General features: G+C 36.1%; 1 long non-coding RNA gene across 1 annotated transcript; it reads left to right on the forward strand.

The window, feature by feature from the left end:
- The first annotated feature begins 17941 nt into the window (after positions 1-17941).
- Positions 17942-73184, forward strand: LOC128312305 (uncharacterized). Its single transcript, XR_008291391.1, has 4 exons — positions 17942-18261; positions 52997-53047; positions 65829-65918; positions 72927-73184. It is a non-coding gene; the product is annotated as an uncharacterized LOC128312305 (long non-coding RNA).
- Positions 73185-144179: the final 70995 nt, after the last annotated feature.

Consider the following 144179-nt stretch of genomic DNA (forward strand, 5'->3'; position numbering starts at 1 on the left):
TGCAAAGTAAAGCAGAGAGACAGGAAGGTGGTGTAAGGGTACTCATCCTGGGAAACTATTTTCAGGATTGGAGTTTAAACTATAAGAGCACCAATTAAATGGGAGTAGGGATAGAATAAGGTACTAAAAGATTCAGGGGCACCCAGGTGCCTCAGTTGGTTAAGCATCTGACTCTTGATTTCAGCTCAGGTCACGATCTCATGGTTTGTGAGATCAAGCCCTGCATTGGGCTCTGCGCTGACAGCAGGGAGCATGCTTGGGATTCTCTCTCCTCTCTCTGCTCTTGCACTTGCATGCTTTCTCTCACTCTCTCAAAATAAAAATAAATAAACTTTAAGAAAAAAGAAAATGCAAGAGGAACTGCTTTAAGAATGAAGATGGAAAAGTTGTCTGTGAATAAAAGTTGCACCTAAATTTCTGATAGTGAAAGAAAGAATTCATGTGTGTGAAAGTGAGAGAAAGAGAAGGAGAATGTAGATGGTTTTGAGGTTGTAGGTTGGAAGTTACTGAGAAGGTGAGGCAGATTACACCTGATAAGTTCAGTTTTCTGGAATAAGAGACACATTTTTTGATTAAAGTGAGGAGAGGGCATTGATGTGGGGTTTACTGAGTTATTGAAGATGCTAAACTATACTTCTGCCTAAAGTTCTCTTGATTCTGTAAGCTGGAATTCTGCTCCTAACCTGCTGCTCCTAGGGGTCTTTAATTTTTATATCTGGACTACCTTTAATTCCTACTGGTTCTCCTAAAACGACCTTTGAAGTGGCATGTCATAAAAGAAACTTTGTTGACACGTGTCCTTTTTAACTTCATTGAGCTCCTAAGCATCTTCCTCCTAAAACCTTCACTAACCTGCTTCAGATTAACTGTCTATTACTTATCTTTGCGGCAAATCATATCTGGATAGATTTTATATTACTTTCAGCATTTTTACATCAAATCAACTTAGTCTAATCAACTTAGTTTTCTGGGGTTTTTTGTTTCTTTGTTTTTTGCTGGAAGTAGAATCAGTGGTCTTATGGTAACAATTTCAAACCAAAAATGTTTGAAGGGAATTTAGGGATAATTGCTTTTAAAAGTAAAACAACAAAAACCATTTCATTTAAGTCAAAGTATGGCAATCAAACTGGTACATGTGCCCTTGTATACGAACAAGATAACTATCACTATGAACTCCCCATTGAGCTGCTAATGCACAGAGAAGAGGATGAAATTGTGAGAAATTTAGAAGTTAGGCTGACTTAGTACAATCCAAAAGATCAATTTTGGATTTAAGTTTAAAAATGGGTTAGAGAGGGTTCACAAAAGGTTTTTCTAGTCAAGTTTAATGAATATAATTTTCACAGTTCTAAGTTGAAGACAGTCAAAGCTAGTTACTAAGATAATCAATAAGTTACCACCACATTACAATTGACAAAGAAAACTCCTTGCTCATCCTAGTCAATTATTAAAATAAATCCTGGCCCAGGATTTAAAATCCTATTATAAGCCCCGATTCCTTGGGATAATTCTTATTGTAAACAAAATACTCACATTATTGCTAGTCAACCTCTTTAAGAATTTACAAAAGCTAATTGTTGCTCATTAAGTCAATCCAATTTTTTTCTTGGTATTTGAGTATCCACAAAAATCTGGCCTCAATTTTCCTATTGATTAACATACAAGCAGCTTTTTCCCATATGCTTATCCATTTCTCTTTCTATGCCGTTGGTCATGTTTTTCCTGGAATGCCTACCTCAACATTGTCCTTCTCAAAGTCTTTCCATTCTGAAACGATAAGCTGAAAATATATAAGCTCATGGAGGGTTTCTTAAATGATCTCAAAATCCATTTTATAAATTCTCTGAATTTAGCTACATTGGGAGATTATAAATCACAAATTTGTATTTATCAAAAACTTTATTTAAAAATAATGTATTTAGCTTTGGACATGTATTTAGTGTTGGACGGTCCTTGAGAGATCCCAACGTTCTTCAATGTTTTCCTTTTTTTCCATCTACATATATTGTTTTGCAAAATAAATTGTAATTTTTAAAAAAAAATCAAAATTATTATGGTTCCTGGAATTTTAGAGTACATAGGTTAATGCTGTGCATTAAGCACATGTTCAGCAGACACCTACTGGTCAAGTGATTGATTGAGTTGTTAAGTTCAGTGTCAGAGTTTGATTTGGGGAGTCACTTTTTATTGGCTGGGGGCCACTTTTGTTCAAATATTTAGTGATGCCAATAGGCAGAAAGTTAACATAAATATCTGTTCTGGCCTTTCATGGCTAGAGAGGCTTATTCACCTGAAACAAATACTTCCAGTATTCACATCTATGCTTTTCACTGTATTGAGTGTTTTAAGATGAAATTAAATCAATCAGAAGTGCTATTATATAAGTTCAACTCTTCTGAATTGTAGAATATTTCTAGAAACATTTTATCTATCTTAATTTTCATAGTCTTATGAGAATATTCTCAACAGAAAGTTATTCATTTTAATTTCATGAGTATCATTAAAAAAAAAAGTTCCTCACAAAGTATTAGACTTTAAAAGCATCATGTTGAAGTAAGATTGACTCATTTACCAGTCAGAATAGATGAGGGAAAAAGCACAAAGTGAACAAAGCAGGAAGTATAGGCCAACAAAATCCAATTTCCTCCAGTAAATTACTGTGTGCAGATAACAGCAAACAGGTCATTTAAACAGACTAGATGAATCATTTATCCATTGTTCAGAGCCAGCAAAATTCATTGCTCTGTAGGAACATCCTGGTTATTGACAAAATTTTTGTGTGTGTCATTTATCAAGAACTTACTAGTTTAAGGGAACTAGTTTATGGACTTCTTCCCAAATCAGAAATGAGAAGACATCTTAGCTCAGAGGAAGTGGAACTGAGGGAGCAACCTAAAATACTTGTAGATGGCCTCAATCAGTTGGCCAATATACATCAAGGAGGTATTTTCTAGGAATTGTGAGAAAGATTCAGTGCCATATGTAAATTACATGAGTTTTAAAAATGTATTACCTATGCTAAGTACTCAATTATACATTCCTGTGTCATTCTATTTGTGTGGATATTTTATCTCCCTGACTTTATTATAAACATCTTATAAAATCAGGTCATATGTATTATCCTTCAATTGTATGTATCACCAAGAATGCCAAAATCAGAGGAGGTAATAATAAATGCATTTTTATTGGTTGATTCAGATCAACAAATTTTCAGCAGGCTTTGTGGGAATCTTCAACTTATCACCCTAGACTAGAGGGTCACTTCTTTTGCAAGGTCTAGATAGTATTTTAGACTTTATGAGCCAGAGACAAAGTCTCTGGAACCTACTCAACACTGCCATTGTAGTGTGAGAATTGTCACAGACAATGTAAACTAATACCTCTGACTGTGAACCAATCAAAGTTTATTCACAAAAGCAAGCCACCTGTGGGCTGTAGTTTACCAAACTCTGCCCTATGTCATCTTTGAATTCTATGTAACTACTCCATTACAGGAGACACTTACAAAAACATGGTATTATATAATCAACTATTGTTAAAAGATGGACCCATTCAGTGACTATCTCATACAAAATTAGACAAGCTAGCTGTGAAGTGAATTCTATGGTGTGAATGAAGAAAGGAGAAGCATCTAGAAAATCTAGTGAGTAAAAAAAAAAAAAAAAAGAAAATCTAGTGAGTCAGCCCACCATATTATTCAATATTTCCATCTTTGGAATCACTCATAAAAGTCACAGAACTAGCAAAGTTATATAAACAGGTAGTTTTTGCTAACCAATTAGCAGGTTAATTATCTAACCTATTGGCATCCATTTTTACAAAGAAATAAAACTCTATAAAAGAAACAAAACTGTGAAGAGTGGGCCTAAAACTGATGTTCTTTTAACACATATATATATTTTGTTGCTTTCTTAAAACCAATATTAAAATAATATTGTATAGTCATTGAAGGAGGCAGTTGAAATGAAATACCCAAATAAATTATGGCAATTCAGCTATTGAGAGACTAAGCAGGCAATGATATCAATAACATACTACTATATAGTTATATTAACTAAAGAGAATATTTCAAAAGATAATAAAAAAGTCATCATGTTAAAAAATACCATAAAAGATATCCTATATTTTTTATTAATTTTTTTAAAATTACATCCAAGTCAATTAGCATATAGTACAAATATGATTTCAGAAGTAGATTCCTTAATCCCCCTTACCCATTTATCCCACCCCCCTCCAACACCCCCTCCAGTAACCCTCTGTTTGTTCTCCATATTTAAGAGTCTCTTATGTTTTCTCCCCCTCCCTGTTTTTATATTATTTTTGTTTCCCTTCCCTTATGTTCATCTGTTTTCTCTCTTAAAGTAGTTATATGACTAAAGTCATTAGATATTTGTCTTTCTCTAATTTCACTTAGCATAATACCCTCCAGTTTCATCAACATAGTTGCAAATGGCAAGACTTCATTATTTTCGATTGCTGAGTAATACACCATTCTATATATATGTACCACCTCTTTTTTACCCATTCATCCATCGATGGACATTTGGGCTCTTTCCATACTTTGGCTATTGTTGATAGTGCTGCTATAAACATTGGGGTGCATGTGTCCCTTCAAAACAGCACACCTGTATCCCTTGGATAAATGCCTAGTAGTGCAATTGCAGGGTTGTAGGGTAGTTCTATTTTTAGTTTTTTGAGGAACCTCCATACTGTTTTCCAGAGTGGCTGCACCAGCTTGCATTCCCACCAACAATGCAAAAGAGATCCTCTTTCTCCGCATCCTTGCCAACATTTGTTGTCACCTGAGTTGTTAAGGTTAGCTATTCTGACAGGTTTAAGGTGATATCTCATTGTGGTTTTGATTTGTATTTCCCTGATGATGAGTGATGTTGAGCATTTTTTCACATGTCGGTTGGCCATCTGGATGTCTTCTTTGGAGAAGTGTCTATTCATGTATTTTGCTCATTTCTTCACTGGATTATTTGTTTTTTGGGTGCTGAGTTTGATAAGTTCTTTGTAAATTTTGGATACTAACCCTTTGTCTGATATGTCATCTGCAAATATCTTCTCCCATTCTGTCAGTTGACTTTTAGTTTTGCTGATTGTTTCCTTCGCTGTGCAGAAGCTTTTTATTTTGATGAGGTCCCAGGAGTTCATTTTTGCTTTTGTTTCCCTTGCCTCGGGAGACATGTTGAGTAAGAAGTTGCTGCAGCCAAGATCAAAGAGGTTTTTGCCTGCTTTCTCCTCGAGGATTTTGATGGCTTCCTGTCTTACACTTAGTTCTTTCATCCATTTTGAGTTTATTTTTGTATATGGTGTAAGAAAGTGGTCCAGGTTCATTTTTCTGCATGTCACTATCCAGTTTTCCCAGCACCACTTGCTGAAGAGACTGTCTTTATTCCATTGGATATTCTTTCCTGCTTTATCAAAGATTAGTTGGCCATACATTTGTGGGTCCATTTCTGGGTTTTCTATTCTGTTCCATTGATCTGAGTGTCTGTTCTTGTGCCAGCACCATACTGTCTTAATGATTACAGCTTTGTAGTATAGCTTGAAGTCTGGGATTGTGATGCCTCCTGCTTTGGTTTTCTTTTTCAAGATTGCTTTGGTTATTCGGAGTCTTTTCTGGTTACATACAAATTTTAGGATTATTTGTCCTAGCTCTGTGAGGAATGCTGGTGTTATTTCGATAGGGATTGTATTGAATATGTAAATTGCTTTGGGTAGTATCGGCATTTTAACAATATTTGTTCTTCCTATCCAGGAGCATGGAATCTTCCATTTTTTTGTGTGTCTTCTTCAATTTCTTTCATAAGCTTTCTATAGTTTTCAGTATATAGATTTTTCACCTCTTTGGTGAGATTTATTCCTAGGTATTTTATGGTTTTTAGTGCAATTGTAAATGGGATCGATACCTTGATTTCTCTTCCTGTCACTTCATTGCTGGTGTATAGGAATGCAACCAATTTATGTGTGTTGACTTTATATCCTGCAACTTTGGTGAATTCATGAATCAATTCTAGCAGTTTTTTGGTAGAATCTTTTGGGTTTTCCATATAGAGTATCATGTCTCCTGTGAAGAGTGAAAGTTTGACTTCCTCCTGCCAAATTGGATGCCTTTTCTTTCTTTGTGTTGTTGATTGCAGAGGCTAAGACTTCCAATACTGTGTTGAATAACTGGTGAGACTGAATATCTCTGCCTTGTTCCTGACCTTAGGGGGAAAGCTCTCAGTTTGTCCCCATTGAGGATGATATTAGCACTGGGTCATTCATATATGGCTTTTATGATCTCGAGGTATGACCCTTCTATCCCTACTCTCTTGAGCGTTTTTATCAAGAAAGGATGCTGCATTTTGCAAATTCTTTCTCTACATCTATTGAAAGGATCATATGGTTCTTATCCTTTCTTCTGTTGATGTGATGAATTACATTAATGGTTTTGTGGATATTGAACCAGCCCTGCATCCCAAGTATGAATCCTACTTGGTCGTGGTGAATAATGGTTTTAATGTATTGTTGGATCCGGTTAGCTAATATCTTGTTGAGGATTTTTGCATCCATGTTCATCAGGGAAATTGGTCTATAGTTCTCCTTTTTAGTGGGGTCTCTGTCTGGTTTTGGAATCAGGGTAATCCTGGCTTCATATAAAGAGTTTGGGAGTTTCCCTTCCATTTCTATTTTTTGGAACAGTTTCAAGGGAATAGGTGTTAATTCTTCCTTAAATGTTTGGTAGAATTCCCCTGGAAAGCCATCTGGCCCCAGACTCTTGTTTTTTTGGCAGATTTTTGATTACTAATTTGATTTCCTTACTTGTTATGGGTCTGTTCAAATTTTCTATTTCTTCCTGTTTCAGTTTTGGTAGTGTATATGTTTCTAGGAATTTGTCCATTTCTTCCAGATTACCCATTTTATTGGCATATAATTGCTCATAATATTCTCTTATTATTGTTTTTATTTCTGCTGTGTTGGTTGTGATCTCTCCTGTTTCATTCTTGATTTTATTTATTTGGGTCCTTTCCTTTTTCTTTTTGATCCATCTGGCTAGTGGTTTATGAATTTTCTTAATTTTTTCAAAGAACCAGCTTCTGGTTTCATTGATCTTTTCTGTTTTTTTGGTTTCAGTAGCATTAATTTCTGCTCTAATCTTTATTATTTCCTGTCTTCTGCTGGTTCGGGGTTTTATTTGCTGTTCTTTTTCCAGCTCCTTAAGGCGTAAGGTTAGGTTGTGTATCTGGGATCTTTCTTCCCTTTTTAGGGAGGCCTGGATTACTATACACTTTCCTCTTATGACCGCCTTTGCTGTGTCCCAGAGGTTGTGAGTTGTGGTGCTATCATTTTCATTGGCTTCCATATACTTTTTAATTTCCACTTTAACTTCTTGGTTAGCCCATTCATTCTTTAGTAGGATGTTCTTCAGTCTCCAAGTATTTGTTCCTTTTCCAAATTTTTTCTTGTGGTTGATTTCCAGTTTCATAGCATTGTGGTCTGAAAATATGCACGGTATGATCTCAATCTTTTTGTACTTGCTGAGGGCTGATTTATGTCCAAGTATGTAGTCTATTCTGGAGAACACTCCATGTGCACTGAAGAAGGATGTATATTTTGCTGCTTTAGGATGAAATGTTCTGAATATATCTGTTAAGTCCATCTGGCCCAGTGTGTCATTCAAAGCCATTATTTCCTTGTTGATTTTTTGATTAGATGATCTGTTCACTGCGGTGAGTGGGATGTTGAAGTCTCCTACTATTATGGTATTACTATCAATGAGTTTCTTTATGTTTGTGATTAACTGATTTATAGATTTGGGTGCTTTCACATTTGGTGCATAAATGTTTACAATTGTTAGGTCTTATTGGTGGATAGACCCCTTAATTATGATATAATGACCTTCTTCATTTCTTGATACAATCTTTATTTTAAAGTCTATATCGTCTGATATAATTATGGCTACTCCAGTTTCTTTTGTTGACCATTAGCATGATAGATGGTTCTCTATCCCCTTACTTTCAATCTGAAGGTCTTTAGGTCTAAAGTGGGTCTCTTGTAAACAGCATCTAGATGGATCTTGTTTTCTTGTCCATTCTGTTACCATATGTCTTTTGATTGGAGGATTGAGCCCATTGACATTTCGAGTGAGTACTGAAAGATATGAATTTATTGCCATTATGTTGCTTGTAGAGTTGGACTTTCTGGTAGTGTTCTCTGGTCCTTTCTAATCTTTGTTGCTTTCGGTATTTCTTTGTTTATTCATTCATTCATTTATATTTTCATCTTTTCTCCCCTCAGAGAGTCACCCTTAAAATTTCTTGCAGGGCAGAGCACCTGAATGGCTCAGTCGGTTAAGCGTCTGACTTCAGCTCAGGTCATGATCTCATGGTCTGTGAGTTCAGGCCCCCCGTCAGGCTCTGTGCTGACAGCTCAGAGCCTGGAACCTGCCTTGGAGTCTGTGTCTCCATCTCTCTGCATCTCCCCCATTCTCACTCTGTCTCTCTCAAAAATAATGAAACATTAAAAAATTAAAAAAAAAATTCTTGCAGGGCTGGTTTAGTGGTTGCAAACTCCTTTAATTTTTGTTTGGGAAACTTTTTATCTCTCCTCCTATTTTGAATGATAGCCTTGCTGGATAAAGAATTCTTGCTGCATATTTTTCTGATTCAGCACATTGAATATATCCTGCCACTCCTTTCTGGCCTGCCAAGTCTCTGTGGACAGGTCTGCTGCAAACCTCATCTACTTTCCCTTGTAGGTTACAGACTTTTTTTCCCTTTCTCCTTTCATTATTCTCTCCTTGCCTGAGTATTTTGTGAATTTGACTATGATATGCCTTGTTGATGGCTGGTTTTTGTTGAATCTAATGGGAGTCCTCTGTGCTTCCTGGATTTTGATGTCTGTGTCTTTCCCCAGGTTGGGAAAGTTTTCCACTATGATTTGCTCACATAACCCTTCTACCCCTATTTCTCTCTCTTCCTCTTCTGGGACCCCTATGATTCTGATGTTGTTACTTTTTAATGAGTCACTGATTTCTCTAATTCTTAAAATGTCCTCTTTTGCCTTAATCTCCCTCTTTTTTTCTGCTTCATTATTCTCCATAAATTTTTCCTTTATATCACTGATTCTCTGTTCTGCCTCATCCATCCTTGCCACTGCAGCATCCATTCATGATTGCAGCTCAGTTACAGCATTTTTTATTTCATCCTGACTAGTTTTTACTTATCTCCATAGAAAGGGAGTCTAATCTATTTTCGACTCCAGCTAGTATTCTTATTATCATGATTCTAAATTCTGGTTCAGACATCTTGCTTGTAACTATGTTGGTTAAGTCCCTGGCTGTCATTTCTTCCTGCTCTTTTTTGGGGGGTGAATTCCTTTGTTTTGTCATTTTGAATGGAGAAAGGGAATTAATGAGGTAGAAAAAATTAAACTTAAAAAAATAAAATTAAAAAAATATTAAAATTAAAAAATTAAAAACATACACACACACAAAATCAAATAAACGATGCTAGATCCTAGGTGTTTTTTGGTCTGGGTGTTGAAAGTGGCTTGATAGATTAGAGAAAAAAAGAGGGAAAAAAAGAAAAAAAGAGCAAATTGTTTAAAAATTTGAAAAAGTGAATACACTGAAGTAGACTAAAATGAAATGATGTAAGTAAAACAGAATTTGAAAAAATTTACACAAAAGTAAAAAACATAGTAGAAAAAAATTAAAGAAAATATTTTTAATAAAAATTAAAATAAAAATGATTTTTTTCTCTTTCTGTATTCAAGAAAAAGAAACAGAAAAAGAAAAGAAAGAACAAAGGGCAATCATTTGAAAATTTGAAAGTGAATACACTGAAGCAGACTAAAATAAAATGATGGAAGTAAAACAGAATTTGAAAATATTTACACAAAAGTAACAATATAGTAAAAAAAATTAAAGAAAAAGTTTTTTGAAAAAAAATTGAAAACAAAAATGATTTTTTTCTCTTTCTGTATTCAAGAAAAAGAAAATAAATGAAAAAGAGGATAAAAAGAAAAAGGAAAATTGAATAGATGGACTTGCTAACAGACTGAAATATGACTGAAATTACTTCATTTTTCTCTAGAAGTTAGACTTTGAAGCGCTTTATAGTCCATAAACTAAGCAGGCATTGAAACTTCTGTTCCTGAAGGTGGAGGTTGGCTCAGTTGGGCGGGGCTTAGTGTAAATGTTCTGTTCTCCACTAGATGGCACTTTTAGCCTACTGGGTTGGATTGTTGTGGCACTTCTAGGTGTGTATGCGCATGCATGGAAGCGGTGAAAATGGAGTCACCCATCTACCCAGTCTCTAGTATCAGAACTCTGTTCACCCCGATCAGCAGTCACACACCTGTCCTCTGTCATCAGCTTTCGTCCACTCCCCGCTTTTACACCATCCGTGACCAGGTCCCAGGTAGTACCTCTCTCCTGAGTTTTGTCTCAGATGCGGCTGTTTTCCCCGGCAGCTTTGACCCGTTATGCCCCTCTGCAGAGCATCTTACTGAGCAATGGCCGAATGCTGGCCACACCCAGGAATGTTCATGGGACCTGCTGCTGCCGATGCCAAGACTGCAGCCAGGTGACAGCCCACCCCAGGAAAAGTTCACAAGATAGTGTAGCAGCAGTGTTTCAGGGATTATGGAAAATCACAACACACATCTGGCATCAGGCTTCATCCTTAATGAACTTATTCCAGCACCAGCGAATGTGGCCATTCTCTGGGGTCTGCTTGGACCAGGTGGCCTCACAGCCTCTACCAAATGTCCTTCCAGCAGTGGAACGACTTCTCCCTGTTTGGCCTGAGAAGCTCCCAGTCCCTACTCTGCTCCTGGGGATTTGTCCTTCCCACCAGAGCACCACCAGGTATTGTGGTGTGGAGTTTCAAATTCTGCACTCCCCCTGTTTACAGTTTTAATGGGATTTAAACCTCTCCTTTCACCCTTTTTAGTTCAGTCCCTGCAGCTGTTTCCAATTTTCCACTTTCTCTCCAGCTGCTTTTGGGGAGGGGTGCTTTTCCCATCTTCCCCCTACCCCCCCCCCACCCCGGTCTCCATCCTCTCTTGGAATGCAAAGCGGTTCCCTGTCCTCCGTGGCTTCTCTCTCCCCAAGTTCACCTCTCTGTGCTGCGCACCTGCTGAGTTCTGTGGTTCAGGTTGTGCAGATTGTTGTGTTAATCCTCAAATCAGATTTCTAGGTGTGCAGGATGGTTTAGTGTTGGTCTGGCTGTACTTCATGGATGTGAGACACACAGAAAACTTTCATGCTGTTCTGCCATCTTGGCTCCTCCTCCTATATTTTAATATCATATTATTTATGTTTCAAGATTTTTGTAAGGCTGTGTAACCCAAATAATTAAAGTTATCTCTTAGATTATGGTATTGCAGCAATTCGTTTTTCTTTTTTTATCATTTGCTTCTGCGATTTTTTTCTTTTTCAAACACATTATGCTATTTCAGATGTATACTTTTTACAAATCAACTTAAGGTTTGCTTAAGCTATCTTGGTTTTAGTACACTATACAGGAACAAAGTACATTGGAACCAGGGGAAGAAGCTGTTACTTCTTGCCCTGTCCCTGCCACACCCTCTATTGACAAAGTTTGATTTCATGCCAGTTGGCAAAGGAGATCCAGCAAAATAGAAGGGATAATTCTTTCTGAAGTAGGTTGAAGAAAGAGAAGATGAGTAAAAAGAGATTACTACTATACATAGTCTTTCTTTGATCATTTTTTTTTTTGTAATTAAGGTGGTAGATGAAGGAAGAAATGGAGTGAAGAATATTCTTTTGAGAGTGGAAATAATCCACTATCCACTATTTATCTACTAGAGTAGAAAAACAATCAGGATAAAGGATAAATTTGAGAGCAAATCCTTAAGTAAGAGAAGGTAAGATATCAAGTGCCCTGCAGGGAAGAAGATGGGTTATATAAGGAGAAGGGTCATCATAGGAGCCAGAAGAAAAGCAAAGTATGTAAGTTCAGATGGAGTTTGGTCACACACTTGGGAGGTAGTATTTTTCTTATAATTGTTTCCAAGATCCCTGTTAACCCCTCTGAAATCTCTCTCTACAGATAATCTCTCAAAGAAAGCCACGCAATTCTCCAAACAGATTTTTCAAAAGATCAGTTAGGGTTGCCAATAGAAGACAGGATATCAAATAAACAAAGAATAAATTTTTAGTATGAGTATGTTTCAAATATTGAATGAGACATAACATTTTAGTGTAAGTAACTTTGGTATGATATAATATTTTTAGTAGAATGAATATTGGGATGTACTTATACAAAAATATTATTAAATATTTATCCAAAACTCAAATTTGACTGTGTGTTCTATATTTTTATTAACGAAATCTGGAAATCTATCCAAGTAGAGAGCATAAGCAAACTCTGGTAAGTAGAAATACGTATCTTTTAGAACATTATCAGTTATTATCAGATTGTATACAATCTTATGGGGGCAGTGGAAAAATGTGTAGGAAAGGTGTTAGTCACAGAAAGAAGAAGAGGTTACCCATGAAATGCAAGTTTTTATGATTTAATACTTCTGCAGGGTACTACTCTGATGCCAGCAAGTGTCTAATGCTAATTAAGAAAGCTAATATCAATGGGCAGAAGACATAGACATTTTTCCAAAGAAGACATACAGATGGCCAACTGACCTATGAAAATATGCTTAGCATCACTAATCATCAGAGAAATGCAAATCAAAACCACAATGAGCTATCACCTCAAACCTGTCAGAATGGCTAAAATAAAAAACACAGGAAACAACAAGTGTTGGTGAGGATGTAGAGAAAAAGGATGTGCACTGTTGATGGGAATGTAAATTAGTGCAGCCACTGAGGAAAAAATTATGGAGGTCCCTCAAAAAGTAGAATTGCCATATGATCCAGTAATTCCACTATTGGGTATTTACCCAAAGGATACAAAAGCAATAACATGAAAAGATGCAATAACATGAAAAAATGCAGCATTATGTTTATTTCAGCATTATTTACAATAGCCAAAATATGGAAGCAGCCCAAATGTTTATCCATAGATGAATGGATAAAGAAAGTGTGATATATATTTTTCAGCCATAAAAAAGAATGAAATCTTGCCATTTCCAACAACATGTTTGGATCTAGAGAATATAATGCTAAGTGAAATACGTCAGAAAAAGAAAAATACCATATGATTTCACTCATATGTAGATTTAAGAAACAAAACAAATGAAAAAAGAATAAGAGTCAGACCAAAAAACAGACTCTTAATTACAGAGAACAAACTGATGGTTACCAGAGAGGAGGTAGGTGGGGGTAATGGATGAAATAGGTGAAAAAGATTAAGAGTACATTTATCACGGTGAACACTGAGTAATGTATACAATTGTTGAGTCAGTATATTGTACAACTGAAACTAATATAACACTGTATGTTAGTTATACGTAATTAAAATGTAAAAAGGAGGCTAGTATCAGCCAAAAGTACCTTAGTGTGAAAATCTTTTGTCATATTTTTATGAGTATCGTGAAGGCACTTAAATTAATTCAGTGCATTTTGTAAGTGCTTTACATTTTCCAGAGTAGGAAACTGAGCCTTCAAGTGATAAGTAACTTGCCCAAAACATTGGAAGGAGGTCTGCTCACCACTAAAGTTGATTCTATATTACAGCTTGCTGCCCCTCAGCAAGACAATATGGAAATAAGACAATGGGACTTATTTGAATCACAGGGCCCTGTCAGAGGGATTAGGCTCCTCAAGAGCATTGTTCATCTGGGAGGCCTAGTTCCTGGCAGAACTGGAACTACAGAATAGTGACAACAAGGAGAAGAGGATAGACATTCACAGAAAAAACACCATTTGAATATCACAGATCACTAAATCTCTCTTATTTTCAGCTTCTCTTTTACTTTTGTCTTCTTTTTTTTTAATGCTTATTTATTCTTGAAAGTGAGAGAGAACAAACAGGGATGGGGCAGACTGAAAGAGGTAAACAGAATCTGAAGCAGGCTCCAAACTCAATATAGAGCCGGACACAGGTCTCCAACCCATGAACTATGAGATCACGACCTGAGCTGAAGTCAGACGTTTAACCAACTGAGCCACCCAGGTACCCCATCTTTTACCTTCTTTAAGCCTATATTGAAATTATTCTAAATAGGGAATTAGGCTACATGGGATTTATGATGAATAATACTTACACTAAAGAAAACCATACTTGATTTGGTACAAAGCTAAATATTTGGAAATGGAGAATATGCCAAAGGTAGGACAACTTATAATAGCTACAATAAATATTTAGGAGGAATTTAAAGGAGGATGGCAGGGCAGATTGGGCTTGGGTAAGAGTGCAAGGTTTCCTGGTAGTTAGAAGCCTGGTAGTAGGCTTCATTAATCTATTCATTCATTTCACAAATATTGAATTAGCACATATTATGTGCCAGGACTTGTACTAGCTTCAGAAATTTTAAAATTGAGTAGGTCACCATTCCTGACAAATTCAGATGTACCCAAAAAAGAAAAAAAAAAAGGCAAAAAGAATTATTTACACTACCTTCAAAGAACATCAAATAACTCTGAAATAGTTGCAAGATTTCTCCAAAAAAATCTATAAATAAATCACTATTGAAAAATATTAAGGGGCGCCTGGGTGGCATAGTTGGTTAAGCGTCCTACTTCAGCTCAGGTCCGTGAGCTCAAGCCCTGTGTTGGGCTCTGTGCTGACAGCTCAGAGCCTAGAGCTTGTTTAGGATTCTCCCTCTCTCTCTGCCCCTCCCCCACTCACACCCTCTCTCCCTCTCTCTCTCAAAAATAAGTAAACATTTAAAAAAAATTTAAAAATTATTGAAAAATATTAAGAAGGTCTAAACAAATGAAAAGATATACATTGCAAAGACTGTAATGGAAGACTCAAAAATATAAAGACATTTTTTCACAAAGTAATCTATATATTGCAATTCTAATCAAACTTGTAGCCTTTTTTTTTTTTTTTTTAGTTTTTATTTAAATTCCAGTTAGTTAACATACAGTGTAATATCAGTTTTGGGTGTACAATATAGGGTAAATTCAACATTTACCATACAATACCCAGTGCTCATCACAAGTGCACTCCTTAATCCACATCACCTATTTAACAAAATTGACAAGCTGACCCAAAATACTCATATGGAGGTGTAAAGGACAAAGAAGTCTATGCAATCTTAAGAAGGAAAAAAGTGAAAGATTTGTGCTATGAGAGACTTATTGCCCTATAGTGATTAAGACACTGTGGACTTGGTGCAAGCAGAGTCAGATACACAAATAGAACAGAATACAGAATCCAGACTCATACATATCCAATGACCTGATGCATGATAACAAACAAATAAACAAACACCTTTATTTACTGAGGGAAATGGCCTTTTCAATAAATAGTACCCTGTCAATTCAGTATCCACAAGAAAAAAATGAATATTGAATTTATGTTTTATATTACCACCTAATTCTATTATAGATGAGTGGTAAATATAAAAATAAAAGGTAAAATGAAAAAGTAAAAACTTCTAAATGTCCACCAAATGATTGAATGGATAAACAAAAAATATATATCTATATAATCAAACATTATTCTGTCATAAAAAGTATGATAATGAACCTTAAAGAGTTTATGCTAAACAAGCCAATAACAAATTACGTATATTATTTCATCCCATTTTTATTAAATGTCCATAAAGGGCATATCTATAAAGTCAGAAAGTAAATTAGTAGTTACTTAGGGCTTGGGGATATTAGGAGTTAGAAGAGCAATAGCTCAAGTGAAGGGGATTCCTTTTTGAAGTGGTAAAAATGTTCTAAAATGGACCGTGGTGATGGTTGCCTATATCTCTTAATATACTAAAAAACAGTAAATGTAAATGAACCTTTAAATTAAAAACAAAAACAAAAACGAAAACAAAAACTTAATCATATCATTACACCATTAAATGGGTGGATTGCATGGTGTGTGAATTTTGAGTAAAGCTGCTATTAAAAAAAAAAAGTAAAAACTTCTAAAGAGCAGTAAACAAAGAAAAAATTCATGGCCTAGGGCTGTAGCAGATTATTAAACCATACAAAAAACACAGTAGACATAAAGGAAAAAAATTCATAAATTTTACTTAAAAATTAAACTTAAAAAAAATTTTTTTTTAACTTTTTAATTTATTTTTGAGAGAGAGAGAGACAGAGCATGAATGGGGGAGGAGTAGGGAAAGAAGGAGACACAGAATCTGAAGCAGGCTCCAGGCTCTGAGCAAGCTGTCAGCACAGAGCCTGATGCGGGGCTCGAACTCACAAACTGTGAGATCATGACCTGAGACAAAGTCGGACGCTCAACCAACTGAGCCACCCAGGCGCCCCTAAAATTAAACTTTTTTTTAAATTAACATATGCCATTTATAGTGCAAAAATTCAATGTGCAAAGTAAGAGAAGGCATTTGGAATGCATATATACATAAAGGAATCATATTCATAATATATAAAGAACTCTCAAAACCAGTAACAGACAGCCTATTGGTAAAATGAGCAAAAGTGTTGAATTTTACAAGAGGATATCCAAATAGTAAATAAACCCATGAAAGGACCCTTATCATCCTTACTGATAAAAGAAATTCAAATCAAGGTACACTGCCAATACCACTCTATACTTACCAGAATGGATAAAATTTTAAAAATTAAGAAAATGCCAAGTGTTTGGGGGGCCTGGGTGGCTCGGTTCACTAAATGTCTGATGCTCAATTTCAGGTCAGATCATGCATGATCTCATGGTGCCTGAGATCAAGCCCTGCCTCAAGCTCCATGCTGGCAGTGTGGGGCCTGTGTGGGATTTTCTCTCTCCCTCTCTCTCTGCCCCTCCAGTGCACGCACAGCGTGCTCTCTCTCTCAAAATAAATAAACATTAAAAAATAGAAAAGAAAATATCAAGTATTTGTAAGTATATGGAACATTCAGAACTCATGTACTGCATCTACCTGTCAATATTTACTGAACTTGTTTAGACTCATAATTCAACAATTCTTCACTCCTGAGTATATATCTAACAAATACACACATATTTATCAAATGACAAATGCAATAATTTTCCTAACAGCACCATGTATACTATTTCAATACAGGAAACTACCTAATACCTATTAAGCGTTAGACCTGAGAAATAGTCATGGTACCCTTACAAAACAGACGGTATGAAGCCATGAGAATGGGTGGTCTACAACTACACCCATTAACATGGATTATCATAAACATAATAAAATATAATACTGAGAGAAAAACCGAAGCACAAAAGCACACGGATTGTATGCTTATATTTATATACATTTCAAAACCAGCTGAAATGAAACAATGACGATGAAAGTCAGGCTAGTGATTATCCTTGGGAGGAGGCAGGGAAAGGGGTTGCTAGTAATTGGAAGAGCATGAAGGGGGTCAGAATGTGCCATTTTGACAGAAGCCTTATTTTGAGCTAAAGGCAACTGAGAAACAGCAGACACAGGAAGAACGCTCTGCCCTCCTTTATGCTTAAAAACCTTTGTACAGGTTACAGAAATTTGCATTTATAAAGGTATTTCTTCTCCCCTATCAGGGAAAGGAAAACAACTCTTATCTGCATTACCTTAGCAATCAACCCTTATTTACCACACAGTTCCCACCCGCCTTCTCACAAGTAACCACCCCTAGTGGACCGACCCTCTTACTACTGGTTCTGGCCTCATACCTTGAGGGCAAGGAGGGCTTAGAGAGAGGACGAGCCCGCAGACCAGGAGCGGGTGGCGGGTTTCTGGAGCCCGGTACTCACCCAGAAGACTCGCTCCTCCAGGCACCGCAGGACACGCACCTCCTCACCGCACGGTCTGGGCGCTCACACGAGGCAGGACTGGGTAACTGCGCGCATGCGTCCAGAGGATCTGAGCACCACGCGCTCCGCTCGCTCCCTGCGCGCTGGAAATGGCTCCGCGGGGGGCCGGCGGGGAGAACGCACATTCCGACCTCCGGGAGAGGGTGAGGAGGTAAGGAGCCTCTGCTTGCAAGGGTCCAGATCCCAGGTCAGCCAGTCGCGTCCCCTCCGGGACCTCCTCCAGCTCTCCAGCCCCCGTGACCCTCTCGTAGTCCAATCACGCCCCGCTCCTCATCCCCGGGGCTGAGCAAGGTTCCCCTCAGATGGAGGTGGTTCCTTCGGCTGCTACACAGCTGCACCTGAGGCGTCCGCCAGGGCAGCAATCCAGGCTCACGCAGGAGAAAACGGGATCCAGAGAATGATTCCCAAAGTAAGTAACAGTTTTCTTCACCAAGAGCCTTATGATTAAAACCACTGATTCAATTAAGCCCCCTGGGCTGGGGTAGGATTACTCAGGATGGTCACCTGAATCCTCATGGGATTTTATGAGGTACGTTAGCCGACTCCTGGAGTGTGCACACAGTATCCTGCCGCCAGTGGCACAGGTGCCTCCTTGTGAGGCAGTGATAGAGTCCAAGGCCATCCCATTTCGGACGACAGCTTTCTCTGTTAGAGACATCCCAGGATTTGATGAGGACAGGCTTTGTCAGCTGTCATTGAAGGCTTGTGGGGGTTAACTTAGTAAGGGCTTTGAAGTGTACTGTGACAGCCTCCGGGCTGATAGAACAAAGATGGCGGCCAAATGATCACAGTGGAAAACAGAGCTACCCGCTAGCTTTGAGGAGAGGGAGGTTGGCAACTTTCTTTGCTGTGGGCCAATTCTCTCCTGTGCCCAGAAAAAATCAGGGTGCAGTGGTCAAGCCACCCAGGTGGAAGCCACAGTCAAATGTTTGTGACACACAACCACCTGGTCCTATTTGGGGCCTACCCAGTAAATGCCTAGGTGGTGCGACCAGTCAGTGTCAAACCAGTCTGCCCCCCTTAATGTGGACAGAAAGACCGTACAGTTACAGTGATACCCATCCCATATCCCAGGTACAATGGGTTTGTTTAGAGTGGTTTTTCTGTTGCAAACATAGGAGTGTGTGAGTGCTAACCAGGGGTAAGCTGCATGAATGTATTACCTGAAACTGGATTTGCCTCTTGCTGGGTGTGGAGCCAAAAGACATAACCAAGCCAAAAATAGGAAAAGGAAGGGTTTTGTTTGCAACAAGAGAACGCTGTGTGTATTTCCCAAAGCAGTGTCTCCTTGAACAACAAAACGGGAAGTTTTAAGCTAAGGGTGCATGCATATTCATTATCATTCGAATGTGTTAAATCCTGAGACGGTACCTTAGTCCACCTGGCCAAAATGGTTTTGCCTGTAGTAATTTAATACACTGCTGTAATATTCCTTCCTTCCTTTCAACCAACCCTGTTGCCTATAGGTTAAAGGGGGGGGGGGGGGGATGGAACCTTCATTCAAGGCTGTGTTCTTTTGCCCCGCCTTACACATCATGACCCTTAAAATGTGACCCTGATGACTATTCAACTAAGGTATGTCTACATGGTACTAAGTTTCTCTAATCCTCTAAATGGTGGTGGCCTGGTTTATGTGGCAACAAGGAAAAGCTTGTGTTAAGCCAGATGCAGTGTCCTCACAAACCACGGCATGTTTAGAACCCTCACGTGGAGGGAGGGGGGTATATAATCAATTAGCCAGTTTCTCACCATTTGGGAACTACGGTGGATGGCCCCAGATTCATTTGGCAATAGCCTTGGGTGTTGTTTAGAACACACAGGAGGGCAAATGGTCAATCTTTTGTAAATTTAATTTGCAGTCTCCAATAATATAAACTAAGAGGGTAAAGGAAAAGTTCTTTTTGTATTCCATATAAGAACACCAGAGAAGTTTCTAGAGTACTTTAATGATCTACTTTTTTAATCTTGGAAGTGGTTACATAGGTGTGATCCTTTAGTGAAAATTTATGGAGCTGTATACTTACGAAATTATGTGTAGTTTACTTTAATAAAAGCATAGTTGAAACATGAAAGAAAGAAATATTGAGGGCCATCCAGGTAGGAAATAGCATTAGTAAAGACAAAGAGGCAAAAGAGTACCAGCCTTATTCAGAACCAGTGAGGACAATCTGACTGAAGCCAAATATTTACAACTTCCATTATTACCAGAGATGAAAAAATGAAAAGGACTATTTAACCAAACATTTCATGTACCTGCTAAGAAATTGCTTCCTCTATTGAAGAGGCTCTTAAACTATTTGGGGGTTGTTCTCTGAATACCAGTTACAGTATGAAAACAAGGAAGTAGATATATACTTACAATTTGAATTTCTGTATTCTTTATCCATCAGTTTCAAGTACTTTAGCTCTTCCTTTGATACTTGAGATGTAAATACAGGGCAAGATTTCTGTGTTCTCTTAAGAGAAACCTTTGTATAACAAAGGTAAAAATGTCCTATTCAGTTTAAGCTAAAACAATATCTTTCTAATGGTGAAATTTCAGGCTTCACCAAACCAAAAAGGATAGATATGAAGGACAGGATTGAGAGATTGGGCGAGAATTCTGTAGTAAACAGATGTTCCTAGATTTCAGCAAAAATTCTAATCATAGAATCAGACCAAGGATGAGAGCAGGTCATCTTTGGGGAAAAGGCACCAGAGGGATGCTGCACTGTGTTTGACTTATAAGGGCAAGGTGGGTGTATGCATTCCAAGGATTCAATAACTATTATTGAATCCCTGATTGTATTTGAATTTGTAAATCTTTCTGGATGAATGGTATGTATACCTGATAAACAGTATGACCTAGATAGTCTCTCTATTGCCCTCTTCCATATTAGATATGTGATGCAATTGCTAAGACATCTTCATCATTCCCAAACTTTTTTTCTTTTCCAAAATTATGTAGAGACACTTGAAAAGTAGTTTCAACATAGAACCAAGAACATTCAGGACACAGAAGTCAATATATTTGAGGATTCTGTTTAGGTATTCTATTGAGACACTATTCAAGGTAAGTGCCTTCCATGAAAACCTGTCTCCCCAAGGGAGCTCCTTTAGAAACACTTGTTCCACCTCTTCAAATCTAAATATTCACCTGCAGTGATTCTTTTTGCACTTAATCTCATTTCTTTCTATGCCCAAGATTTAGGTACATCTTACATGCCCCATAAATGTTTCTGAAAATTGCCTGTGAATTCAGCATCTTTAAACTGGGTTCTTCTTATGTGCACTAGGGAAGTTCACTATTTACAGAAACCCTGAGGTAAACCTTTTTATGGGGCACCTGGGTGGCTCAGTTGGTTGAGCATCCTGACTGCAGCTCAGGTCATGATCTGGCAGTTCGTTGAGTTCCAGCCCCACATCAAGCTCCCTGCTGTAAGCCTGTCAGCACAGAGCCCACTTCAGATCCTCTGTCCCCCTCTCTCTGCCCCTCCCCCACTTGCATTCTCTCAAAAAATAAATATTAAAAAAAAACTTTTTATGATTTGAATAAACATTTGATAAGGAAATGATCACTTTTTCATTATGCCTGGCTTATGAGTGGTCTGTCCTTAAAATGAGAGTTAAACTGAATTGATGTTTTAACTTATACCTAGTTCTAATTCCTCTCCAGATTTCTCCATACTTCTCTTCAGAAGAATTGTTTGCATGATGTGCACCAAATTCTTACCAGGAATATTAATATTCCAGTGTGTTCTACTACCATTATGCCTCGATACCCATCCAATCAATGGATTCATGATGATAATGATGGTAGATCTCAGACCTATCCTAGTCAGCATGCTTCTTAGACTCGTTTTCTCCAGCTTCCATTTAATGCTGAGCTACCCCAGAAATACAACTGATACCTTCAGTTAGGTTTTCTAAACTTTGCATTTTGTTGTAGTTGATCCCTGTAGTAGAGACTGTCAGTTTTATTTCAGTATCTATCCTCTAATACTTACTCACCATTGGAAACTCCAATTTTTATGTGGGCAATAGCTTCTCAAGAAAAAAAAATATATATATATGTGTGTGTGTGTATATATATATATGTGTGTATATATATGATGCATTTCTCTGCTTTCCATGCACCTAGGCATGTCATGTGACTGAAGTACTGCCAATGGGTTGGAAGCAGAAGTGTTGTGTCCAACTTGTGGAGAGTGTCTTTAAAGCAGGGTGGCATACATTAGTTCCTTCTTTCATCTTTTCTGCTGGTTAGAATACAGACATGATGGATTTGATAAGGGAGCCAAATGCTAAGTATTACAGGGAAATAAATTAGAAGGAAACTCAGTCCCTCTATATTTATTTGAAAGGAAAAGGAAATACATTCTCTTTATTTAACCCAGTAGTATGTTGAGGAATCTGTCACAAGAATCTAATAGTAATTGATGCATTTCTATTCCCCACTTGTTAGGTGTGTGACTTTGGCAAGTTACTTGTACTTTTAAAGACACGTCCCTTATGTGTTGTTGAATGGAAAACATATAGCACTTGTCTTGGCTTGTGTGTGAAATGTAGGATTATCCATGCAAAGAGATTACTTTATGTCCTAGCTTATAATAAGTACTCAGTAAATTCTAGTTTTATTATTTCATATTTTCTATAGCTTAACTATACTTGAGCTCAGGATTACTAATTCTGTTGAATAAATATTCAACCCCTGACATCTGTTTATAGCTGTCCGCCTTGATAGCCCATAAGTACCTCAGGCCCATCATGTCTGAAAACCAACTAATCATATTGTTTTCAAGTTGGTCTTTTCCTGAATTTTCTTTTTTGATGAATGTCATTACCATCCACATAGTTCTGCAAACAAAAGAATACCACTTATTTTAGGCTATTTATTATGCAAACTATAGTCCCTAGATGATCTAGGTCGTCTTTATAATCTTTTATATCTATTCACACTCCTCTTTCACTTTCCTTGTCTCTAGTTTAAGTATTCATCTGACTTGCATTACTGCAGGGCTCTCATAATTGGTCTTTCTACCTATTTATCCCCATCAAGAAACCTTTCTATAGATGGGTATTTAATCAGGCCATCATCCTACTTAAAAGCATTTCTAAGGCATGCTTTTGGATACAAATAAAATCCAAACTTCATACCACAGTCTGAAAAGTTTATGTTCTATTTCTTCCTAACTTTCAGTTTCATTCCCTGTCTCTTTACCAATCAGACCCTTAATTTCAGCCATAAAAATAGCTAGCATTTATGGAGTCATGCACTTTTCTGAGCACTTGACATGAACTATCTTTTTTAATCTGCTAAACAACCTTATGAGGGAGATATCATTATTATTGCCGGATGTTATTGCCAGATGAGGAAAGTGATACATAGAGACATCAGAGGCTTATTTAAGTTTGCACAGCAAGCAAGTGGTAGACCAGGGATCAGCCTAAATGGAGCTTGAACTCCACGTTGGGGCTTTGCCCCTTGCCATACTAAACCCCATATGCACTGTGCAATTTATTTTTCCATTTCTTTTTCTAGAATGCACCCCGTTTGGGGAACATGTCTCTCAACCTGGGTAATTCCTTAATTTTTTTTTTTCAGTGGATCCTCCTAGAAAGGAGGACTCTTGCAGGAAGAGTTAGGTACACCTCCTTTGTGTTCCTATAACATTGGGCATTGTGCTTCCGTCACAGCCCTTACCCTCTATTGTTACTATTTCTTTGTCTCCGATCAGTGTATAAGTATAGATGAAATTTGTGTTATTCAGTTGAGTGTCCTAAAGTATAAAAGAGTGCATAGGACATATTAGATATTTTATAATCATTTTCTGAGCAAATTACAAGAATAAGTAAATTGGTAAATGGAAGAAACATGCAGATGCAACAAAATAAAACTATATTATGCCATAGGAAAAGCAATTTACTAAGAATATAATTTTTTAAATGTTTATTTAGAGAGAGAGAGAGAGAGAGAGAGAGTGGGGGGGGGCAGAGAGAGAGGAGGACAGAGGATATAAAGTGGTCTTTGTACTGACAGCAGTGAGCCCGATGTAGGGCTCAAACTCACAAACTGTGAGATTATAACCTGAGCCAAAATTGGAAGCTCAACTGACTGAGCCTCCCAGGCACCCAGGCAATCTAATTTTTAGATTTAGCTTTGGAGTTAAAGATCTGTATGGATTTTATGAGATGTCTTTTAATGTCCTAATTTGGTTTTTGAAGCAACTTATTATGAAGAAAAGCAGGTCACATGAAGAGGTTAAAAAATCAAATATGACAAGTTATGTCAAGACGGAAATACACCCTCCAAGCCCTCTCAGCTGCGTGGAGCAGATGCTCTTCTTGGTGGAAACAGACACTGAATGATGTTGTGTATGAGAAGACTTGGATCCTTTCCTCAAAAATCAGCTTTTAATAAAAAGGACAGTCTCTTTCAGGGCCATTGAGCATAGGTTCACATCTTCACCACAGCAGAGAGGCAGTAGGGATTTATTGACTACACAGCTGTTAAGTTCCACCTACCCAACCCCAGTCCACTCAGTCTCCCCACGCCTGCCTTGTCTGCTAGGAAATTACCAGCCAGTTCCCTGCCTGACTTCCTGAACTGTATTCATTCTAGGCTTGGTCTATCACAGTAGCCACACCTCCATGTCTTTTGACTGTCACAGCCCATCTCTGCTTTGAATCACCATGCCTAAATAAAGCTCTTCTCAGGGCTCTCTGTCCCCTGGACCACTCAACCATGTACTTTTTAAAACAGAGTATACTCAAATAGATATATTTTTTTTAAGTTTATTTATTTTGAGAGAGAGGGAGGGAGAGAGAGAGAAAGAGAGATTGAGAGTGTGAGCAGGCAAGGGGCAGAGAGAGAGGAGGAGAGACAGAATCCCAAGCAGGCTCCATATGGTCAGCACAGAGCCCAAAGCAGGGCCCAATTTCATGAACTGACCTGAAATCAAGAGTCTGACACTTAACAAACTGTGCCACTCAGGTGCCCCTCAAGGAGATCATTTTTAAAGTGTCTTACATATCTAAGTGATGTGATTTACTTAGCCACCTTAGGATATGATATCTAGGGACACTTTGAATTCCATTAATAGATAACTTCCAGAAAGGATTTATTATCTCTCCTTATAGGTCACATTTTTATATTTTAATAAGAAAAGCAATCTTAGAATTACAGTGAGATCTTGCCCAAAATAATATCTAGAAATGGCAGTTTAAGAAGCTGGGGAAAATATCCTGTGCTTTTGGCCTTAGCTTATTGTAGCACTAATGTGTTTGTGCTACTAACCGAATTACCACTGGCATTTAATCAAAGAAGGAAAAGATCAAATACATACAAATTGAACTAAACAAGTGAAATTATCAGACATGCTTAGAAGGCGGCTGAGAAATGAGAACACAGATAGCAAGCTGTGAGCAGCCACATCAAAACCATAGAAGAATAGGTAGGGAGTGGAAGAAGCATAACTTCATGGATAATAACCAATGGCCTAAATACAATAGTACTTAGCCCTGCATTTCAGAAACTCCTAGTTTGAATTTTCATGGCACACCTGCAGAAGACTTGAAAGGAATTTGGAAGATAAAGGTGCAAATAGAGAAACTCACTAGATAATTTACTGGCTCAGGAGTTATTATTTTGGTCAATGCTATATTTATTTTTATCTTCTTCATGAAAAATGAAATGAAGCATAAAATATGGAAAATGGAATTCTTGGCCTCTTGGTTGAGTTTCAAATGCTCTTCAGGCCGTTACTCCCCATCTCCTGATAGGCCTTCATTGCTACTCTGGTGGGTTCAAGGAGGAAGTGCTTCTCCCAGGAGTTACGGTGGAACCTAGAGACTGAAGATATGCAGCATGAATCTGTGACACATGAATTCAGAAGAACAAGACCAAAAATTTCATAAAGAAGATAATTTCTTCCTATGCTGAGTGAGAAAGTGGTCTTCATTGGAGTGAAGGCATAGAGTCTCAATCAAGGGAGAAGTATGACTAGTGCAGGCTCCATAAATGCCATATGCTGATGTATCAATACCCGAGAATAGTCTCTGCTTAGTTCTTAGATAGTAAGAACTCTTTGAGTAGCATTGGTATGTCCCCTTCAGTTGCATTATTGTTTTGGTTTATTTCTATGCAACAAGCCACCTCAAAATTTAGCAGCTTAGAATAACTGTTTATTATCTCTTTGGTTCTGTGGGTTGTCTGAGCTCAGCTGGACAGTTCTTGCTCAGGGCCTTATATGTGGTTGCAGTCACACAATAGCTGGGGCTGGAGTTATTAGAAGGATGGACTGGTCTAGAATACCAAGATCTATCACTTACATGGCTGGACTTGCTGCTGACTTTTAGCTGGGAGCCAGGGATGTCTACAGGAGTACCTATACATGCACATTGGGCTCCTCAACATGATCACTAGGTTCTCACTGTTACTACCACAATATTCTATTGGACAACGGTCACTGGCCCCACCTCACCCAGATTCAAGGGGATGAAGAAGTAAACTCTGTCTCTTGATGGAGGAGCAACAGTATCATACTGCAGAATAAAGTGAGTAATGGGAGATATTATTGTGGTCATCTTTGGAAAATATAGCCATCAACAATTATTGACATACAATCGTGGGGTTGTAAGCTTTCAGATAGCATGTACCCAGACTCCCCAGTTCCTCCATATGTTAGAGCCTCTCCATTTGTCTTCGGAGCCCTTTCTGCATTAAGTGCCCTATTCCATAAATATTCTGGGCTGTCATGTTCTTTTGGACATCAGTCTTTCAGCCTCTTCCCCTGTCAAAGCTCTCCTATCTTGCATTCTATTTCCTCAGGGTAAACATGAGTGATGTGGGACACTTGATTTTCTTCTATATTGGAGCCTCTGTCCAGATATCTACTGAAAAAAAAACTATGCTTCCAGAAGATTTAGTACAATGTGACTGTGAAAAGGTAAACTGAGGTACATTAAAATTTTGGAGAGTTTTTTAAGCAAACATCTATTCCAGTCAGGCAGTGCCAAACCAAATATGATTAGGAGTGCTCCACCTGCAGGAGCTAAAGAAAAGGCTTCTATCGAACAGGTGTAGAAGCCAAACAAAGAAGTTATTTGATTGGCTATAGCTTAAGCTGTTGCTTTATTTGGGAAAGTCTAGTTGTCTGTTTATCATTAATTTAGATTTCTTAATTTTAAGGCATTTATAGGAATTGAGTCTGGCTTATATTTTGGTTTATTTATGTAAGCTACCAGGGTATTGGAGACACCTCAGTCTAATGGTCTCCTTGTTTAATTACTTTCACAGGGAGCATGTTTTTCATTGCTGGCAAAGATTTAGGCTATAGAGGGCTGCAGAGAGCTCGGATGTATAGTGTAAAAACTTCAAGAAAATACCCTTTGCCATTTAGTTTTTAAAGTTTGGAACAATGCCATGCATAAGAAGCCAACTTCTTTAATTTCCCCTGATGAGACTATAGCCTTGACAGCCTTACAAAGCCCTTCAGAGGCGAAGCTGCCAGGGCATAGCAGCTCCCATCCCAAACGTGGGAGGAGGTGGAGGTGCCATACATGTACACAACCAAAACCTTTTACTATAGATGCAAAAAAATTCTATCATCAGACCTACTTGTATTTCCCTCATGTCTCCCTAAAAAGTCCCATTATTAACCATGGAATAGGAAATAACAACCATTATACAACATAAGACAGTGTAGTACAGTGGTTAAGCATCACCCTTGGGGCTGAAAGGCCTGAGTTCAAATCCCAGCCCTGTGACTTACTCTTTGGAAGTTAAGCATCTCTCTCCTCCTTGGTTTCTTCAACTGTAAAGTGAGGGTAATGATAGTAACCGTTTCCAAAAACTAGCTTGAGAATTTCATTTACCTGACATATAGAAAGTACTACAGATATTTGCTATTATGCTTATTTTGATCCTTGCCACTTTTGAAGTATCTCCATGATATTAAAGGAGAATAGTAGATAGTGTGACCAATATGAGATTAGATGATATGCATGCACCCTTTTGGTGTGCTGGCTGGTTAATGCGTTACCCCTCCCAGGGAATATAATGCAGTGGAAGCCATCATTGTATCAATATGTTCCTGCTGGGTCCATGGCTCTTTAAGGAAAAGAGCATATGGTAGAATTTCAGGCACCATAGGAGGTCAATGAGAGGAATATTTCTGTTGAAGGGGAAGAAACTCTTTTAAAGTTGCTGATTTTATCTACTCATCAAATTCTCTGTTCTCTTTAAGTATAAAAATAAAATTATTTGTGTGTTTCTTTCCTTTATTCATTATAAAGTTTTATTCTATGGCTTTTAGTTTCTAAAAACACCACAAGGGCAGTGACAGAGGTACCTCCCAAAATGTGAAGAAGATCTGACTAGAGATAAATGGAAATTCAAAGCCTGTGTTCCCATAATCGGGAAGAATATGTTGGCTCCAAAAACTAATAGAGCAATGAGAATAGGTAGAAAAAGATATATTGTTTTAAGGAGTATTCTGACTTGGATAATTACTAAGAGCTAAGAAGAAAAGTAATTATGCATCAACATGACTGCTATTTGAAAACAAACAAAAATAAAACCAATACTAAAAACCCAACAGCCAAAAAAAATAAATAAACAAATAAAAATTGTTTTCAGCCACCTATTCTGTTATAGGAACTATTTAACTTACATAATAGACTTAGGAGATTTTATTAATTCAGTTTTACTTTGGAGGAAATCAAGACTCAGAGAAATCAAGTAACTTGCCCAGGTCCTGCAGGTGGTGGCTTTATATGCCAAAAGTCAGACTCAAATGTTTCTGACTCTATGTTCCGTCTCTGAAACCCTATCCCTTGTTCACACATCAGTGCTAACAACATAAGTCCTGGTTTCTCATCTTGGCAGGAATGGTGGTCCATAGTCTATCCTAAAATATTCTTCTGCCTTATCTTTCATTACCTCCCAAGACCAACTCTCTATTCCAGCCAGAACAGTCTTCTTACAGATCTTGTTAATCTGATTTGCCTAGCTCTGTCCTCTGTCCCCTTGTGTTTCCCACCAATGATACTGTCCTCTCCTCCACTCTGCTGATTTAAACCTTGACATTCCTCAGAACATCTTCAACATTATCAGCTCTGTGCACCTTCTGAACTCCCAAATTCAGTCCATTAGCCCTCCACTGAACTCAGTGTGTCATTACTGGGGTTTAGCTTGCCCCAGGTCCTGGCATTTTCTGAAGTATAGACCTTGCCTCCAAGAATAGGGCAGAGTCTTAAGTTTCCTCTTGGATCTTTATGTAACACATAGTAAGTCCTTAATAAATGCTGAGTAATTGACTATTGGTCAGTTCTTGAGCAGTTCTGTGACCAAAAGAAAAACACACACACACACACACACACACACACACACACACACACACACAAAACACAAAAAACCACCACAACAACAAAACCCAAGGCTTGGGATTAGTCCGTCACTGGTAAAGAATTTCATGAGAGTAAGTTTTTGGGAACAAAGGTGATTGGAAGAGTTTTTAGGAAAAGGTCCCTCTTTAGAGGAGAGCACATTTTCTTACAGAAAATGCCACAGTAGTACCTAGGTGGGAGAAAGCAAAAAAACTTTATAAAAAACTTTATAAATGCAAAGTGCAACATAAATGGATGTGACCTAGATGTGCTGTTGGTGTTATTTAGTGTTCAGATTAGGCAAAAGTGTTGAATCAGCATTGGAAACCCAAGAGGTAAATTGACAGGTCTTTGCCAGATGGCCTTCAAATTTTCTATGACAAGAATAAAAGCTATGGCTAAAGTAACCAATACAGAAAAAAAAAAAGATAAGGCCCAATGACTTGAAAATCTTCACATGCTTCAGCCACAGATATATGAGTGTGACTGTCTTTTATGCACTGAAACAGGCTTGTACTTAATCTTTCTGCTACTTAATCTTATTATCTAGAAAACAAAGAGCCTCAACTGTACAATTACAAAGTTTGGTTCAGTCATTTTGAATAATCTGTATCTTCCAACAGGCTTAATCTCAGACAAAGATCTGAAGTAGAGAATCTTTGTAACTGAAAACCCCTGCCTACTTTTCTAGAATCTACATCCCCCAACCTACCTCCCATCTTCCCAAGGTAGCAAATGCTGTCATGCTGCCCATGGTGTATTGCTAACAAATCCGTATCTGTATTTTGAAGTTTGCAACAACTTTCTTGGGTATTGTCTTTTGTGGCCTTCACAGATATGTGTGAGACAGAAACAAACCCCATTTCCAGATGTGAAAATTGAGGGCTTTTTAAAAAAAATTTTTTTAGATGTTTATTTAATTTTGAGAGAGAGAGGCAGAGCATGAATAGGGGAGAGGCAGAGAGGGAAAGAGAGACAGAATCCGAAGCAGGCTCCAGATCTGCACTGTCAGCATAGAGCCCAACGTGGGTCTCAAACTCTCAAGCCATGAGATCATGACCTGAGCTAAATTCAGGTGCTCAACAGACTGAGCCACCCAGGTGCCCCTGAAAATCAAGTTTTAAGGAGGTTAAGAAACTTAGTCATTGGGATTTGAAGTCTTGGAGCAGGTAGTTGAACCCCCAAATCCTTCTTTCTTTCTCGAGACCATGTTCTCTCATAGGATCCAGCACTGTGGTGCTGTGGGTGATGTTGCAAACTGATCTAATTGTGCAGGTCTATGCCCTCTGTCCCACAGCTGTGCTGTCTTGCTCTTCCTCTCCAGTTCTTCACTCTACTTTCCTAAAATCTCAAGCATAGCATAATAGGGTCTGTGTTCATTCAGTAATGAAACAAAATTATCCCAGTAAATATTCAAAAGGGTAATTTCAGAGTCAACACATGAGGCCTAAGAAGTATAATGGTAAATTTGGAGGTTTTAGGGCCTGATTCAGAAAGGAAGTAAGGCAGGCAGAGGGCTTCCAAGTTTTATTTTGAATCTCCCACATAATTGTTTTGCCTTCAACCAATGTACAGTGGCAAGAGTTGAAGATGGATAAGAGTGGAGATTCAATGGATGTAAAAGGAAAAGTGCTGTCTTTAGGATTAGATAGGTATAAACTTATAAATATGTAGATTTTTTTTAATTGGGCAAGATTGTAAATTCCAAGTACAACATACAGTACAGCAGCATGTGGTGAAGTTCTAAACTCTGAGATGTCCAGCTAAAGTGTTCAGTGAGAAGTTGAGAGAAGGGATCAGGGTGACTATCAGAATGAGTTTCAGGAGGTGGATTTGCACTGAGTTCGAAAAGATATGTACACTCTGGAGGTGGTGGTGATGCTGGCACTGGGACTGACAGAGTGCTGGAAGATGAATTCACAGTTTCTGTTGAAGAAGGTACATATGATCTTCACCTCATCTGCCTCCTCCTACACTAGGATGGAAGAGAGAGTCGAGGTGCAGAGAAAGGAAGGGGAAGGTATGCCCCTGACATCTTGACACAGGGATTCTGAAAGCAATATGGAAGAAATCTGAGGAGACAGGGAGGGAGTGTCTGTCACATGTGTTAAACTACAATTTCCCAATAACACTGCTTTTCCATTTGTACTTTATCTCCTCCCTTGTGTCCCAGGCCCTGTGCCAGGCCCTGGGATGCTCCAGTCTTGAAACACTTCAGAACAACCCTTTACTGCTCCCCAGGGAGACAGCTGAATTCTCGCACATCTGTGCATTTTATAGAAACTGAAGCATAGGCAAATTGGTTTGTTTTGAGTGGGGAGGGAGATGTAGGAGTGTCCAATCTTCTTTACCTTTACAAGATTCCTTGAATACAGTTCACTTCATAGCCCAGATGGCTGGTTTATATGGGTGGACATAACAATCCAAACACTCTTAGAAATAGGCAGAAGAATAACTAAGGGGACTTGGAGGGGCCCAACCCCCTTACCTTCAACTGCTGACACTCTTCCATTTTCCACTTCATTTGGGGTAACACCTTCTCTCTCCCTCTCTTTCTCTCTCCCACCTCTCCTTTTTAGTTTTAATTAATAGACTTTATTTTTATAGAAGTTTTAGATATACAGAAAGTTGATCAGAAAGTACAGTTCTGTATGTCCCCCTTATCCCCAGTCTTCCCAATTACTAGCATCTTACCTTAGTGTGGTGCATTTGTTATAACTGTTGAACAAAGATTGATATATTAACATCATATGTCTACTGTTATAGTATGACACTGAATAGTTTCACTGCTTAGAAACAAAGTATTTTTGCTAAAGAACCTCTTCCTGTTGTAATTAAAATATAAACTCTGTAGCCAAACAGACATGAGTTCAAATTGGGGCTCCTGGATCTGTGTGCCCTTCTACACCCAGCTTCTCCTTCAGACACCTGAGGAGTAGAACCATTCTTTTAGTTGGTAATCATGAAGAAAAAAAAGAGATGACATTTGCCAAAATTCTCATTTAGCTACTCACCAGTATGATAATGAGAAACCATAATTGTGAGTGGCTGAATGAGATGTTATAGTAAAAGAAAGAAGAACCTCTGTCAAGAGTTAGGGCATGGCAGAACTGGAGAAAAGGCCAGTGTGTGTGTTTATGTGTGTGTGTGTGTGTGTGTCAAAACAGTATTTGAGCAATTACAGAGAAATAGGAGGACCCTGGGGACTGGTGGTTAATAAGGTAAATGTGATGGGTGAAGTTCTCAGAAATAGAACTAGGACGTCAATAGACACAAACGTATGCTGTAAGACTAAAAAGATACAAAATCTGAGAGTAGGCAATAGTATAAAAAAATCTCAGTTATATTTCTTATTCAGTGTTTACCTTTGACATATTTAGATCTTATTAAAGAGAAAATTCTGTTTTATGTTGTAAAGGTATGCTATTTTTTTAAGTTTATTTATTTACTTTTAAGAGAGAGAGAGAAAGAGAGTATGCATGTGGGGGAGAGGCAGCGAAAGAGACAGAGGGAGACAGAGAATCCCAAGCAGGTTCTGCGCTGTCAGCATGGACCCCGATGCAGGGCTCAAACTCATGAACTGTAAGTCCATGACGTGAGATGAAATGAAAAATTGGATGCTTAACCAACTGAGCCACCCAGGTGCCCCTAAAAGTAGGCTGTGTTTTATTTATTATTATTACTACTGTTTAATTTTAGGATTCTTATAGTAGCATACTTTTTTTTTTTTTTTGGTTTTAGTAACTTACATAGACAAATCATAACAAATACCCCATACCAACCAGTGGTGTGTTGATTAATGTTCTTAAAAGAGAAATCACTTTAATGTTGGTCTATTCTGTTCACCCTACCATCCCCAGACCCTTCTTTGGAGGACATGAATTGATAAGCTACATCAAACCCTATGGCACTATATTCTTAGTGTTGGCCTATCAGACAAATATCTAAATAAAAGGTTAAAACAGAAGAAAATATTAACAGGAAGTTTAAGTGTGTTTGAGGGATTGAAAACTGGCTTCCTATATTACTGTGTTAAAGTCCCCCTTTCAGTAGAGCTAGGCACTTGAGGATCAGGGAATCTGAGAGGGAGGTCAGCAAAGTTCTTTCACTAGTGTTGAAAATAATGAGCAAGAACATCAGGATTCTACTAGTTCTCAGGAACCATTACTAAGTTCAAAAAAGTAGTTCTTGGTATTTCAGGCTTTGGTGACCCTTCTGCTCTCTCCTGAAAGATTTACCATGTGCAGCTCGGTAATCTACTTTATTTGTCTATTATTTTGTACCAAGAAAGAATCTCTAATTTGTGCACACCAGTGGCCATAAATAACTGATAATATCTTCAAGCTTTTAGAATTTTGTTTATTGTGTGACCCATCGGAATATTTTTTTAAAGTAGTAGAGTGAGAGGAAAGGTGTTGGTGTTGTAATTGTAGACTTCAGTTGTTGGATCACAGAGAGGACATTTGAAGAGATAGGTGGAAGAGACAGGAAATGAGAAATGAGGAATATCTGGGGTCCCTGAAATCAGACCACCCATCAGCATGTCCTCCACAGTTCAGAGAAGTGAATCCTACCTAGATTCTACCTATCTACATTACACCTGTTCTCCTTCCAATGATGGTTTACTTTCATAGAACCGCACATTTAAGAAACGGGGTTTAAGGTGTCTGACTTCAACGTTTACAAAAGAATGTTTGGAAGGAATTCTCTTTCCAACATATAAAATGGCAGGCTGCCTTAGAGAGGATTTGGGAAGAAAAAGAAACAATTTTCCTTATTCTGTTAATGCATTGCTACAGTGTGCTATTGCTGCCAAGTGTCCCCAGGGGTGTGAGGCTTTGTCTCACTCTCAGGGCCATTTTTTTGATGCTGTTGCACAGAGACCTTCTAGCATAGAAGGCCCTGTCTTATGAATGTGTACCTACCTACCAAGACATTCCCACATACATAAGAAAGGATTATTTAGGACTGGTTCCCATTTTTCCATTTCAAATCTGGGCTGTGGGGTTTTTTAGTTGCTGTTCTTTGATTTTATGCAAGGACAGCAGCATAAGGGAAGCTGGGAAGCTGCTCCACCAGGCTTCAAGCATATGCCTGAATTTGTTTACCACAAACAAAATCCTCTCAGCTACTTGTTACTGTCACCATGGCAACAAGATTGGGGTTACTTCTATCAACAAAGCACCACATAAGGCAAAGGCGGGCAGTTAATAAAGAAGAGCAATGATAATTATATAGCAGCCAGTTGCCGGCTCAAACACAGAGTCCTTTTTCCAAATTGTAGTTCCATTTTCTATGTAGAAATGGAAATTATAACTTAATACGCTTTGGAAAGCCATTCCTGTATTTGTCTAGGAGATGGAAAAATAAACAGCTGGAAATTCTCCACAGATCTTAACTCAGCTCCACAGCATAACCCTATTAGTAGGTTTATTTGCCTCAGTAGCATAAAACTGCCTCATTAATGAGTAAGAATATAATCCAGGAATAGCTATGGAAAAATTGATTTCTGATTTTAAATACAAAATATTGAAATGAGGACCCAGAGAACAGGAATGTACTTACTGAGGAAAGTGAGATTAAGTAGACAATTTCCTGTCCTTTTCATTGAGATAAGTAAGTTTAGGCAGACTGAATTCATAGCTGATAAATTTTATCTACTATTAATCAACCATCACACACTCTATCCATTTCATAGTTCCATACTTTAATTGCAATTGGGTAGAACTCTACTGGAGAAATATAATGAAGGATACACAGATGTAAATATACAGATTGATTAATTCACTAAACTTTAATTGGCTACTGACAATGTATACAGCAAGCTAGGCCTTATATTAGTCCCAGAAGACATTAAAATGAATAAAATAGAGGTCCCATTCTCAAAGACCTTGATAATATCACTGGATATGCAAACAGCAATAATTTAGGCAGGATGATATGGGTAAACCAAAGTCCTAGGAGTGATATTGAGAAAATGCAGAAAAGTGAATGCTAGATATTATTAGGAAATTTTGATGTAATTTTTGATGTATATTCATCTTGGCCTTAAAAGATCAGAATAATACCTACAAGTGGAGAATGTGATCTCAAAGGTAAAATTGACAAAATATACTCATAAGTCTTAGCTCTAACTTTTATGTCTTCACTTCCCCCTCACCATAAATATCGTTGTTAACTACCTGACCTTTCCTCTTGGACTGAGGCATTTATCCAGGCATAGCAAGATGTATTAGCAATGGTGCAGACTCTACCTTGGTCCATGTATTAGTTTCCCAGGGCTGCTGTAAAAAATTGCCTTAAAGTGGGTGGCTTAAAACAACAGAAATTTATTCTCACAGTTCTAGAAGTTAAAATCTAAAATCAAGGTATCCACAAATATATGCTTTCTCTGAAAATTCTGGGGAGGAACCTTTCCCTACCTCTTGTGTCTTCTGGTGGTTATTGCTAGTTCTTGGTATTCCACTGTAATCTCCATCTCCATCATCATTCAGCCTTCTTCACCTGTCTCTCTTTTTGCCTCTGTATCTCCTTATAAGTACACCAGTCATTGGGTTTGAGACCCATTCTAATCCATCTGCAAAGACTTTGTTTCCAAATAAGGTTACATTTGTAGGTACTGGGGGATTAGGATTTCAGTGTATCTTTTCTGGAAACACAATTCAACCATAGCATCCATGAGAAAGCATAGGGAAATTCTATCTATAACAGCCTTGGCCAGTGAGACCTGAATGCCTTCTGGGGGCAAGATGATGTTTAAACATTTGAAGTTCTCTTTGACCACTCCTAAGGAGCAAATCACCATATTTGGGAAAAGGAGGTGGTCCCACACAAGAAGTAGCATACCAGGAGCACACATGGTGCCTCTAGAAGGAAAGTGTTTTTTTGCAATTGTTGGAGACCCCAAATGAGAACTTATCAGTTGAGGGGAGGGAGGTGCAGATTGACAGTGTCTCCAAAGTGGGTTTTTAGACAGCTGGTAGGCTTATGTTATCCCAGTTCAGTTGTAATAATTGAGTCTAATTCTGGTTTCTGGAGGGCTGCCTAAGGACAGTCAGTGCATTCGTTTCTGTTCATCTATGCTGTCAGCTGAGTGGCATTTGTATGCTCCCATGGAATGACTGAGAATGGGGTTAGAGGATCCTGAGGTGTTGGTAGGTGATCTACATGGGAGGTTCAGGATCCAGGGCCATCCTCAGCTATTTTTGACAGATGACTGATTAAAGTTAAAGGGAATGACAATCAGATTGCGTTCAGAGCTCTACTGAACATATGGGATATAGTGGACTCAATAGTTGCTTGCAATGGTTTAAGAGAATGGCACTGGGATGTTTTTCCTTGTAAGGAGTGCTCTAAGGGCAACACTGAAATACAAAAGATTGTTAATGGCTCTCCTTCACCTCTTCCTCCTGAGATCTAATCTGTTTCATCCCTAGGTTTCTGTGTTGCTGCTTGCCACTGCCACAAACTGTTATATCATGTTCCAGTGGCTATAATTTCATGACACCCCCTCCCCCACCCTGCTCTGAATCATTCTCTTCTCACATCTCGACTTCTCAACAAGAAGGGCCAGGTGCAAGAGGAAGTGGGCATTTTTTATGATTATTACTATACTGATTACTATAGTGGTTCTTATTCATATAATCGAGAGTCATGCTGATCCAAGAAAAGAATCCAGGTGGCTGAATTGAAATTAGTTTTTGATACCTTAGGGCCCCTTTTGGCCAGTTTGCCAGTCAGAGGATTAACCAGCAGTCCAGCCTAGGGTTGCTGTTAGGGAAAGGAAAGAGGCATCATGACAAGAATGGTGTAGATAGAATATCATATTTTCAAAATAAGTCTTTTATTCTTAGATGAAAAGAGAAAATTCCTTTTTAGGGACAGCCATACTCAGTGACCAGAAAACTTACTAAAGTGTGTGGACCAGGAGAAGCTAAAGGAGGTACAGTCAAAAATATTTTTTGTGTCAATATTTTAGAAAGCTGTTCCGATGCTCAATAATACCAAATGCCTCTGGGTGGCAGAGAGTATGGAATTTACATCAAATACCATGATTATCAGCCCACTGTCAGACTGCAAATGGTTTGGAAAGCTTAAAATGCTTGTTTCAAAAGTCTCAAAGGTGTCAGATGTTTCGGTTACTCAAGCTGAAACAACAAAACAGTAACCAGAAAAAAGTGTCCTCAGAAGTGAGCTATCATTGAAAACCTCAGCAGCAGTCAGAAGTCTGATATAGTTAAGTTGCCAGGAGTAAATGCAGAAGGCTCCCTCTACCACAAGACAACTGTGTCAGATGTTTGCAAGAGTCACAAGGCTAGCATACAGTGGACGGTCTCTTCTGGGCTGGTAGAAACATAAGACTTTTACTGTGTTCCAGTTTATGATGGCAGATGTGTTGCCATATGGTGTACCATGATGAATCTAGGCAACAATGATGCCAATCTGGGTGGTAGAGAGTCTCAATCAGCATCTTATTTTTGGCTAGCCTCATCAGAAAACAGGACTTTACTGCAAGTATTTACTTGCGTGACCCAAATAGTTCAATTGGCAACCACTATTTGTTTTCATATTTTGTGGCCCCAAAGAGAGACGTCTTTAATCTGCCAGTCTGTGGTTATCCAAGTGAAAGACCAGACCATGAGGCTGTTGGTAGTCACCTAAGAATCAGTAAAACTAAACAAGGTTCACCAAGGAGAGTGTTGCCCAGAGTCATGAGAAATGTCTTGAGTTCTGCCCATTAAGTAGGCCAACCATGTCTGCTTTTGTATCCACCTACTTGGAGTTGGGCTGAACAGCCACAGAAGCCCAGTGGACACCATTGGATTTCAATAAGCAAAACTATCAGGGAGAGAAGCCCAGGCATTTAGGGAAGTCTCTGTAAATGCAGGGCCTAATAAGCCAGTAAATCTGCCTGAGGTGGCCGAATGGTGATTTAAAGTTTTCTCCTAAGAAATAGCCTCCACTTTTCTACATACAGCTGAAATGTCACTAAGATCAGGCCATTTGCTTTCTTGAATGTTCCATTTCCATTTGACAAGCTAATTTTTTTGGGTCCTTCCCATCCTGTTACTTGCGTTTGAATTGGTCCTCCCCCGATGGAAAGATCTCACAAGATACTCACAAGCCTCCCATGGGTCAGGCATTTAGTTTTGACAAGAACCTGAGCACAGTAATAGTCACTTTTCAAAAAGGTTGTACCCTAGAGGCCATATTAGGAAGGCTACAAAGCCAAATGCTCAGGGGGTGCCTCTGAGTAGAGATTGCCTCCCTTTGTTGGAGAATCTAGTCAGCAAGATCATCCTTCACAAAGACTTTTGGCTCAAGGGTTCATTAGGCTTGCTGGGTGCCAAAGGTACTAACACTTCTCTTTATATGGTTCTTCCTGACCATAATCCCCTGTGGCATTTATGGAAGGGGGATTACAAGCATGTAACATGTCAAATGAGCCAACTTTAATGGTGACAGAGAAGCTGCCAGTCCTCATGGCCTGCCCTGCCCTGCATCAACAAAGCTGCAGAGATGGAGTTGCCCAGGCCAGAATGCCAGATTCCCAGTTCTATATACCCAAAGTTCAGCAGTTTTTCAAGTATAAATGCTTGTCATCTTATTACCTGTTTTTGATCACTTTCTAGAGCGCCAGCATAGTCTTTTTGTCCATTTTTACCTGTTTCATAGTTGCTTTCTAGAGAGATTTGCCAATATACTTACTCAGCCATTACTAGAAGTTAAAATGCTTTAATTTTGTAGTCAAATCATCCTTTCAGCTTAACAGAGTCTTTTGAGGCTAATAAGGTAATTATCTATGTCCCCAAATGTCTAGAAACCAGGGCATCCTCAGAGACTCTCCTGTAAGCTACTATACACTTGTCTGTACTCAAATATCCGAGAAATCTTGGTCAACTTCATTCCCCACCCTGCTGCTCATATTGTACAGAATAAAGATAAACCAAGCCATGGACCTAATAGAATGAAAGATGTTTTCTAGAGCTGCCTTGGGATACTCTTCCCCTCACTTTTTTCCCCCCGGTTCAGTCTTCTGTGAAGACTTTACCATTAATTAAATATTGAGTGTAACTCTTAGATATGCAATGGATGTGCTTCCCAGCATCCCAGGGCACTTCTTTAGGTGATGTATAGAATTCATGTTTCAAGGCCAGTAAACATGACAATAATGGAAGAGGCCCAGGGATCAAAAGTAAATCAGGGCCTGAATAATGAACATGTGGGCAGTTTTTTAACATTCTGATTTGTAATCTTTCATATATATTTTTAATATAATGAAGAGACAAAAACAGCTATCTCAATTATTCCCAGCGGTGCCCTTGGTGTGGAGAACTCATCCCACCCACAAACTCAGTTCTATCACTTTCTCCTGACCCTCTAGCTGGCATGATCACGCCATGTCCCCAAAGTGCTGTGCTTACCCCAACTCCTCTAATAACAGGCAGTCAGAATTTTTTTTCCTCTTGTCCACAAATTTCCCAGATCAACCATTAGCCAATCGAAGAAAATTTTCTTCTTTTCTTCCTTCCTCCCTCCTTTCCTTTCCTTTCTTTTCCTTTCCTTTCCTTTCCTTTCCTTTCCTTTCCTTTCCTTTCCTTTCCTTTCCTTTCCTTTCCTTTCCTTTCCTTTCCTTTCCTTTCCTTCCCTTCCCTTCCCTTCCCTTCCCTTCCCTTCCCTTCCCTTCCCTTTCCTTTCCTTTCCCTTCCTTCTTTTTTTCTTTCTACACTTCTTCTTTACTTCCTACCTTCCTCCCTTTCTCCTTCACTTTTCCTTCATTCCTTTCTTTCTCCCTCCCTCTTCCTTTCTTCCTCTTTCTCTTTTTTTTTTCTTTCTCTGTCTCCCTCCACCCGCCCCCCTTTTTAAAGCAAAAGCATTGAAAACAAAACTTTGCTGAGATGTTATGGGAAAACAAAGAAATAGGCAACAGGAATAACAAAGCCAAATACAATTGTCTGATTCTGTGATGACTGATAACATAAAGTATATGGCATTCAGACTCCTAGTTCATTTCTTACTCTGGAAGAATTAGGTCCTGGTACATTCTGTCTAGGGAAAGTCCCATAGAAATACCATCTACCTAAAGGAATCTTACTTTCTTTACTCCCTGTCCTGAACAACAGCTAAGGATTGACCACATGTTACTTAAGTTTTGGCTTCCATGGGCATCTGTGGGCTTCTCTAATTTCCAGCCTCTGGTTTGTCAAAAGACTTTGTCCCAAACACCCCATCACTTCCAGCTTCAAGCAAGTGCCCACTACTGACATCACCAGATACTCCTTTCTCTGGAACTCTCTAGTCCTGTGTCCTTAAACTCTAATGTAGCTCTTTGCCCACTTTTTTCTTTTTCATCATCTGCTTTTCCTGAAATTTATTTATCTATTGATCATACACTAAATTTGTTGGTTTCCTAATTCTTTTTTTTCTCTTTAGCAAAATTTTTCCTCCTCCTCCTCCTCCTCCTCCTCCTCCTCCTCCTCCTCCTCCTCCTCCTTCTTCTATTAGGCTAGAGTCCTGTTATATGTCATATTTCCACTCAAAGGCTCAGGCTACTAATTTTCTTAAGGCACACTGAAGTTACTTTTTATCTAAGAAACTCTGATGCACTTAAAGAAATATTCTCATAATTGTAGGTTTAAGTATTACTAATATTTTCTCCCATTTTTGTGGCTTTTACATCATTTAATGATCTTTTGATCAATAAATCAATAAAGTCTATTCTAATAAAGTCAATTTTATCAGTTTCTTCATTCTAATAAAGTCCATTTTATCAGTTTTTCCTTTGTGATTATATTTGTGCCCTGTATAAGAAATGTTTTGCTGTGATAAAAGTAATGACTATATACACATACATATATATTTAATATTATCTTCTAGAAGTTTGTTTTGTCTTTTCCTTTAGACTGAAAATAACCCTAGTTTTGGTGTTTGTTGATACTGTGACATAGAGGTCAGTTTTAATTATTTTCATATGGATAGCTGATTGTCCAAGCATATTTATTGAAAAGAGAGTCCATTTTGCACTGCTCTGTAGTGTCAAGACTGTCATGTCCAGATACACATTGGTCTGTTTCTAGATACTCTTTCATTGGCCTTCTGTCTATTCTTAGCCTAGTAACACCTTGATCTAATTACTATAGCTTTGTAGTAAATATCAATATATGATATAACCTGAACTCACTCAGTTTCTCTTCAAAATTTTTCAACCCTCTAGGTTCTTTGCATTGTTATGTACATTTTAGAATTAGTTCATGTTACACACACACACACAAACACACATACACACACATACCAAAAGCATGGAGAAACCTTCTAGGATTTAGACTGAATTGAGACTGGTTTAGAGACAATTGGCATCTTCCATTTCATGAATATAATGTATCCCCACTTATTAAGGTGTTTCTTTTGTATCAATATTATTTTATAGTCTTCTGTTTAGATATCTGCATATCTTCTATTAATATTTTTTCTAAGCCATTTGATTTTCTTCCAGTTAGAAATATTTAAAAAAATATATTTTCTTACTATTTGTTGTTTGAATGTAAAAATACGACTGTTTTTTTAGTATGTTGACATGTAGCTAACAGCTTTGCTCTTCTCCATTCAACAACTTCATGTGTTAATTCTGATAATTTATCTGTAGATCCTTACATGTTATTATATCACCTGCAAATAATGACATTTTTATTTTGTTTTCCCATACTTACAAATTTATTTATTGTTTTTATATATTTATTCTAGCTAGGATTTCCAGTTCAATATTGAGTACAAGGAAAGTAGTATAATTCTTGTCACTCAGCATTGATCATTACATATGATGGTTGTAGATTTTTTTTGCAGCGGTGTTTCATCAGATTAATGTAGTTTTCTTCTAAACCTAAGATACTAAGAGTATTTCTTATAACTAATGAATAAAAATTATAAATTTTTTTAATCATTGAGATGATTATATGATTTTTATCAGTTTATATGTTAACATAGGCCACATAAATGATTAACATTTTGAATCAAATGTGTGGACTAACTTTAAATTAGTCATGACAATGTTATCACATACATATATGTATACACACATAAAGATGTAGTTTAGTAACATTTTATTTAGATTGGCTGTAATTTTCCTCTTTGCTAATATGCTTATCAAATTTATATATAAAAATGCTTCATAAAGTGAATTTGAAATGCTTTCCTTGTTTTTAAAATTTTATGGAAGAATTTGGGCAATATTACCATTATTTCTTTCCTAAATGTTTGACAGAACTCACTGGTGGTGAATTTCTAATTTTCCATTCTTTATGCAGGTGTTTTGGAAATAGTATTTTTCTATAAATTTGATCATTTTAAAGTTGATCACCAAACATTTTGAATTATTTTGCACCAAGTTTTTCATAAAATCCTTTTATTGGCTGTTAATTGTACAATTGGTATTACACTCTTTTATTCTTGATGGTGATATTTTGTCATGATTAATCTTGTCTGAGATTATATCTTAAATGTTTCATTTTAAGCTTGTATTTATGAATTTCACTTAAATATTTGCCTTCATATTTGTCATTTTCTTCCTCACATTTTACTAGGATTAATTTTATTTCTAACTTCATTGATTTTCAATTTGTTCCATTTTTAAAAATGTGTTGTTTGATTCAACATGTTTCCCTTTAATTGTGGATTTAGTTGCATTACCATGCTGTGATATTATTCAACTTTTTCTGTTGCCCCAGATTTATTTTTTGATCTGTGGTTTATTATAGAAGTTTACTTGTTAATTTCCAAACATAGTATTATTTTCCAGTTAACTTTTCATTGTTGATTTCTAGCTTAATTGCACTGTGGTCAGAGTACACACTTTATATGATTTTAATTCTCTGACATTTGTTGAGACTCATTTATGGCACAATCTAAGGTTCAATTTTTGGAAATGTTTTCATGTATGTTTGACAGTTATGCATTCTGGAGTTGTTAGTTACAATGTCCAATATATCCCAGTTAGGTCACATTTTCTAATCATTGTGCTCAAATGTTCTACATGTTTGCTCTTTATTTTATAAATGTATTGACTGGTATTGCTCAGATCTCATACCATTCATCATGTCTCTTCTTATCTTCTGTGTATTCAATATATTTATTTATTCATGTTCTTCATAATGCTTATTGTATTTTGACCTTTCTTCCAGTTTACTATTAACTCCCTTCAGTTGTGTCATATCTGCAATAAACCCAACCACTGCATTCTAAACTTTTGTTGCTGTATTTTTCAATTTTTGAGTTTTTATTTAATTTTTTGAATTTTCAGTTTTCTGCCAATAATATTCCTTTTGTCTCCTATTTATATGAACACATTAAGCATAGTATTTTAACATTTGAATCTGATAATTCCAATATTTGGAGTCCTTCACTGTCTCTTTCTACTTTCTGTCGCTTCTGCTCTTTTTCCTGCCCACTGCTCCCTCTCATCCCAATACAAAACTCATGTTTCCTGTCATTTAGTGTTCCTGGTTATTTTGGAGTGTGCACTTGATACTCCATTTGCAGATTTGTTTTAAGAAAGAATTTGAGGCCTAGAATGTTGTGTAATTTTTTTTAATGTTTGTTTATTTTTGAGAGGTAGAGAGAGTGCGAGCAGGGGAGGGGCAGAGAGAGAGAGAGGGAGACACAGAATCTAAAGTTTCCAGCTGGCAACACAGAACTGTGAGATCATAACCTGAGCCAAAGTTAGACTCTTCTACCCAGGTGCCCCTGTAATTGTGTGTGTGTGTGTGTGTGTGTGTGTGTGTGTGTGTGTGTGTGCGCGCCAGATGTGCACTTATGCACTAGGGTGCACTAGAATTCCTGCATTACCCCCATCTAATTTGAACGAATGAGATAATTCAGCATTGAACTGAAATGCCTATGAGGGTCTTTTTAAATTCTAGAGCACCTTTTCTTCTGTGGTGCAATCTGCCACAATGAAACTCACAACCTAGAGGCTTACCACTACTGCCTCCCCTTTGGAGGGGCCTGCACTCTACCACCTGCATTTTTAGTTCATTGGGGCTGCTAAGAGTACATCCTACACTCTTAGTTTCCTGGCTTTTCCCTTTTTTGGCTAAAGGAAAAGTGTCCACAAATGTTAGGATTAATTCCCTGTTTATCTTTCTTCCCCCAAATCCTCATGTGGTAATCCTTTACTATCATATTAGCTGAATAATGCTCACAAGCATTCTTTTTTAACATTTTGTACAGTTTTTTTTATAGCTGTGCTTTGTGAAACTATTAGTCTTAATTATTTAGTCCAGGATGCATGGAACAGAAGTGGTAAATTTATTTGCCTATTTACTTATTATCTATTTCACACATGAAACATCTCAAATTTTCTATTGCTACAATACTGAAGTCTAACTATCACAGCTCCAATCATATCAAGTAGTGTTCAATAAATATTTTTGAATGAACAAATCATAATCATATAACATTAGTTAAACATTAAACAAGTAAGGTTGGCATCCTTTCAAATTACTATTCTTCATACATTTGCAGTCTTAATAAATATACTAACTTGACTAGCATATGCAAACTTCAGCTTAATATGAAATTAGAAATTCCTGATTATCCACTGTGAATAAGTCACTTAATTTTCCAAATTTTCAGTTTCTTTATCAGTAATAACACCCATTTCACAGGCTTACTCTGAGTGACAAAAGAGAGTTTGTGGAAACATCTCACGTGATGGCCGGAATTATTAATTAATTTATTTCACAGTTGAGTTAATACACACAAGACTGAAGAAATAGGAGCCAAGTGTTTAGGGCTGTGGAGGATTCACTCTTTTATTGAGGACTGTTACGTGGTTGTGAATTTCATATATGCTAGTCTTCCTGCCAGGTGGGGAATGGGGTGTGAGGCCAACCTGAAAGGGAAACTTAAGATGGTTTCAGTAGTGATGGAATATTCCAGTGAGTTAATTTGAAAGCATGTAGGGAATAAATTTAATGGGACATGATGATTGCACAGGTGTAGAGGGTGATGTGGAGAAAAAGAAAAAACAAAACAACTCCCAGTTATTTTTCTTGAGATACCTTTTTATAAATACACTTAGGATTTTTGAATCAACTTTGATTTTACTATTGTTTTCTTCTGGTCCTCTACTCATGCTTTCTCAGTTTGATTGTTTTACTGCTTATTTTTCACCATCCTCTTTCTGTTTCTTTTGAGTCTTGGTTTTTGAAAATCATTACCCATTTCATTCATTCACGTAATGAAACCCATCCTGCAGCCCAGACGCCATTCCAAAGACCTGCCACGTTTCTAATTCATTATTATTTTCTTAATCCTAAAATCCAAATTTCCTCGTGTCAGCCCTTTGCTCCCTCCTGCCACTATAGGCATTACAAATCAACTGTAATTGTTCCCACTGCCTTAAAGTCCTACCCAGCTAATCTGTCAAAGAAAGGCTGCCAGAGTCCCCCACCCCAGCTTCAGACACTGCAGTTCTCTTCTACTCACTCTGAGTGGCTGCCATTTCTTTCTCTCCTCTAACCTGGGGATTTATTCAAACACAGTTTTACTGAACACTACAACCTTTAGTTTCAGAGTAATTACTCCAGTGAATCAGAGGAGAGTGACTGAGGATCCTTATTTACACTGCAGTGATGAGGATATTTACCTTCATGGGAGGATTTGCATTTTGAAAGAGAAAGTCTAGAAAGAAAATCAATGAAACACTAAAGGCAGCTTTTCCAGTGATGTGAGACTTTCTTAGAGGTGATAGTTTGGAAATTCTTTCTAGGGAGTCATTTAACCTGGGTGATGATCCACTCCATCTAGAAATAGGTAGAGATGCCACAAGATCATTGGTCATCTTTTTCTACCTTACTGGGTAGAAAATAGGTTATCACCCTGACAATGATTTTCTTAAACTCAGCGAACCTGAGATTCCATAAACTAGCCTAGAGGAGTCATTCTCAAACTTTTCTGCACATTAGAAACCCCTGGGGAGTTTTAAAAAAAAAGATGCTAATGCTCAGGCCAAGTTAAATCAGAATCTCTGATGGTGGACTCAGGAATTGGCCTTTTAAAAATGTGCTTCTCAAATGTGTTGTTTGACATGAATCACCCAGGGATCTCTTTAAACGGAAGATTCTGAATCAATATTTGGGATGAGTGTTGAGATTTTACATTGAGGGAGCTGGAAACCCATTTTTAAACTTGGCTGTACATGATAATCACTCTGGGGAATCAATGAATGAATGAGGAATGAATGAATACATATATACATACATACACACAAAAAATTAGAAAAAGATGCCCAGATTCCAGCCCCAGAGAATAACAGCAGATTACACTAATATTGTTCATATTAACCTCACCACTTATAGCTGATTGCCTAACCCAGAAAAGAGAAAAGAAATTCTCTGATGGGTACAATACAGTAAGGTATGATCAGAAGCAGGGTTTTTCCTTTCTGTATTTGCAGCTCTTCCTGAGGATGAAGAGAATTTCACCCAAAGCCTATCAAATATTTGTGGGTATGGAAACATCAGCGTCAGTCAAAACAAATGCTCTCCCTCCATGTGCTTTGATAATCAGCTATGTGATATCAGGGAAAACAAACCCAACCTAGCATTCACCGGGTAATTTTCCACAAGTAAAACTGAAGCAATGAAGGATTGGGGAACATGTTTTGCCAACTTAAATTCTGTGCTTCTTTTTTATCTTCAGCATTTCAAATGGAATTTAAATTTTGGAGGGTTAGAGTTCATTTACTTTTTGGCAGAACGGCACTTCCTGTTTCTAAGAAAAAGTCCCCAGAATGCTTCTTTCACGTCAAACGCTATTACAAAACAGTGCTTGATGAATTGATGCAAGTGAATGAAAAACACATGGATTAAGTTCCATTAGCAGCCACATGGGTTTAATAATTAAGGGAAAATGGTTGACAAAAAAGAATGTTTTGAGTTTTGCCAAATTGAAATTTTGTTTAAAAAAAAAATGTGCTTAAAGTCACTCATCCCAAACCTGATGTATGCCTGTGAATACTCATCCCTAACCAAAACAACCCAAATCAAGTTCATAATTTGAGACCCAAGCAATAAATTCCATCCTCTCAAAAACCAGTTCAACACTCAATGCATTTTGGGAATTGTGAAATCAATGAGCCATCCTCCTGTGAAAGTAAATAAAGGAAATGTCATTTAAAATAGAGTTGGGAAGTCCTGAAGGGGGTGCTCTAACCCAGGTATCATTCCTTGCAGAAAGAGGAAGGTAAGAGCTATTTTTGATGAGAAAGGATACATTTGGCATAAGAATTTATCTCATGCCTTGAAGAAAAGTAAGATCTATCCATGTCCTAGCAACAAGGCACTTGAGAAACCCCAAACTCTTGTACTCTCCAATAAACTTTTATTCGGGAACAGTCCTCCCTAATTTCCTCCTAAAACCTGATAAAAGCCGACCTTCCCTTCATCTCTTTGGACTTGCCTGTGGTTTGCCCTACCTTGCTCTTTCTGAATCACATTCCTCTATTTTTGAATAAACTCATTTTTTATTTAAATAAAACTGCTCTTTGCTCTGTTTAAAGTTAACACTCTTGTCATTGAACTGTCTTAAGTAATTTGTTATTTTGTTCACATCAGGTAACTCATAGTTTCTGACAATTGTGGATTTGGCTCCTCTTCATTAAGTACATTTAAAAAATTTTTTCTTAATGTTTTTATTTATTTTTGAAGGAGAGAGAGAGAGCATGAACAGGGGAAGAACAGAGGGACAGGGAGACACAGAATTTGAAGCAGGCTCCAGGCTGTCAGCACAGAGCCTAATGTGGGGCTTGAACCCACAAACTGAGATCATGACCTGAGCTGAAGCCGATGCTCAACCGACTGAGCCACCCAGGCACCCCTCATTAAGTACATTTTAAAATCAATCTCATATACCTGAAATCAAAGTAAAAAATGCCTCACAAGTAATGGCTGTAGAACCACTCTTACCCTATAAGTACAGATGCTATCCCTTAATAGATAAGTAAAAGGCAAGTTATTTAAAACTGATTTATTTCCCTCATAATTATAAACAAGAAGGTGAGACTTGATTAGTGGTTTCCAATTATAAATACTTTGGACTATCCAACTAGTAAAATTCTCTGTATTGTATCCCAACAGTAAAAGAAGATAGAAAAAGTAGCAGATAGTGAAATGAAATCCACAATTATGTCAATAATTACAAGATTGGGAAAGATGTACCTTTGGAGAAGTGTACTATTTTATCTCATTTCTATAGGTAATTATATAAACACTGAATTTAATGTCAACAAGAGGTAGTCTTCAATTTTCTATTATCCTTTCCACCTATTGTTTAGAAATTTCTGCCTCAGCAAATTATAAGCATATCAAATAGAAGAGATCCAAAATTGTCTCAATATCTGTACAACAAGGCTGTTCTTATGCTTTTAAAACAAACCAAAAAAACTATTGATTGCCCCACCAGTTGCCCAACTTAAACTAGAAACTCTAGGCGCACCTGGGTGGCTCAGTCAGTTAAGCATCCAACTCTTGATTTTGGCTTAGGTCATGAACTCACTGTTGGTGAGTTTGAGCCCCATGTTGGGCTCTGTGCTGACAGGGCGTAGCCTGTTTGGGATTCTTTCTCTCTCCCTCCCTTGCTTTCTGCCCTTTTCCTGCTCTCTGTCTCTCAAAATAAATAAATAAACTTAAAAAAAAAAGAAGGTACTAAATAAATATATATTGAATGGGAAGGTGAATGATTTCCCTATGAACATCTAGGATGTTACAAATTTAGTTATACAGAAACTTCTGCAGTAAATATTCTTATGCATAAATTCTTAATGTGTTTATTTCAGTGTCTTTATGAGTTCAATTCCTAAAAATAGAATTGCTTGGACCAAGAACACGCATTTCACATTTTGATAGACATTCCAAATTATCATATAATAATGTTGCATCAATTTGTACTTCACACCAAATGTGAAGGAGAGAGCATATTTTCCATACTCCTACCAATTCTTTTTATATACTTAAAAGTTATTCATATTTCCTTCATAAATACCTGCTCAAAATTTTCTTTATTTCAGAATTTTATTTGTAAGAAGTTTAAGATACGTGTAAATAAGTATGTAATTATAGATCTTTTAAAATACTGATTTTTTAAATGTTTACTTATTTTCTGAGAGAGAGAGACCTACTGAAGGTGAGCAGGGGAAGGGCAGAGAGAGAGGGTTACACAGAATCCAAAGCAAGCTCCAGGCTCTGAGCTGTCATGTCAGCACAGAGCCCGATGTGGGGCTTGGACTCACAGGCTCTAAGATCATGACCTGAGCCAAAGTCAGACACTTAACTGACTGAGCCACCCAGTGCCCCTGAAATATTGATTTTTAAGTGATATTTAATATAAGTCATTTACAGAAATTGCAAAGATATTTTCTCAGGTGATATTTGTACTTGTCAATGATTATCTTTGCTCAGAAATTATTTTATCTGTTAAAAAACTTTTATGGTTTGTTTATGTTTTTTAAATCTTGTATCGAAAATCTTTTCCCCTGAAACACTTAAAAGTTTGTTCATTTATAATATATTTTTTGTATTCTTTTGTTATGTTTTTCTTTGATTTATCGATAGTTTTCATGAAAAAAGTTAAGGGTAAAGCTATTTATAATAATGACTTCATATAGTGAAATGTTATGTATACTCATGACTATTTATAGACCCCCTCCTGCTGTTCTCTTCTATTGATCTGTTAGTTTTCTTATGCCAGGGACAAACTGTTTTGATTACAGCAGTTTTATGATATATTTTAATGTTTTATACATTTCCTTCTTTTAATACAAAAGTACAGATATTTTTAAAAAAGAGTATTTTCCACTTCATTTGAAACATAGAGGTAGCTTCTATAGTTAAAAAACAACAAACAGAAATTATATCAATTGAGGTTACATTGAATTTATCAAATTATAAGGGAAGAGCTAGCATCTTTGCAAAGTATACCTTTCATATATTTCGGTCTCCCTTTACGTACTTTGAGACAATCTGGTATTGGTATTAATTTTACTTCTTGCTTTGCAGATGTATGCCAAATTTATATTTGCATTTCTAGAGTTGCATTATACAATATTGCCCCTATTTTGGTAACATTATCAATAGTATCTTTTTGCCTGTATGAACAAATGCAAATTTTTAAGCATGCTAAACCAGGACCATTCTAAAATAGCCCTAGCTTTCTTTTCTTACTGAATGTCATAGTCTCTCAAGAACACTTTTCTCTAATCTCTCCAAACTGTTCCCTAATATTTTACTACTTTCTACATATCCCTCGTACTAGCCTGGAAAACATGTTAATTTCTGTCCTGTAAGACTAATTCATGATTGTGTGAATCTTAGCACAAAACAATGGGATACTGCCTTTAAGTACAATAAGAATCCATAGACTGTGTAGATAGTATTACTTTTCCAATAGCTGGGCACATAATAGTTTCTTGTCCAATAAATATTTGTTAATTTAATAATAGATTTAATTATATATCTAAGATATATAGCTATATATCTTAGATTACTATAGTCATGGTTTTTATTTACTTTTTTGCTAATGCATAAATAGATAAATCAAAATAAGTGAATTTATAGATGACCTGTATCTATAGTTAAACAAAAAAGATTTTAAATAATGAACTAGAACCAAAGTAATAGTATTTTAGCAGTTACAAATCTTACTGCTTAGAAACATCTTGCTATCTTTTCTCAAAATATAGAACAGAAAAACTTGTTAAATCTTAGCCAAGAACCAGAAATGTTCATGGTATCTGAACTTTTGGTATTAAAAGATAAGGTTAAAAAGTACCACATAAGCCAAAATACATCTGATTATGCTTTAAGTAACTGTCTCTGTATAGTGGTATATTACCCTCCCCCCAAAAAAGTGTTATCTTTATTTAAATTTAAGCATAAAATGGTTTATACTACTAACAAGAAAGAAAATAGAATGAAAGACTGGGTAACCAATATTTTAGTGGTGCACAACTGCAATGCATATAGAGATAGCTCTCCTAAAGATATGTCCGTGCCATATTCCCCAGAAACTCTGAATGTGATCTTATTTGGAAAATGGGCCTTGGCAGATGCAATTAAGCTAGGGACCTTGAGATGAGGAGATAATCCTGGATCATTCGGGTGTGCCCTAAACCCAATGACAAGTGTCTTTATGAAAGACAGAGGAAGATTTAACACAGATAGAAGAGGAGAAGAAACAGAAAGAGGATATGGCCATATGAAGATGGAGGCAGAGACTATAGTTGCTATAGGCTAAATTGTGACCCCCCCCCCCAAATTGGTATGTTGAAGCCATAATGTCCAGCATTCAGAATATGACAGCATTTGGAGTTAAGGCCTTTAAAGGGATAATTAAGGTTAAATGAGATCATTATGGTGAGCCCTAATCCAATGACTGGCGTCCTTACAAAAAGAGGAGATTAGGATATAGGCACACATAGAGGGAAGACCATGTGAAGACAGAGGGAAAAGACCACCATCCGCTAGCCAAAAGGGCTCCAAACGAAACCAACTGCTGACACCTTCATCTTAGATTTCTAGCCTCCAGAACTATAAGGAAATAAATTTCTGTTATTTAAGCCACCCTGTCTGCAGTACTTTGTTATGGCAGCCTTAGCAAACAAATAGAATAGTGATGCCAAGAAACATCTGGAGCCACCAAATACCAAATGCTGAAAGAGGCAAGGCTGGATTTTCTCCTAGAGACTTCAGAGGGAGTGTAGTTCTTCATTTTGGACTTCTGGCCTCCAGAACTGTGAGAGGATAAATGTTGCTGTTGTTTTAAATGACCAAGTTTGTTGTAATTTATTACTGTGGCCCTAGGAACCTAATACAACATTTCTTTTAGCAAGAAAATTCAGATGGTTTTAAGTGCCTATGTTTATTATTTTGAGGCATAGTCCATAGAAGATGATGAGCAAAAAGCCTCTGAGCAAAGCTGAAGCTAGAGAGGAAGATTAGAAGTCTTATTCAGGGCTTCTGCCCTCAACCTCTTTCTGTCCCCAGCTTCACAGTGCTTACAAACAAATGAAACAATAACAACAAAAACAGAACACTAAGTGTCCATGTATTTTCCTCTGGAGATTTATAATACTGAAATGAAAATGTCCTCAAAATAGACTCCACTGGGTCTGTAATAGTGGTGATCATTTTTCATTAGCATTGCATGTTTGGTTATACAAAACACTTTCCAAAATATTGCATTTGATTCAGTCTGTTTGCTTCTCCATTTCAAACCATTATTTCTTTTAAACCACTATTTCAAACCATTATTTCTTTTAAACCACTATTTCAAACCATTATTTCTAGAGCAGTTCTGAAAGAGTTCTGCTCCAGTTATTCCAGTTATGGTACAGTCCACCCCACTGTGTTCTAGGCTCATCTCCAATGTCACTTTCTCCATGGAGGCTACAATGGAGATCCCATTGTGCCTTTAAAAACATTTTATTCAATTATTTCATTCTACATTTTGTGTTCTCTAGAACATGAGATTTGAGAGCAGGAAATACATCTTACACATGAAAGTTACAAAAACACTGTTTCTGTTTGTTCTTTGTAGCAGGAACTCAACAAATATTTTTGAATGAATGTATTTATTTTTTTCTATATTCTTGTGATTTCAGTGAGACAGATATTCAAATTTTAGAAATTGAGCCAGAAAAATTACATGATTAGCCCAGAGAAATTAAGTTAGTGCAGTAGTTACAATTATGCCATCATCATCTTTATTCTTTTTTTTTTCTACAGACTGCTTATCTGTGGGTCATAGAAAGACAAGATGGATTTTACTGCAAAAAGGTAATGGCTCAATAAGCATTAAAACTATTGGCATAATATTTTCATGGCAGTCTCTGCTTCCTGGCAGCAGGGACCTTTAAAAAAGTACAGTTAAAAGAAAAGGTAATTTGTAAGTAGATATAACAGATGACAAAATAAACAAAGACAGCACTATAAAAGATGAAAGGGGGATATTTCTGGGAGATAATAAACTGTTTCTGCTCTTCATTTTAAGAGCAATTCTTAATTAGAAACTTTTGCCAAATTTAGTAATGGTATGAAGGGTATAAGGGGAGGAAAAATAATTTTCCCTCTACCCTTCTGAGTTCTTGCTGAGACCCCTGTAATAAAAAGAGAAATTAACAAGAAAAAAAAAAACAAATGTTTATTAACATGTATGTATAGCTCACATATACCTGAGGGACACCCAGAAAAAATGAATTAAACTTCCTAAGATGGCCCCACCTACCACCTTCTATGCCATATTAAACTAAAGACAAAAGAAAAATGATGTGTGTGGAGGGGGGCAGAATTCTGGGAGATTACTAGGAAAAGCAAATTAAATAAAGGCAAAGATTGTTATGCAGATTTAAGTCTATGCTTTTCCACTGATAAGATTTTATTATGATTTAGAGTCATCCTCCTCATCCTGGTGCTTAAAGGGAGGCACTTACAAATGGAGCTTTCCTTTATAAATGTAAATTTCTCTTACAAACCTGTAACTTCTAGTCTGTTTTCAGAACTTCTCCTGTCTTCAGTTTCTTGAAATAATCAGGTCAAAACAGGGGCGCCTGGATGGCTCAGTTGGTTGAGCATCATCTGACTCTTGACTTCAGCTCAGGTCATGATCTCACGGTTTGTGAGTTCTAACCCTGCATCAGGCTCCATGCTGACAGCACAGAGCCTGCTTGGGATTCTCTCTCCCACTCTCTCTGCCCCTCCTCTGCTCACTCTCTTTCTTTTAAAACAAATAAGTAAACTTAAAAAAATAATGATCTGCTCAAAATAATTCTTATGCTAAAGAGGCATATTTTGGGGTGGCATTTTCTGCTCTTCTTCAGGGCAAATATATTTCATTCAAACAAGAGAACTCTTTTTCTCTTATTTTGTCAGTGAAGTAATTTGTAAACTAGCAACTTCTTTCTCAAGTCAGTACTTATAATTTCAGTGCACAGAAGTCAACCACACTCATGAATGTGCACATATACGAAATGCACACTATAAACTTACACTGACACAGTTGGAGAGTATCTCAGAGAAGTGCGGTTCCCATACTGCAGGTAAGAAGGAAGGAGAGTAAAGGCATTGCTTTTAGAATTAAACTTTAAACTTCATGGTTTTCTGGAATTGATTGAATAAGGTTATTCATAAAGCATAAAGACATGGGAAAGATTTTTTTTTTAAGTTCTGGGATGGGAAAAGATTAGGAAAAAAATCAATGAATTACTATTCCAATAGCAGTAGCCTCAGGCAAGATTAAGTCACAGGTAACAGTTTATTTACTATATAACCACACCTACTCTTCAGCCAGGTTGGATCCTAAGTTTCTTCTAGAGGTCAAAGATGTCTAGCCTATCTGCCTCATTGGGCTTTCAGAGTGTTTGAAATGTCCAATATACAGCATGTATGCTTGCATTCATGACAAATATGTGTCTCCCGCACAGGCACCTTACTCTGTTTTCTCTACGCAGACTTTCAGAGCAGCCCAGGGAGACTGCAGGCAAGATGAGATGGTGCAACTCATTAACAAACATCTAATAACAAAGTCACACACACACATAAACACACACACACACAAAATCTAATTAGCAAGGTTACCTCTGGAGCAGCAGCCCCATGGAAGTAAACACAAGGTTGCATTTGTTTTCTGCCTAGAACCATGTTTTTTCCATTTCCCTTAGTATTAAAAAAAAAAATGCACTCTTCCTTCCAAATTATGTCCTCACTTACATCACTGTTCCTTATGTTTCCCAGACCCTGGGATTCTTCTCAGTGCATGGAGGGAGTAACCAGAGACATATATACTTTGACTTCAGGGCTGCCCCCATTAAAAGCACCCTCCTGGGAATCCACAGGCTGGGACTGCACACAGAAGCCACTTTGGGAGTGGGTGGCCTGATGGTTGTTTCATAGCACAGAGCAATAGATCCCAACTGTTGAAGAAGGCAGTGAGGGCTGGGTTTGGGAACCGCTCACCCCATCCCAACTGAACCAGCAGGGGAGGCAGGAGCTGTGGAATGCAATTACATGGATTGGAATTTGGCCAGCCCACCGGGGTGAAATGGCACAGCAGCGCCTGCATCCCTCTGTTTGCTGGGCTGAAGGAGTTTACACGTCATTTACAATATACAAGAGAAGCTTCCACAGGCAGCTGTGTTTGGCCCTTAAGAGTCCGCAATAGAGGAAACTGGATTTTGCTTACTTATGAAATTCAAACTGCAGGAAATATGAAGGCTTTCCATTCTAACTCCTCAGTTAAGAATGAAGTTACCCACACAAGGTCACACAGCTGAGATGTAGAATGTTTGAGGTTAGATTTCAAGAATTTCAATTTTAGGTCCTATCATTTTTCCACTGTCCCTTACTATAAACTGTAATTTGAGCACTTAAAAAATATATAACTCATTAGGAAGTTGGGCAGTCCTGGCATTAATATGAGTGGGTTTTTACTACCCTGCCTGTCTTTTCCATAATTTTGAAATGAGGGTAATGTCTACCTCACTAGAAGCCTGGTTTAACTATTACACTTCTACCAGAAGACCAGGGAAAATCATTACAATCTGGGGGTAAACAAAGATTTCTGAGGTCACAGCACAAACTATAAAGGAAAACAATTAATAAATTGCACTTCTTCAGAATTAAAACTCTTTGCTCTTTTCATTACAAAAATGAAAAGGCTAATCACAGCCCAGGAGAAAATATTTGCAATGCATATAACTGACAGAGAACTTGCATTCAGAATTTATAAATAACTCTTAACAATTCGATTATACAAAAACAAAGAGCCTGACAAAAATAAATGGACAAAGGACTTTAACTGACACTTCAGAAAAGATGTACTTCTGGCCAATAAGTACATGAAAAGATGCTCAACATGACTGGTCATGGGCAAATGAAAATTAAACCCAGAATGAGATACCTATTTTATACCAATTAGAATGTCTGAAATTAAGGTTTATAATACCCAATGTTGGTGAGGGTATGGAGTTCCCAGAACCCATAATATTTCAGGTAGGAGTGAGATGTTAAAAAACAAGCAAACTAACAACTTTAGAAAATAGTTTGGCATTTTCTTACAAAGTTAAATATTTGTCTATCCTAGAGCTTTCACTCATAGGTATTTAGCTGTTATGTTTCCATAACATACACACAAAAAAATCTTATACATGAATGTTCAAAGCGGGTTCATTTATAATAACCAAAACATAAGGCAACCCAAATGTCATGAGTTGTGGCATATTCTATGTGGTGCAGCTTTCTTAGCAATAAAAATGAACAAACTGTAGCTACACATAATATGGCTGAATCTAAATATTGGTTTGAGTGAAAGAAGCCAGGTACAACAAGTGATTCCATTTACATAAAGTTTTAAAGTAGACAAAATAAATGTATGAAAAATAAATCAGTGGTTGCCTGGGACAAACTGGAGTAGTTGGGATTAACTGTAAAGGGGTAAAAGGAAATGTTTTAGCATGATATAATTATTTCATATCTTTGTTAGGGGAAGTAGTCATACTTGTCACATTTGGTATTGAGACTATATATATATATATCATGGAACTACATAGGAAAACTGAACAGTTATGTGCAAAGAATGAACCTGGATCCCTTCCTTACATCATACACAGAAACAGACTCAAAATGGATCAAAGACCTAAAAGTGAGACCCTAAACCATAAAAATCTTAGAAGAGAGCACTAGCAGGGGCACCTGGGTGGTTCAGTCAGTTAAGTATCCGACTTTGTCTCAGGTCATGATCTCACAGTTCATGGGTTCAAGCCCCCCATCGGACTCTGCACTGGTGGTGCAGAGTCTGCTTGGGATTCTCTTTCTCTACCCCCTCCCCATTTGTGTGCATGCTCTCTCTCTCAAAATGAATAAAAAAAAAAGAGGAAGAGAGCCCTGGCAATGGCCATAGCAACATTTTGCTAGATGTGTCTCCTGAGGCAAGAGAAATAAAAGCAAAAATAAACTATTGGGACTACATCAAAATTAAAAGCTTCTGTACAACAAAGGAAGCAATCAACAAAACTCAAAGACAACCTACTTAATGGGAGAAGATATTTGAATGTATCATATCTGATTAAGGCTTAGTATCCAAAATGTATAAAGAACTGATATAACTCGATCCAATAAAATATAGACAGAACACATGAATAGACATTTCTCCAAAGAAGATATCCAGGTGGCCAACAGACAGATTAAAAGATGTACAGCATCACTCATTATCAGGGAAATGCAAATTAAAAAACCACCTCACACCTGTCAGAATGGCTAAAATTAAAAAAAATGCAAGAAACAACAAGTGTTGGTGAGGATGTGGAGAAAAGGAACCATTGTGCACTGTTGGTGGGAATGTAAACTGGTGCAGCCACTGTGGAAAACAGTATGGAGTTTCCTCAAAAAAATTAAGGAGAGAGTTACCACCGTATCATCCAGTAATTCTACTACTGGGCATTTACCCAAAGAATATAAAAACATTAATGTGAAAAGATATATGCACCCCCATGTTTATTTCAGCATTATTTACAATAGCCAAATTATGGGAGCAATCCAAGTGACTATCAATAAATGAATGGATAAAGAAGAGGTAGTATACATGTACACAATGGAATATTTTATTCAGCCATACAAAAGAGTGAACTCTTGCCATTTGCAGCAAGGATGGATCTAGAAGGTATAATGTTAAGTGAATTAAGTCAATCAGAGAAAGACAAATACCATATGATTCCACTCATGTGAAATTTAAGAAACAAACAAAAAGAGTCAAACAAACAAAAAGACTCTTAAAGAATAGACTGAGGGCTACCAGAGGGGAGGTGGGTGGAGGGATGACTGAAATAGGTGAAGGGCATTAAAAGTACACTTACTGTGGTGTGAGCACTGAGTAATGTATAGAATTGTCAAATCACTCTGTTGTACACTTGAAACTACTGTAACACTATTAATAATACTGGAATAAAAAAAATTGGGGAGATTTTGGCAACCAAAAAAAATAAAGAAAGAAAGAAAAATGTTAAATCAATTCTAGGAGTCTATAAATTGGCTTTCATTTAGAAGGAACTTCATGTTGATGCAAACATGAATGAAGCTGGAAGATATACTAAGTGAAATAAGCAAGGCACAGAAAGGAAAATACCTGCATGATCTCATAGGTAGAATCTAAAAAACCACAGAAGCAGTAGAATGGTGGTTACCAGGGGCTGAGAGATGGAGGACAAATGGAAAGATACTGGTCAAGGGTACAAAGTTGAAGTTATATGGGATAAATAAGTCTAGAGATCTAACGAACAGCACAAGTACTACAGTTAATAATACTGTATTGAATATTAGACATAAGCTAAGAGAGATTTCAGATTTCATTACACACAAAACAATAACTGTATGACATACACAAAAATAACTATAAGAAAAGACATGCTAATTAGCTCAACTGTAGTAGTAATAATTTTACTATATATATATCAAATTATGTTGTATAACTTAAATACATTTAATTTCATTTCATAAATAATTAAAAATATTTTTAAAATTCATGGAACTATACCCTTAAGGTGCCTGCACTTTATTGTATGTGAATTAGGACTCAAATAATCATTTAAAAAGTCAATGTGGGGTACCTGGGTGACTCAGTCAGTTAAGTGTCCAACTTTGGGCTCAGGTCATGATCTCATGTTTGTGGGTTTGAGCCCTACATCAGGCTCTGTGCTGACAGTGTGGAGTCTGCTTTGGATCCTCTGTCTCCTTCTCTCTGTGGCCCTCCCCTACTCTCTCTCTCTCTGTCTCTCTCTCTCTCTCTGTCTCTCTCTCTCAAAAACAAATAAACATTAAAAATAAAAATAAAAAATAATTATAACTAACTAAATGAATGAATGAAGTCAATGTAATGGTTTCATCTGTCACCATGACTGTGACACATGGGGTTTTAATGACATTGGTTCTGTTATAGTCTTTAAAATGGATGGTCAGCTCATGACTGCAAGTTTATTATCATGCTTCATAAAATATACAGAGCATTTATAATTTGTTATGTACTAAATGTTACATAATAAAATTTTTAAAGAAACTAAAAAATAAATTAGCCAAGTTACCATATATAAAGTGCTGATCAAAGTTGCCAGACTTTATAGAATGATTACTATGTGTTAATCTTTAATAAGCTTTATTTTATTCAATCTTTGTACAAATGTGTAGGATAGTTTTAGTATTATAATTATAAATATAAACACTGATCATCAAAATGTTGAGCCAGTTCCCCAATATAGCACAGTTAGTCAAAAGTGAATCCAGGTCTAACATGTTCTTCCTTTTACCCCAACATGCTCTTGCTGCTTCTATTGCTTGACTCAACACATGTCAGTTCAGCTCTCTCTATATACATTCTCTGGGGATTTTTTATTTAGTTTGTTTATTTAAACAATCTCTACACCAAACGTGGGCTCAAACTCATGACCCCAAGATCAAGATGAAGCTCCACCAACTGAGCCAGTCAAGCACCCCCTGCATTCCCTGCTTTTTCAGGGCCAAAAGTCTATAACACCTCTCCCCACTTTTGTGCAGTACCCACTGTGTAGCCACACTCATTTACTTGTGTTCTCTTGGTCATGGCTACCTTCTGCTTCAGACACTTTTATTTCATGCTCAGACTGTTCCGATCGTACTCTTCCTGTTTTCACATTTCCCTTTCTCAAATTTATTCCACATTTTATTCATATATAATTCTTATGCGCAGCAAGCTGATCACAAATATAAACTGGCTTTCAAATTCCTGAAAGATAAAATGCTCTTCTAATTCAAGCTTTCATAGGCCCTGCAATGGAATCCAAGCCAGTATTGCCTTATGATATATACACATTATGCCCCAAGTCCATGTCTGCAAGGATACTCCAGACAGATCTCATGCTGTCCCTTTTGTATGCCTTTTCTCTTGCTGCCCTTCTGGAGAACTCTGCCTTTCTTTTTTCTGGATCCTTCTGTCATTCAGTTCTGAAGTTACCTCCTCATTGAAGCTTCTCTGACCACCCAAAACAAACCCATCCTCTTTAGTTTTTGTGTTTTACTACATTTAAACCATCCTCTCATTCTTTTATCTGTTTATAACATCTCTTAAGTTTCTACTCTGGGCCATCTCAGATGTGCAGTGTGGGACTTGAGTAGTGAATGACGTCTTGCTATCATGAAGTAATATTGTATTCTTGCATCTGTGCTGGTCTTATTCCTCAAAGTCAATTATAAGCATTTTGATGACTGGGATCTTATTTCAAGCCTGCACACTTAATAGATATAATTCATGTTCACAATACATAGTTAAAGAGGGCAATCCAAAATGAATTATCATTTATCCTATTTTTAATACTCAATTTTTACATGTATTTATCCGATACACTATAAATGAAGAGAACTACTTGAAGGCTATTATGAAAATTTAAATAGTGGTTTTCCCTGGATTTGGGGGTCTTAAGAGATTTAACATATAGTAAATATTTAAAAGAATGAAGTAAAAAAAAAAGAAAAGAAAAAGAGGAATCTCATAGTGTTTGAGATCCTTATATTGTGCTTTTTGAGTTCCCCTGAACTTAAGAAAATGGCCACTTATCTAAAGGAAAATTTAATCTACTTAATAGCATAGGACTTGCCATTTGCCCTATTATCTAGTTTTCCTTGCTGTAAAGTCACGGGGCTAAGATAATACTTTACTCTCCCTACCTCATGAAGCCATGGTTAGTGATTGGTAAAATGCCATGATTTAATATACAGTAAAATGACATTGGGCAGGGGACATTATTAGGATATATAATAAATCTTATTGTCATTAATGAACAAGTAAGCTGAAATATAATAACACCTTGTATAAAAGGGTAGATACTGATCATTTTATAAAAATTATTGTGATGCCTGAGTGGCTCAGTTGGTTAAGTGTTTGACTCTTGATTTCAGCTCAGGTCTTGATCTTATAGTTAGTGAGATTGAACTTTGCATCAGGCTCTGCACTGAGAATGCGGGGCCTGCTTGGGATTCGCTCTCTCCCTCTCTCTGCATCCCCTCTGTGTGCACTCTGAATGAATGAATGAATGAATGAATGAATGAATAAACAAATTAAAAATATTCTTTCTATATGATTCAGTTGTCCTATTTTTGACAAGATAGAACAATTCTTAGGCTTTATTCTATATATAATGTAACAAATAGGTATGACTTTTGACAGAGAATCATTATTATCAGTAATGTAGGCTAAAGTGAAACAATGTTGTTGCAGAAATGACAATGCTCTTATAATGAGATGATACCATATGTATCTGAAGTATAAAATAAGTTATAATTATCATTACTATTGTAGGCAATATTAATCAATGACATTATTATTAAACAGAATGACATACAGAAAACTCATGAAGATTCATTATTATACCAGTGTACTTTGAAAACTTGGTCTTAAAAGAGATTTTCATCTTTCAATTTGCTACTTATGTGAGGGGAATTAATTGAATGGAGCAGCAGAACAGAGAATATAACTGACTGCAGGAGAGGTGGGAAGAGGTAGAGAGGGAGAGAGAAGATAAGTTCTGCAATCTAGGAAGTCTCCTAAATGAGGATTTAGGAGCCAGATCAAGATTCTGAACCACTTCTTTAAATGTTTTTGTTTGTTTTGTTTTGTTTTGTTTTGTTTTGTTTTGTTTTGTTTTGTTTTTCTGTAATACCCACTTTCTACTTTTCCCTTTGGTTAAACTAGCCCAATACCTTATAGCAAAATATTTCCATATTTTAGGTTCATCCCTTAGGACTGGAATATCCACTGTATATCAAGTCATATCAAAGAAGCTGTATTTATACAAAGACACAGCATCTTCCATAATGTCTTATCTGAATAAGCAGATTAAGTAATGCTGTTCACACTTAAGACCAAGAATTGGCTGCTTAAAAGGTCAGGTCAAATCAGATAAGTACAGCCAATGGGATAGTTAATAGTAAGATATTGGGAATATGGTTCAAAATCAAGTGAGTTCTAGATAATGACAGAAGCTGAACTTTCTATGTTGATTTTAAGTGTCTAAAATATATTTGCTAAGCAAAAGATTTAGATTGGAATAGAACAGTGCAAAATATTAAGAAAACAGGAGGGTGGAGATAGGAAGAGGCAGAGGAGAAGGAAAAAGAGAAGAAAAAGACAAAGAGGAACAAATGGAATAGATAGGAAAGTCATTTCCTAAGTCATAAATACCCAACATTTCTCAAAATATATTTTTATCTTTCCATGTATGTGGCCAACCCAAATTTCATATATTTTTTTATGTAAACATCTAGGTAATGAAGTATTGGAAATATGAAACTATAGGTTGCAGACCAAAAGACCACAAATTATCTGAATTGAGAAATAAATTTTCAATCACAAATGATACAGGTGCCCAAAACTAAAATTTTAATTACATAAAATTAAAATTACGTAAAATTAATTTTGCATCAATTAATTAAATTAATTATGTATTACATAATTATTATATATGTATTACTATATATGGCATAAATTAATTTTATGTAATTAATTAAGTTATTACTTAAATTTAAAATTAAAACTGTTCAATTATTTATTTTTTTGCGTATATGTACTATTGGTGCTGGAAAGAGCCTAGTTAATTAATTGCCAGATAGATTATGCTCTTTTTCTTTTCAATTTTTTTTAATCTTTATTTATTTTTGAGAGAGAGACAGAGTGTGAGTAGGGAAGGAGCAGAGAGAGAGGGAGACACAGAATCCGAAGCAGGCTCCAGGACCTGAGCTGTCAGCACAGAGCCCGTGGGGCTTGAACTCATGAACCGTGAGATCATGACCTGAGCCGAAGTTGGCTCAACTGACTGAGCCACCCAGGTGACCCACATTATGCTCTTTTTGAAAGTACAGCCATGCTCTGATAACAGTCTCTATTTAAGAAACTATCAGATAAAAATAATTTTCCCAGTAGTTGTGATGAAAAAAAGATGAATGAGAAATAATTTCTCAAAGAGCTTACACTTCAGTTTAACAATTTTTCATTCATTCATTCATTCACAGATTCATTCAAACATTCATTCATTTGCTCAATAACATTTTTTGAGCCCCCACTATGAGGCATGCCAGGGTTTACATACTGAACCAAACACGATCCATTCTGTCATAGAACTATATTCTCACAATATTATATTTCCTTTTCTTGGCACTCTAGTACATGGGCTACTATTTGACTATAGGATTCAATGGGAACTCATAGGAGGGAACCAAATCAAATGTGGGGCGTCCGGAAGTCTCCTTGAATAAGAAGTTTCTGAAATGAAACCTATAAACAAAACATGGAAAAAATATTAATTCAACACAATTAGTGACTACTTCTGGGATAAGATAGTACAGATTCACTTTTCTCTGCTGTTCCACTTTAATTATAACTAATGCCCTAGAAATTATCAATAGACAAAAGGATGGAAAGCTAGAAAGAAGAAGACTTAAACAACATGATGAAGTCCCTGAGTTTTCTCTTTACTTTCTATATACCCCCTGACCCAGTACCAATGAAGCCTGCAGCCCAGTGACTAACAACAGGTTTAAACAACAACAAACATGTCCAAGGAAAACCTGCTCTCTCTAGCCAAAGAACTGGGAAAGGCAGTGTCCAAAAGAGACCTAGAGTGGAGTCCTGGTTCCTGCTTCACCAATGAGGCTCTGCAGGCATTCTTACACATTGGCAGCAGCAGAGACCCTGCCATGCAGCCCCAGCTCCACACCTGGCCTGCTGGGCAAACTGATCTACTACTGGTGGCAGTGGCAATGGCAGCAGTAGCAACAAAACCCCAGACTTTCCAAGCCTCCACGCCACTGATCCACAAAGGGTATGGCTAGGTGGTCCCATCTGCCTGTAGCAATGACAGCAGCAAAGAAAAGAAGGATAATGTCTTGTATTTACTTAAATTTTTATTTCTGTTTTTATTTTTCCTTCTTGGCATTTTAAGATTTGTTCTCTTATCATTTCCTTTCTGGTTAAAGAACTGTCTTTAGCCATTTATTTATGATAGGTCTGCTTATGACAGATTCTCTTTTCCTTCTTTATTTCTGCTTTATTATCGAAGGATTGTTTTCATTGGATTAGGAAATCAGGAATTTCAGCTAAAATGCTGGGTGTATTTTAGCATTGAAAAATGTTGTGCCACTTCTTTCTGGCCTCTTTGATTTCTGATGAGAAACCCTCTATCATTCCACTTGCTTTTCCTTTATATAGAAGTTATTATTTCTCTCTTTTGTCTCTCTCTGCCACTGTCTCTCTATCTCTCATTGGGTGTCTCTCTGTCTCTGTCTCCCTCTCTGTCTCTCTCTCTGCTTTTTAAATTTGTCTTTAGTTTTCAGAAGCTTATGTATGTGTCTTGACATGGGTTTCTTTGAGTTTATCTTGTTTGAGATCACAGCTTATTGAACCTGTAGGTTTACAGTTTTTGCTAAATTTACGAAGTTTTCTGTTTTTATTTCTTCAAGTAATTTTTTAGCCCTACACTCCTTCCCTCTTCTTCTGAGACTCTTGAGTACATGAATAGTGGAATTTTATTAAGGGCCTACCAATCTGTGTTCATTTTTTATTCTTTTACTCTATTTTCTCTTTGTTGTTCAGAATGGTTAATTTGTATTGTTTTATCTTCAAGTTCCTGCATTCTTTCCTTTGTCACATCCACTCTATTATTGAAAGTATATAATGAGTTTTCTATTTCAGTTATGGTGCTTTTGCATTCTAAGCTTTTTATTATGTTATATTTTCTGTTTCATGAGAGTTTCTATTTTTAAATGTTTTTATGTTTTTAATTTTAGTGTGTGGGTTTTTTAGTCTTTGTCAGATAATTCTAACATCTGTGTCATCTCAGTGTTGCCTGTTGATTTTTTTCATTCATGTTGAGATTTTTCTGGTTCTCAGTATGACAAGTGATTTTCAATGGAAACCTGTACATGAGAGTACTGTGTTATGAGACTCTGGATCCTATTTAAACTTCTGTTTGAGCAAGATTTCTCTGAAACTTATGTAGTGGGGAAAGAAGTGGGGAAGTGTTGCTTCACTATTGCCAGGTAAGGGTAAGATGAGAGAGAGCCTTCTAGTTACTGTGGGGTGAGAATACCCAGTAGCTCTTCCAAATTCTTCTCTGGCTTGGAAGAGGCATAGTGCTTTGTTACTTTCCTCTCCGTGGTCTTGGCACCACAGGGGCAGAGGAAGGAGGTCATAACCACCTGATGGGGAAAGAATGCCTTGGCCTCCCTAACCCTTTATTGGCCTTCTCTGACACCACCCAATAAGGTGGAGGTTGGGGTGACTCCTTATAGCCTGGTGAGTGTGCAGATCCAGGTTCCCCATGTGTCTTTTGTAGGAGTGAGTAGGGGTGGGGACCACTGATTTTGTTTTTTTGTTTTTTGTTTTTTATTTTTCCTGTGGTGTTTGACTGGAATAGAGTGATTTTTGTCTAAATATTTTATCTGCCTCTTTGCTGATCCCTAGCCTAGAGTGAGCAGACATTTACTAGAGTTGTTTGTTTGTTTGATTGTTTGCTTGTTGGTTTAAATCTGCTTACTTTGCCTTTTCCAGGTTGTTGCCTGGTTCAGTTCCAAGTCTGGAATGCATGAAGGAAAAAGAAACCAGGAGAATTCACCACCATGTTGATCCTTGTATCCCAAGGTCACTATCTAGTCTTTCTCTTTCTGCCTTTCAGAGTCCTCTTATGTTTATTTTAATGGGAAAAACACATCTACTCCATCTTCCCTGAAAATTTTGTTCACCCACATGTATAATTTTAAATGTACCATCTATTGAGTGATCTGAAAGCATTCAAACAAAACAAAATTATTCCAAAAATATTTTAAATGGCCATCTATTTAAAAAATGTATGAGCATGGGGCGCCTGGGTGGCTCAGTTGGTTAAGCATCTGACTTTGGCTCAAGTCATGATCTTGCAGTTCATGAGCATGAGCCCTGAGTCAGGCTCTGTGCTGACAGCTCAGAGCCTGGAGCCTGCTTCAGATTCTTGGTGTCCCCCTCTCTATCTGCCCCACCGTTGCTTGTGCTCTGTCTCTGTCTTTCAAAAATGAATAAACATTTAAAATATTTTTAATATATGAACATTGTATTAGATTGAAGCATATGAAATTGTTGATATTCAATAGTTTTATAAAATGTAATTTTCATAGGAAAATTATTTGCTGCATTGCATTAAAATTTTTGATGTTACTAGTAATGTCATAGCAACCCACATCAGAGAAAGAAGGAAGAAGGGGGGAGATAATCATAGATAACTTCAGTGATATAATAATCTTGCCAGGAACTCACAAATTAAGACATCCTTGGCTATTTTTATGTTTTAATGAGTTAAAACTACTTAAGAGGTTTGAGTTGGAAATGTCAGGCATTTCTGTCAAGAAAAGCTATGTAGACTTTGCTTGGCAAACATCTAGGCAGCATTCATGCAACATAGACATCATCACATTGTTTAGTATTAAGAAAATTTAATAATAAATGATAGTAAAATGCTCTGCCCTAATGAAATTAGGTTATTACAATAGCTTTCCAAACCATGGAAATAAAATGTCTTAAAAGGATAATACCTTTTTCCAATGTGAACAAATGTATCTATAGGCTAGTAGTAACATATATATATTTTCTTAAATCAACTGGACTCTTGAGGTGCTAAGTTAACTAAACATTGAATATATTTTTATTTGGTGTAAGTGAGGTTCCTGGTAATGTTTAAAAGGCAGCACTCTACTTATAGAGATAGAGAAAGGGGGCTTATTCAGTTTTCTGGTTTGCACAGACCGTATCTCTAAGCCGTATCTGAGAGCCAGATATGAAACAAAGAACAGCATTCTTCCTCCTGAAAGGGATGACAATCTTTTCACAGGGAAAAACATTATTTGTTTCTGATAATTCATATCCATCAGGTTCATAATAGTTAATATTTCCTAGATTTGAAAAATATCTGTGTTTAGTGTTTAAGGAGCACCTTTACTCATTTTTGAGTTTCAACTTTTCTATATTTTCCTAGATAATTTAAATAAGTTATATAGGGCTGTACCAGATTTCATTTAAAATAAATGGTTGCATACTCATACAATTTTATTTTTTAAATAAATAAATTATCTAACCAGTATCTCAAAGGTCAATAAGTATTTTCTGTATTTTTGGTTTAAACAAAGCTCACTTAAGAAAATTGCCAGGGTCAAGAGCTACATGGTGTAAACATCAGGGAGGAGGTCAGAGGATAGATTCTGGACACATACACACTTTCGACTGGCATTCTTCCTAGAGTGGGACAAATTGTTCCCAACTCTTGCCTGGTGGTTACTGTCCGCAGTACAAAGCCATTAAATGCAGTAGTGACCTCAGCATCAAACCTCACCCAAATAGCCTCCAGTTTCACAGCTTGAATCTCCAATTGCATTGATTCATCTCCATCTCCTGTCTAGATGGTCTTCATAATGAGAGCTTTCTCCCCATGGACTAAACTTGATTTTGACAATCCCACTCTTGGTAATCACAGTGCTTTGAACTCATTCCCAGGCATGAATTTCCACTGACTATTGTCAGTCAATCTGTTCACTTCCAGCTGTTAAAGTTCAGAGTCATTGGACACAATTAAGAAGTAAAGAAAGAATCTTCTTCCATCATATAAATGGTGATGATGTAATTGGAAAAAATCACTCATCTGATTACAGAGTCCTCCAGTTTCATTTATAAAAATCTATCTCTCCAACTACTTTATAAAAGCTATAAGGGGAGCAATCAAGTGTTTTTCTTCCTTAAAACTCACAAAGCCTATGCATGTGGCTGGGGATAGTGTTAACAGTTAATTGATGCTTATTGGCTTCACTTAATAAGCCTTAGCTATTCAATTATATTTTTTGAGATTAATTATTTAAGGAGAATTTATTACTAGCCATATGTGTATTATTATCCTCACTGTGTTCCTACTGTGAGAAAAACTTCCAGGTACAAGGGATACCAAAGAGGTAAGAAAGGGAACCCTGTCTTCAAGCATCTTACAGACAAATAGAAGTAATCAGATGCAAGATATAAAGAGATACATTATGGAAGAGATACAGATCCAGCTAAAGTAGTTCAGAGAAAAAAATATAAAGATTCTTGTAACTGCATGTTTTTGGAAATATTTATGGAAGGGATGATCTTTGAATTGGATTTTTTTATAGCTGGATATGCAGAAACAGAAGAGAAGTGATTTAAGAAGAAATATTTATTGACAATAATTTATGTCATGCACTTATTTAATATCTACCTTGTTAATTAGGTAATGTTTGTGCTTACCTCCATCAATTATTTCTGACATGGTAGAAATTATGTGGGGTGGAGTTCAGAGATCATAGCAATATATCCTAAAGGCCTTGATTAGCTATAGATACCAACAAGAAATGAATAAGGATCACACGTCAATTCTAAAAGTGTTATTTTTAAAATGTAGTTTTGGAGACATATTCATTTATTTTGCACATTCAAGGAATGATTACCAAGGCCATTCTATGTCCAAGGCGTATTGATTTTTATCCTACAGAGTAGGCATTCATAAATTAATATATTTACCATCTATTTATTTGGAAAAAAAATATATATCAAATGAACTACAATGCTAAGTGTTAAGTAATACAATGGGGATATTTTCAGTAAATTTTGTATAGCATGCAGATGTGGGAGAAATGAATTTTGTATGTGAAAGTCAGGGGAAGCTAGAAATAAGAGAACATATTTGAGTTAGATCTTAAAGAATGAGGACTCATTTAAGAGTGTACCTGTGGGCAACATATACAGATTAGGACTTTGTATGGCAGAGATTAAGGCAGAAGCAAGGCATGGAGTCATGATCATCAGATTACCATCATGATTTGGGAAGAGCCCTGTGTGGCCAAAGATAAAGTTGGGTGGGACTCAAGATTTAAAATGCATGTAGAAACACATGTCGAGGGTATAGACAGGTCAGGATTGGAAATAATGTATTTTGGAATCAGAAACATAAAGACAATACTTAGAATCATTGGTATGGATAAAAATGCTCTTGAAAAAACTTTTGACCATCCTGTAGAATCAGCATGCTTAGACACTAATACTGCCTCTGCTACTTATTAGCTGTGTGAGCAAGTTACATACCTTCTAAATTTCAGGCTTCGCTTTCATAAATGAGCATGAGATAATTATCCACTTCTCTGATGGAATAATCCTGACTACCTGTGAGATAACCCATAAACCATAGCACAGGCACTAGTATAGAATAGAACTAAAAAATTCCTGTTATTGTTAATATTGAAAAAGGCTAAATGTGGAATCCTAGAGAGAATTAACACTTATACAATAATTAATAGAAGAGCAAAAGAGAGGAAGGATTCAAAAAGGTAGAAAGAGCCAATGGGTGGGTAATCTCATAAAGCCTCATGGAAAGAAGAGTTCCAAAATGTGGAAGGAGAAGAGGATCACATTCTAACCCACAAGTCCAGAAAGAGGAGACCTGAAAAGAAAGACACAGGATTTGACAGGTAGCTCATCTTTGGTGACCCTTGGCTAGAATAGTTCCATCTGCATTCTTAGGATAGAAGTTTAATGTATAGTCTTTGAAGTAAGCAAGAGATGAAGTGAAATTATAATAGTTTGTTATTTAAGGTAAATGGACTGTAGGTTAAGTAGAGAGTAGGACGGAGGAGATAGTTTTGTTAGAATGTCAACGTCTTCTGAGCACCTGGGTGGCTCAAGTCAGTTAAGCGTCTGACTGTGGCTCAGGTCATGATCTAATGGCTCCTGAGTTCAGGCCCCATGTTGGGCTGTGCCGACAGCTCAGAACCTGGAGCCTGCTTCAGATTCTCTGTCTCCCTCTCTCTGCTCCCTCCCCACCCAAATAAATAAATATTAAAGACAAATTTTTTCTAATATTAAAAAAAAAGAATGTAGATGTCTTAAATGCACTCTCAAGCAAAAGAAATGACATCCATGGAGGAAGAGAAATTAATGTGTAAGATAAGGTATTTGATAGGAAATGTCCCAAAGAAAATTTAAAAAATAAGATCAAAGGCACAAGTAGAGATATTCTTTTTTTTTTTTTATTTTTTTTTACATTTATTTATTTTTGAGAAACAGAGTGAGACAAAGCGTGAGCAGGGGAAGGGCAGAGAGAGAAGGAGACACAGAATCTGAAGCAGGCTCCAGGCTCTGAGCAAGAGGTCAGCACAGAGCCTGATGCGGGGCTCGAAACCACGAACTGCGAGATCATGACCTGAGCCGCAGTCGGATGCTCAACCGACTGAGCCACCCAGGCGCCCCAAGTAGAGATATTCTTTATGAAAAACAAAATAGTAGAGAAACCTTCTTGATTCAGACAGGAAAAATTGATTAAAATATGGATTTGAGATAGTGGAGGAGATGTAAATGACTTACTCCTAATAGCTCCTATTTCCTGGGATATTGAAGTCCAGGTGACTGAAAGTGAGAGATTTATTAACAGAAGAATCTAGAAGGGAGTGGAAAGGCTTGGAGCTACTTACAAAGAAAAGGTTGTGAGTTCAGTTGTGAGCCAGTGTTTTGCATAGCACTTATGAAGGACTACATGATATTGGAACATATAAATAAAAAAGCAAGTCTATCAGAATGGATAAGTGTTTTTCTCTGGAAGTTCTAGGAAATTCACTCATATGAAGATAGAAAAATAACAATTGACTTGACCCAAGTGAGGAAAGATTTGAGGAACCCCCTGAGTGTTATCAAGGTATATGAGTTTCAGCCTAGGGAAAGGAAATGTAAGCAGCTTGAGAGGATGGAAGAGTGTAAGATATAGCCTGTGCCCTCAAAGAGAAGGTTTTGCCCTAGACAAAAAAAACTATGACAGAAGTAAAGGCAATATAATATAAAGAATATATAAAAAGTACCGTAAGGGTGATAAAACAAGTGTTGTAAGGGCTTAGAAAAAAAAGTGAAATAAACTAGGGTAAGTAGAAAAGTTTATTTGATGAAAGTTACATTGATAGACTTTTAGGAAAGCTTAAGAGAACAGCCATGCTCTCCGATTAGCTGAAAGTGTTTCTTGTTATTTTAAATTTATATTATTTTGTATTCTTTACCTGTATTGTTAGGGTTTTGGGAAAATCAGTGTCATAAAATCCAGCACTCAATGGGTTGCTAGAGAGAACTTGACTATTAGGCATCATGATGAATCTTCCCAAGAATGATTGGTTATAGCGTAGTTACCTCTGTTCCATGACAACTGAAAGCCAAAATCAGTCTTAAGACTGGAAACAAGCATTTGAGTGTTAATGAGTCTATAGGATCAGAGCTTTGAAAATGGAAAGAGAACATCATCTACTCTTGAATACCAGAGAGGAATGATAGGATATGGGCAAGGTGCCAGGAAAATATCACCTTCTCTGAAAGCCACATGGCCTTCAACAAAACTAAGTAGAGATTTTTGAAGCTAACTTTTCACCAGTCAGCCTTCAAAACAGGACATGTGCTTCAGGTGAAAGCCAAGTGGAAAGAAATGAGTAAGAGCAAAGAAGACAGTTTTCATTACTCAGAGAGCGAGAGATCCAGCATGGGAAAGAACTAGAGGTCATTGCAGCATAGTAAGAAGCTAACGGGAGGAAGAAATGTGCCTTTTTAATTCCTAAATTAAAGGATCAAAGTAAGAGAAATATTAAGGTAACCATAGAAAAGAATTACCAAGCAATCAAAGCACATAGGAATTCATCTGGGATGTCAATATCAGAAATAGTCTTAAAAGACACTCTGGAAGGAAGTGAGAATGAATCTTACCAGTCTTACATTGATGCCTAGTAAAACGTATCTTCATCATCATCTGGGTACCTTAGCCTAACATTCTATATAGATAAGTTGAATAAGCACTAAACTTGGGAAACTTGCATGGGGATATTTAAGAAAGGGAACAGAGAAGGGGACTAGAGGGAAAAATACAGCACTGCTATGTTTTAGTAAATATTTAATATGTATAGCAACTTCCAGCAGATGTTCTATCTTTATGTATGAAAGAAACATGTATATATGCTTTCAGGAACATCTCTCACAAAAACTTCTTTCAAAATTATGGAGATTTATCCCTCTTCAAGGTAAGCACACAAATGGACACACTGAGGTTGCAGTAGTGGATTGATAAACTGTAAACACATAGTGGGATAATTCAGGGAAAAACTAAAACCAGTTAGATTAAAGCTAAGAGTGGAGGAGAGAAGGTGCAGAAAGTTCATGCAAGAGTCATCAGACCCATTTGAAAAAAGTATTAACTCATGCCATTTCTTAAGGGAATTAGAGATTACTCATGAAATACCAACACACCTATGTAGAATTGGTGGAATCCATTGCCTTCTTGAGAAGAGATGTATGGCTCAGTCCTTTCATGTAGCATTCTAAAATTCAATTAAAAATGTTAAACTAACTCTAAGCCACTAAGAGTAATAGCCATAAAAATAAATCCTTCCCAATTCCCTTTGATCTCCTGTAAAGGCACTAAATGCTAAAAAAGTTCAACTCAAATGTATGCAGGATTTTCTCAATCACAGCTCATTCTTTCCAGTTTCCCAAATCTAAGCTGATGTTGTGACCCTGAAGGTCACTCAGGACACCTTTTTGTCACAATGTCACTACAGAGGAAAACAACATTGAGGGCAGCTTCTTTATGTTTTTCAGGTCTCTGCTGTGTTTGCCCCATACAAGAAAGGCAATGAAAATATTTTGAGAGGTAAGATATAAAGGGAAATGGTTTATTAATAATTAAAACCACTTGGTAAACTACCCACGCAGACTGCCTCCTATGGATGTGAATGACATTCAGATTTTCTTAAGTCCAAATACTGTTGATGCAGTAGTGTTCCAAAAGATCCTCCCATGGGTACTTACTGTTTTCATCTTTATACTGAATCCATCACTATTCCCTGCACATACTATAGTCACTCTCAACAATGACTCTTTGGTCCTGTGGAGTAAGACTTAGTAGTTAAAATTTTACTCTTTGGAAGCTAGCCAGTCTGCATACAAAGCCAGACTGCATCATTCACTAAGCCTCACTTTCTTCACTGTGAATTGGGGCTGTTGTTAGCGGGAAGAAAGGTTGAGAAGATTAAATGGAATGAGGCCAGTACAGTGTTTGGGAAATAGTAAGTTGTGGTTGTTGTGGTTGCATTAATTATTATTATAATTATACTTTCCACCAAGTGGGATTTTCCTTCTATTCTAACCTATCTGCATCTTACTAGTCCTTCAACATATTGCTTAGTCCCACTTTCCCCAATTATTTCACTACTTTTTATATTCATTCTCTAACTTACACATTTTGTGAATCTACATAATTTTAACATCGGATAATATAATGTTATCCATAAATTATTTTATTAAAATATTTATTTCTTATAGCTAGATAATTAATGAATTTCAGGCAAGGCTTACAACTTTGTATTAAATATATTTGGATTCCTCTTAACAACTTGCCATGAGTAAGGTACATCATACCTATTTAATAAATATGGGCTGATTTAATATATTATTCTTTCATCTATGCAATGATTACTCTTTATTAGCATTGCTAAGAATAATGAATTAAAAGGATTTTGTCAACTCTCATAAATTCAGGATATGCCAGGGCATCTTCCTGTTGGAATTATTGAAAAGTTTGATGTTTGTTTCCTTTTTAAGAAATGCAGTTTTCTAACTCTTAATTGATTGTAGACTTCTGTATATCTAAGTAACATTAACAAAGGCAACTAAATCATTGTTTTTTATAAATTTTATGGAAGGAACCAGAAATATGAAGAAAATGGCATGGGGTACTATGTGAGCCCTGGAAGGTAATGTCATTCAGGTGGAAAAATTGTTAAGGACTTTCTTCCTAATAAAGTGCCAAAGAAACTCCTATTTCTCCTCTATTAGAGAGCATTGTACTTAGGAAGTAATTAGGGGAAAGTATGTCAAACTTCACTGACACCCCTAATTTGGAGTTAAACGAAATGATGCCAGTAAAGTGCTTGGGGAAGCAGACAAGAGGATTATCCCAATCAGAAAACTAGCTAGGAAATTAGACTTCCTTTGAAATGATGCTTGCAATGAACAGAAAGTTTTACCTTTGGGGAAGTGCTTTTTTTTGGAGGGAATACTCATCAAAGGGATGACAGAAAATCAGATCAGCAAGGCAAGGCCTCTTCTGCCATGAGCTGATGTCTTCATTGGCTAAGAAACTAGGGCTGGAATGCATGTCTCTTAGGAATCCACTCGATTGAGCATATGGGTGCACCAAAGAGTTGGCTGGCGTAGTGGTGGGACTTTGTTGGAACAATAACTCCTCCCAGAAAAACAGAAAAATAAAAATGCCTATGAAAAAATATAATCTAAGGAAAAACTCCTATAAAGATTTGGAAAATCATCACTCTGACAAGTATTTTCTGAAGAAACCAGAATTAAATTATAGAATATCTTATATGTTTATAAAATTAATTCAAGAGGGTAAAGAAAGTAAGAAAGAATAAGCAATCATAAAGGAGGGACAATCTGAAATCATGAAAGACTGCAAAAAAATAAAATCTTATTTTCCAAATTAAGAATCAATGAAGGGCAGGTAATGAAGAACAACTTACAATTCTGTCATAAGAAGCCCATGAATATGATTAGAGAGAAAATGAGATGCAGGATCTCCTGTAACTTAGAAGAACCTCAGAATGGCACACTTAAACAGACAAAGTTGAAGCAATGATGAAAGACTTGAACAAGCAAGACTTTTTAGGTGGAAGAAATGCCTGTCTGAGTCTGCAAATGACTATGCACCAAGAAATATTAAATAAGAGAGAAATACCAGAATGCAAGCTTAATTTTTTTAATTTTAAAATGAAAAGAAAATTATATAAAACCAGGAGTGAAATACTTAAAGCAAATGATAATCATTGTCGTCGTCATCATCATCATCATCATCATCATCATCATCATCAATAATGACCATTAACAAAAGCTGGATTCAGATATTTTCTTGTACACTGACTATCAAAAGATAAGTAATATCTATATGGTCACAGGTTTTGAAAGGAAGTGATTATGATCAAAACACTCCGTAGTCGGCAGTGTTGTTCAAGTATGACAAAAACAAGATGTTCTTAAGCATTCAAAATTATAAAAGATGTCATATACATGCTCCCTAATGAAAAGAGTCATGACAGTCATGAGAAAGTATACTTTAGCACTCTGTGCAATGAAGAAAAACAAAGAACTCATGAAAGGAGTATCATTATCTATCAAATGCAGAATTGATGGTAAATAGTAGCCCTGAATTCAGTGAATATGCCAAAACTTATTCTAGAATTCAAATACCTGCTATATAATAGTTTAATATTTTTAATTTAGCTCTTAAACCCCAGATAATATGAACAAGAATTGGTAGTGGAATGATATGAAGAAAAAGGGGAATATAATAATCCTGAGCTGGCTAAGGAGTTGGACACCAGAATGTCTAACTGTGGTGGAACATAGTGGAAATATGTCTGTTATTCCCCAGTTGTATAGCATATTTAAGCAACTCAAATCAAAATAACCTACAAAGAGTATAAGAAACCAGTTTTTGAAACATAAATTCATTGAGGAGGATCTTGTCTTATGAAGTGTTATAAGAAAATACAAAGCTATGATAATTAAAACTGATGGGCACTGGCACATATAAATGAGAAAGAATATTTTAAAAGTGCAGAAACACAGTAATTTAGTATAGCATATTTCCCTTATTCAGAAAAATAATGGATCATTAAAAATTAAATACTGGGTCAACTGTCAGCATTTGTGGTTAAAAAATAAATTCTAAAACAAAAGCCCCTTTTAGAAAGCATTATAGTATTATCTTAAAATATAAAATGCAATCTACATGAAGACTTGAATATGAAAACCATAAACATGATTGGAGAAAATGTTGGTAAGGATTTCTGCTATTTAGTTGTAAAGATCTTTCTGAGTCTGACCAACAACAAAATTATGAATAAATTAATTGCTAAATCTGGCAAGAGAAAAACTAAAAGCAAAATTAAAATACAAATAATGGCAAATTAAGAGTACTTTCTATGTATGTCCCTAAGGAAATAATAATATTCTTAATAGATAAATAGTACTTAATCAAAAGTAACAATGAAACAAAAGTGTAAATCAACCACTCTTCCTCAGTGGGCCCTTCTCTGTCACCCTAGATAAATTCTGTGTAGCATTCTAGGCATTCACCTCTTCTAATACACTGTGTAAATGTGTACATACTAAATGCTTAGCACAGAGTCTGATGCATGTATTAATTAATACATGTTGGTATTACTGTTGAAGACCATGGATAAGAACACACCAATCAGTACATAAGGCTGATGATTAAATAAATGAAAACTTATATTTCAGTAGAAATCAAAATGCATGTTAAAACTACAGTTGAGATTATAAGTGACAGTGCTCACCATTGGCAAAGATACAGTAAATAAATGAGCATTTTCTTACCATTAATAGGAATAAAAATTCATGCAGCTTTTCTAAATGTTAGCCGTAAATGTGTATTGAAAAATTTATATGCGTACTTTGACCCAGTAATTGTAGGAACATTTCTGAAGAAACTAATCATAATAATATTTTGAGATTTTTCTTACTAGGATGTTTATATCATCACAGCATTGTTTTTAATGAAGAAAAAGTGATAATAATTTAAATGTTCAACCTTAGGTTATTGGTTAAATCAAATGAGATATATTACTGTAACAGAATAATTCAGTTTACAGTGTGAGTTTGTAGAAGACTACTTAATGACATGTAATGTTTTTCATGAAATTTTTTTAAAAATGTGGATGATACCATATAATGGGTTAAATCTCATTATCCAACAAAAATGCGTAAGGAGCAACTTTAATGTAATGATGAAAATGTCTGCAAATGGCCTGGTGTGATAATAAAAGTAAGGTACCAAAAAGACCCTTAGGCCCCCAATTGAAACACATGGTACTGAACTGGCATGTCCTCTGTATTTTTTTAAAGCATATTTTATATCCTTTAGGATGGTTGTTTCTGTTAGGTAAGTTAAGCATTGCCCTTGCATTTTTAATTTGAACGATTGATTTAGTTAGAAGGAAAAAACAACTCATGTTTAAATAATGAATTCTGGGTAAATCTTTTCCAAGAGGAGGCTCATCACCAGGCCAAGGCTGGAAAGTTGTTTCTTTTTCAGCTGATGAGCAAGGGAGTGTTTCAGAATATTTGGTTTGGAGATCCAGCATTAATAGGACCTGAGTCCCGCACAAGAGAAACGCTTAGGGAAAGCCCAGGGAGAGGGAGCAGGATTTATTTATTTGCTTTCTTTCCTACTTCCTTACAGCCATCAATATTTCTGTTTGTGTTTTCTAGCCTCTGATCTAGGTTTTGTTTTTGTTTTTTTCAAGTGACAGTATCTGTTTTCTTTAGTAAGGATATGAGGAAGTAACTTAAATCATTGTTTGTTAAAATGCACAGATTTCCCCAGCATACCCTTCCTCTCTCCCCTAGCAATTCCTATCCACCACCACCCAATAAAATAATCTCTCAAAACTTGTGGTTGCTATAGTCTTCTTCTAAACACACATATCAGAGAAAAATCACTGGAGATTCACATTATTCTAAACAATTTATGAGAAAGTCTATCTGGCTGTATTTCCCAGTAGAAAGGATTAGGCCATTTTTATAAATGATTTATCATTGTTTTCTTCTGTAGGCACCAACAGATGAGACAGAAAAATCAAAGTTGACTATGAAAAAGTAATTATTATTTTTTCTTTAAAGCATATATGTGTATTTTATATACTATTGAATTTCATGAATTTAATTTTAAGCTGTATTCTATGTACATATGTGTGAATATGGACGGGTGACATTCACTTTAAAAAACTTTATTTTCAGTCATCTCATATTTGGAGATGTGACTATAGAAGGTACTAAATGGAAAATAGGAAAGCATGCCAACAACCAAGTTGATGGGAAACATCTGAAAGAAATTAGACACATTTTCAGGAGTACTTTTCCATTCCATCCCTGTGCCCCTGGCTAGTATGTTCTTTGTACACTGGATCCCAGCTTAGGAGAAGCTGCCAAACACGCAGGATCAGTGCAGGGACCTCATGTCTCCTTCATTGATCAGACACAGCCGAGGAGGGACTTGGGCCAAGCCCCCTGCCATGATTGCATGGGCCACTGATTATCTAATGAGTGTATACACACACACACACATGTGCACACACCTTATTTGACTGCTTTTTGTAAGGGGGGCAGGTGGGATAGAGAGAGAGGTTATTAAAATTTTCAAGAGATAAACACTCTTGAACCAATTACACGATGTAAGTACAGGACTTGCCAAATTAAATAATAGCAGCAGCAAATGCCTAGGACTCAAAGTCTGTCTTGGAAAAGGCTGTACATTTTGTTTCAGTGTCTTCTCACTCCACTGCCCACCTTCAGCAGTCACTACTGCCACTTTGTCAGGCCACCTAACGTGACTCCCATTAAAATGAGGCATTGATTACTTAAGAAATACCAGGAAAACTTGTTTCTCTGAGGTGTATGTAGTCTAGAAGGGGTCTATACCTTTGTCGACATGCTCTTAGATCTAGGATTCCTAAATTTCTCCCACTCTGTACAGACCCTGCTTGTGAATTCTGTTTCCTAACCACCCATGCCAACTTGCTTCAGGTTGCTTTGGCCCTAGGTAACATCAGTGGGAGATTGTAGAGTAGGAAAAGGGGGAAACAAAGGTGTTTCTTCTCTCTTTTGCCTTCTGATGGCCTCTCAGGGAGTTGCTGTATCTTCTTTGTGACTCTAACTCTAATGGCAGTGCCTTATAGCATCAACCTCTTGGAGATGGCTCCAGTTTCCTCCTTCCATTGCCCCATCAGGTCTATTGGTAGCAGTGGTATCTTCCTCTTGTTAATCTCTGGGTCTGTCATCTCCTACTTACTCTTGCAGCTATTATCCTTGTAGCTAATCTGCCACATTAATTTCTTATATTTAACTACCTGGGTAGATTCTTTTTCTTACTTGACCCTGACTGACACAGAGAAAAGAACGCCAAATGTCAGGAATGCAAAGGAGTCAGCTTGCACTGGACAATTTGAGACTGCCTTCTTTACATAATCACAGTACTCCCTAACACCGCAAAGATTTGTCACCACTTGTTCCATCCCATATTCATCCCACATGGCCTCCTTGCTTAATATCTCAACTTTGATTAAGTATTTGAGAACATGAATTTTGAATCAGGCAATTTCCTAGCTGCATGACCTGAGTAAATTAATCCAGGACTCAGTTTTCTGCCTTCAAAATGGTACCTTACCCATCCTGATGAACTCCACTGAGATATTAGATGTGGAATCACTTTGTGAAATCTATAACTCTATTTAATAATGAGGTACATAAGGTACTTAACAAATCTGTCAAAATGTGTACATTAGAGTGTTTTGTACATTTAGCAGGGATATTTTTATAAGTACTATCTCTTTTAAATTTTTTTTAATGTTTTATTTATTTTTGAGAGAGAGAGAGAGAGACAGAGCATGAATGGGTTGGGGCAGAGAGAGAGGGAGACACACAGAATCCGAAACAGGCTCCAGGCTCCGAGCTGTCAGCACAGAGCCCGATACAGGGCCCAATGCGGGGCTCAAATGAGATCATGATCTAGGCTGAAGTCGGACTGTCAGCCAACTGAGACACCCAGGCACCCCAGTACTATCTCCTTCTAAGGGGACTATACTCCTCAAGTATACTAAGGGTTAGGGTTATAATTGGGTTACCAAAATAGAAAAAAAAAGGTATTTGAAGAACATTTGGCGGGGGGAGGGGGGTTGGTGCCTGACTTGGACCTCAAGTAATTCAAACTATATAAGTGATCTACTCAGCCCATAAATAGACTGTTCTTGACTAAATGAATACCAAAAGTATTCATTTTTAGCTCAACAGAGGACTCAGGGTTATTCTCAGTATACTTTACACTTGGAAGGTTTTGTTTGTCTAGATAGTATATCACGAACCCTGAGGTAAAATAAACAGGATCACGTGTTTCTGAGGAACTTTATATGTCTTTTAGAAAACTTACATGATTAAGCCAAATTCACAAACATGACCATATGTGCAGTGAAAATAACCTTGGACTTTAAGGCAGAAAAGTGTGGGTCCAGTGTATAAGTCAGCTAATGTTGCAATAATGGCTTAGAAGAAAGTACCCCCAAACTCAGTGGCTTGCAGCAAATATATATATTTTTCTCATTCTCAAGTCTGCAGTTGCCTGGAGCCCTGCTTGGCTTGTCTCCAGGCTAAAGATTGGGTTCAGCTCTCTTCTCAGATCTTCTCATCATTTTTCTTAGGCCAGTGGCTACTCTTGGTGGTATTCTTGGAAAATGGTGAAGTGCAAGAGGGAGAAGAGGAACATGTGATACCTACAGACATTTTGGCTCAGAATAGTCAGTCTGATGCTTCAGCTTGACATGGTCAAGCTTAACATGGATGAAGCAGGGAATTCACTTTGTTCTGTCCAGTAGGTTGCATCATGCAGTCTCATGACAGAGAACAAAGACGTGTAATTCTAACAAAGGGAGAGCATGAAGACATATGGACAAAGATTCAAACTACCACACCTTATAGATTTAAATATATCACCAACTGTACAGTGGGATTTCAGTAAAGTTGGGATTCCCTTTTTATGAAAAAGTAAGAGGAAATTATATTTGCTTAAATCTAAAGTCCTGTACAATTCTTCCTCAATTTAGAATGTGTGACAAATTCATTCCTATGATTTCGAAACCTTCATGTTGTATAACAATGCAGGTTTTTACTCACAAAATGAATGAAATTAATACGATTGCACTGGAAGAATTAAAGAGAACAAGAGAACAGAAAACAAGCATTTTAAAGGATTTTTTATCATAAGTTTATATGCTTTTGTGATATTAATTACACATGAATCATTTTCACGTGAATACTAATAGAGTCTTGAAAAAACATTTACTTGGAAACATTTGTTATCCGATTAATTTGTTTTATTACATATAGATGATATTTTGATTAATTAGACATGCCAGTATTTCAGATGGCCCACACTCCAATTTGCTTCCATTTTCAAGGGCTGATACTACAAAAATTCCTGTTTGTTCTTCTCCTCAGGAGACAGCCAGGCCTGGCACAATACCCAGAGCCTTGTATGAGATCAGGGCATCTGGTTTCCAGTTCTGGCTCTGCCATCTAATAGCCACGTGACTCTGGACAAATTGATGGTTTTGTGCATTTCTTCCTTTGCAAAATTAGGAGGAGTCACAGCTGAACCACTTCACTTAGAGGATTAGAAACATGATCAAAGGAGATTCCACAGTACTTTGACAAACAGCCCTAAACACATTGAACAGTTTTATCATGAGGGCATGTTTTAATTGCTTTTATTATTATCATCTAGGTATAGTAAGGCCAATAGATCAGGATACAACTGCTGTTGAAAAAATAGTTGATTATACTCACAGATCCCAAGAGAGAGTACATGTCACGCTAGAAGTTGTTGTTGGTGTTGGGGGAGGGGGCACAGGAGGAGTCACTGGAGTTGGTCATGAAGCAGAGGGAAAGAGGTGAACTGTGGGCAAACTATTTTATTGTGGTTTCCATGAGAAGGACTGGCTAAGTAGAGCCAATCTGGATTGGCTACTTTGAATACTTTCAGCGGGTTCCGGGGCATAGGGCTTTCCCTAGTTGTTTGCCATTTGGACTTGGGGTAATTAGGACAAGTATATAGTACTCCAAAATATGGGAATCCCGTAAAGGAGTAGGTGGGGGTATAGACTCTATATTGGATGGTTTATATTTAAAAGTCCACCTCAAGAGGACTCCCCCTGAGAAGTGGAGATGGTAAGGAAAGCAATAGGCCAAAGCAAAGTGGACTCAGACATACTATTATGTTGTATAGAACAAGTTGTGTCCAGTACAAGCATGCAGGGAAGATGTTACAGTATCAAGTTCACAGAAGTTAGAAACATGGTTAATATAGAGCATCATTGCTGTATCCTTCCTACAGTAATCTCCCAGATTGTTCAACTTGTTTGTGTGTTTGGGGACATGGTAATTATGTTACTTTAACCTATATCTCCATAGGGCTTCTCCATCTATCTAATACCCATTCTTTGTAAAAAAAAATTAAGTTTTATTTATTTATTTTGAGAGAGACAGAGAGAGAGAGAGACAGAGAGAGAATATGAATGAGCAGAGGAGGGGCAAAGATAATATTAATAACAATAATAATAATAATATCCTTCATAATAATATCTTTTCCACAAAGAAGCCCTTCTGTGGAAGTGGCACAAAGAATCCACAACTGAAAAGCAAAGCTGTGGCAGTGAGCCCAAAGTATGAACTGGGGAGCAACAAGGGTCTAGATTCTAGCTCATGTATAGCCATAACAGGGCAAAGTAATTTTGTAAATACTGATTGTATTACTCATTGCTTAAAAAACCTTTTGTAGTTTTTGTCTTTGCCCTCACAATGCAGTCCAAACAACATGAAATAATAGAGAAGTCATTTTGGAATATGCCCAGCCTTCATTCCAGTTTACCAATGCAGACCATTATTTGCCATACGTTTCAGATTTCAGCCATGAAGAATTCTAACGTGACTTTGTAGTTCCCTGAAAATGCCATGTTCTCTCCTGACATTTGCTTCCTGAGAATTGGAATGAATTTTTATCTTTCCTGTTCTTCTCTCCCAACTCAACCTAGAATCCTACTGATTCCTGGGGCCTGAGCTTAGATGTCTTTTCTTCAATAAGCCAGTTTTGAACTTCAATTTTACACCTGGGCTTGATGTATGGTCTAATGGGCTAGACATAGAACATCTATGAACTGAGGTTAATTGCCTGCTTACAAATCATTTTCCCCAAATAGTCTGCAAGTTCCATGAGAATCAGTTCTGTTTTTTTAATCACTGGTTAGTATCAAATATCAAAACCTTGAATCTGGTACTATGGGAGTACTGAATAGTGTCACTCACTCCAGAAAAACTTACTGGATCCTAGGGCTGCACTAAATACCTCTGTTCAGTGTTCTTAAATTTCTTACTTATCTCTCTTTCATAAATACATTTGAGTGCTATGCAGGTGTCCCCTACATTATACCTCAAGTTTTATAAGGATAGAAACTATGAATCATTCATCTTTGTGTCTTTGATTTCAAACACAGTGGTACAATTTAGGTACTCAGAAATTGTACCTGTTATAACTGTTATTATCATTATTATAGTAAATGTTTTTGAATAGATGGATGAATGAATAAACAAATGTAAAATAGGACATGACAGAATCTGAAGCAGGAATAATAACAGGGACAGACTCTGAAATACATGTCATGCCTCATTCTCATAGGGCTTTTTTCCCCTAAGTATCAAGATAAAATGAAATTGTTCAGAAAAACCACCAAAAGTGAATAAGATAAACAAGGCATATTATAAAAACCAGGAGAGTAAAGTGAAAGTGAGAGAATATAATTTCTTGCAATATTCCCTGTACCTTACAATTTAGATTGTGCCTATTCATAAAGTTATAGAAATTTAATCACTATCATTTTTTTGAAAGACATTTGTGTTTACTGATTATCTTTCCTACAATGACCAGAAAATCAAGGTGCTGATGTCAAAGTAGTGATGTCTACAGCCATCATGAGGACAAGATGTCTGATATATAGAAGGGATCATGTATGTTACTTGATGGCCAGAGGCTGGCTTCCATGATGGAATAAAAAAACATATTTCAAAAGGATAATGAGATTCCAGGAGGAATGTTTTCTACTGCTTCTCCAAAGGGCCAACTGAGCTGAAGTCAGATTTCTCTCCCAAAGAGGAAAAACTCATTTGTTGTAGGTCAGATATTCAGCTAAAAGTACAAATATGTGGGGAAATAACTCACATTAAAAATCACAGTGAGGAGTAAATGGCTTATTTTAAAACATTTTTCAGAGCAAATTTTGATAAAGAAGGGAGAGAGCCCTGCACACTTGTCAGGTGCTCTCCTAGGATCAAAAGCTTCACTCTTCGATGCTTGAACTTCACTGTTGAATGAGAGCATACCCAATGGGAAGATCTTGCCATCAGCTCTTTCTCTTCTTACTGCTAAATCCTGCTGCCTCCCTATTGTCAATGGTGTCCACCTGGCAGCCCTTTACTGTCCTACAGTCACCACTCAAGACAGAGCTATGGCTTATGCAAATCAGGTGTTTGGGCTTTCAGGACAGGATGAGGTGGTGGGTTGAGGGCATGGCAGAATAAGAAAGAATGAAGAAAAAGCAAGTTACGAGACCCAAATGACACAGAATTTACAATATTTTTTAACACTGTTCTTTTGGCCACCTTAAATTTCAAGGCAGAGAAAAGAAGGCACATTTCAGTTTTTTCTCTCATTACTTCAGGGTATTAACCTACTTTGAACTCAGTCTATCAGTTGATCTGGTTCCACACCCAAGAGGCATTATTATCACCCAGTTCAAAAGTGTTCAACATATGGACATCATCAAAACCCAAACTGACTTTATGTTCCTCATTTCTAGTAAACGATTAAAGAAATCTAATCAAGACACATGCCTGTGTCAGGGGCTAGGCAATGCACCATTAAATGTACCATTGAGTTGTGTGCAGAGCTTGCAAGACTCCACAAACTTGTTTTAATTTTACACAGACAAATTGAAAGACCCAGTATCTTCATTAGGGTTCAGCTCCCATTTAAAAGCAGCAACAACAACCCTCGATGTCATGATGGAAAACAGAAGCTGCATCTTCAAATCACATCCATATTGGCATTTCACAACTGTAGCCTGATTGTATTGTTAATTAATTCTCGAAATGCACAGTAAGCCAAAGGGACAATTTGAGAAGAGTACTTGTCATTTAATTAGTAAATTAAGTTTTTTTTTAATCTCAAATGTTTCTCTATTTAATTAGTATGTACTGTAGGCCAAAATCTCACACCAGCTGGATATTTTCAGGATAAATGGCTTTGCTTTTTATTTTCATTTATCAAGCCAGTAACTTTTCAGAAAGAGGTTGAGCTTGGGTGATAGGAAGGCAAGGGAATAAGATCAGAACAGAATGCTTGTTGTAGAGAATCTTTTATTTCAGGGAAGGAAGAGGAGGAAATTTCTATTTCAAGATGCTACTCTGACATCAATAGCATTGAATAATACAGCTTGAGGAGTTTTAGACTCATCCAGTCCAACTCATCTTCCCTTAGAATAAAGTTTTACAGCTGAAAGAAGTTAAATGACACATAGGGAGTCATTCACTAGTTAAGTAGAATGGCCTGAACTATTATCCAGGACTCCTGACTCCAAATGTCAGGTTTTTCAGATATCCTTGTATTCATGAAAAAGTGTGCAAGTGCAATTGTAGGGGTACATATTAAGGCATGTGGAGCACATGTAAAGAGGACTTTATGATTTGAACTGCTATGTTAAAATCTTACAATACTGAGATTTAACTGGATTCGGTTTGGCTTTAATGTGTTACCAATTAATAATTCATATCTCTAAATGAAGAATTAGTCAGCTTGTTTCATTTCACATTCTAGGAGCAGTTTTGTCATTTTGGACCAAGGTTCCATGAATGTTTCTTAATATAATACTAGGATATGTCAGCTCAGTCTTAACTCATTTTGTGCAGTGTCTCTATTTTCTTCTTAATTAAACACAGAAACTGCTGATTTGGGGATGAAAATAGAATCTGATGAAGTCTGGGTTTCTTCCCAGAAAATATTTTGTTTTTGCCTCCAGATGTCAAAAGTAACACATTAGTACAACCCAGATGGGGGAAGGGACAAATATTTGCCTCTTGCCCTTCCTAGAAGCCACCTTGGACTGGAGAAGATCACAGATTACCCATCTGTTGGTCCCAAATACAGAGGTTAACACAGGATAAAATGGCTACAGCCAAGTCATTGCCTGAGCTATCCTTACCTCTCCCTGAGAATGGGTCAGGAGTAATAAAGGAGTTGAATATAATAATGTAAGCAAGTATTAGTGACTATAAACTACTGAAGAAGCTTGGTGGCCTAAATGTAAGATAGTTTCACTAGGATATACAATTAATTTGGAGCCAAGAATTCATATATGCATAAAATATTCAATAAAATAACAAATATATACTAAATGTCCAATGTGAGGGAGGTGACATAAGGGCTTAAGAATGGAGAACATAGGCAGGTTATGTAAATAGAGGGCCATGTGGAGGCTGGCAAGGGTCAGGCTCTGCAAGCTGCTTCACTCTCACCACCAACAGAAAAGGGAGTCTCGTTCCTTCTGTCCTTGCTGCCTGCTCATCTGAATTTTGGCTGATTGCCTCCTTAGGATCTGTGCAAGCTTATCATCTATGTCTTCACTTGTACAGGCCTCCAGTTTCTTATTTTAGATTAGCTTGGAGATGACTATTCTCCCCTAACTTGATGTCCTGATTCCAGCCCTGCAGCTCTATCTAGTGTCCAGTTCATCTCCCGTATGACTTATCCCACTGACAAGCCAATGGTACCCATATAGACACTAGTACTATTAGTGAGGTGCAAAAACAACTGCTTTTGTGCTCTCAGATTCCTGCAGAAACCATAGCTAGGCTTGCAATGAACTGTTCAGTGTTGTTTCTTTCTTAACCTGCATATCAATTGCTTCTATTTTGAGGAAAGATATTTTAGTTAAGTAATATCTAAGGATCCTTTCCACATCCAAAATATTATGATCCTCATGGAATCATTGGTCACTTATATATAAATGGGTCCTTTAACATGATTGGATAGTATTTTTAGTTTTTTCTTGATAGTGGTCATGATGTACTGGGCAAAAGGAACTGCTGTAAATAGCTGGTAATTTAGTAATGTGGTGACAAGAGCACAGAAGGTATAGGGGCAGAGAGGCATTCTCTAGTCCTATAATTAGGTCTCTTTTAATGAACCTTTACCTCCCAGCTGTGAAGTTCATAAGTTCTCAATTTATTCCCTGTCTCCCCTTAGGTGGGATAGGAAGACTAAATTGATCCGAAGTTCAGTGTTTCCCTTCCCTCAGGACAGTTAGGCTCTGGTTAGCTATAGTTGAGCCCTGAACAACTAGAGGTTAGGGTTGATGACCTCCCGCCTAGTTGAAAATCTGCATATAACTTTTTCTTCCCCAAACTTAACTACTAATAGCCTACTATTGACTGGAACCCTTACCAATAACACAAACAGTAGATTAACACACATTTTGTATGTTACATATATTATATACTTTATTCTGACAATAAAGTAAGCTAGAGGAAAAAAAATGTTAAGTTTTAAGAAGAGGCAATATATTCACAGTAGTGCTCTGTATTTATTGGGAAAAAAAAAATCCACGTATAAGTGGATCCATGCAGTCCAAAATGTGCTGTTCAAGGATCAATTGTAGCTTCTCCAGAGAGCAGGCCTTGTTAAGAAGACACTGCTCTGGCATATTTCAAAATGATTTATTTCTCCTACCCCTACCAGAAAGTATGAAGGAATAGCCTGGTCGAGCTCCTAATAATATGGGGTTCCCTTATGACTGGGTCCCCCTGGAATTTGTAACTCAGTTGTCCACACTGAATCTTAGCAACTCAGGTTTTCCTACCCCAACTTCTGCTGGCAAGACTCTGTTCTGGGAAGCCTGACTCCCGTGTTCCTTGTCCGTGTTCCTTGGTAGCTGTAATTAGCATTGTTTCTTTACCTCTCTTATAAACCCAAGAAAAGTTGTTGATTTTTTTAGTTTATTCATCTTTTAACTTGTTAGGACAGAGTGTTGACTTCCAAGATCCTTACATGTGAGCCGGAAACTGAAAGGTTAGATAGAATTTGAAAACAGATTATTCTCATAATTATTTTAAACATGGCTCCTGTGAGCTTCTTTACTCAAATTAATTTGTGTTATTTCTTAAAAAAATAGTAACCAAGGTAAATTTCTGATTAAAATGTCAGAGATTCTAAAGTGGTTCAATCTGAATCAAAGAGGTTATTAAATGGAAAAGCTTAGTGTAAAACTGAGTTGTGCTTTCCAAGCTTCTTTTATCATTCACTGAGGGGTCCTGGGGTTACTTTATCTGTTGTTATGTCAGGCAACGTACAGATTAAATTTTGATTTCAAACACAAGTCAGGGCTCAGTTCCCTATTCCAGTAATTGCTGCTAAGTCATCACATATAAGCTTTTATAACCTCTGAGCTTCATTGTTTCCATCTGTAAAATGGAGGTAATGGCACTTTCATTTTTTACACTGTATGATTATTCGGAAAGTGAAATGAGACAATGCAAAGTGGATAGGGAGGGCCAGATTAAGCATTATGCTCCCATCTCTTTTTGGACTATTTTTCTTAGGTCCATGATATACTGATCATATGTCTGATATTAACACCCACAACATTGCATTATGCTTACTCATGCATGCTATTTCTGTAGTATTTGAATTCCTGAAAGGCAGGAAAAAGAAAATGAACTATTTACCCCTGTAGCCATATAACAGCTGGCATAGTAGTTGGCACTACTATTAGATAATAAATGCTTATTGCAGTTTTTCCATGACAGGTGATATTTGAGTTGGGTATCGAAACTCCAGTAGTGTAAAATCAAGGATTATAAGTGTGCATAATAGTCAGGAGAGGATATGCTACAAGAACAAACACCCCCAAAATATTGGTAGTTTATCATCAGTTAAATAAAATAGGTCTTTCTCTTCCTCAACACAAGGTTTGATGCAGGTCCAAGTGACCTCCCAGGGCAGCTTTCCCATATATGTTGAATCAGCTTGCATGTCTCTTTGGGGCTCATGCCATCTCCTCACAGCTTGCCTTGAAAACTTCACTAATTTTCTTTCAATTCCTTCAATGTCCCAAGCTCATTCTTACCTTAAGGTCTGACACTTGCTTTTCTGTGTGGAATACTCCTTCGATCTGTATATGGCTAATGCTTCCCAGTTCATGAAGCACCTCTTCTGTAAGACCATTCATGACAATACAAAAGATCACCCATACACACCAGCCTCACTTTGCTCCATTATTTGATTGTACTGACTTCATGGCATTTATTAATTTTAATAATATCTTATACACTTATATGTTTGCTTATTTTGTTCATTATCTCTTCTCCCCTCTCCTCTATATTCTAAGTCATAAGCTTTACAAAGCAGGAACTGTATCTGTTTGATTCACTAATTTTGCCCTAGGAGCTAGAATAGTACCTGGCAGCTGATATATAATTAAACAATATTTTTTAAGTGAATTAATTGTTTGCAATAGCAAAAAGACATACTAGAGAATTCTAAAATTACGGAATATCAGGAGGCTTCAAGGGGATGCAAACTTTTTTTCCTTAAGGTCCAGATAGTAGATATTTTAGGCTTTGCAGGCCAGATGGTCTCTGTCACACTAACTCTGCACTAATTCTGCCATTGCAACTCACAAGAACCTATAGACAGTCTGTACATGCCTGGGTATGAATGTGTTGCAACACATTTTATTTACAAAAGCAGGCAGCAGCTGGATTTGTCTAGGAGGCATAGTAAACTGACCCCTACTTCAGAGCAGGTTGAAAGTCTGAGGAGCTTAGGCCCTTGGGAATACGTTTTTAAGAGTCGGGCTACTTGGATTCAAGTCCCAATTCTTCCACCAAGCCTCCAAATCCTCTTTTATAAAATGAAGCTAATTATAAAAAACAACGTACCTCAGGATTAGGTGAGATCACACAAAAGGTGCTCAATAACATGCCTAGCATGGAGTGAAACACAATAAATATTTATATTATATTTAAGAATAGGTTCCTATGAAAACATTAGAATAGATTAACTGACAAACAATGATGGCAATGGAAATAAGAATAGAGAAGAGCAGATATAATTAAGAAATTTGAGAAGTGAAATTGGTGGGTCCTGGTGACTATAGCCTGAAATAATGATAATGGTATCCCGTGTCATCCATTCCTTCCACTTAAAACAACCTACTGAACTTCTCTGCCTATAGAAAGCTGATTTGCTCTTTAACAGCCAGCTCCAATTCTGTACATCTGAATTGTCTTTCAGATTCCTCAACAGAGTTAATCATGTAACTAAACACAATATAAAGCTTTGGCTCTTTTTATTTCTGCTCTCTAGTATATTTAGCCATTTATACATTTGTCTTCTTCAGTGTATTATAAAATCTTTAAGATCAGGGATCATTTGTTTTGTTATCTTTTTCTCAGTTTTTGTTATTGTATTCTCGATTATGTTTGGTATACTTAATTGTACATATTTAATAAATTCTTATGGAATGATTGAATGAGGCAATGATTGATTGTTTGAAGTACACAAGTTCAAATTGCATTTGCTAGAGTCGCCATTAATAAAACATCCACAGACCAAACATTGTAGATCATAAACAATTGTCTGGTAACTTGACTTCTGCTGTATCCCTAACATCTGCTTGCAGTAATGCAGCCATCATCTTGGTTACTCACAGGCTGTTCCATTGGGATATGCCTCTCTCTAGTCCCACCCCACAAAAACCCCATCGCCTGCCTTATATGAGACTTGGAACCATAAAAATAACACAAATATCCCCTCTTATGTATGATAATTAATGAGAACAAAATGTCTTGGATGAAATGTTACTGGCAAAATGAGGTATAACCAGATGTTGTGTGTGATGCAAGACCCGCCATAAAGTGATGAAGAACTCTACTCTGAGTCAGTCTTGTCTCCTAGAGAAATTTCTACTTTGAAAAAAATCAAATTAAAAATTCAAAAAAATAAGTATATTTTTAAAGATTCTTAATTTCACAAAAGTAGAGGGATTTTCCCCCAGTGGTTTAAAAATGCAGGCTATAGCAGCCCAAACATTGTAAAATAAGTTGTTTTGTTTTATTTTGTTTTCAGAGAGAGAAGAACGTTAAAGAAAAGATTACATCAATACAGATTATTTTAGCATTTTTTAATCATTATAAAATTATACATACTTGTTTTAGATTACAGGCATACCTCAGAGATATCGCTGTTTTGGTTCCAGACCACCACAATAAAATGAATATTGCAATAAAGTGAGTCAAATAAATTTTTAGGTTTCCTAATGCAAATAAAAGTTATGTTTACACTATACTATAGTCTATTAAGTGTAAAATAGCATTATGTTTAAAAATACAATACTTGGGGCACCCGGGTGGCTTGGGTGGTTAAGTGGCCAACTTCAGCTCAGGTCAAGATCTCTGTTTGTGAGTTCAAGTCCCGCGTCGGGCCTTGTACTCATAGCCCAGAGCCTGGATCCTGCTTCAGATTCTGTGTCTCCCTCTCTCTCTACCCCTCCCCAGCTCACACTCTGTCTCTCTCAAAAATAAACGTTAAAAAATTAAAAAATAAATAAATAAAAATGCAATCCTTTATTGCTAAAAGAGGCTAACCATGACCTGAGATTTCACTGAGTCATAATCACTGATCACAGATCACCATAACAAACCTAATACTAATGATAAAGTTTGAAATATTGCAAGTATTACCAAAATGTGACACAGAGACATAAAGTGAGCAAATGCTGTTGGAAAAATGGTGCTGACAGACTTGTTCAATGCAGGGTTGCCACAAAACTTCAATTTGTAAAGAAGGTAATGTCTGTGAAGTACAGTAAAGCAAAGTGTAATAAAATGAGGCATGCCTGTATTTGAAAACTGCAAAGCTATAAAGATAAAAATAAAATTTGCTCTTAATTTTAATAGCCAGAATTAATGATTGTTGCCAATTTTTTATATACTTCCTTTTACTCAGTTTGTATGCTTAAATAGAATACTTTTTTTGGTTGTGTTTTTTGTTTGTTTGTTTTTTGTATCAAAATCAAGGGAGTTGTATTTCTTTGTAGACATCTACCTCTGGGCTGAGTCATGAGTCTTATTGTCCTAGGGAAAGTGAGATTGGATTTTGCTATGGAAAAAAAAAAAAAACTAAAACAAGAAACTGTGTACCTATTTTCAGTGTAAGATTTTTTGAGTCCATTAAAAAACAATCATTATAAAAACATGGCTTTTGGTTTGAACTTGCCATGGCCTCTAGAAAGTAAGAATCCAAGGGTGCCTGGTTGATTCAATCATTTGAGTATCGGACTCTTGATTTCAGCTCAGCTCATGGTCTTACAGTTCATGAGATTGAGCCCTGCATCAGAACTTGGGATTCTCTCTCTCCTCTCTGCCTCTCTCTTTCTCAAAATAAATAAATCTTAATCAAAAAAAAAAAAAAGTAAGTAAGTAAGAATCCATAAGGAAAGGAACAGATTTTCCAAATTTCTGCAGCTACTAATTAGCTTCATGACCTAGGTCTGGTGGTCTAGATCACACAGTTCTAATTTATTCCAGAACTCACAATATAAATTACAGTCATGGACATATTACCCCTCCTGGGTCCACTGGCCATGGGGAGGAGATAGAGCTAGAAGTTTAAAAATGAGTGTTCTTAGTCCTTTCTCATCCCCACCTCAGATAGGTGAATTATAACATATCTAAAGAGGTATGAAAGAACCACAGAGTATTGGTGTAAGTACAGAAGTTCTCCCCCACCACTTATGGTTTCTCTTACTATAGTTTCAGTTACCCATGGGTCAACCACAGTCTGAAAGTAGATGATGCTTCTTCTGACTTATAGTCAAAAGGTCAAGAGTAGCCTAATGCTACATCACAATGCCTGTGTCGTTCCCCTTACTTCATCTCACCATGTCGACATCTTACCATTTTCATCATCACATGAAGAAAAGTGAGTACACTATAATAAGATATTTGAACAGAGAGAGAGAACACATTTATATAACTTTTATTATTATTACAGCATATTACAATTGTTCTATTTTATTATTAATTATTATTGTTAATCTCTTACTGTGCCTAATTTTTAAATTAAACTTTATTACAGGTATCCATATATAGGAAAAAAAACATTATATATATAGGGTTTCAGGTATCCACTGGGAGGGAGCACTTGGAACATATCCCGTGTGTATAAGGAAGACTACAGTAGTATACTTACCAAGGATTCTACAGTAAAGCTAAACACAAACTAGGATTTTGGCTTTGAGTTGCATCTAACATAGCATGGAATATGAGGTAGCGGTAGGAGGCATTTAGGTATTGAGGCTGAAACAGATTCCATCATCCTTGGCTTTACCTGGTTTTAAGGGATCAATACATTTAATCTTTCTCTTTGAGGATATATAGAAAACGTTTAAATATAGGGGATAGATGAGCACCCACCTAGCATAAGAACAAAGAGGTTGCAATGCTGTTGCCCTTATAACTAAAGCAATGAATGGGACCGTAAACATCAATATGACCAGCAGGTTGCCCCTAACAACAAAAAAGAACAAACTATACCTCATATGGCACCCTTCTAGGAAACCAGTCATTGCAGAGCATGGACCCCTGAAGGTCAGAAGATTCTTTAAGGATGAGGCGCCTGTGTGGCTCAGTTGGTTAAACATCTGACTCTTGATTTGGTTCAGGTGATGATCTCGTGGTTTGCAACATCAAACCCTATGTCGGGCTCTGCACTGATAGCAAGGAGGCTGCTTGAGATTCTCTTCCCCCCCTTCCCCCCTGATCTCTCAAAACTAAATTAATAAACATTAAAAAAAAAGATTCTTTAAGGAAGTGAAGCCCTTTATCCTCCTATTTCTCTATATATCCAGCACCATCTTGGACAAGAACATGTGTGAGTGGAAGAGCATTCATGCTCCACAGACAAATGAGATACTAATATCTGTCAAGTTTAAAGTAAATTAATTTCTTTCTAGTGTGGTGGGCCTGGTGAAGGATATTACATTGAGTATGGGAAATAATGAAACTTCCTTCATTTGCATACTGTAGTGTGAATAAATTAACTCTGCTATATGCATGCAATTTTCAAAATTGAAGACATACTGTATATTCTTCATTATATACCAGTTTTTCACTTATCACTATATTATGATCATTTCTACCTTGTAATTACATGTGTCATCAAAATAGCATTTTAATAACTGCATTATATGCAATCATATAGCTATATTGTGAGGTATTAATTGACTGCCCTATTCCCCAGATTATATGTATGTTTTTCCAGAACAAATGTCTCTATAAATGCCCTTGTCTATAAATATTTTCCCAGTTATTGATTCTTTTGTTAAGGATAGAGTCCAAAGGATAATCTCTAAAAGCAGCTCTTCCAACAGTTTTGTCAACAACAACAAATCCCACATCAACAGAGGCAGGGTGTCTGTTCATCATTTCAAAAAAAGAAAAAGAAAAAGAAAAATTATAGAGCCCTAAGATGGGCCAAGGAAGGATTCCTTGGTGAAATAGTATGAACATCTTAATGACTATTAAAACACATTGCTAAATTGCTTCCTTGAAAGTATTTACATTTTATATTATACCCCTAGTAATGGAATATGAAGCTGATCATTACACCATACCCTTATCAAAATTAAGGGTATCTGTGTATGTCTTTTTTTTCCTATAGTTGGCACATAGTAGGCTTTCATGAATATTGGTTGAATAAAAAAGCAAGCTCATTGTTACTTTAATCTATTTGCCTTCATTACGAGCAAAATTCTATATTTTATTTTTTTAATTATGATTTTCTGTTCTTCTCTATTATTTATTGTTCTGAAACTTTATTGTTCCCCTTCATGCCTTCAGCTGAGTCCTCTCCTCATTTTTGAGTCTTTGTGCAGGTAAAACTTCTTGGCATCTCTTTTCTATAAGTTTGAATCCCCCTAGAGTGAATTTTAATTATATTATATTCACATTATTATTAATTATTATTATTAATTTTGTGCTTCTACTAGAAAATGAGACAATGTGTTATACTGGCTTTGAATCCAGAAAATCTGGGCTGAATCTTGGTTCTGGCACACTCCAACACTGTGACTTTGGGCAAGACTCTCCTCCTTTTTGTGTGTAAGTTAACTCATGTTTAAGTAGCTCATCTACCACATAGATATTGATACCTTAATGTATGCATTCATGCATTCAAATATCTCTTGAGTGTGTATTATGGGCCAGATGTACAGATGATGCTTAGTGATTGTCAAATGGGTGAAACAAAATGGAAGCCCTAGAATAATCTCTGAGAAGCCATGTATTTTATATACCATGTACACTAAGGCTCCATGGCTGCACTTCTGACCACCATTAATAAGATGTCATTTTTCTTGCTTTCTCATTGGCAATGATAGGCTTTGCTGAAGCAGCCATATATTTCCCACTGTGAGATTTCCCAGTTTGTGAGATAGTTGGCTTATGAGTCTACTTTCAAGGAAGAAGCAGAATTAACTGACCCAGAAAGAGACCCAACATCTGACCTTGGCTTCATTAAGATTGTATGGTGACCACTCAGGCTGACCAGTAACAGAAATTCTGCCCATTCAGCTGATGTGCCCCTAGGATGTCTATTTCCAAGCATATCTGAACCACGATAACTATTTCCCAGAATCTCCCCACCCCTGGAGAAAACTATTTGGAAGTCACAGTCAAACTTAATGCATTTCTACTTAGGGATTTAATGTCTGGCAAAAAATAGTGCCTTTATCATTTATTTAATACATAAATGGTTCTTATTCTTGTCTGATCCCCCAAAGCTTGGCAAAGTAAAGGCCATCCATTAATCACTTTGTCCTTCAGTGAAGTGCAGCCATCTAGTCTGTGAGGACTATAGCTTCATCAGTAAGGCATGTGGACTGACTCAATAAAAACTTGGAACTGGTCCGCTTAAGGGCACTATAATTGGTGTTTGTTGCAGGTACAGATGATGGGATGGAAGCAAAAAAGAGACAATTTTCCCTTTAGATGTAGCAACCTTATTAGGTATGGAAGAGGACATACAGGTTTATAGTGGATGTGGCCGGTCCCAGCATGAGAACGAACTCCTTGGGGCTCTTCACTTTGTGCTGACATACCTAAGGTTCTAATAAGAGGAATCTGTGTTACTTCAATCTTAGTAAATCTAAAATAGAAATTATTATCTTCCTCCAACCCAAATATTATTGCTTCTAGTTGCCATCAACTATATCATTCTCCAGACTTCAAGCTATGAAGGCTAGTGGTCTCTGCTGTGCATTTCCGTTATCTCTGATATTCATTGGTCAGCATATGACTTAAACCTGTCAATTTCTCTGCACTCCCCTGTTGTCTCCATTGCTAGCATCTGTTCAACTTGTGATGAGATTACTTCCAGCAGCCGTTTTAAGCCCTTCAGGTCATAATCATCCCATATATCATTCCTTTTATAAATAAATATCCTTAAATGCTCTTGCCCTTCCTCTGTACTTACACTTGAAAGAGAAGATGGCTTTTCTAACACCCATGCCTTTATTTCTCTTTGGCTCAAATGCAAACACAGTATAGCACCAACTGTTCTATCTTATCTCCAACTATCTCTCAAAATCTTTCTTTTCCTATAATTAGCTGTGTTCCTTCTCTACCAGCCCTTCACCAATGAGTCATCGTACATGCTCTTCCCACTAAAAGTTCAAATCTTGCTTCCTTCAAATTCCTGTTCCCACATTTATTCAAAAGACCAACATTAACTGAGTGATTCCTTTAACTAGAGCATGTTAATCATTTATACCTGGCCAATGGGCTTTCATTTTGATAACTACAGATACTGTTGATATGTGCACATGGCCCAGATCCCAGTTCTCCATGCTGCTGTGATCTTTTCCCTGATGCTGGAGGCAATGACAGCTGATAGTTCTTACCTTAGTCTCTCTCCATGACTGCCCTTAGTTGAGGAGAGTGACTTTATCCAAAGGCATAGGGGAGGCTCACATGCAATGGCTGGTTGATATAGGAGAAAGGCCCTTGCTATTAAAGAGTAAACTAATAGTTTGGATTTCAGGAGGGTCAACTCATTTTCATTTTCAAGTCACAGTGACCATCACTCCTACTTCAGTCCTTGTGAGACTTTGAGGGCCTGGGCATTCACTGCTTTAATACCATGTCTATCCGTGCTCTATTTGGGCATAGGGATATTCATATGGAACACTGGCATCCACAAGACTGCCTTCATAGTGCTCCACGTTTCTATTCCACTCTGAGATCTGCTACATCAAGGTGATACCATTTCCACTAGTTACAGAACCTCAAAGTAGCATTGCCTTTTGAATCAATGAGAACTTGTCCCTCCCATACACAATCACAAGAGAGAAACTTGTGGAAAGATAAATCATGATGATATCTATTTTTGACCTTTTTTTAAAATCATTATTATCCTTGAAAATGGAAAGTAAAATAAAGGCAAATATATTGTGATATAATGCAGTAAAAGGTAATTTCATGTAGTATTTTAGTCATTATTAAACATGATGTATATAACTTCCCCAATTTGAATAAAAATATAGAAAGCACTAATACTGACCTAAAATGAATTTCTCCAAACAGGAAAGAAGAACAATGAACAAAATTTAGTTTTTGAAAACAAATTACCAAGAAACTTCGTGCCCACAGAATCAGATTTTGTAGTTTGAGATGACCACCTTATAAACAGGGAAACCATATGTCCTGGGTTTCCAGTAATAGTTTTGGTTTATACCTGCTATTCTGGAGTAATTATTAATTGCATCTTCATTTTAAAACATTGAGTTAAAATCCACATAAAATAAAATTAACCATTTTAAAATATACAATTCAGTGGTTTGTGGGACCTTCACAATGTTGTGAAAGCATCATCTCTATCTATTGCAAACATTTTCATTGTCGCTAAAGGAAATCCCATACCCATTAAACAGTCAGTCTCTATTCCTCCCTCCCCCAACCCCTGGAAACCTCTAAACTGTTTTCTGTCTCTATGAATTTACCTATTCTGGATATTTCATATAAGTGAAATCATACAATATGTGATTTTTTGTGTCTGGTTTGTTTCACTTAGTATGGTGTTTTTGAGGTTCATCTACATTTCAGCATGTATCAGTAGTTTCTTTTCATGATGGGAGCATATCTGTTACGTGGATATATCCCACTTTGTTTATGCATTCATCCGTTTGTGGGAATTTGGATTGCGTTCAACTTTTGGCTGTTGTGATTAGTGCTATTATCAACATTATTGCACATATATTTATTCGGTTTATTAATTTTCCTACAAAGCCTATGATGTCATTTGTCACAGAAGTATTGAGGTATCATGTCATTATTAATGTGAATGATTAATTTTATCATTTGTCAAGGGAGGAAGAATATAATGCTAAGATTCATCCATGAGCTTATTCACCTTCTCAAAAGAAAGGGACAATAGTTTGCACTTAAGAATCTTAGACTGCTATGAGAAAAAATGAAATTTTAAACATGCTGCCCCACGTGAACTGTCCTCTTTCAGATTTCATATATACTCTGTTCTCCCTTCAGCCTATTGTAAGCTTGTTAAGCTTGTTTGAAACTTTCCAAATGTCCCTTGCATGTAGAAGGTACAGACAGTGTTCAAATTGAAGAGTGCGATCCTCTCTTTTCCATGGAAAACAGTCTGTACTTCAAGGAAATAGAATCTACTTGTTTCTGACTTATGTGTACTTGGTCCACCAAGACATTTTCTGTGATTTCTTTGATGTTCAAGAAGTTTCAGAAGATTCCTTGGTTGAGAAGGAAGCTTTTGCCAACTACAGAGAAGGATTTCAGGTTTAATTTGTTTGAGAACAGCGTCAACATTAGCTTTCTTCTATTGAGGTTCCCTCTGATTAAATGTATAAGAATTAACTTGTATAAGAATTTCAGCCCTAAAGACCTTTGACTCTCTATGGATTTTGTCATTATGGTGCATCCTTGAGCTTAAACTACATCAACTGTGTAAAGAATTAAGGCATTCAGTCAGACTCAGAACAAAATTGATTGGTGTTTAAACAAGCAGGGAAAATGTAAAGATTTGAGGTCTCAGTGATTCTGGCTGATAATTAGAAGGAATTTGATAATTGTTTTATCTTCAGTCTCCTTTGCTCATGTTGATATAATATTAGGATTATCAAAAGTATGTTATGATTAGTAGCATTGTATGAAAACAGATTAAACACTTAAAGCTCTCTGTGGCAGGCTAGGGGTGAAGTAGATGGAATATTTTCCTATTTTTTTTCTGTTCCCCCAAGAGGAATTTTAAGAAGATACCTTACACATAGCTAATGCTCAATAAATGCATTTTGAATTGGATTAATATTCTTTAATATCTTTCATCTCTCTCCATTTATGAGTGTTTTAAGTTTCCTAAAATGCAACCCAAGTACAAATATAGGTTTGTGATGAAAAAAATTTGAAAATTTTTGAAGATTTTCAAAATCTTTGCAATCTTAGCAATTTGAAGTTTTTTACTCTCACCATATCTATGGGAAGAGAGAGGCAGGAGGTGATAAATTTGGAAGGTATTCATTTTGGGGTTCTAATTTCTGTTCTGTTATATCATTTATAAGTTATTTAGCAAGACATCTCCCTTTCTGTGTCTCTATTCCATCTTCTACAAAATGGAGATAGTAATAGCTAATCCATAGGGCTATTGTGAGGTGTATCATAATATCTATAAAATTATGAGGCACATTGTGTAGCATAAGGTTAGTCTTACTAAATATTGTATTATTCCTTATTTCTGACCACTTGGAGTGGGAATTGTGGAGTATTAAAATATTTTCTATTTTCTCTTCTATGTTTTTTAACAAAACAAAACAGGGAGAAATGTAAATATAAATGTTTACAGACCATAGGAGGACATCTTAAGAGTGTTAAATTCAACTCACAGAGACTAATCTCATGTATAGATGCCCTGAATTCTAGCTTTTGAGTCTATTTCAATTCCTTCTATCACTCCCTCTAAAGTAAAGTGAATTTGGAGTAATTTAAATCTTTTTAAAAAAATAATGTCTTCCATGTGACCCATAACCAAGGTTTGCAATTAAACTCACACAGTTAATTTATATAAAGCTAAAGCAATTTCTTGCCTTTCTAGATCCTGCTCAATGTAGAAGGAAGCAAAAGGAACCGTTCTGAATTTGTGTTACACTTATTTATTCTGTTATTTAAAGTAAAAAATATATATAATATATTAAAATATATTATATATTATGTTATATATAACAATTATAATAAATAATATATATAAATATATATTATATATAATAATTATACAAATATAATATATAATATAAAATTATATAAAATTATATCTAATATAAAATATAAATATATGAATATATAATATAATATATGATTATATATAATCATATATTATTATATATTATTATTATATAATCATATATTATATAATATAAAATTATATTAAAATATATATATAATATAAAGCAATCTCCAAAAGATTCTCACTTTTTGTAAATAAGGTCACCATAATCAAAACTGTGGCAATACAAACTACTTTAATGTTTTGTACTCAGATTATTGATTTTGAATGTGCATCAAAAATAGACCCCTCTCAAAAGTGTCTGGTCATCATTTAAACTCACAGGCCATGATAAAAAAAAATCAGAAAGTGAATTTTCTGGGGCGCCTGGGTGGCTTAGTCAGTTGACCATCCAACTCTGAATTTTGGCTCAGGTCATGATCCCAGAGTCATGGGATGGAGCCCCACATCCGGGCCTGCTTAAGATTCTCTCTTAAGATTCTTTCTTTCTCCCTCTACCCCTCTCTTCTGCTCTCTGTCTCTCTCTCTAAAATACATTTTTTAAATTTTTTTTAATGTTTATTTATTTTTGAGACAGAGAGAGACAGAGCATGAATGGGGGAGGGCAGAGAGAGAGGGAGACACAGAATTGGAAGCAGGCTCCAGGCTCTGAGCCATCAGCCCAGAGCCTGACGTGGGGCTCGAACTCACGGACCGCGAGATCGTGACCTGGCTGAAGTCGGACGCTTAACCGACTGAGCCACCCAGGCGCCCCTAAAATACATTTTTTAAATGTTTATTTATTTTTGAGAGAGAGACAGAGAGACAGAATGAGAGCAGGGAGGGGCAGAGACAGAGGGAGACACAGAATCTGAAGCAAGCTCCAGAGCTCAGAGCCTGACACCGGGCTGGAACTCATGGACCACGAGATCATGGACCTGAGCGAAAGTCAGATGCTTAACAAACTGAGACACCCAGGTGCTCTTAAAAATTTTTTTTTTAATAAATAAAAGTGAGTTTTCTGAAGTCTGATGAGAATATGTCTGTGATATGAGCCAGAATGCTGAGGTGGGCTGTCACTGCCTTCTCTCCATATAAAGTATGTTACAGGGCAAGCCAAATTGTTATAACGGAGGTTGTTTGGAGGACTGGAATCAGAACATTTTGGATATTCCAGGATTAATCTCTGCCCACAAGGATAAGAGTCCCCAGGTTCGGGAGGTCAGGCATCTCTTCCTGGGCAATGTTTACATAGTCTTTGACCAGTTGGATTCTTTTGGCTTTAACTTCTGTTCCCTATTTTCTTCTGTAATGGATATAATGTAGTAGATTAGGTTACTAGATATCTACTTAATAAATCACATTTTGCTCCTACTTTCTCTAAATTAGAGTTGCATGTTTACCCAAACTATTTAGTCACAAATTTATAGTCTCTGTATTTACCCTCAGATATAGGTAATAAAATATAATGTGCATAGATAGTATCTCATCAGTTTTCTGAGAACAAATTTATTTTCAATGCTGAAGAGAGGAGTATTGCCCTTACTTCAGTTACTGCCCCTGAATGGAACTAAAACTGCTTGATCAAGGTGTATACACATGAAAGATTCAAGGTCTTGTAACCTGATATTCTCTCCTATATATTTTAAAGTCATTTGTTTTGTAAATTTTAAATGGTAGCATTTCAGCGGGTAAATTGGGTATCTAAGAATAAATATATAACAGAGAAGTATTAACATCTCTGTTATAAAATCTGCTCCTATTGAAAGAAAGAAAGATTTACCCTCCATGTATATAAGGCTGTTTTTTGGAACTAAACCTTTACACAGCTCCAGGTTCCTTTGTTTCTAGGTTAAGTTCTAAATACACAAATACAGACTAACATCATCCCTCTTTAAAACTCTCTGCCACTTTGAACACTTAATTAATTATGCAGATATTTTTGAGGGACAGCTGTGCAAATCTCACTGTTAGCCTTAAAAAATTTAATTCCTGTCACTATCAGGCTTCTAATTTATCAATTCTAATTAAATCTTTGTTTCTCCTCACCTTGGTTGCTAAAATATGGAGCTCTAATCATTGAATCTCTTCTTCTTCTTCTTCTTCTTCTTCTTCTTCTTCTTCTTCTTTTCTCTCTTTCTCTCTCTCTTGTGTGTGTTTCACTCTTGCTTTCTTCTTCCCCTCTTCTTTTTATTCTCCCTATGTTCTTTTACCCATATTCTCTTTGTCTTTCCTCTTTACCTCTCTCCTTTTCCCTAATAAAATATTTTTTTTAAGATTAAGTGGCAGAATAAAGGAATGTGACTGGAGTTACAGATATGGATAATGGCAGAAAGAGATGAGTAGCCAACAGTGTGAATGTATGGGATTTGCTGCCATCACTGTAGCTTCCCTGCTGCCCACATCTGCACCCACTGATTCTGCCTTCCTACCTACTGCTACCCGTAAGCCTCTCCTGCTCCTGAGGCTTATCCCTTCACTTGCCCAGGAGATCCCATCTTTTCTTCTAGTTTGTCCATTGCTCCAAATCTCTAGTCTCTTTTCTTCACTATCATTGTTCCTTCTGGATATATTCCATTTTTTAAAAATGGTCTCTTGCCCTTGGAGTTCCTCTAGCTACTGCTCCAGGATTTGTCTTGAGTCCTCTCTTTTTCACATCCTATGTCTAATCTGTCAGCAAATTGTTAGCCTTGTCTTAAAGATGTATAAAAATCCTGCTACTTATCACTTATTTCACCCCTAATCACCTTAAAATCAGCTATTCTATCAAGCTCAAATCAGATTTCATCCAATTATTGGAATAGTCTCCCACCAGATCTCCCGCTTCTTTATGACCTATTACCAACAGAGTAACAAATGTGATCATTTCAGAACTCAAGTCAAATCATAGTAATGTTCTGAAGTAATGTTTTCTATGGGTAACACATACCAAATGTATTACAGTAGCCAAAAAGGCTCTGCTTAATCCGATGACCCTGCTATTGTTTCATCTTCTGCTTCTTTCCATCTTGTTCACCAAACCTCATCACACTCTATCTGCTCTTGTTTGAATATTTCAGACACATCCCTCTAGTGTTTTGGTACTTGTTTTCTCTCACATGTTTCCTGGCTCTCTCCCTCACTCTGTAAGTCCTTTGTGCCAAGAACACGTTTTCAGTGTCATCTGTCGGAAACCCCCCAACTAAAATTGTAAACTCTCAAACTTGTCATACGGACTTGGTTTTTCTCAGTTGCACCTGTTATTATCAGCATAACCATTTGACATGCTATGTATGTGTGTGTACACACACACACACACACACACACACATACATTTATATATACACATATGTGTGTGTGTGTATAATATAAAACCTAAATTTTCTCTCTCTTTCCTCCTACTAGAGTTTGATATCTGTGAAAATGGGTGCCATTATTTGTTGGCATATTTTTGTCTTGTTCTGTTTCATAGTTCTGTTTACTTCCATATCCATTGCCTTAGGAGAGTTCCTAGTACTTAGTAAGCACTAAATATTTGTTGAATAAAAACAATTAAATCTTCAAAAATTATTTGGAAAGGAGATCTTCAAAGGAAAGACTCGTGGATCTATATTAAAAGAAAGTTGATATTGTCTAAACTGAGCTGATAATGTTTAATACAGCAGGCCAGGTGAGTGAGGCACATACATCATCTAATGAATCCTTTTAGTCAGAAACACCATCTACTTCATATTGTTCATTTCAAGTCATTTTATGCAGGTTAATATTATCTCATTTTATTTTCTCAGTCTGTGGGACCATTAGTAGAAGGAACTCTTCTTCTGTTTGCTTAGTGCTAATAGAATGCTGTAGTTATGGTAGATTCTCATTGATTATGTGGTGTTTAATAGAAGATTTGGTTAATATTAAAATGCATAATATTTTCCACCAATCCTTGATACGCCCTATCGCCTGTCTCAACAGTCTGCTTTATGAAATCTGTGATAATTTAAGGAATAAAATTCATTGAAAGAGACCCATAGGTTATAGCAAATGGGAGTTGGTTTCTAAAAGAATGACAGACATGATGATTTAGAATACACTATCTTTTTTTTAAATCACTGTTTACTATTCTCTTTACTCCGTTAAGATTTAAGTTTGGCTGGAATGTCTGGTGTGGCATTTGTAAGAGTATGTCCGGTTTTCATTATATTTAATTCTTCTTGGTAGTTTCGTTGTCTTGGTGGTTTCTGTTGCCTTCAGAATCTTCCACTGCATGTAAAAGAGAAACTTGAACCCTAAGGATCTTGTGAAATACATCAATTTGTAGCTAAAACTAAAAGGCAAAAAATCTAATTTCAAATGTAAGCTACTGCCAAACACAAATGGACAAATGTAAGCTTGGAACTATGTAACAGAATGTAGAGGGAAAATAATTTACTTCCTATTCTGAGAAAAATGCACAAAGGAAATTGTTTATCTTTATGGAACATAATTCACAGGGCCACATTAATTTTCCAATACTTGCCAATCCCATCACTGAATCTTCATTTGCCATAAAGTGTATGAAAACAGCATAATCTGATTGTGTTTGTGCTTAGTCTTATGAATAGAAACTGTGCATTTACATATAATAAGATGTTGATACAACTAATTTGTCAACCAAAAGGAAAAAAAATCTTTATGTTAGGGTTTTATATCTTTGCCTGCTTCTTAAAGATTATTAAAATGATGACTAAGATCAAGTCTAAAGCAAAATTCTTGTTTGGAAATAAAATAAAATTGTCTCATAAATGTTATATAATATTAAGCAGATAGATGATTGTTACTGTTTTGTTTTACTGGGTATATGTTTGCATTTAATATCATGCTACAGATAAAGAATTCACATGAAAAGGGTCTAAAGGCAAATGATCTAATTGTGAAAGCAGAGTTAATTTTATAATACCGTTAAAACAAAATTTGATGGTGATCAAAAATATGAAAATGGAAACACAGTGAAGCTAATAAAAGGTAGCATGCATAGTTGTGTAGGTAATTTTCTTTGGTGGCATTAAAATGAAATGCAAAGCAAATGAAATAAAAAATCTATTCATGTGCCTTATGGAATCATAAATTGCAATGACATTACAATGAAAACAACATGATTTGCCCAGTCAAAGTCAATTATGTTAAAGGAAAGAGAGCAAGAGAGAAAGCTATGGACATCATAAACACTGTCAGTCCAAATCTTCATCTCTTTGGCATTTAAGCCAAGTTAATCTACTCTTTTACATAATTCTTCATAAATGTTCTGGGCTCAGGACATAGGACTGTGAGTTCAAAACTATAAAAATATCTGTGCTCAGGGACCCTTTTAAGGGTTATCTGTCTTTTATATTTTTATCTGTCTGTTAGTTTTTATTACCAGGCACAGCTTTAATGTAGACACACAATTGTATCTGACAATTATTAAGTTATTTTCTCCCATTTGGTCTCAAATGCCCTGCTAGTAAATGTGATTTACTCCTCCCCCTAAATTTATTACCTAATAAATGTGCTAAAACTCACACCAAATAGGAATAATAATCATGATGTCAAGTGCATTGAGACAGAAATTATGAGACCTGGGTTCTAGTAGTAGTTTGACAATAATGAGCTGTGTGACCTTGTTCAAGTAACTTCAGGTACCAGTCAAGAAAACTGAAGTTACTTGATGCAGATAATCCTCAGTGACCAGTTGCAGCATCCATTATTCTATATTTGAATAGTGTTTACAGTTGTTAAAGATGTTTCATTTCCATGATACAATTTGATCCTCAAAACAACTGTTTACTAGACAGAAAGGATATTAAATTACTTGTTTAAGGTAGAAGCCTCATGATTAATAGGGTTGGTTAAAAACAAGATGGCATTGTGTTCACAGAATACTTATTGAATGTCTGCTGTCCTTGCCAATGGGGATAGGCAAAGAACAAAAGAGGCATGGTGTTTCCATCACAGAGCTTCCAGTTTTGTGTCAAGGATGATCTTTGTTCCAGATCCACCCTTTCCTGACTGCAGAAGGCTAAGAGGTGCCTACCAATGCTCCATCAAACACAATCTCAATAAGCTAAATTAATATAAAAAAATAAATAGTTACATTGGGATAACAAAGTCTCTTAAATGTTCTGCAAAAAAAGAGAAAAACAAGAAAATAACTTTAATTAGTACAGGGTTTCACAAGCATATTTAATTGTAAACAACCCACCTACCTGCCTCTCCCTTCCAACCTAGTAAGTGCTAACACCTGGTGGAGAAGGTTTCCCATGGTACAGTTTGGGAGACACTTGTTTGAACTAAGGTCCTCATTAGCTGAGGATGGTTGACAAAAGGAATATCACAAGATATCAGTCTGGTTTGGAGCACTGCTGTGCAAGAGCTGATGGATTATTTAATGCATATGTTCTTCTTTCAAAAAAATTGCAAAGAATAATTCTTAAATCCTTTTAAAACTATGGTTTTCTCTCTCCTTCTCCCCTACTCACTATGCTATTCTAAGAGGAAAATAAACTCGATGGACTATTTCTGCCCAGGGAGTAAAATGCATTGTTTATTTTTCTGCAGAGTTCTCAGTCTTTGACAAAGAAACAGTAGATCTAATTAGACACATCTTCTGTCCATGTGCTATTCTTAAACAAAAATCCCCTTCTCCCTTAATTTTCCCTTCTTTTTTAAAATAGAAAACATGGTATTTTAAAAACAAATTCCTGTTTCTTTGACACCACCACCATTGTTTTAAATGGAAACATCTTCTTCAGAAGGGAAACATAATATATAAACAGTTGCAAGAAAAACAAACGGTCAGCAGGTTACAAATATGGTAACCATGTACACATAGGTATCACAATAAAACAAAATAAAAAATAAATAAAAAGCATCCTTTCACTAAACTTAAATGGCCATTGTTTACACTAGGTTATAGCAATTAAATAACTAGAAGCAAAACAAAATCAACATGTGCCTTCCATGTTTGTTTAGTAGTTTCTCGTTTTATTATTGGTGAAAATAAAAATAATAAAGAAATGTAATGAAATAGAATATTTTCACCATGTTCCATGAACTTCATATTACTTTTTTCTTGTTCATTGTGTGTATGTGTATGTGTGTGTGTGTGTGTGTGTGTGTGTATTAATGTGTGTAAGACAAATGGATATGTAGGTAATTAGATACAAAACAGAATTGTGAGGAGAGAAAAGTCTGGAATATAAGCTGAAATTTTAGGATATATCACTAATTATGCATTAGTGGAGAAGAAGCACTAGACTTTAGTCTGTGATTTGCTAGTAGTCAAGTAATCAAATTGGACAACTATTTTAACATTCAGAATCACAGTGCATTACTTACAAAATTGAATTAGTAATAGTGCCACTAAAGTATAATTTTTCAAAAAGTTAAAAATGTTAATAATTTTATTTAACTCAATTTAACGAGGAAATCAGTAAATGTTAAAGGTGAATTTGAAGAATAGACACATATAAATACAATCAGTAATGATTAAATGAATTTAATAATAGAAATTAACTAATTAATATCCCATATTGCAATAAAATATAATGTCTGGAATAATCTTTTCTTTAGGATACAAAGCAGTTTTATCTCTACTGAACAAAATTAATTTACCTAATTGAGGACAAGAATTATTTGTCTATCAATTATCTGTAGCTTAACTTCTATCCTTAAAGAGTTGACTCTATTTTATTCTTTGAACATTTAAAAAAAATTATTATTAGTTCTAAATGAGAAAATTGCAACCCATGATCACTAAGTTTTCTTAAAACTGTAACACGCTATATGATCTTTGAAAAGGATAAGATACGACATAATGGAAGTTCAGAGCTGAAAATATAAAATATGCCAGAAATCTTAAATATAAAATATTAAATATATTTTCAATAAAACCATAAATAACCTATTAACCCAATAAAACATGACTTAGAGATTATTAAAGATGGAAAAATTAGGCTGATTGTCAATTTGTATGTCCCTGAAATTAGTGAAGTAAGGATAAGAGTTCATCTAGTAAGATAGCGCTGGGATATGACATCCATACATGAAGGTAATATAGGGATGTAGAGATAGAACAACACACATTTTGAATATGCCTTTATGAAAACCATCATAAGAGTGAAGCAAATAAGCTATGCCAATAAAGAAATATTTATTGAATTAAGGAATAAAGATGTATGCATTGCAAACAGACCCATTTAAGAAATAAAGGGGTCACAAAGTCAGGTTCATATGAATACATCTCTGGAGAAGTTGGCCAGGAAGGCAAAGCCACTTTGGTTCCATTTTATCACTTTTGGTTGATGCTAAATATTTTGTGTCAGATCTAAAGTTCTCTAAAGAGCTCAGAAATCCAGCAGAATGGAATTCTTCCAAACCTTTATGGAAAGGACACTACAGAGAATCTGTACTTGGAATCTTTCACTGTTTTCATTTTCTTTATCTCAAGTGTAAGTCTATGCAAAAATAGGATTTTGGGGGCCAATTTTTAAGGATTTTGTTGTTGTTATTGTGCTTAGTGTCACTAATAGTCTGATTTTAGAAAATGCATACAAATCCAGTTGACATTTTAAATTTGTTTCTTGGGCAAAGAACATGTTGCTATATGCAGAGTATGGAGATTTATCACTTCAGGATATTTTTGGTTGAAATAATGGAAAATCCGACTAATCAACAAAAGGAGTTTGTCTCACACAAGAGGTTAATGTGTAGAGTATTCACCATGGTGCATCTCAATGATTTCAAGGGATTCAGTCTTTTTCTATCATTCTGCTTTACCATATGCCCGTGCTTAGGATGTAACTACATCCCTTAACATCACAATATCATTATTATACATGATATACATGGTAAGAAAAATACCATGTGTTTATTCTTAAGAGAAGGGAGAAAGAGGGAAGAAAGAAAAAAGTTGCCTGAATCGAGAAGGGAATAACTTGTAAAGAGAACTCCCCAGCCCACTTTCATTCTCATCTTTATAGTCATTGCTCTTATCACTTATTCATTGCTGCAAGGAAATATGTGCTCCTTAGATGGACCCCATTTCCTGCCCCAAACAAATGAGTTTTTAAAAAAAGCAAAAAATAATGGAATATAAACATTATGTAATTTACTGAGGACAGTGTTAGGTCCTACAGCTACATAAACCAAAATTAAGATTAAGGAGCATTATCTTTAAATATAAAAGACAATAGTATGAAAAAATTTCTGGGGAAGATTTAGAGACTGTCATTCATTGATCAAAAAATTGGTAGATTGTGATTATCTTTTTTTTTTCCTTAATCAAGTGTTTTGTTTATTGTGTTTGTTGTCAAATTTAAGTGATGGGAGTAAGAAAAAAGATGAGTATAACAAATATTTATTATAATTCAGGAATGCTGTAGCATTGTAAATACTGCATTGTGTCTGTTCAACAAACTTATGAGATAAGGAAGAGGGTGCAACATGGCACTCAGGAGATGATATTATTCAAAGTCTGTTTGACTTCGTGACTGTGGTCTTCACACCATCCTCACATCAAATATCATGTCCATTGAACTCATAAAAAATAGATGAAACTTATGCTGATTCACTTAACTTGATTTGTTAAGATGTTCAGTGAGGACAGTTGTACAAAATATGGAGAACAGAAGTGCCAAGTTAGGCGTAATTCACCAAAGTACTTATCAGTGACAGTTTATGGACTTCATCTGTCCACATAACCTTAGCTATCTCAATAGTTCAAAACATTGGAATCTGTGGTGGTTCTGCCATTAATACTCAGAGATACTATGGTAATTAGAGTGTTATCAGTGTTATCAGTGATTTTGTGTTTGAGCAGGTACATTCATACATTTCTAATAGTTTGTGCCTATATCTTTGTAGTGTAATGAATGGAAAATATATCCTGTTCAGCATAATTTTCTTGTCTCCTCCCTCTTGGAAACCAGAGACCTGTTCTGTAGAAATACAATCCAGAGAAACTGCCAAGAAATCTGGGTGCATGTGTTTGTGTGTGTGGGCATGTGAGTGATTTGACTTTGTGTATATCATCTGCATATGCCTGTGTAGCTGTGATGTTTGTGTAGCATACCACTTGGCATGTGGCATGTGTACAGAAGAGGTTGAGTACCTTTCTTTAGAATAGTAATTATTGATAAAACATGATTACCATTTTCTGGAAGCCATATTGAAGTTTAAGAGTGCCAGATTTAAAAAACAAAAAAAGCAAACAAGCAAGCAAAAACAGATATCTATTTCTTCCCACTGCATCATTTTCAGGAAGACCTTAAAATTCCAGGAAAAGGTTGCAGGATAATTTAAGTGCAATTCTATGAAAATGCTAACAGATAACACTCAAAGGGTTGTCATGAGAATCAAATTAGTAAACACTTGCAAAGAATTTAGCACCTAGTATTTGATAAAAATAAATAAATAAAGCCATTCATATTATTATATTTAACTATAACATTAAAAAAATATACCTTTGAAACTCTCAGACCTGCCTTGAAATTGGGCTATGGGCTTGGCTAGCACACTTGAAAGAAAATTTTTGCATTCATAGAAGCATTAGATGTTATGTTCATAATGAACCATGTGTTCCCTTTGGTAATGCTGATCACAGAACTGTTTCTTTTTCTGAGACCTCTCTCCTAAACCCAAGGAAGATAGAGCTTGATACTATCAAGAAGCATGAAGAGTCTTAGATTTTACCTAGCTTGAAAGCCAGCAAATTAGTCTGCCATAGTATCATGAGTGTTTGTAGAAAAGACATTTGGACCAGAGGGAAGGACAATTTATTTATTACTCATAACAATAATTGAGTCAAAATCACTGCATTTTTTAGTCAATTTGCCAAGGCCTGATTCTCATAGGATCACACAAAGAAGGCTAAATGATACCTTGCATGCACAGTGGGTGCTACCAAAATGAGCACTGACTTTAGGGAACCATAATGTCTTAAAATAGGTGGTAAGTATGACTGTCCTATATTCCAGAGGGTAACATTATTATAAAAACTCTCAGCAAATTAAGAATAAAAAGGAGCTTCTTTACTTGATGTATGAAAACCTATATCCAATATGATATTTAATAGAAACCAAATGCCTTTCCCCTAAAATTCAGGATTCTGGAAGATGTACTGAAGGTTCTAGGTAGGCAATAAGCCAAAATAAAGAAATAAAAACCAAATAAAACTGTCTCTGTTGATAGAATACTTGATTTCTTATGTAGAGAAACTGACGAAATCTGTAAGGAAGCTACTAGAAATAATGTGTTTTTAGAAAGATTGTAGAGTACTAGATAGATATAAAAAAATGATACTACTATAGGGGTGCCTGGGTGGCTCAGTCGTTTGAGCAACTCACTCTTGATTTCAGCTCGGTCATGATCTCACCAATTTGGTTAGTGAGTTTGAGCAACACATCAAGCTCTGAATTGGCTATGTGGAGCCTGCTTGGGATTCTCTCTCTTTGCTCCTCCTTTGTGTGTTCTCGGTGCTCTCTCTCTTTCAAAATAAATAATCTTTAAAAAATTATAATACTACATACTAGCAACAAACAATTGCAAATGGAAATTTTGAAAAAAAATTCTGTAAAATAGCAAAAAATAAAAGAAATGTAGGAAATAAAAGAAAGATGTACAAGACCTATACACTCTTAACTATAATACATTGCTGAGAGAAATTAGAGATTTAAATAGATTAGCAAGATGGTAGAATAGGAGATCCACTGTTCACATCCCTCCTTCAACAACAATTATTTGGTAGCCATCCATGGAAGAAAGTGCCTTTGTGGGAATCTGGTATCCAGGCAGGAGATTTTGGAACCCTGGAGAAGCCCAAGGCCTGGGGGAGGGGGGCATTTTGAAAAGGCAGGCCTGTGCCTAGGTGGCAAAACCCCAACCCTGGCTCCAGCTACAAACTTGAAAACAGCCCCGTCTCCCTATGGAGTCAGCTATAGCCTCATGTGTCCTTGGTCCTGCTGCTAGTACCATTTATCAGGGATCTGGCAGAAGTCACACCCACCCATGCCTCAGGGAACAGACCTAAGGCTATGGACCATATGTGATTCCAGCCCCTCTTAACCATCAGTCATGTCCATTTGGTAACCTGTCAGGAGACATGCCCAACTGTCCCTCACACAGACCCTATGACCCTAGTCTGACTGTAGACCCTGAAATGGCCTGTATCTCAACCCCAAGACCTTCCTGGCCATGGGACAGAATACTGCTGCCCACCAAGGGACTCACTAGGATACACATCTGTCCATGCCCTGAGACAGGCCCTCTGACCTAGATCCAAATGCTAATCCTGAAACAGTCCTGTAGCTCAGCTCCAGTTTCTTTTTGCCACAGGCCAGAAATAGTCCTATTTACCCAGGGACCTAGGGAGAGATGTTTCAGTCCAGCTGTGCCACCAGAATCAAGTCTACTAAGCCTGAAGCAGGCCTGTGACCTTTCCAGCCCCTCAGCTCTGGTCCAAGGCAAATCTTGCCTGCCTAGGAACCAAGAGGAAGTCACAGCCATCTGTACACTTGGTAACAGGTTGCTATAAACCTCAAAGTAGACCCTTAAACTAGTGTTGGCCCTACTGACCAAGGTCCTGGAGGCAGTCCCAACCACTTAGGGACCAGAATTCACACTTGCCCTAGACCCTGACAACAGGCTTGTCAACTGCAGAACCCACTGCAGATGTAAGAGCTCCTAGAACGTGTGGTTTCTGGTCCAGTGTTCTCTCCATAGCACAAACAAGTCTTAATCTCTCTCTCTCTGACTCCTTTTAGTATACTTTCCACAAGGATTAGAATGATGAGGATGACAGTCAAATCAGAGAGACAAAATTAACACATCCACTCAATAAATATTGAGTATTAGGCCTCAGGCACTGTGTAAGTTACTGGAGAAACAAAGCAAAAGAAGACAGATACAACCCCTACTATTAAAAACATATAGTCCAATGGGTTAAACGAAATTATTAATGGCACAAATATATTAATAATTACTGTAAGAGTCACAGGAAAATGCACAGGTACTCTACACTATAAATGTATATCTAATAGAAGGGTCTAACCACAGTAAGTGTTGGGCAAAGGCTACCCTGAGGAACAGATGCTTCAGTTGAATCTTAGAGAATGATATGAGGTATCCAGGTAAAGCACAGAGGAAGAAAGCATTTAAAATCCAAGAGAAACATAGGATCCAGAAATGAGAAAGTTTAACAGGAGGGTAGGGATATAAATGATGAGAGGAGGAGAGGCATGAGCTATAGAACACACAACTCGCAACAATATGGAACAATACGCAAATGCAGCAATGGAATAGAATAGGGATTCCAAGCTGAAGTATCCAAATATAAAAACCTGATAAATGAAAAAAGTGACCTTAAAAATTATTGAAAATAGAATGGACTCTTCAATAAACAGTGTTGGAGGTAATGGTTGCACATATGGAAAACAATAAAATTAATTCTCTAATTAACACCATGAATTCTTGGGTGCATTACAGACAAAAAAATATGAAGATAAAACTCATAATTCTTAAGAGAAAATGTACAATAATATAACTAATGTAGAATAATAGTTCTAATTATAATAAGAGGATAAGAGGATTTTTTTAAGTTATTGCAAAATAATTTAGAGAAAATGTTTGAATGAATAAGAAAACAAACATCTACATACTTATCAATAAAACACTAAAATATAATTGAAGCCTCCTGTCGAGTAATTCTCAGTCTCATGCCTTTCTCTCTTTCCATCAGAACTTCTATCCCTAATATGGCATTTATCATTATCATGCATTTGCTTTCATTCATCATGTAGGTTTATAGCCCTACACAAAATATTCTCTTGCTTTCTGTAATTTTAAACTTTATGTAAGTTATTTCATGGTCTATACTAAACTACATTTTATACTGTAGATTTTGGGAGCAAAAATTAAACAAATCATTATTCAAACTGGTTCTATAGCATTATAAAGACAAGAAACTAACCCAAATTTTCTTGAACTGAATTTCAGAAACTTCAGAAGCTATCTTAATTTCATATTAGCAAATATTTGTAAAGTAAATTATAATTAATATAATTTAGAAAAAAAAGAATATTTAAATACATGTCAATATATTTGTTTATCTGTCTGTCTTTTAATTGACCTGTTTAACCCTTCATCTAGAAATGGACTTGTCAAATATGATAAACATCGGAAACTTCACTTCATTGTTCAATGGCTTCTTTCATACAAGCCATCTGATAAAATATATGACCTAGTTCTCACAGCCTGAGCTACTCATAGTTGTGTGGGGTCCTCAGCAAATACTTTTTTGTGTGAATCGCTTGTGTATATAAACGATCTGGTTTAAAGGGAATTATAAAATTCATGGGCCCATTAGAGGTACAGTGATTTATTGATGAAAATTTAGAAAAATGGAAAAAGAAGACACGTTTATTTATTGTTTAGTAAGTGAAGATTCTTCATAGTTTCCAGGAGCCATCTTTTTCTGTTCATATTCAAGGATTATCTTTTTGAGTTTTTAATTGTCAAATGAACTGTTGTTAGCTAATTTTATATCTTTCACTGCAATAAAGAGCAACACTGTTGTCACAATGCCACCTGTTTGAATGACTTTTTGCCTCTGCATTTCCCTTTTATCATTCATTTAATGCTGGTTGCACTATTACTCATTATGCTGTATCATTCATTGAGCCACCATGAACACTGGCTTCTAATGACTCTTTCCAAGGTCGTTACTTTCTTTGTTGATGATGCCCTCAACTGCAAGTCTTACAGATCATGCAGGAATTATAAACTATGCACCTCTGCTCTCCACACTTGTTACCAATGGAAAGCAGAGATGAGAAGCCTATGATCAAAATTAATCCAGTCTCATGCATGCAAGGAATGTCTATTCCACTTATGGTACCTGGAAGAGTACATCAACACAACATTCAGTAGAGGCAAGAAAGGATAAGAATCAGAAGGAACTGTTCCGATTAGGGTAAATATTTCAAACACCCTTGGAGAGATAGGCTCAGTCCTCTTATATGAATCCCTTAAACTAAAGAAACATTAACTGTGGAACAAAAATAAGATCTCAAAGAATGATCTAGGTTGATGCGTACTGAAAATACTAATACTTAAACATCAATAGTAATGCTAAGTATAGGTCAGCAAGCATAATGGTTATTCCAGTTCAAATAGGGTTTTAGAGCTGATGAGGAATTAAGTATCATTAGTGTAATCCCCTCTAGCATAGCAAAAGCCACTGAATCCTGTGTGGTAATGTTAAGATTATGTTTATAAGCCTGTTTCCCAGTCTGGCTCACATTGTGTTTTATATAGCCTTATCAGAGGTGAATTGGTTTTTATACCTAAACCCTGTACTGTGTATTTTATATCTATTTTGGTGTTCAAATTCCTGCCTTTTAGGTCTAGAGTCCTAACACTATGCTTTACCTTTTCCTACTCAAAATTTACTCTCAGTAAGATTTGAAATCTATATTTCACTTATGAGTTTGAATTATGCCAACATTTTACAGATATTGAAATGTCTTTTTTCAATTTTGTCTCTGTGGAGTTAAAGTATTTGTTTGATGCCACAAGGATTTCATGTGTGAACAAGCAAGTGAAAAGAACATTGGGAGAAAAGGGGATCTTGTCATGATTGCTCAGATCACACCTTATGGGCAGCCTAACAATCTGCTCAGGGATTATTTCTAGAGACCATTTTATAAAGAAGTTAATAAAAATGTTTATAACTGGGCTTTAACATGGGTTTCTATCTTCTCTCCATCCCAGGATCCTATTAAAATGGTAACAAAATATTAAAAATGTATAAATCCACAATAGTAAAACACAAGAAGGGCCAAGCTGACAAAAGATTTCAACAGTATTTTGGAAAAGCAGATAGAGGGTGATAAGTGATGGAACAGGGCTGAAGGACCTGTAGGCCTTGTGTTCTGGCAGAGCAGGATATAGATGGTCAGGCAGCCAATGTTCCCTATAAACCTCTGGAGGAGGCTGAAGTCTTAATGCCAAAGTAGAAGTCTGGAGTAAGAATTAAAGTATCAGGTGGATGGGTGTGTATATAGAATACTCCCATCACAACTCTATATATAACCACTACAAACATGGAAAATAACAATAAGAAAACTTCTATTGTCTGGGAAAGATACCTGAGGATTTTTCTCAGTGGAAATGGAACACTGCCAGAAAAAAATTTAATCTGAATTTTGATATTCAGATATCTCCAATATAAATGTCAGTTTATCTGGTGATAACTCTTAAGCAATGACCCCTACTGTGTATACAGAACTATCAATTTATATGCATCACCTTTAAATATCAATTGAAAACTCGCTCTCTCTGGCCACTTGAGGAGATTTTCCAGTATGAGTAATAGAGGATACAATAAACAGAAAACATGGAAATAATGGAAATAATACAAGAAAGCTCTAATCAGTGATGTCATATTTATGCCATATGTGTGTGTGTATATATATATATATATATATATATATATATATGCCAAAATTGAATATATACATGTATATATTCACATATATATCTAGATAGATAGATACATACATACATACATACATACATACGTACATACATACATACATAGGTGTGTGTACATATGTGTGTGTTTTAGAGTTCCCCAAGACCATTTCCATTTTCAGTGATTCACTCAGATAGCTCACAGAACTCAGCATATAGTTGCATTTGTAGCTGTGATTTATTACAGCTAAAAGATACTGAACAAAATCAGCAAAGGGACAAAGTTCGTGGGGTGAAGATCAGAGGAAGCTAGGTACAAGCTTCAAAGAGTATTTTCCCATTGGAATCATGCAGGATGTACTTAATTCCCCCACCAATGAGTTGTAACAGCATGTGGGAAACCCCACTCATATCATTTCTGAGAATAGTGGGAGCCCTCCTGAAATCCAAGCTCCCAGATGCCAGCTAACAACTTATCTTGTAAACAGGACACTCTAAAGATAGCATCCTGCTGTGTTAACTCTCTTCTCAAAGACATAGATATTTATAAAAGGGAGAGAAGAAATTTTCCAATAAATAATTGAGAGAAATTTCCTACAGCTCATTAATTTATTAAACAAATTACCCGGGCTTTTTAAGCTCAACACTATTTTAGGCACTTAGAATACAAAAGTGAATAAAACAGGGGTGCCTGGGTGGCTCAGTTGGTTAAGCATCTGACTCTTAGTTTTGGCTCAGGTCATGTTCTCATAGTTCTGTGAGTTCAAGCCCTGTGTCAGGCTCTGCGCTGACAATGTGAAGCCTGCTTGAGATTCTCTCTCTCTCTCTCTCTCTCTCTCTCTCTCTTTCTCTCTCTCTCTCTCCCTCTGTCTCTCTCTCTCTTTCTCTCTCTCTGCCCCTTCCCCACTTGTGCTGTCTCTGCCTCTCTCAAAATAAGTAAATAAACTTTAAGAAAGTGAATAAAACAATGATAACTGACTGTAAATTCTAGAGTGATGAAATAAAAATGAGTAAAATAATTTACTAAATTGTCTAAAATTGATAAGGTAATAGTACTATAAGAAGTGTAGAGTAGAGCAAAGAAAAGTTGAGGTTTGTGGGGGAAGTTTGTGGCATTAAATTGTTAGAATTGATCTCCTTGAGAAGGTGAGCTTCGATCAAAGTCTCAATGTCAACAACTATGAACACAGAGATTAAACACTGGATTTAGCACCATAATGAATATTGACGACTTCAACAGGAACAGTTTCAATTGAGTGTGGGAAGCAAAAACTTTATTGAATTTAAAAGAGAATATGTTTACAGTTTCAATTAAGATGGAGTAATCATAGTTTACCCCATTTATTCCACTGAATGTAGCTATAAAACTTGGAAATCATACATGGAACAGTCATTCTCCCATCTGCCTCCACCTGTTAGCTCTTGGCAACCACTACTCTACTTTCTGTCTCTGTCATTTTCCCTATTTTGGACATTTCATATAAATGGAATCGTACAGTAGGTGGCCTTTTGTGTCTCACTTCTTTCACTTAGCATAATGTTTTCAAGGTTCACATTGAAAGGAATTCATACTTTATTTCTTTATATGGTTGAATAATATTCCTTTGTATGGATATACCGCTTTTTGACCACCTGTTTATCAGTTAATGACCATTTGGGTTGTTTCCAGTTTGGGGCTATTATGAATAATGTTGCTGTGAATATTTATGTATCCACTGTTGCATGGGCATATGTTTTATATTCCCCTGTATTCATACCAGGAGTGGAATTCCTAGTTTACTTGGTAACTCTGTTTAACTTTTGAGGAACTGACAAACTGTTTTCTAAAGTGACTGCATCATTTTACATCCCTATCAGTAATGAATGAAGGTTTTAATTTCTACATCTTTGCCAACACTTATGATTGTTTATCTTTTTTATATTACAGCAGTCCTAGGTATGCTTCATTTATTTTTGTATTTACTTTATGCTTGCCTGAAGAGCACCTGGCATTGAATACACAGCAAATATACTTTGACTAAGTGAATGGATGAATGATTGAAATAAATACTATTCATGTCTGTCTAACCCATGTACAATTAAGGTTTTTATTTGAAGTCGCTCATTTAAAGATAATTTTTTCTTCTATTTTACTATTTTTGGCATTGAAATCAGTCAGCCTATTGGAAATACATTTTTTATAAATACCAGAATGAAGTTCAGAATATTCACATTCATCTTGCAGGCATTTCCCATCATATATCATGGGTGCCACAAAAATTCCCAGCCACTGAATGTGGTATTTTAATAAGAATTATTTTAATCCACTCTGATTTCATCAGCTTATTTCTCTCCCCTTTTTTTTTTTCAACTCTGTCTCTGATTTCAGCCATCATTTTCTGTTTTCTCTCAAATCACAGGCTTTTCAACAGGACATAAAAGAAAAGCAAAAGCAGACAAAAAGTCATTTTGAAAGATAGAGCAATCTGTTCCCACCTCCATTCCTTGGGTCCCTGTGAAGCATTAACTGTGAACATTCTTTCAAAGTTAAAGAAGAGCTTGCTCCTTCTACCCCACTACAGCAATCACAACACTGGAATGCCCCACAGAGAGATATAAAGACAGATTCTCCATTTTGTGTAGCACCTACTTAATGGAATGTATTTTGTATTCCAGTTTATTGCTAAAGATACTTACCTTATAAAAGTTAGTAAGAACACCTTTATTTATGTCACAATATTCCCAATACTAGTCAAGACCAAATCTGGGCTAACACCTACAAGAGAAAAAAATAACATATAGACTCATCTGCTTGCTTTTTTTTTTTTTTTTTTTTTTTTTATGGTTCAACTCTAGGGCTAAAGGGTTCCTTATTGATTACAGAAACAATTATCTTTCAATAATAACTCATAAAATGTCACTGATGACTTTTCTAATTGGTCTTCCCTGTTGATATATTAACTGATGATTTAGCAGGCCATCTATTTATGATTTTTATCCAGTTGCCAGTATTTGATTAATGCACTTGGCTATTTGATCATATTAGATATTTTTAGCTTTTAGACAGCTCTGCCACATTTATCTAAATGTAATGACTGATCTATGTGTAACATAGGTTAAAGGACTTATAAAAACTTCATTGTTTACATAGGCCAAAGAATTTCTGCATTTGTTATGCAAACCATTAGGTAATTGCATCATTTCTAGTATATTCCAAATCAAACCATACTGAAAACCATTAACATATGCCTGTTTTCACAGGGCAAGGTTTTTAGTTAGCTTTTTTCCTTCTTTTTAAACATCTGTGTTTGTTTATTGGCAGTATAAATATTTAACGAGGGGGAAGAAACCTCAAACTATAAGTGAAATCAGCTTTCTCAGCCCCCTGTTGCTTGAAATAAACTTCATGGAACTTTTCAGTGTGAACATGTAAGAACACTGGGCTGAAGTTAACAAAAGAATGAGTAATCTTTTAATGTGTTGTTTATTTCAAAAGTAAATGAAGAAGTGGTTCTCTTCAGAAAGAAATTATATCAAGGTTTTATTGGGTGACTAATGTTCTATAGTCCAGGCTGTTAGCTTCAAACTCTGCCCCAGTGCTGTTAACCAGAGCCTCCAGGAACAAGCTTAATAGATGTAAAAAAAATAAATAAGTAAATTATAAAAAGCTATCACAAACAACATCTGAAAGAACCCTTCAGTTAATTTTTTTATAAACACTGATTTGTACAAAATTGTTTAGTACCAAATCATTGCTATTTTTTTTCTTCAAGTTGGTACTGCTTTTCTAGAGTAATTATTATTTAACCATGCTAATTGGTTAAATCATAGCACAATGTAGGTGGGATTTCAATAAGTCTTGCTTTGTGTGTATGCTAGCTAATCTTTTGTGACTTTGTTTTAGCAGAATTCTGTTCTAACTAGATGGAGGATGATGCTGTTAGAATTGGTGGCTCATCTGTTATAGGTCCCATGTAGGTGACATGTATATGCATGTCATACACACATGTCAGCCAGAAAGTCCAAATGTGGGGCTCAGTTTTTTTGGTATATGTCATATTCATCTTGGTTGGTTCAATTAAAAAAAAACATATAAGCTGAAATACACGAAGAAGATTTGGACTTTTCATACCATATATAACTATATTAATAAAAAGACTAATACTTGAAGGAAAATCAAGGAAAATTTGTGAAGGAAAATCAACTACAGTTAACACAGGGAAGAAAAAAAAAATTCCTCCAGGGAAGAGAAACCAAAATAAAACATTTTCTGCTTTTGATTTTCAGAGGGGACATTGCTTTACTCTGTAGTGTCTTCAGTATACTTAATCACTATAATGCTGCATCTGGTATTTATGTTCATAGATCTTAAAGAGGTAACTCCATTATTTCATAGTTGAAAATAAGGCTTAAAGTTTTCAGTATTTGTCTATGCAAAGTCATGAAGGGGGTTACAAGCTAAGTTGTTTATTTTGTATGTATGTTTTTATTTATTTTTTCATTTGACCAGCAGGGTACTTGTGATGCTGGTAGATATATGGAAGAAACATAAGGTCTTTGAGATGTTAATAGATACATGGAAGAAAGCATCTCTAATGGTTGAATTGGAGATCCTTTGAGACTTATGCATGTCAGTTTCCATACATAAAATAATAATAAAAAAGGGTTGTTAAGTCTGTCAAGGTAGTTGACATGGGGGAACTTGAATTTGAACTTCAAAATCTATCCATTAACTACTAGGCTACAGTGCCTCAGTTTCCTCATCTGTAAGATGAAGTATTTGCAAGAGATAATCTCCAGTTTTCTCTTCAGAACTTAACAGTTTGTGATGTATGTTCCAGGTATGTATTTGATAGAATTGTGTCTTCTGGGATCTTCTGTCAAAATGAATCAGTTCTTGTGAAACAAGTATCTGCCAAAGCCTAATGTTATCTACAGTTGAATATGTCCCCTTACACATATAATTAATGTTGCATCTGTAATTTTCCTAAGCTCCATGACCAGAATGCACTCAAATTCACTAACTGGCCAGCCTTAAATCAACTGGGAATTTGCAGTCACTTATGAAGAAATTCAAAGCCCTAGATTTACAGGGTGAAGACAATATGTCCATAAAGTGCACTATGCCCATGATATACTATTCGAATTTAACTAAACATTTATTCATGGAAGCTTAGTGAGTTTTTTTTTTTTTTTACAGATGTTTAACTTAAAGGGTATAAAAAGGCATACACTCTTTATGGAAGGTACTTGGATGGATTATCACACAAACTCAGGGGATAGGATGCATCACCTTCTAAGGGGGTTCTTTTTAGTAGCAAGATTCTGTCTTTTAATAGGATGCCACAGTGAAAAAGAAAATTTTTGTCAAACCAATTCACATATATTCAAATGAGGGTTAGACTAGAAATCTTAACATTTGTGTTATAACACAAACCCTAACAGTAAGTAGTAATTAAAGCACTGGTAAGGCATTCAATGTCTTTGTGCCTTGGAGATCTCATCTATTAAATGGACATGTGACATTTGACTTACTTACCTAAAAGATTTTGGTGAGCATTAAACTACATCATCAATATGCTCAGGGAAAGTTTAAAGTGATACATGATGACATGTTAATATCCTCAATAGCCAACTTGTGAAACTTCCTTCTTTCATTTAGAAAATTAAAACATTCCCTCCTCCAACAACTTCTTTTACACTTCAGGGTGAAAAGTGAATAGAAAAAGTACAAACTAGGGTCCCCTGTATTACTACAACAAAAGTGGCAAAGAGATCTGTTGGTGTATCTTAGAATGTATCAGTAATAATTCTCTCTCTCTCTTTCTCACATGCACACACACACACACACTCCTGTGTACCAAAACGTTTTGACAATTGTTAATTACAGAGCTGAATCCAGGCTGCTTTCTACACTGTTAAGATAAATATAGCCATCTTGACAACTTTCTATTAAATCCAGGCATTTTTATTTACATAAATGGAGTAAGAGGTTTTTTCCCCCTTTGCAATGATTTTATCTACTGTGTGAGATTTATTTCTCTCTATCCATAATCCTAACTACCACCAAAACTCTTTGCTAATGATTTCAGTTACAGGCTCAGATTTGTTTAATTCTCCGTTTTCCAAATCATTAAAAATAGGTCCCTTTCCTGAAGGTTTTCCAACAAAGAGAAACTCAGTTCTCTTTAATTAAATCCAGTGGCCTGAAACACCAGAGAGAAGTAAACTCAGGGGATTCCAACAGGAAGGACTGCTTAGATCAAAGGAAGTGTTCATGTGGTACCAAGTTCAGAATGGGAATTAGAAAAATCCCTGGAGAAAACAAAAAGTGTAGTGTCCTGCAGCCTTCCATGCTAAATTTGACTGCACCACTTATTAACTACATGGCTTAGTGCAAGTCATGTTTCACCTCTCTGAGCCCAAAAGTCCTCACTGGTAATAATGATAATATCCAACTCTTGGGCTGTTCTCAAAATGAAATATGATATGTATAATGAGAAGGAAGCTACCCTTTGGTCAGTGTCCAACACATGCCTCACCTTCTAGACTCTTAAATATGTATCCCAATAAATTTTCACATAAGTCCTTGAAATATATGCTACTATATGTACTTTTTTAAAAGAAGAGAGTAAAACATGAGGAAGTTGAAAAATAATTATTACATGCATAAAGTCACACAGTTAGTTATTGGAACTGAAAACCAAGATTTAAATCTGCTATAAATAACCTAAAATGCATATTCTTTCCACTAATTAATGGTTCCTTATACAGAACTTCTGATAAACATCACTGTTGTTCGTTTAGAAATTACTAGAAAGAGCTGTGAAATAGATTTCAAAAACTCCCATATCTTCCAAGTATAAATACCTCTAGTACATTTAGGAGCAACAGCACCTAGATTATGTATCAATCTCATAGACATGGCATTGGAGCAAAAGAAGAGCCAACTATGAGAGAACACAGATGATTACATACCCAAGCACCATATTGACTAGATGTGTCTAATAATTATGTGTAATTATTTGTGCACAAATTATTTAAATTCTCTGAATCGCATTTTTCTCATCTGTACAATAGGAATTCTAAAAGCCTTATCACAAACTTGTTGTGAAAATCAAGTGAAAATAATTGAATTAAGGAGGCCAGCCAAACTGATATTTCTATTTCATCTCCCATTTAAAGTCCTATTAAAAGTTCCAACAAACAATTTTTTTAAATTTTTTTGACAGAGAGAGAGAGCATGTGAGAGAGAGAGTAGGAGAATCTTAAGCAGGCTCCATGCCCAGCATGGAGCCAGACATGGGGCTCTATCCCATGACTGTAAGATCATGACCTGAGCTGAAATCAAGAGTAGAATATGATAGTTCCACAAAGAAATAAGACTAAAGAATATCACTTCGCCAACACCATGCAGAAGACTAATGGGAAGCAAAGTGCTGTAGGGCAAATCATGAATACAGAGGCAACAGATAAAAGACAAGAGAGGCATTCTGAAGAATTAAGAGGTTTGTACTTAATGCCATGGCAAAATAAATACATCTCTGAAAGAGTTATTTCAATATACACTCAGTAAGATGAAAAACTGAATCTAAGGAGGAATAAAATATTAAAGAAAAATATATGTGGATAAATCAAGCTATAAATCTTATGTTTAGAAGGAAGTATGAGGCATAATGAAAATCATATATATATTATTTTATGTGTGTATATAAATACACATATATGTGTGTATGTGTGTGTGTATATATATGTGTGTGTGTGTGTGTATATGTATATGTGTGTGTGTGTGTGTGTGTGTGTGTGTTGTAGTTCAAGACCTCGAGACAGATCATATCCTGAATGACCCAGTGATGAGAGAATACAGTTGCCTGCTCTTGAGATTTCGAGAGTATTCCAGTATTTGAGTCCTGTGAGTCCTTTTAGCAATTAAATACTTAATTAAATACTTAATTAACAAATAGTTATCACATTATGTATCCTCTTTGTCTTCAGTACCATGTTATACATGTTAGTTATGTTTAACCTCATGCTTTACTGAAAGCAGGTGTAAATCATGAATCCATCAACAATACTACCTCCAAAAAGCCATGGTTGCCAAACACCATTTATCTCTAGTTAGTACATTCTGTAGCTTTGGCCAATGGGCATTACCAGGCTTCAGACATTCCTGAGAGAAACATGTAGTGAATTCTGCTTAGCTAAGATTTACTCAACCCATATACTTGTTATCTTCATGTGAATCAACTAGAATTTTATTGGTGTATGTATCCAAATAAAACTCAAGAAATATTGAAGAGCAGAAATCATACAAACTTATTTGATAATAGTAAGAATCAGAAGAGAATAGCCCTTTACAGATTTAGAAAAAAAGTTTTATCCTTATTTTATCCACAAACTCATCAAAATTATGTGTTGAGATTTATCACATGTTTTAAGGAATATATTAATTTTACTACAAAATCAGAATAATTATTTCAATAAGGCAATACAAAAACACTTCATGAAATCTGATTCCCATTCATGATAAAAACTTGGAAAAATAAGATTAGAAGAAATTCTCAAAATCTCTTAAAGTACATCTACTAGTATTCTACAAAAAAATCATTATTATTGGTAAAAACTTAAGCATTAAAATGAGGAGAGTAAAAATGTCACTGCTAAGATTCATTCTTAAGAGGAAACCATAGTCAAGACAGACGAATAGAAATAATAAGCAACATACCAACTGGAAAGAAACAAAAATAACTTTATTAATGGACTCTACAATTGTATATCAATAAAAAATATGAGGATAAGTGATCAACATAATAAAAAATAGCAATACTAGCAGAAGTTTGTACAGTAATTAACATGTACAGGGTATATTGTAAGTCTCTAGACATATTAAAACACATATTCTTTATAACAAATTAATGAGATAGTTTCTATTGTTGTCCCATTTTACAGGTGAAGAAACTTTGGTGCACACTGGCTACATAACACAAATTGTAAGTGGCTGAGGAATGAGATGAATTCAGGCAGGCTGGCCACCGAGTCTATATACTTAAACACCATGCTGCATTTTTCAATGCACTGGAGACAACCAAATAGATTATGCAATTATAATAATGTTGCAGCAAGAGAAATTATTAAAAACTCCATAATAAGTCTAACAAGAGAAAAGCATGAGTCATTAAAAAATATGCAGTTATATCCAAGAAAATTTTGAGATAGAAAAAACACATGCCATTCCAGCTAATAAAACTGTACAAATAAGCTGTATTAATTAAGTCATAGAAACAATATATAATTGATATCGGAATAAACAAATGGATCAATGAAACAATGAAAAATTAAAAACAATTATATATGTGATATAGTTGTGGTAAAAATGTGATTGTATATCAAAGGAAAAATATATTGAATGGCATTGGCATAATTAAGTCTTTATATGTGAAGATAAACATTTACACTCTTTCCTTATACTTTACACAAATAAATTATAAATGGACCACATAACTAAAAATAATAAACATAAGCAAATGAGAAAATATGGAAGATTGTTTTAGTAAATGTGTGGTGAGAAGGTTTTCCTATATAAGACATGAAATCCAGAATCCATAAATCTAAAGTCCAGTGTATTTAATTATTATATATTATATTTATATAATTTTTATACTTATATTTAAATACATTGTTATAGTTATATGTAATTATTTAATTATAAAAAATCAGCATAGTGAAACATACAAAAAAGAAAAACATACTGTGAGAAAAAATGACAGAGTATATAATAATCAAATTAATATCTAGAATATATAGAGGACTCAAAATCAATTGAGCAAAAAAGAAAGTTACAAACAAGAAACTTACATAAGGAAATATATAGCCAATTGTGTTTAAACAAAGATGTTTACCTTCTCTAGTAGGGGAATAATTTGTATTATTTTTTGCCTCTCAATATTAGTTTTCTATTGCTTCCATAATAAATTACCAAAACCTCAATGGCTTAACACAGCACAAATTCTTATCTTCTAGTTCTGGTAGTCAGAAGAAGTCTGACACAAGTCCCACTGGGCCAAAATCAGGCTGTCAGCAGGGCTGTGTTCCTTTCTGGAAGCTATAGAGTATAAACTGTTTTCTTGCATTTTCTAGCTTGTGTCTTCCTGATATGCCTCTGTGATTCAGCTTATGTTACTGTAGGTTTCATCTCATCTGAGGTCCAACCAGGAGGGGGGTTAGGGATGGGTACATCATATCAATATGTCAGCATCTTATAACTGTATATGTGATTGTCTCAAAATACAAAGACTTTCTATTACTTAAAATACTGATAGTTTTAGAATTCTAACTTACATTATAATGAAATGCTGTCTTAATGGATTTTCTCTGTTTTTGTGTGTGACTCATTTTTTTTAACTTGTGTACAGTCTTTTCATTGAGAAGATAATCTTGCAGTTCTCTAATACCCATTGCTCTACATTTAGTGCTAGAACTATATTAGGATTCAATATAATTTAATAACAACAACTACAGAATCTTGAAGTTGGAATTAGTCTTAGATATTGTTAGCCCAATTTACTCATTAGGGAGCTATTTGCATTTTGTGTGGGACAGTCTTTTTTTGTTCAGGAATTTTCCACATAATACATTTAACACACTCTTTAATTTCCTTCATTAGAATAGCCAAAAAAACCCAGAGATATTTCTAAATTTATCTTTCCAAATGGATAGTTGGGAAGATAGGCTGAAGAACATAAAGTAGCCAAAATCAAATTTATGATGAGTGTAGAGAAATAATAAAAACCAGTATTAGACTCCCTCCCTCTCCTGTTTCCTGTCTATAATTTTGTTTCATAAACTCATTTTCAAAATGCAACCTTTATATAGTCAACTAAACTTTGTGTCTATTTTCAATATAATTGAGTGAACAAGTCAATATTCCATCAGCTCTTGATTTCTTTATTTTACATATGTATTTTTTTTAACATTTATTTATTTTTGAGACAGAGAGAGACAGAGCATGAACGGGGGAGGGGCAGAGAGAGAGGGAGACACAGAATCGGAAGCAGGCTCCAGGATCTGGGCCATCAGCCCAGAGCCTGACGTGGGGCTCGAACTCATGGACCACAAGATTGTGACCCGAGCTGAAGCCGGACGCTCAACCAACTGAGCCACCCAGGGGCCCCTGTATTTTAAAATTATAGTACATATATGGAACAGTTTTAAAAATTAGTCTTAAAACTATTAGTATAATAGTTTTAAAAATTAGTCTAAAAATCATGTTTCACTCTACCTTAACAATTACTGTTTTATTGATAGATCAATACTGTTTTATTGATAGATGTATTGACAAATCTGTTTAATTGTGATATAATAGCAAGAATTTGATATGAGTTAAAATGGATTGCTTGTCATTTGATGAGATAATTACTGTGAAAATTACTGTTTACCAAAAAATTATCATCCAAAGGAAAAAATACAATAGTTGTTTTGCAGTGACACAAAGTATATATACACTTAAATTTGAACCAACAAAACATGTTTCTCGCCAACATAATACCAACCTTCTAGATTTTTTTCCATATTTGTGTGAAAGAGAGGATAGCACATAACATATACAAAATAGAAATTAAAAATCCAAAAATATTTGCGTTATATAAATAAGGAATTTGTGGTCCAAGAAAAAAAAGAGAGAACTTGATGGGAAGCTGAAAGAACACAAATTAGTGATGTAAAGCAAAACAGAAGACTATGAGAGTCCTGGGGATATGAAAAGAGAAGTTTGTATCAACCTCTGTGTGTGTGTGGGGGGGGGGGGGAGGGACTCCTTCTATAGGTGATGTCAGAAAGTCTTTCAGCATTGTATACTTCAGTTTAAGTATAATTTAGAAAGAAAGAGCTCTGTATCGTGTATGAATTGGAGGAACCAAGATCTGAGCCACTTATGGTGAAGAGGAAATACAGTGCTTAGCTGCAGCTGATCCAAAAAGATTTCCTCATAGCTATAAAATATTGATGTCCATCAGATACTAATGATAGCATTCAAGAAGAAATCAGCTTTGCATCTCAAGGAATATCAAGACACATTTGTCTGTTACAAAACAGAAGCCAACAAATGCACAATAATCTCTAGAAACTTAGTGAGACAACACAGAAGCAAAGCCAGTCTACAGAGATCCTTTCAACAAACCAGGAGCAGAATGAAGGGGCTACAATTGCTGGTTAGGTAAAAGAGTTACATAGACCAAGTAATTGTCAGTGTCTATATGCAGTCTAACCACTTAATGATTAATATCAGTATATTTTATTTACTACGAATTAAACTTCTCAATACAATTTCTTGTAAGAGTGCCTTTCTAGTATTTTAGCTCTTGCTAGAAAGTGCTGGGAAAGAGGAAATATGCCTTCTGGCAAAAGTCCATAAGAATAATTACCCAAAGAAATGCATGCCATAAATACAACTAATTGGGGTGTTATTTGCATAGGTGAAAACAAAACTCCTATTTGGTTTTTGTTCAATTTTTATTCAAAAGTTACTGCACCACAGATTTGTGTTTGAGGTGGGTTTTCTCTAAGCAGCTGCCTTTATTTAAAGTTAGGACAAGAATATACACTAAATAAGTCAGCAAAAATGAACACTCGTTCCAAAATGGTGGCCCATAAAAATACTTAAGGCTCAACTAAATTCCTTTCTTCTCAGAACCTCCCATCACCCAGCCCCAACAGGTACACTCTCCTGTTCTTGAGAATTCAGTACAAATAGTAGTAGTAGTAGTAACAATAGTAATGTCCTTGTCCCGTACTGTGTCTCCACTAGCTATAGTCACCCAATGGACTTCCTATGGCTCATGAACCCCTCATTATAGCAAAGCAGGAAGCTCAATGGATACTGTCTATCCATTTCCCTGTAGAACAGATACATATTAAGAAAAGGAATTTATTTCCCCATTTTTTAAAGTACACAATGTCATCAAAAAAACATGAGATGATTGAAAATGTAGTAGGTAAGTCCTGGTGCTGACAGGACTTATTACCCTCCTGCTGCACTGTAAGGCCCCTTTTTTAGGCTGCGTGCTGAAGTCCCTCCCATGGTAGTGTTTTCTGTAGCTATTATCAAAGAAATAATAAGTATGGGTTGGTTATTTACCATAAAACAGGCATTCTGAAATATAAACTTATTTAATCATTAAAATGAACTTTGTATATCTTATCCCTTTCTTAAAAGTGAAAAAACTAAAGTTAAGCAATATAAATCACTTGCTAAAAGTTGCAAAGCTACACAGAATTATGAAGGGAAAGACAGTAGCCTTGAACTCAGGTCTTATGACTCAAAGTCAGAACCAAGTCTTCGTCCTCAAAGTGGGGTTAATATTTACTCTGTGCTCTCTCAGTGCCTTGTTTCCTAGTGAATAATAAAGGCATACTAATAGTAGGTAATAAGAGTACCTACATCACAGTATTGGTGAGATGATTAGATGCTATGTTCAAATGCACAAATTATTTTATATACTTAATATTTTAATACTTAAATAGTAAGTATTTATAATTACAATTTGAAACTATCTTTTCCTCTGTTCTTCCTTTTAATCTAATAATCCTACTTTATGCCAAGAACTGTTCAAGATGATTTGTACCTAAATTTTACCTGTAAGACATACACAGACCTTGGAGAAGTATCTATGAAATAAAAATTATTGAAAATTTATATGCTGCCATGGAGACAGGAATATGCAGAGCTTGATGAAAAGTAAGTGAATGTGAAGTCTCAAATTCTGTCTGGGAAAGAGGATGGATTAAACAGGGCTTTATAAGGAACTTTGGCTTTCACTGGAAATAGACTTTTTCCCCTAGTACTTTATTGATACTACTCTCCTTTCTTTTCGTATATATTATTTCTAATGGGAAATCTGCTATAATTCCTAACTTTGTGCCTTTCTGCATAGTTGTATTTTTTCTTTGGGTGTTTTTAAGGTACCTTTTTTTCTTTCTTTTTCTTTATCACTTCTTCTAAGCAATTTGATTATTATGTGTCTTGCTGTGATTGTCTTCCATTTCCTTCTGCTTGGGGATCACTGAATTTCTTGAATCTATAAATTTATAGTTTTCATCAAATTTGGAAAAAAATTACCTCTTTATCCTAAATTTTTTTTATTGTTGTTCTTTACCATTCTCCTTTGGAAACTCCACATACACATATACAGGCCACCTGATGCTGTTCCATTATTTAGTGACACATTGGGGGTTTTACTCATGGTGGTGGTGGTGGTGGTGGTTTTGCATAGTTTTTACTTCCATGCCTTCAAGGTCAATATTGTTTTCTTTTGCAAACTTTAATCTTTATTAATGAAATTCAGTGTATTTTTATAAACTTAGACATGTAGTTTCTGCTCTCTAGAAGTTAATTTGGATCTGCACTCTTCTCTGACTCTACTTAATATGCTCAACCTTTTCTTTCTTGAGTATGTGGAGTATAGTTATGATAATTTTTAATACGCTTGTCTATTGACTTTACTATCTATGATATTTCTGGACTTATTTCTAGTGACTGATATTTTACCTCATTATGTGTCATATTTTCCTGCTTCTTGCATATCTGGTGATTTCTGACAAGATGCCAGACATTATGATTTTATCTTGTTGGGCTCTGGATATTTTTGTGTTTTGGATGTAATTATGTTACTTAGAAATGGTTTGATCATTTATGGCTTGTTTTGTGCTTTGTGAGGCTGATCCAGAACAGTGTTTCATCTAGGGCTAATATTTTTTTTTCCCAGCAACCAATACTTTTTTGAGTACTGTACATGAATTGAGTAATATTCCATGAATTATGAAGTTTTTCTACTCTGGCTTGTGGAAACAAAATTACTGTTTTTTAAAAAAAAATATTCATGTATTTATTTTGAGAGAGAGAGAATGAGCTGGGGGAGGGGCAGAGAAAGAGAAGGAGAGAGAGAGAATCTCAAGCAGGTTCCATGCTCAGGACAGAGCCCGTCACAGGGCTTGATCTCAGGAACTGTGAGATCATGACCTGAGCCAAAATCAAGATTCAGATACTTAACTGACTGAGCCACCTAGCACCCCACAATTACTGATTTTATGGAAACTCAAGAGATCTTTTCTGTTCCTTTTGAGTGTCCCTCCCTTCCTGGGTGTGAAGTAGTTTTCATATGCAAATACACTAATCAGTACTCAGTTGAAAACTAAAGGGAAACCTCTGTAGATATCCAAAATTCTCTCTCTGCGGCTTTTTTCTGTCTGACACTTCCCTCTAAACCTAGGCTACCTTACCCTATCTTAATTTTTCCATCTGTCACCTTGGTACAGGGCAATTGCTATGCTCCACCTGGGTACCCTCTCTATGTGCTGCAGCCAGGAAACTCTCAATAGACTGTAGGATAGGGCAAATAATCTTTATTTCTCTTTTCTCAGAAATCTCTGTCAGTTGCTACAGGATATCTAATGTCTAAAACAAAATTGTTTCATAGATTTTTTTCTTGCTTGTTAGTTTCATCATTTAAGAGAATATATCTGCTCCCTATTGCTCCATATGACAAAGTAGAAGCTCCTGAGTATATTCATATTAAGATGCCTATTAGACATCCAAGCAAAGATAACCATGGAGATATTTGAATCTGGAGTTCAGGGTGGTTATTGATGAGATCATATCAAGAATGAGTGTGAATAGGGGAAAGAGATACAAGAACTGGGTACTGGGTCACTATAGAACTTACAGGCAGGGTGCTAAAGAGCAGCTTATAAGAGAAAGAAAAGTAGGAGCTATAAAGTAATAGAAAAATAGGCACATATAAGGTCTTTTGAGTCAAGACAAGAAAATACTTTAAGGAGGAGAGCAATATCAAATGATCCAGAAAGTACAAGTATGATGTAAACCAAATAAGTTACTATGGACTGAACAACATGGAGGCAGTTTCTGTAGGGTATGAAGTGGAAGAAATTTGGTTGGAGCAATCCCAAGAGATAAATGAGAGAGAACCAGTATACAGAACTCTTTCAGGAGGTTTTGATGTAAAGAAAAGGTAAGACAAGGAAAAGTAGCCAGCAAGGGAGGTAGGGTCAAAAGAGTTTTTATTTTTTAAGATGGGAGAAATAACAGCATGACTATTTTGTGATGGTAATGATTCATTAGAGAAAGAAAAAATGTTACTATTTGAAAGATGTGGAGAGGGTATGGAAGCAGTCTCTTCTAGTAGGTCAGAAATGGTGAACACTAATGCACAAATCAAAAGTTGGTCTTAGCTAGATGAGTGGATATTTTATCATTCAGTGAAATATAGTTATCAATTTTTATTGACAATAGCAGAAGAACTCTCGTAGGTTTGAGAGATGTGTTAGTATGAAGTATTTGGCTCAAAGAGTGGAGAAAAAAAAGGCCAGGGAATTATGGTCTGATTACTGGGCAACATTAATATCCCCTAAGTTTAGTGATTATGAACATTAAATGAGAACAGCCACATGGTTGTCCATCTTTCTCCACACCCATTTAGCTATGGAGCTACATGCTTATAGAATGGATTTAACCGTGGTTATAGTGTTGCCAGAGTGATACAATGAAATAAAAACATGAAAAATACTTGAGAGAATAGCAAAAGAAGATTCATAAGGATTGACTGTAGAGGATAAGCTGGATAAGGAAGTAAGGAAGGACATGAGAAAAGTGAGATATATTGAAAATCATAATATGTTAACAAATACACATAATACAGGGATTCTATGTGCCTCATGTATGTTAACTTTCACTTAGTATAAGAATCAGAAATAGCCTGGTAAAGAATTGTTAGAATTGGGCTCACTAAAGAGAATGAGTTGAAAGACAGCAGGGGACAGCAGAAAAGCCTGACTGTTTAGTCTGCTGGTCATTAGGTCTTCAAGCTTTAGCATTAGAATTACTTGTACGAGTTGATAAAGCTCAGATTTCTAGACCTCCATCCCAGAGTTTCTGATTCAATAAGTCTAGCAAATTCTTAAGTGAAGCTTAATGGGTGCTGGTCCAGGCATCACAGTTTGGGAACCACTGTTCTATACCTATCATAGCTCAACATTCCACTTTACTGCCACTTGAGAAAGCAGGGGAAAAATTAACTCATATTGGAATGTGAGTAGTTGAAAACAACTGAAAATATTGGTTTTCAAATAATAAATATACACATGTTTGTGTATGTATTATATATTGCACCAAGGATTCCTGTCATCATAATTCTGTAATAAAAAAGACAATGGAATTTAAGTCGAGTTTTAGGTACCCTTAAAAAATTAAATGTCAAGCCTGGTACTCAACTACAGATCATGAAGTCATCTGTCTGTGCAAATAATTTTAAGAAAAATTTCCTTTGATGATAAAAATCTATTTTAGCTGTTAATTGGTATCTGTTTTCCTACTATATGGATTAATTTATTTACTTGATTTTTTTAAATTTCTCTTAACATATATATCTGGAAGTTTTTGTCAGTCACTGGCACCTTATTTCCAATTGGAAGTCTGAAAAAAAATACTTTCTAAGTATTCAACTAAGTTAATCACCAGAAAATAGAAGAGTGCACAGTGACCTAAGCAGCTAAAGAAGGGACATGAGTAGGAATGGGAATTACATTTTTAGGAATGGGCAATGGTACAAACTGGGGATCTTCAGGCACTTGCTCATAATTTTATTGCTGGAGCTACATGATCTATCATCGAGGTCTGCATCTATTCAATTCAGTCAAGCAGGGTGTGTAATATGGAGCTAGACACAAAATAGGACATCCATAATTATGAGACTGCTGTCTCTCCAGTGGACTAAAATTGGGTAGGAAACTATGGCCCCTGAGCCAAATCTGGCCACTACTATTATAAAGTTTCATTTGAACCCAGCCATACCCATTAATTCCCCTTTTTATTATGGCTACCTTCCTGCTACAGTAGCAAAATTGAATACTTGAGTTAGTATGTCCCACAAAGCCTAAAATATTTACTGACACTTTACAGAAAAAGTTTGCTGCCTCTGGACAAGATTATGGACAGCATGAGCCAGGTGTTTTGGATTCCTGTGTTCTTTGCATGTCAGAAACTAATCATTCTTAATCTAATAGTTAAATCAATCCAAAAGCCAATAAAGCCAAGAAAATGCAATATAAGGGCATCTGATGTACCTTTTCATACTATTGCATCTCATAATCAAATTAATGCAGCCTCTTAGGGTATGTATCCTAGACGGTATGTGTATGTTACTTTCCCACCACTCTGTACAACAAGTTTTTATTTTAGGTAGCATATTATAATTTCTCACAAATCCAGCAATAAAATAGGGATATTTTCTCTCTCTCATACCTTTCTCTCTTGAAAAGTTGGATATAAACAGTGATAATCTCATTGTTATCTTTAGATGTGGCAATGACACTTTTAATTTTCCATCTATACATCCCAATTTCCTACTTATTGTTGATGGGATATTATAGCATGGATGAAAAAGGAGTAAATCTTTATTGGCTTCCTATTGCGGGCCAGATACTGAATTAGTTAATTTATAAACACTATGTAACTTGATTCACTGAATAATCTTATGAGGCCATTTCTTTTTTTTTTTAATGTTTATTTATTTTGAGAAAGAGAGAAAGAGAGAGAGAAAGACGGAGAGCAAGGGAGGGTCAGAGAAAGAGGGAGATAGAGAATCCCAAGCAGGCTCTGTGCTTTCAGTGAAGAGCCTGACATGGGTCTCAATCCCATGAACCATGAGATCATGACCTAAGCCAAAATCAAGAGTCAGATGCTTAACCAACTGAGCCACCCTAGGCGCCCACCTTTCTTAACGTGTATTTATTTATTTTGAGAGAGAGAGGGAGCAGGGGAAGAGCTATGAGGCCATTTCTTTCTCTCTCTTTCAGTATCAATTTCTTGAGGCTTTAAGACAGGTTAAGATCTAAGTAAACCAGATCTATGAGACACAAAGCCCATGTTTTCTTCATGGTGTATATTAACATACTTTGTACTAACCTTGAGTTAAAAGAATATCTGCTATGGGAAGAAAACTAAAGATTCTTATTTTTGTTTTTCACAATCTCAAAGGTTAGGAGTCATCTATAATACGTGATCATACATAATACATGATAATAATAGTGGGGTGCCTGGGTGACTCAGTCAGTTAAGGGTTCGATTTCAGCCAAAATCATGATCTTGCGGTTTGTGGAATTGAGCCACTGCAGGGGGATCTGCTGTCAGCACAGATCCTGCTTGAGATTCTCTCTCTTCCTCTCTCTCTGCCCCTCCCCTACTTGTGCATGCTTTCTCTGTCTCAAAATAAATAAATCAACATTAAAACAAAATAAAACAAAACAAAAACCAACCCTAATAGCAATTTGAGACATCATCAGAAGGCCCCATGATCAAAAGTAAGTCAAGTATTCATTTGTTGTTCATTCAATCATAAAAATATTAGAGAGCTCTTAGTTTGAGCCAAGCCAGTTCTAAATGTTCAGAATTCAGTTTTGAACTTGCCTTTGTTATGGAATGAATATTTGTGCCCACTCCCAAATTCATGTTGATGCCCTAATCCCCAATCTGTAGTTAGGGCCTTTGGGAGGTAGTTAGAATTAGAAATTGAATTAGGCCATGTAGGTGGAGCCTCCGTGATGGGACTAGTGTCTTTATAAAGGGATGACAAGCTGGGCTAGATCTCTTTACAGCGTGAGAACAAAGCAAGAAGATGGTTGTCTACAATGCAAGAGTAGCACTTTCACTAGAAACCAAATATGCCAGTACCCTGATCTCAGACATTCCAGGCTGCAGGACTATGAGAAATAAATTTCTGTAGTCTAACCACCCCCACAACCCATGGTGTCTTGTTATAGTAGCCCAAACTAAGACAAACATTATCCCTATCCTTATGAAATTTTTGTAGTAAAGATCTGAGATTCTGTAAAGGCCTGTATGTCCTTTAATATTTACGTCAATTTGTGGGTTATAAAGTCCTCTTTCATGCTTATCTCATATGTGTGAAGTAGGTCTTGTTATTTCAAACATCTAAAATAGTATGTTGAGCCTTATATGTAACAGATCTGAGAAGCATATCCATAGCTAATATACAGAAGTGTTGGGATTAAAAACCTGAGTCTCAGACTCCAGAGCCAATATTCCATTCACTATACTGCAACAAACTCTTTTTAAAATGAAAATAATCTTACAGCTCACACTAAGCTATATATTAGATATTACTAGAAGTTATTCTAATAATAGATACATTTTGGTCTTAAAGGAATTCTCTATTTTAATCCAAATCCAAAGGGCAGAATTCTAGTACTAGAAAAGCTCCTAGAGATTAATTCACCCTAAATTACTCATTTTACAGATGAGGAACAGAAACCTAGAAAATTACAAGGATTACAGCCCATGAGAAAAAGAGGCAGTGAGCTTCCTAATTGCAGTTCAGCCTTCTTCCCAGTACCCTATGAAAACTCTTTCCTAGCATTAGTATTCCTACTATTATATTCTGCCTTACTGTGTTTAATGGGGTTGTGTAATCAACTTTTATATTCTAATAATCCAGATCCGTTTGCCTGGATGACAAATTTTGTCCTCATTTTTTCTTTTATTCATCAAAATGCCAAAGAAAGCCCATACTGAACTGTTACATATCCTAAAATGTTATTGCTCACATTTATGTTCTCTTGTTCCAGGAGGGAAAAAACGCTATTAAATTATAACGAATCTGTTTGTAATATATTCCAAAGCTTTGCAATAGCCTGAAATGTGAGCTTGATGATAGGCATCTCCAAATAAACTCACATCATTTCCTCTGTTCTCTGCCTATTTGGACAGTTGGTCGATGTCTTCACTCATCTGTAAATACTATGTGGTCTGTGTTATACAGCACAGTTTGTTTCAAAATCTACAAGGGCACAAATCAATAACACTGCCTACCATTTTTAATGCAGGATTTGAAAGGTACTGAAGAGTTTGGGCAAATTTGCTTTATTATAGTCATAATTTGGTATATGTGTATTGTGTATTTACATACATGTTGTCATTCTCCCTTTTCATATTCTTATGGCCAGTAATAAACATTTCAGAAATATTACCATTCTTATTCATTTTTATTACACTAGTTAAGGAAAATATTTATATTTTTGTCACTGTAGAAAAGTCTCAACCCCAATTTCACTGTAGAGGCCAAAATGAATAGCTAGAGACTTTCTTAAATAAGACCTTCAAAGTCAGATGTTATGTATTCAAATTTCAGCTTAATCACTTATATTATTTGACTTTGGACAAGTAACAGCCTTTCTGTACCTCAGTTTCATCATTTGACAAAAATGGAGCTAATAATATTACTTCTTAGGATAGTTTGCAAAGATTAAATGAGATAACCTATAAACACTTCTTGGCTCCACTCCTGGTACACAGCAAGCATTCAGTATACATTAACTATAATCATGATAATGATAACATTACGCATGACGATGGTGAGGATTATGATTTAATTTCTCAGATTACAAATGTCCAAGGCAACAACAAATTACTCAGAATAGTATCCATAGCACATATTTAAGTGTCCTATGTCAGGGAACTCAGGTAGATTTCCAGTGACCATATAAGATCATTAACTATGAACACATCATGCTATGAACACACATGCCAAGAGCAGCATTACTAGTAGAGGAATCAAAGAATCCGTAATTAATACGACGTATTTGGAAAACTCACCATAGGTGTGTATTTGTGAATGTAGGCCATATATAAAATTATATAGATCCATCCCTTTCCTGATAGGCAGGCCAAGTGGGGAATATGCCAAGGAAGAGGTCCTGAATTATAGGAGAAAGAATACCAGATAATGTCCAAGAAGGAAGATGGGGGTGGGGGCAGGCAGCTAAAATAACACTGTGCACAGCAAGCTATCTAAGGTATGGGCATGACAATGACTACGGAACCCTGGTGGTGAGTAAATCACAGCAGGTTAGAGTGAGAAACAGAAGATGAGTGAGTTGTGATCTGGCTCAGTTCTAGAGAACTCCACTTGAAAGGGTTCCCTGCTTGCCTTTTACAAGGGCCACAGTAGGAATAACATGCAATGGGCAGAGTATGGATTGTCAGCTGAGGTCTGTATACATCCAAATGGATGTATCTAAGACACAGAGCTTGTTAGTTGCTAATCTGGTTTTAAAATCCATTGATGCTCACTCATAATTCTGAACTTGTTCCACTAGATCACATGAGAAATGCTGAGTCAGACAAAGTCACTTATGCTAGAAGTACTTTCATAAAGATATGTTCATTTACTAACATGATTCCCATAGATCTGATGATCCTCGACTCTTTTAGCAAATTGTGCAAGTTAGATTAAAATTGTATTATATAGAAATTTAAAAAATTATCAGTTTCCACTAAATATAAAAGAGACATTAATATATATCTATGCTAGTCTTTTAGAGGTACAGATATACTTGAATACTTCTTTGGACTCATGCGCTTTTCTAATCTATTGGTTTCAATTTTAAAAACTTCTTTGCCTATAAATGTATCTAATGGCCATATTAATACCCACTGCATAACCCATTATGAGTCAGAACACATCAAGCTTCTCAAAGGCTCTTCCGTGGCTTCTTAGGTAAAAATCAATGTCCTTAGAAGGGCTATAATCCGGTCCATGAGCTGATTCATAGTCTCTGGTCTCTCTTGTTCATGGTGTTCCAATGATTCTAGTCCCCTTGATTATTGCTACTGAGGTGCCTTGTACTTGTTCTTTCCCTGCCTATCATTCTCTTCCTGACCCCAGATATCCACATGGATGACTCCCTCACTTCCTGTAGGTCTTTACTCAGAAGTCACCTTCTCAGTGAAAGTTCCAATGGGCCCTCAAACAAACATTTCAGTGTATCAGACAATTCATATTTTCTCTCCCTGCCTTAAGTTTTTTCCTTTGTTCTTAACCATATATAATGTGATATATTTCACTTATTTGTTTTATTTATTGTTTTTTCCCTCCTACAAGAATATAAATTCCATGAGAGCAGGCTGTTTTCTTTTGTTTTGTTTTGCTCAATGCTAAATCTTCAAATACCAGAACATTACCTACATTTAATGAGGCAATAAAATAACATATAAAATACAAACAAACTAATATCTGAGTGAATTCTTGTTCCTTTAAAATTAAATTTAAAATTGTGTGAATTCCCCACTAGAGAAATAATACAAAATTACTTTCAAACTATATAATATAGAGTTTAAAGAATTCTCTGACACTGAATTCTTTCAAACTGGCCTTTAATACTTAGTCAACTTAATTTCTGTCAGTCAGTATCAGTGCAAACATTTCTCTCTACAAAATTCTGTCTTTGGTAGCGGTTAGAAGAATCTTCACATTTTTTACATCCATACCATCATTTTCACTTTTGAAAGTCCACTCTTCCTCCTCTTCTCCATTCCAAATCCTGCCTCCTTGAAAGTACAGTACAAGTTCCTTCTTTTCTAAGAATAACTCTCCTATACCAACTAGCTAAATTACTCTTTGATAATCTCACTTTATTCACCTGAGATATTTCTTGTAGCACTGTCTTTTTCTGGATTTATGACATTTTGTTCATATATTTAAAACACTATTATTTATCTCTCATCTTAGTTCTCTTTTGAAATCTCAGTATTGTACAGTTGTGTGAAACCCTCTTCAGTGCCTAACATGGTATCTTATTTATGACATGCTCAGAAAATATCTGTTGGTAGGTTTTTTCTCATGGTTATAATAATGCAGTGGTCTGGTTTAAAAGAACATTTAAAATCAATAGGATAAGTAAATTGGTGGAATAGTCAGACTAATCAGAAGTTACAGTCTCTGCCAACAAACCTGTCTCTGAAAAATAATTATCCAGTTTTTCCTCAATTCCATTAGAGCATTTGTAAAGGATAAGTGAGTAGGCATGCTCTGAGTGTCCTGGAATACGAAGTGGGAAGTTTTACTATTGAGTCATAAAGGCAAACTTTTATTTTCTCCCAATTTCCATAGCTAAACTAAATCTAATTCCAGTGTTTCATGAATAAGAGAAGCAGGCAAAATTATTGGGAAGAATCTACTCTATTGCTTGTATATCAGCCTTTTAAAGGATACTGTAGTCCAGAGTCAGGAAGGTATATAATCCTTTAGAAAAGCAATGTAACAAACTCACCAATAAGACCACATACAATTGGGTACTCACTCTCCTGAGCTGTTTATCTCAATTTTACATCTTGCTTGTCATTTTGAAAGGCATTTTTCTCTTAAAATCCTATCTGTTTCTGAAGACAGGAAAGCTATATCCTAATATGGCGACAATTGCTGTAAATTTTTGTTATTTACTGAAATCATACTATTGTGTCTATTGTTCCTACTTCATTTTCAAGAATAAATTGCTTGAAGTGTGGGTTAGTACATAAATATCCCACTCAAATTAAATGGTTGTCAAAAATGTTTTGGGGAAATTGCACTGAAGAATAAACCAAAACTGCGCGATTTATCATCAAGCCTGCTCAAGTGTAGCAGTACATCAAAAGTCAGAGAGGAGGAGCCCTTCCCCAACCGCTTTCTCAGTGAGTATGCCTTTGTGCTCCCATGTATACCTTGTGGAAAAGGAGTGTTAGGGCAGCAGTTAATGACTATTTAAAAGTGAAGTAATTTAATCTGAAGGAGGAAAAATTTCCATGGCAGTGAGTGTGCTCTGGAGCTTAAGAAAAAGGAATTGCCATTGACCTTGTTAGTTTAATTAAGTGATTCCCAATTAAGAGACTAACAGAATGTTGGCAGCTAATGACATTCAAACTAATATTGGCTTCAAAGGGCATCCTAAAATTCTTGATGATGATGATGATGATGCCAACAATGCTGTATTACTATCTACTATGAAGCAGTGCGTTAAAAGGACAGAGCATTCTAAAATATATACCTTTGATATAGCATTGGAGGAAAAGCAGCAGACACATATATTTTGTGGAAGGCTATATGTCTATTAGGGGAGGGACATGATAAATAGAGAAACAGAGAGAGAAAACTTAAAAGTAACCTGTCTTCTATTAAAAAAAGAAGAAAAAACAGCAACAACAGTAATAAAACTGAAACCCTTATAGATTAAATATCTTATATAGTTGTTTATTACTTGGCCCAAAAAATATTTATTTTGTGCCTATTTGGTCAGCCAGTGGAGAGAAAGAAGTAAATTGTGTTTATCCATGTTTCTTTTTGCTTCCTTCCCAGCTAAGACTTGCCCAAATTATTTCCTAGAGTAGAGATATCTAAAGAGCAAGCCAGGCAAATCCAAAAATGATCAGTGTCAAAATAAATTCTAGAGGATTTATAACAGTCTGTTCTCCAAAGATATTGGCTTCACATAAGCTACTGGGCAAACCCCCATTGTTTCCTCATGGTAATTCATTTTCATGCACATGTGGCCTCAGGTCACTGTCTATGTGGTATGGTCCACAGACCCTAAGAGAGCTTGCGCCTAGATATCTTTCTGAAAGTTAAAGTTTTCCAAAGCTCTGTTGCAGCATTTATATTTTCCGAAAAGCATTACACTTTCTTCTAGGCATTTTTAACTAGGATTTTAAAATATATAAATATATTTTATATATATAGCAATATATATACATGTATATATAGATATACATATACATATACCTATATATCTATATGTATATGTATATCTATATCATCTATATCTATCTATCTATCTATCTATCTATCTATCTATCTATCTACACATGTATATATACAACCTATATATGTATATCTATATAGATATATATCAATAGGGTTTTGAGATTTAGACCAAACTATTTATCATTTCTGCATTCCCCGAAGATTTTTCAAGTGGTCTTCTCCAAATCTAGCTAGGATTTCTGGTGGAGCAGGAGGCATTTCATTTTAACTACCATAGCTTTAGCTTCCTATTGAGGATTCTAGACCCTTTGATGGAGAAGGACAATTGCTTCATTAAATATTTCAGGAAATCAGATATGCACCTGTCAATAAGAGATACCTGATAAGAAGAAGTAAGGGAAAGAGAGCTAAGAGAACTACCCAAAGCAGGGAGAATATTCCTTAGATCATCAGAAGCAATACATGAACCCTGTGTCCTGCAGGCAGATAGAACCACATTGACAGAGAATAAGGGACATTGGTGCAGGAGATAGAGAGACACAGATGAATAACCAAGATGCTAATCCTTAGCATCCCAGTGTTTACATCCACACCATATGCTGTAATAATTTCCTGCACATTAGTTTCAACATTTCAGCCATATGCTTCTTAAAGACAAGGACTGTGTCTTTTCCTTTATCTGTCTATCTTCCATGATAAAAGAAATACATATATAGTGTTATTCAATAACTATGGATGAATAAAATAAATTTATTAACAAAATTATAAAAAAATTGTGTATCTATTGCACAAAGTATTTCTCTCTTCCACAGACATGGCAGACATTGTCAAACACTCACAGTAAACTTCTGCTTGCAGCTGAGTCATGGTATAACCATCCTTCTCAACCTAGATGTTCCTGCTGATTAATCTACTTTCAATTAACCTATTTTCACCCTGATATTAAAGAGTTCTTCATAAAACATACACCATAACTGGGGAGATCATCATATAGCCAGAAAATGACATTTTATGCACATAAAAGATTGAAAGGTCTGAACAGGATGAATTTGAAATTATCTACCCGCCTGCCCATCCTGCAACTCTCCCCTTACTGCCTATACCCTACATGAACAAGATAGTGGTAATACTGACTAACTCTTTTCACCTACCACCATATCCAGTGGTCCAAGTTTTGTCAAGTCTTCTACCTACACGACATTTTGGGAAACTTTTCTCCACTTATGATGTTATTTTTTTAATTCTGGCTCAAATAACTTTTCTCCTGAATTGCTTAAATTATCTCCTTTTGTCCCTAGTTAATTTCTTCCTCTAATTTATCTTATATATAGTTACCAGAGTGGTCTTTATGAAATTCGAATCTTATTAAATTACTACTATACTTAAAATACACAGTGAGTCCTCATACTTTCAGAATAGTATTAAAATAATTTCATGTAGAATATAAGGCCCTAGAGGAAGAGGCTGCTGTTGTAAAAATCACCTGTTCTTTACCCACCTACATTACAATTCTTTAAGGCAATTTTTAACTTCTGTTACTCTTCTTGATACCTCTGTGAGTACTGTCGCTTCTACTTAAAATACTCTTACACTTTATTCATCTGATCCACTGACTCATTAATGTGTTTCAGATTTCTGGGGATTCTAAAGAGCTCTATTAGGAGCTCGAATGAACAAGTGGGAAAAAAGATACACAGGTAGGACTCATATATGACCCTATTAAATTATACTTCAACCAGTCAGTTAAACTGTTATCCATTTTCATATTGGGGTTCCATT

This window comes from Acinonyx jubatus, chromosome D3, assembly GCF_027475565.1.
Source record: "Acinonyx jubatus isolate Ajub_Pintada_27869175 chromosome D3, VMU_Ajub_asm_v1.0, whole genome shotgun sequence".
Taxonomy (NCBI): Eukaryota; Metazoa; Chordata; class Mammalia; order Carnivora; family Felidae; genus Acinonyx; species Acinonyx jubatus.